Source organism: Gorilla gorilla, chromosome 3, assembly GCF_029281585.2.
Source record: "Gorilla gorilla gorilla isolate KB3781 chromosome 3, NHGRI_mGorGor1-v2.1_pri, whole genome shotgun sequence".
Classification (NCBI taxonomy): Eukaryota; Metazoa; Chordata; class Mammalia; order Primates; family Hominidae; genus Gorilla; species Gorilla gorilla.
In genome coordinates this window covers 12,711,889-12,852,766 of record NC_073227.2, presented here as the reverse complement: position 1 = coordinate 12,852,766, position 140,878 = coordinate 12,711,889, and the positions used below count along the sequence as shown (strand labels likewise).

General features: G+C 52.9%; 2 protein-coding genes and 1 long non-coding RNA gene across 6 annotated transcripts; 2 read left to right on the top strand and 1 right to left on the bottom strand.

The window, feature by feature from the left end:
- The first annotated feature begins 27,741 nt into the window (after positions 1-27,741).
- Positions 27,742-37,382, top strand: GPR78 (G protein-coupled receptor 78). The gene is made up of 3 exons (XM_004038425.3): positions 27,742-28,993; positions 29,882-29,995; positions 34,417-37,382. Exons 1-3 carry the CDS (start codon positions 28,326-28,328, stop codon positions 34,724-34,726), a joined length of 1,092 nt encoding a protein of 363 aa, XP_004038473.2. The 5' UTR covers positions 27,742-28,325; the 3' UTR covers positions 34,727-37,382.
- A 2,638-nt stretch (positions 37,383-40,020) lies between these two features.
- On the top strand, positions 40,021-66,436 carry CPZ (carboxypeptidase Z). 4 transcript variants are annotated; one of them, XM_031010497.3, is made up of 11 exons: positions 40,021-40,286; positions 46,851-46,883; positions 48,516-48,890; positions 51,387-51,599; positions 53,511-53,707; positions 54,259-54,420; positions 54,789-54,947; positions 59,496-59,631; positions 62,765-62,904; positions 65,086-65,185; positions 65,943-66,436. In XM_031010497.3, exons 1-11 carry the CDS (start codon positions 40,190-40,192, stop codon positions 66,296-66,298), a joined length of 1,968 nt encoding a protein of 655 aa, XP_030866357.2. In that variant the 5' UTR covers positions 40,021-40,189; the 3' UTR covers positions 66,299-66,436. The 4 variants fall into 4 exon arrangements, with proteins under 4 accessions (XP_030866357.2, XP_055240402.2, XP_055240403.1 ...); XM_055384427.2 differs by lacking the exon at positions 46,851-46,883 and having other exon boundaries at positions 40,094-40,286; XM_055384428.2 differs by lacking the exon at positions 40,021-40,286 and having other exon boundaries at positions 46,869-46,980.
- On the bottom strand, positions 42,092-72,285 carry LOC134758291 (uncharacterized). The gene is made up of 2 exons (XR_010133311.1): positions 71,495-72,285; positions 42,092-45,231 (listed from the first exon to the last, which is right to left on the bottom strand). It is a non-coding gene; the product is annotated as an uncharacterized lncRNA (long non-coding RNA).
- Positions 72,286-140,878: the final 68,593 nt, after the last annotated feature.

The following is a 140,878-nucleotide window of genomic DNA, read 5'->3' as shown; positions in this document are numbered from 1 at the left end:
TTCTTGGACATCAGCCTTTGCTTAGATACCTCCAGGAATGGGGAACTCACTTACTGGTAAAGTAATTCATTCCTTCATTCTAATAGCCTTAAATTTCTTCCTCTTAACCTCAGGTCTTTGCACATGCCATTCCCTCAGCTGGAGTGCTCTCCCAACTCCACCCCAGCCTCCGCTCTCCACTGCCTCTGACTCTCCACCAGGCCTCACCTCTAGGGAACCATTGCAGACCCTTCCTCAGTCTGGGGCACGTGCTCCCCCTGGGTCCTGACAGCCTCAGGCCTGTTGGCAGTAAGGTCTCTCTGGGCATGGTGCCTTTAAATGACCCAAGGAGGGGTCTTCTCACCCTCCTGCCTGGTGCCAGGTATGCAGGGACCCCAGGTGATAATTGGAATTTTGGCAGGTGCTTCTAGGCTGCTGGTTGAGGAGCTTGCCCAGCCTCCGTTGCCTCATACATGCCAGCATCGCTGCTGTGGGTAACCCGGGGCTGGGGACTGCACTGCATCTGCTTCTATGCCCCCAGGCCCAGCAGGTGCCAGCCCAGAGCTGATGCTCAGCACACGTCTGTTGAGTGAATGCAAGGATGATCCCGGTCCTTGTCCTAATAACTCACCTGTAGCCTCCATAGTTCTCTTCCAGCAGGGGCTCTGCTTCCCACATGTAAAAGGGGCATGTGCCATCTCCCAGGGTGGTTGTGAGTCCTAAATGAGAAAATAAACAGCCCGTGGGGCTTCAGTTTCCCCACCTGTAAAACGAGTGATGGCATCTGCCATCTCCAAGTGCACATGAGCTATAGCATCAAGAATTGCAGGGCTGGGCCTGGCCTAGATTCTGGAGCTGCAGGGCCAGGGGTGAGCCCCAAAGGCCAGAGCCCCAGGCTAGGCTGCCCTTGTAGCCAGAGCTGCCACCTGAGCGTTGGTGCCCAGCACAGACCAGCTGCATCAGCCGCCCCACCCGGGAGGTCTCCAGCTCTTGAGAGGTGGGAAGAGAGCTCTGGGGACCTTGCCAGGCAGCCAGCATGGTCTTGGGGCTGCAGGTGGCTAGAAGGGAGGGTGCAGGATAGCGTCTTCATCAGCGGATCCCAGGGGCCAGGTTCCCTGGAACTGCATCCCCTCTGATCCTGGCTCCTGGCCCTGGAGCTCTGGCAGGATGGCTAGGCCAACGGCATTGGCAGCAGCTTTTCCTGTTCCTGATGTGGCTGTGAAGGGGAGGGGCAGCTGGAGAGAAATACTGAGAGTTCTTTTTTTTTTTTTTTTTTTCAGTTGGAATCTCACTCTGTCACCCAGGCTGGAGTGTAGTGGTGCCATCTCAGCTCACTGTAACCTTCGCCTCTCGGGTTCAAGCGATTCCCCTGCCTTAGCCTCCTGAGTAGCCGAGATTATAGGTACCCACCACCATGCCTGGCTAATTGTTCTATTTTTAGTAGAGATGTTTGCCAGGCTGGTCTCAAACTCCTGACCTCAGGTGATCCACCTGCCTCAGCCTCCCTAAGTACTGGGATTACAGGTGTGAGCCACTGGGCCCAGCTGGCAGTTCTGACTAGTTCTGCAAATAATGACCAGAGGACTAAAAGCCTGGGCAAGTGCTCAAAGTACCATTAGGAGGGCAATGCGCAGGACGCCACCTGGCAGGGAGCGAGGGCTGCAAGAGTGAGCCATGACTGTGGCAGGAGGAATTCCGAGATGGCCCCAAGATCGCGCCCCCTAGTGTACTGCCCAGTATAATCCCCTCGAGGGATGTGGGCCTGCCGTGAATCTGCCGGGATTTGGCAGCTGTGATTAGGTTATCTCCTGGTACTGTGGACTTTAAGAACGGGGGATTATCCTGGGTGGGCCTGGCTAATCATCGGAGCCTTCAAACCAACGGGGCTCCTCCAGGAGGGAGGGATTTTACGGGAGAGACCGTTCTTGCTGCTCTGAAAATGGGGCTCCACCTGGCAGGGACCTGGGCAGGAATTCTAGCTGCCGAGAACAAGCCCTGCCAACAACCCTGGGAAACCAAATTCCACCAAACCTGAGAGCTTGGAGGAGGCCCCTACGTTTCAGATAAGATCACAACCCAGCGGACACCATCACTGCAGCCTCGTGAGATGCTGAGCAGAGGTCCTAGCTGAGCCCTGCCCGGATTTTGCCCTGCAGAAATGAATACGTGGATGTGGGGTGGGTGAAGTTGATCATTCTTACACTGCATAGGAAACTAACACCTAAGTAAAAGGGGTACCTCTGACTCCCTCCTCTGGCCTTTCATGTCCTCTGTGGCGCCCTGGTATCCGTTGCTCTCTGGTGCTATCTGCTTTTGTGCGAGGCCTTCCCCTGCTCCTTGTGCCCATCCATAAAGCCCCATGCATCCTGCGAGGCTGGGTTCGACCAGGCTTGGAGGAGCCTTCCCCGACCCCAGCGACCCCCAGGGCACTGCTGATTCCTGGGCCAGCCTCACTCCAGCACAGGCTCTGCCTCCACGGTGTGTGTTGAATGAATGGATTTTTAACTACAGTTGACCCTTGAACAACATGGGTTTGAACAGTGTGGGTCCACTTATACATGGATTTTCACCCACTTCTGCCACCCCTGAGCCGGCAAGATCAGCCCTCTTCCTCTTCCTCCTCAGCCTGCTCATGGTGACGGTAATGAGGACGAAGACCTTCATGACGGCCCGATTCCACAGTGAATACATCTCTTCTTCCTTATGATTTTCTTAATGTTTTCGCTAAAGCTAGATTGTCAGATTCTTCCTTCATTGTTAGAATACAGTATATATTTGTGTTCAGGGACTGTTGATGTTATTGGTAAGGCTTCTGGCCTGCAGTAGGCTTAGTTAAGTTTTGGGGGTGTCAGTTGGGCATGGTGGCTCACGCCTGTAATCCCAGCACTTTGGGAGGCAAAGGCAGACAGATCACCTAAGGTCAGGAGTTCAAGGCCAGCCTGACTAACATGGCAAAACCCCGTCTCTACTAAAAATACAAAAATTAGCTGGGTGTGGTGGTGCGCACCAGTGCTCCCAGCCACTTGGGAGGCTGAGGGAGGAGAATCACTTGAACCTGGGAGGCTGAGGTTGCAGTGAGCCAAGATTGGGCCACTGCGCTCCAACCTGGGCAACAGAGTAAGACTCTGTCTCAAAACAAAAACAAAAACAAACAACAACAACAACAACAAAAAACCACACACACACACAAAGTTTTGGGGGAGTGAAAAGTCATACACAGATTTTTGGTTGCCCAGGAGTTTGGTGCCCCTAACCCCACATTATTCAAGGGCCACCTGTAATTCCTAAGGATTGCTCTGGTGCTTGGAGGCCCTGGGTTCCCCCGGGGCAGGCCTGCACCCAGGAGGGAGGCTGCTGGGAGTGGCCACCTGTGACTGCCTCCCTCCTATCCAGTGTCTCTTGGCAAGGGGAGGCTGGCGGGGCCTGCCATGGGCACTCCAGCTCTGTCACCAGCCTGCAGAGGAAATCATTTCAAGCTGTTCTTCAAGACTGAAAATACCTAAGAGGGCTGATGTGTATTTTTCCACGAGTTCTCTGGGGGTAACTAAACAGAAAATTGTTTTGAAAATAGCATTTTTATTTTAAAACATGGCATAGGGATATCATTAGGAAGCAAGGCATAGGGATATCATAAAGAAGGGATATCAAAGAAGTAAAAAGAAATATACAGAAAATTAGAGGAAAAAGAGATTGATGGAGGCCCATGACCAGAGAGATGGACGCTGGTCTTTTGATGAACATGATTTCAACGTCTTCTCTGGGCACATGAAGGTTACCCCCTTCCACACACACACCCCTCCACACCCCAAGCCCTCCCGTGCACACCCAGATGTGGACACATAGTGAGATCATATGATGTGCCATGTATGATCTCCTGTGTTATTTTTTAAATCAACTCCATAAGCCTAGGCAGATTCCTGTGCCCATGAATGTGGAACTGGCTCGCGGATCTCACAGCTCCTGGTGTTTCCTTGGCAGGGAATCCACTCTCCAGGTGTGTGTTATATAAACACTGCCGTCCTCTGTGCATCCAAAGCACTGGACTCCTATGCTGGGCTCCTCGGTGTTAAATGCCCGGACGAACAGCTGTCAGACTTTACGGGCACTCAATAAATGAGTGCGGAATGGATTTAAAATTGTGCATAAGGATAAGCCTAGTTTTAGTATCAGTGCCCAGACTGCCCCTCCCTGCCGGCAGGGCAAGTGAAAAACCTGTGTCCATTTTCCCCATCACCATCGGGAGGCAATTTTACCAACCTCATGGTGAAGAGCTCTGTCTCTTCTTTCCCTATCTTTAAGGACTAGGACATCGAGACCACTTTTTTTTTTTTTTTTTTGAGACAGTTTTACTTTTGTCACCAGGCTGGAATGCAGTGGCGCAATCTCATCTCACTGCAACCTCTGCCTTCTGGGTTCAAGCTATTCTCCTGCCTCAGCCTCCCGAGGAGCTGGGATTACAGGCATGTGCCACCATGCCCCACTAATTCTGTATTTTTAGTAGAGAAGGGGTTTCACCATGGTAGTCAGGCTGGTCTCAAACTCCTGACCTCATGTGATTCACCCGCCTTGGCCTCCCAAAGTGCTGGGATTATAGACGTGAGCCACCCCGCCTGTCCAGGACCACCCTTCATACAGTTTTCCTATGGTCCATCTGTATACACTATTTACGTTTTTTTGTTTTTGGTGAATTTCCTGTTCATTTACTTTGTCAGTTTTCTGTTGGGTATTTTTTTTCCTCCTATAAAAACAAACAAACCCGGAGAGTTCTTCTTGTGTGACTGGTCCCGAGGCCTGGAGGTGGGGAGGGGCCTGAGCATTTTGTGCAGAAAGTCTGAGGGCAGTGTGACCTGAGCATCCAACTAGGGGACCCTCGTGGCTCCTCACTGTGGTGGGAGGCCCGGCCAGCGGGTCCTGTGAAGAAGCGGAAAGTGGGTTCTGGGAGGGCATTTTTAGTGAAAAGAAGAAGGTACTCAGAGTGCCAACCCTTCATGGCATGTGGAAAGAGAGGTTACTTACCGCAGAGCCAACATCATCACAAGGCAGCCAAAATGGGCGGGGGCCATTGGCAGCCTCAGTTTTCTCATCTGTGAAGTGGGTAGTGTGAGCCTCCTTCCCTGCCACATCCGGGCTCGGGCCCTTGGCGTCCTCTCCTCGGGACAAGTGGGGCAGCCCTTCCCCAGCTCTGGGACACCTGTGCCCCTCCCACACACCCTCCGCTCAGCACAGGACCCTTTAAAGCATCTGCCCCCGCTGACCCGCTGCTTTGGGAATCCAGCTCCAACAAGAGGCTTTGAGCTGCCCCCAGCCCACCACGGCAGTGTTTGGCACCCATGCCGCTCCCTCTGCCAGGGTCACTCCTCCAGCCTGCTCCCAGCTCCCACCCTGGCCCACAGCTCTCGGCACAGGCCCCACCCATTGAGAGCTCGCCCCAATGCTCAAGGTTGGGCTGGGGGCCTCCCATCTGCCCCTCCTGATCCCTCACCTCCCTGTGCCCGGGTCTGTCTGTCTGTCCACCCCAGAGGCCACCCCTCCTTGATCATTGCTGTGACCCAGCATCTGCCCGAGGACCCTGGGAGCTGGTTCAGGTGTGTTTGGGGGGCGGTGGGGGGGCACTGATTAGGCAGGGCATGTTTGGTGCCACCTACCTGTTAGCTCACCCACCCTGTCCCCAGGACTGGCTTCCTGGCTTGGCACAGAATTTGGCTGGCTTTCCCACTGAGAGGCGGCAGTGATGAAGAATGGCCCAGGGACAGTGCTGGGACTCGTGGAAGGGCAGTGAGGGTCAGCTGGGCTCTCTGCTTCCCGGCCTTCCAGGAAGTCACGGGTCACCTTCTCTACCTTAGCCTCAGTTGTGCCCCAAGGAAGGGGGTGAAGTTTCCCATTGTTCCACGTTTCCAGGGTGGGAGTTGGGATCTGGGGGCAGTGGAGAGGCGGGGCGCCATGCTGGGGAGGTGTTGTTAGAACGGCCATGGTGGCCATGGTGGCATGCTGTACAGTCTTGCCCTCCCCCAGCCCCACCCAGGCCTGCCTTGTTCCTGACTCACCCAGGCTTGTCCGGGAAGCCCGGCCAGAGCCACCATGCAGAATTCAATCATCCTGAGTGTGGAGCCAGGCCCAGCCCTCACTGGCCACAGCTCGGCCCCCATTTCCCTGGCCAGCACTGAGCCGCAGGGCGGGTGAGAATCTTTGGCATCTTGGCATACGTTTGTTGTTCCAGAGTCGGGCTGTGCCGAGGGAATGTGCTGCTTCCCCCATTTTGCAGACAGGGACACTGAGGCTCAGTGAGGGTGAGGGCTCACCCGGGTTGCAGAGCCTGCCCAAAGCTGGGTCTTCTGGCTCCAAGTTGGGAGCACGCTGCACACCTCATGCCGTGGATCAGGCCTTGAAGCTCTCCGTGAAGGTGTGCATTGCGCCCCTCATTGACCGGCAGAGAGCCAGGCCTCAGGGATGAGATCCTGGACAGGTGAGTTTGGGTGGGAAGAGAGGAAAGAGAAACTGATGTAGTTCAGGGAGATCTCTGGTGGCGTGGATGGCAGGGCCCCTGGAAATGCTGGTTCAGTCTCAGCAGGAAGGGGTGCCGACCGACCACAGGATCACCCAAATTAGAGACCCGCAATCTGTCTCTCCCAGGCTGTAGGTTCCCGCAGCAGGGCTGTGGGCGAGGCAGTCACCATCCTGCATGTTTTGGGGCAGCAAATTTCCCTTGCACCTGCTCACTTCCTGGGATCGAGGGAAGACCAAGTCACAGACCCCAGCCTCAAGGAGCGCGAGAGGAGACAGGCAGGCAAACAGGCACCCAGTGAGGGGCAGTGGTGATGCTGATGAGCTGTGCCTTCAGCTCACTCTGATGGGCATTGGGAGGGTCGGTCTTAGCTGTCAGCTTGGTCAGGCGATGAGCCCAGGTATCCAGTCGAACATGAATCCAGGTGTTGCTCCGAAGGTATTTGTGGGTGTGATTAAAGTCCATAATCAGCTGTGGGTGTGATTAAAGTCCATAATCAGCTGCCTTTAAAGGAAATTGTCCTAGATCACCGGGGTGGGCCTGATCCAGCCAGTTGAAAGGCCTAAGAGTGGAATCAATCCTGGGGGCAGCAGCTGCAGCCCATCTGAACTTCCAGCCAGCCCCGCTGATGACCTGCCCTATAGACCTCAGACTCGCCTAACTGGCTCCGTGATCCTCTAAGCCAATTCCTTGCAATAAATCCCTTGTGATAAACCTCCCACTGGCTCTGCTCCTCTGGTTGAACCCTGACTGATACCATCGTCATAATCCAGCTGTGAGAACTAGGCTTTTTCACCTATTCTTTCATTCCACAATTATTTGTTGAGCACCTACTGTGTGCAGTCTCTGGAAAGGCTCAGAGTCTAGCAGAGACCACAAAGTTCAAACCCTTATCCCTGCCTGTAAAGGGGGAGGCCCATGATTAAACAAGCCCAGAGGTCAAGAGTGGACCAGGTGCCATTGCATTGTATTTGAGGAGGTGAGGTCATCTCTAGCCTTATCTAGGGAGTCTCTCCAAGGGCACAGGTGTCAGACAGGCTGCAGTTATTCAGGCAGGCCCTCCACAAACCCTTTCACCCTTTCACTGTCTCTGAGCCTCGGCACCCCGCCCCACCATCTGAATAGATGGCACCTGAGCCGTGCTTGGTAGATGGTTAGTTTCTGTCTGTGCTAGGGGCTGAGAGGCAGCCTCCCTCCCTCGCTCCCATGGACAAGCATCCGTCCTGGCCTGGGTTTGGCTTTGTGGCATCAGATGGAGGACAATCAACGGCAAAGCCTTAACTCTGGAAACGGATCTGGTTTGGGGTCTTGTCCTTCCTACTGGCCTGCTGGCTGCAGGGCCGTGTGGGGCCTCAACACCGTCAGCAGCTTAAGGCAGGCCATTCGGACACCCCTCCTCCATGCCTCAGGGTCCCCAGACTTGGCCTTGCAGAGGCCACAGCTAGGGGGAGGGTCGGGGCCTGGACAGTGTTGTGCTGGTAGTTGTTGAACAACCAGCCCCGCAGGACACGAGCCTTGGTTGGAAATGTTTGTCGGTTCCACAGTGTGAATACTTCCACTGCAGCCCATGTCCAGTTACCAATGCGGGGTACTGCGCATGGAGCTGGAGAGAGGTAAGTACAATTGCTTCTCCACCGGGCCCGGGCTTCTCTCAGGTTTGAGGCTGGAGGTGAGTGAGCTCCCCCTGGGAAGAGGCTGGGCTGCCGGGGGAGGAGCTGTCTGGGGGCGAAGAGGGGCCCACTGAGCCCAGGACTCTGCAGCAAGCCTGGCTCACTGGCACAGCCGGGAAGGTTTCCCTAAGACTCACTCACCACTCTGTGTGGGGCTCTCAGTAAATGTTTATTGAGTGATGCATGATGGATGTTAAGACATTGAATCAAATCTTCCTCTGACCTTTGAGTCAGTCTGTTGGGTGTGAAAGAACCAGCTTTTCTGCTCTGTTTGCTGGAAGCGTCTGAACCCCTCCTGGGGCCTCCTGCTCTCACCCTCCTCCCCTTCTCTGGGACCATCCTCAGGGAAGGCCTCTGGGCTTGGCGTTTCACACAGCCTCTTTCCCACCTAACCTCAGGCGTTCTTGCAACAGCCCGTGGAGGTAAACAGCCGTGTCTCTCAGTTCCACCACTGGCCACAGGCAGGGCCTTGGGTGAGGTTTTCATCCTCCCTGGGCATTGGTTTCCTCTCTCCAAAAATAGAGGTAGTAACAATATCTACTGTATAGGCTTGGCGAGAGGACTGCATGGGGTAACACAGGAAAGTGCCTAGGCTGGGTGCAGTGGCTCACGCCTGTAATCCCAGCACTTTGGGAGGCTGAAACGGGCGGATCACGAGGTCAGGAGTTCGAGACCAGCTTGGCCAACATGACGAAACCCTGTCTCTCCTAAAAATACAAAAATTAGCCAGGCATGGGGGCAGGCGCCTGTAATTCCAGCTACTTGGGAGGCTAAGGCAGGAGAATTGCTTGAATCTGGGAGGCGTAGCTTGCAGTGAGCTGAGATTGCACGACTGCACTCCAGCCTGGGCGACAGAGTGAGACTCCGTCTCAAAGAAAAAAAAAAAAAAAAGCTCCTAGCTTGGGGCTTGGGACACGGTGAGGACAATTAAATGTGAATATCACCCTCGTTATTATTGCATATCATCACCACCACCAGCAGCACCTTCATGACCACCATCAGCACTACCAGCACCACCACCATTATCAGCACCGCCACCCTCACCGTTGTTGCTATCATCCTTGTAAACCAAGAAGTATCTGAGACAAGTCTCAATCAGTTTAGAAGTTTATTTTGCCAGGGTTAAGGACCTGCTCAGAAGAAAAGAACACAGATTCACAAAAACAGTGGGTGGTCTGTGCCATTCTCCAAAAATGATTTTGAGGGCTTCAATATTTAAAAGGGAGAAGCAGGCTGGAGGGGAAAAAGGGAGGGTGTGATTGCATTAGTGAATCCTTATGTTGCAAGAGAAAGGGAGCAGGTATGGAAATAGTCAATTAGGTATTTGTCTTGTGCTCATAGAGTTGCTATCTGTGTAAATAACTTTTTATCTGTAGCTCTCTATCTGCTTAGGAGCAAGAGGAAAGGCAGCTTCTTGCACAGTGGGGCTTTCAGACTAATGTTCTTCCAGTTGACATAGTGAATTGTGCTCAAGATTTTATTTTCCTTTCGCTTTTCTCCTCCCACCCCCATTAAAAAAAATCTTTCAAAGAAAGCATCTTAGAAGAAAACTGAGTCTCTGGTCTTGGGTTTTGTCTGATGTCTCTCGTGGCTAGGATGGTTTATTCTGAGATGGCTTAGGTCCCAGGTGGTTAGGAAAGCTGACTTGTAGTAAGTTATGTAGTCTCGAGTCTCACAGAGAAAAATAGGGGAGGAAAAGAGAAAAACAATGGGAGGAATAACAACAAAAAGGAAAACAATCCTGGAAAACTGACATAGGCCATATCCCTCTGAAGTCCATACGTCAGTCAGTATGCAGGGATGAAAGTAGCTTAGGTCTTAATATATCAATAGGTTGCTGTTATTGTCTTTCAAGGTTTGTCTAGCTTCAGCTCACAGGGCTTAAAGGCACCGCTTTAATTTTTTGTGATTCTAAATCAGGAAAAAATGGAAAGGAAAACAATGAAAAGAAAGAAAAAAATTGAAAATATTATTCTGGAGACTTGTAGCCAGAAAAAATTTTAGGATTCAGTCCAAATTGTAGAAAAATAATAAAAATTGAAAAATCCTGGACAAGGCTACAATCTAATAACAAGTCTATTATAGTTTTTCTTGAGACATAATTTTTCTCTTTCCAATTCCCCAATTTTGTTAGAGACAAAATCATAGTAGGACCAATTTATTTGTAAAATTACGTTTTAGTTTTATTATAGTTAGCTTGATTATTTGCATAAAGTGCAGCAAGAATTATCTGCCGTATAGGCTTTAAAAAATTTTTGCTTGGCTGGAAACTTTTTCTTAAGGAATCTAAGATTAGACCTTTCCAAAAGGCTTGAGCCCAGCCAAGGATTTATCTGTGCCTGCAGATACCTGTATGAATTGGGTGACTTCCTCTCTTTTCGAGGTCCCAAGAAAACGATCCTGGGCCTGTCAGAAAGTGACATTCTTACCCGCCACAGGTCAGAATCCTGTAAAGCGCAAGGTGTATGAGGCCAGTTTTTCAAGGGGCTTTTATTGGCTCTATAGGTCAGCTTCATTTTCTCAAGGCAATCTGAAGATGTCATTCTAAGCAAAGCCTTGGTAAAATACCCAGTGTCTCCAATTGTGTCCTGCTATAAGATAGAACAAATTCTGAATGAACCTATGTAAATAACTATATTGCCATAGATTAAGAATACCGACAGATAGTTTTCAAATTTCGGAGAAATTAAGTAGAGAGAAAGGAATTATGTTTTAAATTTTGCTCATAAAAATTTACCTTAGTTGTTTAAGGGTGTAAATAGCTTAAAAGAAGAAAAACAAAACAAAAATAATCAAATGTTTTAAACAAAGAGTCATAAAAGATTATTTCAGGCCAGGCACAGTGGCTCACATCTGTAATCCAAGCACTTTGAGAGGCCGAGGCAGGTGGATCGCCTGAGGTTGAAAGTTCCAGAACAGCCTGACCAACGTGGTGAAACCCCATCTCTACTAAGAATACAAAAAAAAAAAAAAAAAAAAAAAAATTAGCTGGATGTGGTGGCAGGTGCCTTTAATCCCAGCTACTTGGGAGGCTGAGGCAGAAGAATCACTTGAACCCAGGAGGTTGCAGTGAGCCACTGTGCCACTGAACTCATGCCTGTGTGACAGAGTGAGATTTAGTGTAAAAAATAAATAAATAAAGATTATTTCAGGCCAGGCATGGTGGCTCATGCCTGTAATTCCAGCACTTTGGGAGGCTGAGGCGGGCGGATCAGAAGGTCAGGAGTTCAAGACAAGCCTGGCCAACATAGTGAAACCCTGCCTCTACTAAAAATATAAAAATTAGCTGGGTGTATGGTGACACACGCCTGTAATCTCAGCTACTTGAGAGGCTGAGGCAGAAGAACTGCTTGAACCTGGGAGGCAGAGGTTGCAGTGACCCAAGACCACACCACTGCACTCCAGCCTGGGCAAAAGAGTGAGACTCCATTTCAAAAAAAAAAAAAAAAGATTATTTCAATCTACTGTTAGTTCAGTCCATGCAATTAACTCCTGTTCTGCTTGGTATTGGGTCAGGAAACCTCATGAATACATCAGCTCTTTATGAGAACCCTGGAAGTTTTTATCTCTATTCCAATGGCACAATCTTTAAAGTTATCAGAGTACTTCTCAGAATTCTCTAGCTGATTATAAACCATGCTATTGAAAGGATTAAAGTAAAACAATTGTGGATGTCAAAAGTGTTAGAACAGCCGTAGTTAAAGACATAATTGACAAGGACATTTGGTTATTTCTGTGGCATACAACAATTTAACATAATAATCATAATTGCTACTGATAACATATATTGAGATATACCAGAATCACAGGAATCTGGTACAATTTAGGAACACATACTAATAACATACACACACACACACACATATATATATATAATCCAAAGAAAGTTAAATACCATTTCATATTCAACAATACTTCCTGCATGATTTTAACATACCAAATCAGCTGAATATGTTTCTTTTGAACTTCAGGACCTAATATCAAAATAATTAATGAGGTCAAAAAGACTGAATTAATCATTTAATTCTGGAAAGCTTGTCAAACAGCAAAGGTTTAAAACTCTTGTTATCACAAAACAGGGTCACAGGTCATTGTATCATTCATTTATTTAGATATAGTGCTGATTCAAACTTTTTTTTTTTTTTAAAAAAAGGCAAAAACTTTTACTCTTTGAGAGGAGGCTTACTTTCCCAAACAATACAACCTAATGAAGACAGCATGAAGTCAATTAAATTTGTCTCTGTCTTTCTCTCCTGGTGCCCCCACGCCCCCTTCTTTTGTTTGTTTGTTTGTTTGTTTAGTTTTCTCAAAGGATAGTTACATAGAAATCTGGTTCAGAAGAGAGAAAGACAAATTTTACCTCTACATGAATATATCACTTATCCTGCCAAATTTAATCAAATAAGCAAATGTTTTATTTATTTTCACCATAAGATATAGTTTCTATAAACTTTTTTTTTTTTTTTGAGATGGAGTCTCGCTCTGTCATCCAGGCTGGAGTGCAGTGGCACGATCTCAGCTCACTGCAAGCTCCACCTCACAGGTTCACGCCATTCTGCCTCAGCCTCCCAAGTAGCTGGGACTACAGGTGCCTGCCACCATGCCCAGCTAATTTTTTGTATTTTTAGTAGAGACGGGGTTTTGCTGTGGTCTCGATCTCCTGACCTCGTGATCCGCCTGCCTCAGCCTCCCAGAGTGCTGGGATTACAGGCGTGAGCCACTGCACCTGGCCTTCTATAAACCTTTTTATAATCTTTTATAATTTTTTTACTTTTTAAATTTATTTAAAATAATCCCCAGTATTTATACAATTATAATTATTATTAAAGAGTGGGTTAATGCTCCCAGAAACCTTGTTAATCTGACACAGAGGCCCAGATACTGGTCTTATATCAGTGTGCGTTTGATGTTAATGTTTAATTTGTAGAGAAACTCTGAACTAAACTTTATCTCTCAAAATTTGTCTTTACAATCTCACGCATCCGCCTCTTCCATGATAGTCCCTTGGCCTTGAGAGGTTGAACGGTTTTAATTTCTGGCCCTGCTTCTCATAAATGCAGCTTATTTTGATTCTCATCTTCTCCTGGGTCTGAAGATGAGACTTTAACTGCTGTCAGTGTTTAAGATTTAGCAGGTCTTGGTGTCCTTTTGGACCCAGCCATCAAATCCTTGTAACTTAACAGCACGAGGACTTTAAAAGCAACACAAGGCCAGGCTTGGTGGCTCACGCCTGTAATCCCAGCATTTTGGGAGGCCGAGGTGGGTGGACCACCTGAGGTCAGGAGTTCAAGACCAGCCTGATCAGCATAGTGAAACCCCATCTCTACTAAAAATACAAAATTAGCCAGGTGTGGTGGCACGTGTCTGCAATCCCAGCTACGTGGGAAGCTGAGGCAGCAGAATTGCTTGAACCTGGGAGGTGGAAGTTGCAGTGAGCCAGGATTGGCCATTGCACTCCAGCCTGGGCAACAAGAGTGAAACTCTGTCTCAAAATAAATAAGCAATACAGAAAGTTACATGGACATAATACTTTTTTAAAAAAATCTCAGTTTTAGTAAGCAAATAAAAAACTTAATAATGATGACATAGGAATTATTTCAATAAAACGTAAAATATGGCCAGGCGCAGTAGCTCATGCCTGTAATCCCAGCGCTTTGGGAAGCCAAGGCGGGCAGATCACTTGAGCCCAGGAGTTTGAGACCAGCCTGGCCAACATGTCAAAACCCCACATCTACAAAAAATACAAAAATTAGCTGGGTGTTGTGGCATGTGCCTGTCATGCCATCTACTTGGGAGGCTGAGGTGGGAGGATCATTTGAACCTGGGAGGTGAAGGTTGCAGTGGGTCATGATTGCAGCACTGCACTCCAGCATGGGCGACAGAGAAACAAACCCCAAAACATAAAATATGTTTGTTAGGCCAGTTACCAGAAGCCAAAACAAAAACCCCACCTTCTGCAGTTTGATTTTTTTCCCTATGGGAAATCCAGTTAGATGGCCTTGCAAGTCAAAACTGAAAACGGTACTTGAATTAATTAGACACAGGAAGTGTGTGTCCTGGGTCATAATAGAAGGTGTTGGGTTTCATAGAATGATTTAGACAGGAACAGCAAAGAGTACAGAATGTTATAGTAGAAGAAAATACCCTTTAGGGCTGGGCACTGTGGCTCACACCTGTAATCCCAGCACTTTGGGAGGCTGAGGCGGACGGATTGGATCACAAGGTCAGGAGATCGAGACCATCCTGGCCAACATGGTGAAACCCGTCTCTACTAAAAATACAAAAATTAGCTGGGCATGATGGCACATGCCTGTAATCTAAGCTACTTGGGAGGCTGAGGCAGGAGAATCGCTTAAATCAGGGTATTGGAGGTTGCAGTGAGCCAAGATCGCCCCACTGCACTCCAGCCTGGCAACAGAGTGAGACTTTGTCTCAAAAAAAAAAAAAAAAAAAAAAATTCCTTTTAGACCTTTAAGATAAAACATCTTTAGCATCAGATCACAACAATAGTTAGAATCCGAGTAAAAAAGTGAGAGGAGTTGAGAAAAAAGTTGAAGGGGAGAGATTATCTCAGACCTTCTCAAATGGGAGAGAAAGCTAAAAATAGCATGTCGACGAAGAGTCAAACTCTGTAAAATATTTAAAGAGATTTATTGTGAACCAAATGTGAGGATCATGACCCCTGGCACAGCCCCAGGAGGCACCGAGAACAAGTGCCCGAAGTGGCTGGGTTACAGTCTGATTTTATGCATTTTAGGGTGTCAATCGAAGAAAATGACGAGACAAGTTTCAATCATTTTAGGAGATTTATTTGCCAACATTAAGGATCTGCCTGGGAGACAGGTCTACGCCTTTCTCTGAAGATGATTTTGAGGGCTCCAAATTTAAAGGAGAAAGGGTGGGATATTGAGAAGCACAGTTTTCACATTAAAAAAAGGGGCGAAGGAAAAATGTGGGGAACCTGCATTTCACATAAGAGAACACCGACAAAATGGGGTAGGGGAGCAATCAGACATGCATTTGGTCTGGCAGTGGGGTGGGGGGGCCAGTGTGACTACACCTGTAAAGATAAGCTATCAGTTTGCATTGCCATGATGAAGTTTTAACAGCTCACTAGGAATTTACTTGTGGGCAAAATATGGGGGAGGCTGGTAGCTTTTCATCCTGTAGCCATCTGATTCAGGAACCAAAAGATGGAGGCAGGTTTGCGTGACCCAGTTCCCAGCTTGACTCTTCCTTTTAGCTAAGTGAACTTGTGGGTCCCCAAATTTAATTTCCTTTCACAGGGGAAACTGAAGTTACAGGCAGATGTCAGTCAATACATAGAAGGTATACATTGGTTCAGTCTGGAAAGGCAGGAGCACTGGAAGTGGGGGCTTCCAGATCCTAGATGGATTCAGAGATTTTCTGATTGGCAATTGGTTTAAACAGTTAGGATTATGACTTAAAGATCTAGAATCAATAGAAAGGAGTGTCTGTGTTAAGCTAAGGGATTGTGGAGACCAAGGTATTTTTATGGTGCAGATGAAGCCTCCAGGTAGCAGGCTCCAGAGCTCTGATCAGACATGAAAAGGTGCCAGACTCTTAGTTAATTCTCTCCTGGATCAGGGAAAAGATCTGGGAAGGGAGGGGATTCTCTGCAGGATGCAGATTTTCTCCACCAGAGACAGCTTTGTAGGGCCATTTCAAAGTATGTCAAAGGAATGTACTTTGTGGTAAAATACTTCAATTTCTTCCAGGGCCTGCTATTTCTCATGTGATGCTAGGCGAGAGTCAGGTTGGAATTTGGTGTCTTATTGCTATAAAGAGTCTGTTTGTCCTCCTTAAGTCTCTGTTTTAATGTTAATGCTGGTTAGCAGTGCTCGAATTCCCAAGGGAGGAGAGTATTATGAGGCATGTCCAGCCTACTTTTCATCATGGCCTGTGCTAGTTTTTCAGGTTTCTTTGGAATGCCCTTCACTGACTAGGGGTCGGGGGTCCGTCAGCTGGGGGGCTTAGAATTTTATTTTTGGTTTATGAGCAACACGCAATAAAAGTTGAACTTTTGGGTTAAAAATTAAAATCTCTTGCAATTTTATTAAGAATAAATCAATACTTTAAGACAATTTTGTTCTAGCCATTTCTTTAGTGTATTAGTGCATTTTTTTATTTTCTGAGACAGAGTTTTGCTCTTGGCATCCGGGCTGGAGTGCAGTGGCAGGATCTCAGCTCACTGTAACCTCCATCTCCCAGGTTCAAGCAGTTCTCCTGCCTCAGTCTCCTGAGTAGCTGGGATTACAGGGGCCTGCCACCACACTCGGCTAATTTTTGTATTTTTAGTAGAGACGGGGTTTCACCACATTGGCCAGGCCGTATTAGTGCATTTTTAATATCAAGGCCTAATGTGTAGAAAGACTATTATACATAATCTCCTTTTAATTATAGACAATTTAATCACATAAAGTTTATATATATATATATATACGTACGAACACACACATATATATAAATTCTCTTTTTATAAACCTTATTAGGACTTGCACAAAACATTTATGGCATGCCTGGCCCTCCCATTTGATCCTAAACATTCTTTTTCTTAAACAGTCATTTTATTTCAGGACAAAAATTGATCATACGAAATTTTTTTCTCATATAAAATTATTTTTCTTTTAAGCTTTCTTGCCAAAAATGCCTGCATATATGTATAACTTTCTTTACATCTCTCTTTTTTACTGGTTATTTTTACTTAATTTCATAAACTTTGAATTAAACAAAAATTATTTTCCTTTTAATAACACTTTTTTTGAAAAATGTTTTACTGTAATATAATTTTTTAAAAACTTTAATGAATATTTAATATGACTTTAGATTCTTAATTATATATAAATTTATAAGTTTTTTTTTTTTTGGAGACCCAGTCTCACCCTGTTGCCCAGGCTGGAGAGCAGTGGCACATTCTTGGCTCACTGCAACCTCTTCCTCCCTGGTTCAAGCGATTCTCCTGCCTCAGTCTCCCAAGTAGCTGGATTACAGGCATGCATCACCATGCCTGACTAATTTTTTGCATTTTTAGTAGAGACGGGGTTTCACCATGTTGGTCAGGCTGGTCTTGAACTCCTGCCCTCAGGTGATCCACCCACCTCGGCCTCCCAAAGTGCTGGGATTGTAGGCATGAGCCACCGCACCCAGCTTACTTATAGGTATTTATTCTATTACATTTACCTAATTAGTTATTATTTTTATTTTTAATAGTTTACTTAGATTACTTATGAAAACTGGGATGGTCATTATTTAAAGTTATTTTCCTGTTTTAACCATTTTTATAGCCTGTGAATATCAGGTGTTTACTTAAATAAGAACCTTAAGGTTAAATAAATGGGATTTTTGCCAATACCTCAGGATTTAGCTGTTTTCATTAAATAAATAATATTAAATACTTTACTTATCAACAATTATTCAAGGGTCATTTGGCTTCAGGATGGATTTATAGTTTTATAACCTTTATGCCAAACCTTGACACCTTATAATATCTAGCAGAGACAAATATAAAACTGATCAATAAACTTAAACAAAAAGGTATGCTGATAATTATGAAGACATCTCTAATTTTATTTTACTAATAATTTTAAAGCCAGCTTATTTATAAAAGATTTACTTAAGTCGCATTAACTTGAAAAGCACTAGGGCTTATTACTTAATTTCTGAGTACTTTTATTTTTAAGCCAATTTGGTAACTTGTGGCCATAACACACATACATACAAGTAAACACATCTAAGCATACACATACATACATACAAAGATCCTGTGGCTTTTACTTCAGAACTCTAGCCATGAGATATCAATACAAACTCACCAGTATGCAAAAAAAAAAAAAAAAGATGCCAACTAGTTGTTATCTCAACACCAGTAGAAAGGTCATGGTAGATTTAAAGCAGGCAGAAAAGAAAATAGAGCAGTAGGCAGAGAACTTAGGAAACCTATAGTCGCAGGTCCAACTTTGTGCTCTGAATTTTTCTTGATGAAATTTGCCTATCAGTTTAAAATCTGCACAAGAACAGACCATCATATGTAACCAGCTGGAGTACTAGAAAACCTGGCATGCTTTTGACTTTCCCATTTTTAAAACCTTAATTATCCGCATATTTTCTTAGGATCTGAAAGAAAGCTGCAACAACATTAAAAAAAATTATCTTTTATAGAGACAGGGTTTCACCATGTTGCCCAGGCTGGTCTTGAACTCCTGACCTCAAGTGATCCAACCGCCTTGGCCTCCCAAAGTGCTGGGATAACAGGTGTGATCCACCACACCCGGCTCTACAACAACAAATTTGAGAGAACTTCTTAAATTGTTGTTTGATTCTGCAGGAGTAATGTCACTTGGGGTGCCCACATAGAAGGGACCCCCTTAACCACAGCATTTACCATGACCTGGGTAATGGGTATATTCTATGGGTGAATATCCTGGTCATCAGAAAGCCAGTCCTACATGGCTTGCATATGAAGCATATCAGTTGCTTCATCTGGGGTGCTCCACTTGGCATTTATAGGAAGAGTTGGGCAGTCCCCTTCTCAGGGTAAACAGACTCCATGGTGGCTTTCATCTAGTCAGACAGGCTGGCTGTTGCCTCAGGCCTAACCTCCTGTGCAGCTGGATCACATATACTGATCAGGGAGTGTTCAATAGTGAGCTGTGTGTCCTGCATCAACCCAAACGTGCCCTTTCATTCTGTAGCATTGAAAATTAAAGATACTGTCCATGAAGTAGTTACTCTCACAACCCATTTTAGTAAAAGTTTCACAGGAAGCTGATGATACCAATCTGTAAAATGGAACAATTCCTTGACACCACACCCTCTGGGTTTCATAGTTAGTTGGTTTTTCCCTTTCTCCACATGGACTGTCTTCTTGGTACCCACAGGTCTCAGAGGTACTTTCTGCTGCCCTGGCTTAAATTTTCCTTTTGTGGATAGCTTTGAGGCTGGTGATCTGAGCCCAGACAGACCATATCTGAGTTTGGTCCAGCCTCAAGGCTCCCCACCCCAGGCCCAACATTTCATTTGACTTTTAGTTTAGCTATTACAGATAACAGTAACCAAGGGGCTGAGTATGTTGCTTTATGCATCCAGTGAACAAACTCAACAGTGTGACCCATCTCCAAATTCCACTGGTGACTTTGACCTTCAGTGACTGAGGCAGCCCAGCTGCAGCTCCATACCATGGGACACTTAGTAAGCACCTGCTGTATGCTTAGCCTGGGCTGCTTCCAACTTGTTTTATCTCTTCCTGCCACCCCCGACAATCTAAGCAGATGGCTCCTGCTGTCTTGCAGAAGAGGAAACTGAGGTGCAGAGAGATGAAGTGACTTGTCCAAGGTCATGCAGTGACCCAGTGTCTGAGCCAGGGTCGGGACCGCTTTGCCAGATGCTGGCTACAGAAGCTGGTGCTCTGCCTCCCATAGGCACCCCTGAGTCACCAGCCACAGTGCAGAGTGTAATTAGGGCTGACTCATGCAGTCATTATACTCCAGGTTTTAATTATCCGCCTCCTCATCCTGGTGTCCTCTTTGGGCCAGTTATGGAGGCCATGGGACAGGCCTTCTGGCTGGGGTGTCTCCTTGTATCTGTCAGGCAAAGAATTGAAAAACTGGGGGGGACATGCCCAACAGTGGCTGAAACAGAAATAATGGGTGCTGTGCAGAGTGACAGGGAGAGCTTGAGTTATCTCCAGGAAACTTAGCTGCAATTCAGCAACTGGAATTCCCAGTTTGGCCACCAGCATGGAGGGTGGGCAGGGCCCGCCTAATGACTGCTTGGATTCCAGCTGGCGCCAGAGGGCAGGGTCCAGGGCTTGGAGTCCAACAGTGGGGGTGGTTCAGGCTCCTTTCAGCTCTGTGGCCCCAGGCCAGCCCCCTGGTCTCTCTGGGGGCAAGTTTCTCCAGTGGCAAATTGAGAAGAAAAAAAACCTGCCTCATTGTTTGGGTGCTTATCAGATGGGGTTAAGCAGGTGAAATGTCCAATGCACTCTAAGAGCTGTTGACAATGTTTGCCTTGTGTCTTCATCCAGTCATTGCATATAAGCCGTGGTGAGTAGATACGGCTCACAGGAACTGGGCAGGTGGAATCCACACCTCACCGGGTTGCTGGGAAGATGGAGGAGGTGAAGCATGGGAAGACCTCCCCAGTAAGTGTTGGCTGCTCCCAGTATCACGAGACTGATTCCTGGTGGAGGTCATAACTGTGTTACCATTACCTGCGATGTCTGGAAACATTTTTGCCAAAGGTGGCGCTGCCTGTGCCCAGGCTATGTGTCGTGTCCAGACCAGGTGTGTGGTGGGCTCCTTCTAGGCTCCTCAGAGGTGCATTTCACATGTTTATGTCGTGTGACAAACCCTGGTTTTATCCATCTTGTCCTCAGACCTACAACCAGCATTTCCTAAATGAACAATTGGACTGTTTATTTAAAATGTTATTCCCATGAAGACTAAACCCAGGTTGAAGCCTTCCTGGGAAGCTTCACACATCCTCTCCCCAACCTCTTTCTTCACATTTTCAACCAAGTTTCTTTTCTTTCTTTTTGAGCCACAGTCTCGCTCTGTCTCCCAGGCTGGAGTGCAGAGGTGCAATCATAGCTCACTGCAGCCTTGAACTCTTGGACTCAAGCAATCCTCCTGCCTTCCAGAGTAGCTGGGACCACAGGTGTGTGCCACCTAGGTCCACCACCCAGCTTCTTCCCTGGAACCATGACGCAGGTGGTTTCTGCTCTGACAGGGCCTGCCATGTCCTAGGTGGAGGGGCTGCACCTTGAGGGACCCACAGCCTCAGCCTCAAGCAAGCAGTGGGCCCTTGTGGCCATGGAGGCCCCCCTCTGTCTCTTGATTCCTACTTAAAGATACACCATGGTTTCCCTTACCTTCCACCTAGTGAGAATCCTAACTGTTCTCATGGTAAATATCACACTTACTGTGCCTAGGCGTCCATGAGAGACAGGAGAAGTTTCTTCCCACACTAAAGATAATAAGATGGCAGAAAGATGGTCACCTTCCCTGCCTGAGGCCACTCACGTCCAGGAGGCAGCGGGGGAGGGGAAGAGGGGAAGGATTTGAACCCAAGGGAGAGCCTGTCTCTTAGGCCGTTCTGACTGCCCAGTGAGAACTGATAGCCTCTCCTCTGTGGCCAGCTGTGCCTTACCTGCACCCCTCTCTCCAGGCCCCTGTTCCACCCTGGGTGTGGAGGCAGCCATCAACCTCCCGGTTCCTGGCTCAGCCCTGGCACATAAGAGGGGCAAGCACTTGTGGAATAAGTGGGTAAAAGGATACCCGTGGGTCTCCTTTGTCCTGGCTGCAGCCCCTCTGTGAGTGCACCGTGGGTGGCATTGTCTGAGCATCGGCGTTTCCGGGTGACCGCTGTGGGGGCGGTTGTGACACTCGTGGTGACACTTATGCCTCTTTTATTTATTAAAAAAATGTTTTTTGGGGCCAGGTGCAGTGGCTTGTGCTTGTAATCCCAGCACTTTGGGAGGCCGAGGCGGGTGGATCACCTGAGGTCAGGAGTTCGAGACTAGCCTGACCAACATGGTGAAACCTCGTCTCTACTAAAAGTACAAAAATTAGCCAGGCGTGGTGGTACACGGCTGTAATCCTAGCTACTCAGGAGGCTGAGGCAGGAGAATTGCTTGAACCCAGGAGGTAGAGGTTGCAGTGAGCCAAGATCATGCCACTACAGTCTAGCCTGGGTGAAAGAGACTCTGTCTCAAAAAAAATTTTTTTTTTGAGACAGGGTCTTGCTCAGTCTCACAGGCTGGAGTGTAGAGGTGTGATCTTGGCTCACTGCGGCCTCTACCTCCTGGGCTCAAGTGATCCTCCCACCTCATTCCCCTGAGTAGCTGGGATTACAGCTGTACACCACCATGCCTGGCTAATTTTTACATGATTTTCTGGAGATGGAGTTTCATCATGTTGCCCAGGCTGGTCTCAAATTGCTGGGCTCAAGTGATCTGCCCGCCTCAGCCTCCCAAAGTGCTGGGATTACAGGCATGAGCCACTGTGCCCAGCAACTCATGCCTCTTTTAATCCTCATACCAACCCTGTGGGTTGGTTCCCACGCTGAGTTCCCACGCTGCAGATGAGGAAACTGAGGCTCAGGGAGGATGAGGCCATACTGCTCAGAAGAGAAGGTGCAGAATCAACCCAGGCCTGAATGGCTCCTCAGCCGGAACCCTTTTCCTTCCTAGTGCCAGAGTTTTCTTCCAAGTATCAAGAGACACTCTTACCTTGGCTGTGGATTCTTTCCATCCTGATGTCCTCCATCTGGTTGAGGCTAGGGCCTCCCTCCTCAGCCTCCTATTGCAGGAGGCCTGCCAGGGTGGGCCACCCCTGGGGCCAGAGCAGCCAAGGGGCCCGGCTAGCTCCCTGCACTGGAGCTGCCTCTGGTAACAGCTTTCCAGAGTTGCAGGTGCTTCAGGAGGACAGGAGGCCAGGTGAGTGGCCCAGCATGATGCCCTGGCTGCAGGGTTGTCTCTGAGGATAAAGGGACCCCGTGCAGGTGATCAGGTAGGCAGGGCTCCGGGCAGCTTCGTGACCTTCAGCTGAGACTCTAGGACCAGCCCCCACAAACCCCTTTCTCCTCTGGAGGGTTCTTCACACAGGGTGGGGCCAGTGCAGAGCTGATCCTTCCCAGCTGAGAGCTTCTTAGCAGCAGGAGCTCAGGCTGCACTGACCAAGACCCCAAAGGCCTCCAGGGCTGCCAGACTGAAAGGTCGGGACACAGCCCCTGCCAGCAGCCTTTGCTGACATCCCACAGCCTCTGGGACAAATCCCAACTCACTTAGCCTGGCATTCCAGGTTTTTTAGGGGTTGCCCTGGCCATAGTCCACAACCTTGAAATTTGCTTCCCGCTGACCCCTTCCTCCTTCTTACCATCTGATAATCTCTTACTCATCCCTTCTTGTCAAACTCTGCTGTCCTTCAAAATTCTCTTGCTCTGGGGAGACCCAGGCTGGGTCAGGTGCCACCCAAGGGTACCCCAGAGCCTGGAGCCTCCCCCAGCCTCAGTCATACCTGGAGGAGTCATGCCCAGTTTCTGGCCTGCCCTTGGCCCCCGGCCCGTGAACTCCCAGAAGACAGGGACAGATCTGATTTGCCCTGTAGTCACAGGTCCCAGCTCCATGGCACTGAGGGACCCTTCCGTGTTTCATTGAGGAATTAGTGGGAATGTGTTGCTGCTGAGGGCATGTGTGATTTCTAAGTGTGTGGATAATATTGCCAGCTGTCATACTTTCCTACCTCTCTGCTATTCTAAGGAATTCCATGCTCGTGATCTGTCTCTCTCTCTCTCTCTCTCTCTCTCTCCCCCCTCTCTCTCCGTCTCTCCCCCTCTCTCCCTTCCTCCCTCCCTCTCTCCCTCCCTCCACTTTTCTCTCTCTCCTTTTCTCTGTCTCTCTCTTCCCCCCGCCACATTTCCTCCCTCCTCCTGGGAAGATAATTTCTCCTGGGATTTTACAAAACTAAGATGCTCCAAGGCAGTAAAACAAAATTAAATCCAGTCATGATGGTGAGGCCTCCAGATGGAGTGCTTGATCTAGGCTCTTCTTCCTGAGTGATTTTCTGATTTTCAAAGCATTTCGTGCTCTCACAGAAAATGTAAAAGTGACAGGAAAGTGTAAAGACACAGAAAAACAACCAACCACTCCTAGCTCCATCAGCCATTGGTGACCATGACTGGTGGCCTGGCATCAGGATCCGGTGCTTCCATACCTTGTTCAGAGGTCCCAGTGTTCTCAGTGGTTTCCGCTAAACAATCCACAGTGGGATTTTTTCCTCGGGACATCTGCTTTTCTTTCTCTCTCTCTCTCTCTCTCCCCCTCCCTCCCTCTCTCCCTCTCTCCTTTTTGTCTTGTCTTTTCTCTTTTCTTTTCTTTCCTAGATGGAGTCTCGCTCTGTTGCCCAGGCTGGAGTACAGTGGCACGATCTCAGCTCACTGCAACCTCCATCTCCTGGGTTCAAGTGATTCTCCTGTCTCAGCCTCCCGAGTGGCTGGGACTACAGGTGCACACCACCATGCCTGGCTAATTTTTGTATTTTATTTATTTATTTATTTTTATTTATTTTTAGTAAAGATGGCATTTCACTATATTGGTCAGGCTGGTCTCAAACTCCTGATCCACCTGCCTTGGGCTCCCAAAGTGCTGGGATTCCAGGCATGAGCCACCATGCTGAGCTGACACCTGCTTTTTAATGGCTGCACAGCACTATGCTGTAGGGGAATAGAATCACGCACTTGCCGCCTTCCCGTTTTTGGAAGTTTCATTCATTTCCCTGTCTTTCCACCTTCCTCCTTTCTCTTTTCCGCCTGTCTATGAGCAATCATTTTTGTTAACATGCCAGATTGTTCCTTCCAGATGCTTTCCTGCAGTCAGGGCTTGATAGCTGTGGGCTCCCCCAGCCTCTCCAAGGCTTCTAAGTGACCATGTGTGTGCAGCTCTGGGGAGTGGTGGAGGTGTCAGGAGGTTTCACAAGGGGACTTTGGTGTAGCCACTCACAGCGGCCCCTGTCACCTCTCAATGACTCCACGGGGAGACGATTTCACTTGCAGGGGAGCAGAGAGCATCTCTTCTGAGACATGAGCGCAGGGAAGCTTCGCCAGCCTGTATTACAGAAAGGCAGGCCATTCACTCATCTGCAAGGATGTACTGGGCACCCAGCGTGTACAAGAGAACGTGCTGGATACAGCAGACTGTGGTGATCACACAAGGCTTGATTCCTTCACTTTGTTGAGCAGAGAGAAGATGTGGACAAAGTCAGATCTGATCAACACAACCACCCTGGCCCCCTAGGAGAAACAGCAAGCTTATTTTGTGAGATAAGTGAATTGTATCAATTACATCATATTGAAGTGCTATCACTGATGACAAATTGATTTCCACAGATATACACCGACAGCTTGTTACATGCAACTGGGGAGGAAAAATGAGAAAAGCGGGAAAAGAATAATGGTTAACTGAGCTCATTTGATTTTATTTAAACTTGCTTTAGTACTAAGCTTATTTCTTTTACACCTGTTGAATGTAACCTTATTTAATTCTCACCTCACCCCTTGAAGATGGGTCTTCCTGCCCCTATTTTTCAGATTAGGAAACAATTAAGCCATTCACTTTAATTAAGCAGCAGTGGCATCTCAGCCTCTGCACTTCATCTCAGCCCAGCACTTCTGTTGGGGCTGAGATGAAAGTCTCGGAAGGTGCTCTGAGGAGGTGTGACTCTCCCTGGCTGACAGGGGAAGGCTTAGCAGAGCTTTGTCTTAGAGGAGGAGTAGATGAAAAGGAAAGTACAGAGAGGGCATTCAGGCCAAGTCAGCAACACAGACAAAGTCAGTAATGTGGGTTAAGTGCATGGGTGATGAGTAAAGGGGATGTGGCTAGATGGTGTGAGTGTGTGTGTGCTTGCATGTGTGCGTGTGTGTGCATGTGTGTGTCTGTGTGTGAGTCACAGCAACAGCAAAGGGCCCAGCATGAGTGGCTAAGACCAGATTTAGGTAGACTTGGAGGGGCTGCTAAGGAATTTCATAGGCAATGGGGAATCATGAACTATCACTAGGCAGGGGAGGAGCCTTCGGGAACTAATCCTGAACTTTATCATTGCAATGCATATCTCAGCAAGAATGGGCAGGATTGCGTAGTTAGGAGTACTGCCTTACTTTTTAAAGAAGTGGTGAAAATATTTAATATTTTCATATACTTTTTCTTTTTGGAAGATAAAAGGATTAGGTCCAGCATTTCACCCTACAGAAGATTTAAATTTTTCATCTGGAATGAGATTAGAGTGTAAGAAGATTAAACGATATTATACTGATAAGACCACAGGGTTCAAAACCACCCCCTACAACCCAGGGAAGGGGGGCAGCCAGGCTGGCAAGATCTGAGGCCAGAAGCACTGGGGCTTTTGGGGAGAGCAGCAAACAGAACAGATCTAGACCTATCAAGGTGCCCTCACCAGAGTCCAGAGATCTCACCACACACATTTTCTCATTCATGCAGTTGTCCAGTACATCCTTGCAGATGAGCGAATGGCCTGCCTTTCATAATACAGGCTGGTGGAGCTTCCCCGTGCTCATGTCTCAGAAGAGATGCTCTCTGCTCCCCTGCAAGTGGAATTGTCTCCCTTCGGAGTAGTTGAGAGGTGACAGAGTCTGCTGTGAGTGGCTAGACCAAAGTCTCCCTGTGAAGCCACGTGATGACTCCACCGCTCCCCAGAGCTGCACACGGTCGCTCAGAAGCCTTGGAGGGGTTGGGGGAGGCCCCTGCTCTCAAGCCCCCACTATCACAATCACTTTGTCCAAGCTATTCCCCTGCAACCTTGCCTGACCTGCAGAAGCTGCAGAGTGGCCCACTCTTCCTGGACATGTCAGGAAAACTTTGACGTGGCTGCTGTAGCTTCAGGCAAGGTCTAATTTGGTGAAAATTTGAAAGCAGGTTTGTGGGAGTGCCAGGGAGAAATGGGGAGAGAGAAAGCCTCTGCATTTGATGGATGGCAATGGCTTGGAGCTGGTGTGATGGCCTCTCTGGATGACAAGGACATTGGAGTTAGAGCCAGAAGGACTGAGGTATGAATCTCGGCATTCCTGGTTTGTAGTTATGGGGACTTGGCACAGACACTTGAATGAAACTTCCTTTGCCCAGCTATAAGACGGACCCCGTAATAAAGGTTGACTTTGTTCTGATCCTTCACTGCCTGCTGGGATGTCCTCAGCATTTTGTGCATATTGGCCAATTTAACCCTAACAGCAACCACCAGAGGCAGATGCTATTGCTGGCTATTAATATCCCCATGTGACAGATGAGAATGTGAGGCCCAAGGCACAGAACCGGGGGTGCCCCAGCATGCCAGTTGTGCACCTGTGGCTTTTCCCTTGGCCACTTTGCAGCACCGGCACAAGAGAGGCCCACAGGGTGAGCCTCCACACCACCAGCCACCCTTTGTCCCTCAGAAAGGGCTGGCAGAGCCTGCAGGTGAGGGTGGGTGCGGGGAGGGGTGGGCAATGGTCTGCCCTTCATTTCTGTCATGTTGTGGCTGCCACTGGGGAGAAAATGCCAAAAAGCTTCCTGGAAGAAGCAGCTTCCAGGAGGGTTCACCATATCCTTGTCCTGCCAAGTGGCCACGAATGGATTGGAAGATTCCCACTGGGTGAGAAGGCTCAGAAGCCACCACAGAGTTTGGTGGAGGTGGGAGAGGCCTCGCACCGCGGGGCTCCAGGAGCCAGGCGAAGGACAGGCATTTCTGTAGGGTACCCCGTTCTGGGTGGGTCTTCCCAAGGTGCCCCTTCTTTGTCTCTCCCTCTGTTGCTTTTCTCTCCTCTTCCCTCTTCTTCCCCCCACTTCCTCTTCACTTTTTCTTCACTTCTTCTCTTTCCTTCCCCCATGCCTTTCTCAACCTTGTTTCCACTTCTTGTCGCTCTTCTTGCTTCAACAAACGTCGATGCAGTCACAGTTCCCGGGCTGAGGCTGGGGGATGGGAGGAAGTCCTGAGGGCAGCCCCCGCCCCCTCCCCCGCCCCGTCACTCCCTCTGCCCCGCCTGCACAGCTTCTCGCCACTTCATTCCCGCCCCTACTGCCCCTATAAGCCACCAGGTCGCTCCAGTTTGGTGCCAGCGCCTGGAGGGAGAGGCGTGGCGAGGGCTGTGCCGCCTAGGATCCAATGAGTGGCTCTTGCTGGCGTCTCAGCTGCGCGCGAACCAGGGCTGGGAAGCTCGGCTGGAGGTGTGACCAGGGCAGGGACTGACCTGGCCCGGAACAGAAGCGCGCAGAGTCCCATCCTGCCACGCCACGAGGAGAGAAGAAGGAAAGATACAGTGTTAGCAAAGAGACCTCCCGCGCCCCCGCGCCCCCGCGCCTCGCTTCAGCCTCAGGACAGTCCTGCCGGGACGGTGAGCGCATTCAGCACCCTGGACAGCACCGCGGTTGCGCTGCCTCCAGGGCGGCCCCGGGCTGCTCCTGCTCCGCAGAGCGACGCCCTCCCCTCGGGTCCCCCGGACCCTGCACTTGCCGCCGCTTTCCTCGAGCTGCTCTGGACCTTGCTAGCCGGCTCTGCACCTCCCGGAAGCCGTGGGCGCGCCGCTCAGCTGCTCCATCGCCTCACTTTCCCAGGCTCGCGCCCGAAGCAGAGCCATGAGAATCCCAGGGTGCCTGGAGAGCCACTAGCGCCATGGGCCCCGGCGAGGCGCTGCTGGCGGGTCTCCTGGTGATGGTACTGGCCGTGGCGCTGCTATCCAACGCACTGGTGCTGCTTTGTTGCGCCTACAGCGCTGAGCTCCGCACTCGAGCCTCGGGCGTCCTCCTGGTGAATCTGTCGCTGGGCCACCTGCTGCTGGCGGCGCTGGACATGCCCTTCACGCTGCTTGGTGTGATGCGCGGGCGGACACCGTCGGTGCCCGGCGCATGCCAAGTCATTGGCTTCCTGGACACCTTCCTGGCGTCCAACGCGGCGCTGAGCGTGGCGGCGCTGAGCGCAGACCAGTGGCTGGCCGTGGGCTTCCCGCTGCGCTACGCCGGACGCCTGCGACCGCGCTATGCCGGCCTGCTGTTGGGCTGTGCCTGGGGACAGTCGCTGGCCTTCTCAGGCGCTGCACTTGGCTGCTCGTGGCTTGGCTACAGCAGCGCCTTCGCGTCCTGTTCGCTGCTCCTGCCGCCCGAGCCTGAGCGTGCGCGCTTCGCAGCCTTCACCGCCACGCTCCATGCCGTGGGCTTCGTGCTGCCGCTGGCGGTGCTCTGCCTCACCTCGCTCCAGGTGCACCGGGTGGCACGCAGCCACTGCCAGCGCATGGACACCGTCACCATGAAGGCGCTCGTGCTGCTCGCCGACCTGCACCCCAGGTATTGGCCCAGTGCATGCCGACCGGCCCAGGCCAGGGACTTGGGCGCTCCCTGGGCAGTTGGCTTGAGGAGCCTGTGGGCATCACCACCGTTACTCCGCCCAGAGTTCACCAGCCACAGCACTGCCCCTGCACGCTGCTCCCAGGGGTTTCCTGTTGGTTCATTGGTGCAGACACTGTGGGGGCCTCTGCCTCCTGGGATATGTGCTCACAGTGCATAGGGAGCTTTGTGCAGAGCGGTGGGGTGTGCGTCTCCGGGAGGGGTTCCGCGGGCTCTGCTGTGGGCGGCCAGACACACCCCTCCTGTGCGTGGCTGTGGGTCTGAGGCATCTGCTTGTTTCTGCCCACTGCTGACCCAGTGCCCTTGCATGGACTTGGGCTTCAAGTCTTGAGCAGGGTCCATCCCACATGCTTTCTGCTCACTACTTGGCAGGATTTGTCTCCTGAATCTCTAGCTGGTGTCGCCATTGTTCCAAATTACCTCCTGTAGGTGTTCCCCTTTCCCCCTTGGCCCCCCACAGAACACCCAAGAGGCTCTCCTGCTCCTGGGGTGGGCGGGCCAGGTGACTTCTCCCTCCTTGAGGGCCCCAGCCTTGCCCCTCCATCAGCAGCCTGCCTCAGTTGCCTCTGTGTGGAGAAGGATGAGCCAGAGGGAAAGGAGGAGGAGCTGGCCCTTCTTTCCAGACTTCCTTTATTTCACCTACAAAAAAGCAAGCCTACCCCTTTCCATTGTTTTTTCTCTCTCCCCCATCCCTCTGTCCTCCTCAGGTTCCAGGCTAAACATCCTCCTGAAACCCTCCTGTCTGCCCTCACTTCAGCCCCTGGGCTCTGGGCCTGGGTTCTGTCCCCACCCTGCCATCATCCTGACCACTGTCCTCTGTCCCCACAGTGTGCGGCAGCGCTGCCTCATCCAGCAGAAGCGGCGCCGCCACCGCGCCACCAAGAAGATTGGCATTGCTATTGCGACCTTCCTCATCTGCTTTGCCCCGTATGTCATGACCAGGTGGGTCCTGGCAGTCCAGCTCCTGTCGTGGGAACAGCTGGGTGGGCTTGGCCTCAGTTGAGTAGGCCTCTGAGGTCTCCCAGCAAGATATCTGGAGGGCGGCCACCACCAGAGGACCCTCCTCCACACCTGACAGGCTCAGCGCTGTGCTTCAGCTCCTGGGAAAGATCCTGGGAGGGAGGTGGCACTGGCTCCCATCCTGTCCTATAAATGAGGAGACTTTCCTTGTCCAGGCACAGGCAGATATGGGGTCTGTGAATCAGCACCTGGCTCTTTAAACCTAGAAAGCTTTCAAAATCAGGCAACCTGGGACTAACTCAGGCCTCAGACTCTGCATGTCCTGGGCATGGAGTCGGGAATCTGGGAGGAAGCTCCAGCTGGAGCCTCGGGGCAGTAACACTGCCAGGTGAGTGTTCTCTTTGCTCCTCTCTTTCCTGGAGACCTTGGCCTGAGTGCTTGTCAGGTCAGAATTACCTGGAGTCACAGGTAATTTGGGAAAGAGTGTGTGTAAAAGGCCTGCTGGTACCATCATCACAGTGCTGTGCTGAGGGGCAGGGGAGTCTGTAGTTTTTGCCTCCGGGGTTCCTGGGTCACCCACTCGGCCACTTGGTGACTACCTTAGCTCCACTCAAGGAAATGTGTGCACCCTGCCTTGCTGGAAGGCACCGTGGTTAGAGGGAGGCACGTTGTTTATTAGAGATGGTGACTGCTTGCTATCACGTTTTGCCTTTCTTGGAATCTCCATGGAATTTCTGGCCAGGCCCCTGAAGCGCTCAGGCTGTCTGGGAGGTCTCCACCCTATGTGTTGAGCCATAGCAGGAGGATGCCCTGAAGGAAGACGCTCCTGGGAGGGGTCCATGGCCCTCATCCTCAAGGGGCCCAGGTCCCCACCCCAGGGGAGGGAGCCAGCAGGGAGTATAGTACCAGGATCCTGGCTCTGTTTGTGTAGGGTCCTCCTGAGGTTGCTATCTGATGCCCTACAAGGTCTGCCAGCCTGTCCAGGATGACTGCTTGTCTTCCCAGGTTACCGGGTGGCTTAGATATGTTGTTGGGGGGGGGGGGGCAACAATTGTGTCCCAGGAACCCGGATGGCCCCAGAGTGCCCACGCTGAGTGGCACCAGCTCTCTCCTGCCTGCCAGGTTCCCACTGAGCTCTTCAGAATCAGCACTTGGGACACGAGCTCTTGGCGCCACTGATCCCATCTGGCTTAGGGACAGGGAGCCAGGTTTCTTGTGGATCACAGGCATCCTCCTTCCTCACATAAAACCTGGCAAAGGCCTCTGGTTCTTAGGAAACTTCATGGGCACAAGTGTGAATGGGGAAACTGTAGCATCCTTCTCCCGGGAACCAGCTATTTATCTGATTATCATGTTTGTGTGTATGTGTGCCCATGTGCCTGCGCATGCATGCATGTGTATGTTGTGAGGGTTCATGTGTATACACACATGCACATGCATGTGTGTATTCATACATGCACATGCATGTACATATGTGTAGAAGGTGAGTGCTAAAATTTCAAGAGCTCCAGCATTTAGTTTTGAAATTTTAAATGAATAATGAGTGAGACTGGCTCACTCAGCCATGATATTATGTTGATTCATGGGTGTAACTGTTATTTTCCTGCGTGTTTACAATGCCCTGAACATGTGTGTGAGCATGCATAGCTATGAGTGTGCACACGAGTGTAAGAGGAAGAATCCCAAACAAAGTCATGAAGCCTGCCTTTGCAGTGTTGTTTCCACAATGTCGTTACCAACTCTGGGATCTGGGCAGCTCAGGCTCTCTTCTCTGTGAAAAATGTGGGTACAATATAGCACTAATGAGGTTATATATTTCTTCATGCACTCACTGAGCATTTAATGAGCACCTACTCTGAGCTGGGCTTTGTGCCTGGTCATGCAGTTACAAAAGCAAATGGAACACAGGCTCCTCTCGGTTCCGATGGCGGGAGATGCAGGTCAGAAAGACCAGGCAGGTGTTTCAGTGGGGGAGGGGTCTTGAGGGCTGGAGCCTGGGAGCAGCACAGCTGGACCAGTTTGGACGGACCTGCCTGACAGGCGCCTCTCACGTCATAGGAGTGAACCGAATCAGAACCTCACTCCTGAGTGTGTGTGGATGAGGTTCTAATGCAGTTGGTGGCTTAACCCACAGGAAGTCAGAGATCCAGGAGTGTGTTGTCCCTGCTGCCCCTTAGAAGGTAGTGCACTCATTCCAATTGTCCTGTAATTGCTCAAAATATTTCAGAGGTGTTCTCCCGGGAATTGTTTTCAGAACTGGGCTGCATTGTTAGACTCTTCTGTGGACATCTAGAAGGTGAATTTAATCTGGTTAGAAATAACTCCAAGTCACCTCGAGCCAGTTCATGTGGATAAAGTAGGTAAAGGAGATGGGGGACATGGGATTTTTATTTTGTTTCTTGGTTGTCACTCTTGAGTTTTACTGACTCAATCAGTCGTGCAGATGAAGCCCGTGGGGTGTGCGGCAGTGAGACCAGGAGGGCAGGGATACAGAGCCCTCCCTTGTGGAGTCTGTGGTCTACTGGAGAGGGGGAGGGCAGATGGATACGGTCACAAGGTGTTGAGCAGCAGTGGACACGTGAGCGAGCCCTCTTCTCTGCAGGGTCATGGCTGGTAGTTGATACATGAGTTCTGGTCCCAGTGTGGCTCCAGACACAGCCTCAGCGGGGTGTTTCTGATGACTTCCACCTGCACCGTGGCTTAACTAGGGGATAGACACTCTGGCATGTGTGTGGCTTTCTTACTCACCTGCAGCCCAGTCCCCTAGTGGCTGAAAGAAATGCCAGCCTCCTCAGATCCTTCGATAGGACCCTCCTTCCCACTTGCCTGATGGTTGGCTGTGACCAGTCTCCAGTCTATGCCTGATGGTGGGCTCCCTGTATGTGGGGGTGACAGTGTACCTGATGTGCATGTGCTGGCCGGTGGCAAAGCCCTTTCCGGACTATCACTTACTGTAACTGGATCCTCACCACAGCCTGGGGTAGGTGGTTAGAGCCATGACTGCCTTGGATCTGTGTCCCTGCCCTGATTTTTGGATTCTGGATGCCTCTGCTCTGGCTGTGCCCCTCACCTTCTCTCTGTCCTCACATTCTGGCCCTGCCCCTCAGCTTGAGGTGGCTGCCTGCCTGCCTGCCTGCCTCCTCGCCTCCTCATCCCCATCCCGCCGGACTGGGTGCCCTGGAGGGAGGGAGTCAGTCTGATCCATTGCTGCACCCCAGCAGCTGCTGTGTTTGTGGGTGGTTCAAACTAATGAGTGACCCAGCCAAACTTGTAAATCACAGGGCTGCAGTCCTTCTGAGTGGGGGTGGGACATCCTGGGACAGAAATTCACTGCTTGGGAGATCATCAGGCTGTTGGGGAAAGCCCTGGCCTTTGGGGACCCTGGTTCAAAGCCAGGAACTGGGAGGTGAAACAGCTGCCACTGGTCAGCACGTGTGCTTGTGACAGCTGTCAGAAGCCTCGTCCTGACTCTGTGGCCCCCCACCTCAGGCTGTGCTGCCGCTGGTCAGAAGCCTTGTCCTGACTCCATGGCCCCTACCCTAGGCTGTGCTGAGAGCGGAGGGGTCCGTCAGAGTCCCCAGAGGCCCATCCCCCTGCTGCTTTCCCCCACACAGAGCCTAGTCCCTTCTACTCTGAGTTCTAATCTGATTTCAGAAAAGCACTGGGCTCAGACACAGAATGTGAGACTGAGCCTTTCTTATGGGAGTTGTGTGCCTGGTGGTCCTAGAGACACCCTCGATCTTCTCTGAGTGATGCTTCGGGACGGTGGGTAGGGAAGCACCCTGCGTGGTGTGTGGTGCCCGTGGGCATCCTGTGAGTGACTGCTGTTCATGTGGGTGAGGTGGCCACACTTGCTCAGGGTCTGTTCTGCAGCCCAGGTTGACACCTGTTACTCCAGCCTGGTTATGAGCATTGTTCTGATCTGTTCTCAACATTGTCCAGGTTTGGTAGATAAATGCCAGAGGAGAGTCTGCTTGGGGGCTCCCAGAGCTCACATCTGGGGTGTGTGGGTCTGCAGCCTGGTAGTGGTAATGGCTCCCTCGGTAGCTGGTTGTGTGTGAAGGTGTCCGCGGCAGGTGTACGTGCAGGTGGGTGGACTGAGCTGAGTGTGAGGATGGTGGGAGAAGGCCTTGGTGACGGTGGCAGTGCTGCCACCTACTGAGCACCTGCTGTGTGGTATGCGGGCTGATGTTGGCTTGCACCGCAGTCCCAGGACTGGGCCTTGTAATCCCATTTTAGGAAGAGGAGCCCGAGGCTCAGGGTGCTGGTGCAGAGCCCCCTGGCTAGTGAGCATCAGGGCTGCGGTACGCACTTGAGTATGGTTCTAGCACCTTCCCCCGGAGCGTGAGTGCGTGGCAGGTGCTGTCACTGTGGCTGAGTTAGCTGCTCCGCTTCCCCAACAGGCTGGCGGAGCTCGTGCCCTTCGTCACCGTGAACGCCCACTGGGGCATCCTCAGCAAGTGCCTGACCTACAGCAAGGCGGCGGCCGACCCGTTCACGTACTCTCTGCTCCGCCGGCCGTTCCGCCAAGTCCTGGCCGGCATGGTGCACCGGCTGCTGAAGAGAACCCCGCGCCCAGCATCCACCCATGACAGCTCTCTGGATGTGGCCGGCGTGGTGCACCAGCTGCTGAAGAGAACCCCGCGCCCAGCATCCACCCACAACGGCTCTGTGGACACAGAGAATGATTCCTGCCTGCAGCAGGCGCACTGAGGGCCTGGCAGGGCTCATCGCCCCCACCTTCTAAGAAGCCCTGTGGAAAGGGCACTGGTCCTGCCACAGAGATGCCACTGGGGACCCCCAGACACTGGTGGCTTGACTTTGAGCTGAGGCTGAAGTACAGGAGGAGGAGGAGGAGAGGGCCGGATGTGGGTGTGGACAGCAGGAGTGGCGGAGGAGAGCTCCAGGCTCGGCTGCCTGGCCGCTGGGTGGCCCCGGGACAGTGGCTTTTCCTCTCTGAACCTTAGCTTCCTCACCCTTGTTCTGGGGTCATGGCGATGCTTCGAGACAGTGGGTAGGGAAGTGCCCTGTGTGGCATCTGGTACTCGTGGGCGTGCTGTAAGTGACTGCTGTTCATGTGGGTGAGGTGGTCACTCTTGCTCAGGGTCTGTTCTGCAGCCCAGGTGGACACCTGTTTCTCCAACCTGGTTATTAGCATTGTTCCGATTTGTTCTCGGCATTGCCCAGGTTTGGGAGATAAATGCCAGGGCGGAGTCTGGTTGGGGGCTCCCAGAGTTCACGTCTGATAGTCTGTGGTCAGGACCCGGCAGGCACGGGCAGTCCCTGGGACATGCCCATCTCTGGAAGCCTAGAGGTCCCCAGCTCCAGGCCTGTCCGCTGTGACTCCCTGTGTGGGCACGCAGATGGAGCCTGTCTCCTGCCTTCCTTTCTGTGGTTTGCCAGGGGTTTGGCATCTTGACTGCGGAAGATGTGGAGTCTGTGTGCTCAGAGCCTTTTCTGGTGAAGATATCATCAGAGCATGTGACCTCTGTTTCCTCCCCCCGAAGGCCACCGCTGGGCCTCTGGATCTTAGACATGAGACGGTCAAGAGACTGAAGTAGTAGCCAGGGCCCAGGTGTCCAGAGAGGGTGGCCTGGGATGGGGAGGGCCCTTACTCCCCAACAGCAGTGCTGGGGGAGCCAAGAGAAGGTGGAGCATCCCTGAGTAGCGGTGTGCATCATCCCCAGTTTAGTAATCACGGGGTGCCATTCCCCGGTGGGGGCACCCACCATCAATGTCGTTGAATGTCCCCATGGGACAGTGTTGAGGACTTTTGTGACATCTGTCCTATTTCACAGCTCAGGGAAAGGGGCACAGTGCACACGGGCGCCCGGTGGAGAGGTGTGTGTGTGAATGAGTGAGCGAGTGAATGAATGGACACGATTCTCTCTTCAGCCTCTGTCATTGCTATTTTCTTCAAGGCCCAGGGCCATCCCATGCAGAGGTAGGGTGGGCTGCAAGACCTCAGGCCCCTGCCTCATGGGACTCTCTGATGGGCTTCACCCGTGGGCTCTTGCAGGCGTGGAGCCTGTATCATGACACCCTACACCCAAGGCCAGCAATGCAGGGAGAGTGTGGACATCAAATTCTTTCCTTCCAGAGGCTGAATTCTTCAAAGACACACGCGGTTGTCACTTGCTCTTGGCATTAACGGTGGAGAACCCAGCTGAGGTGGCTTCACAGATTCTTCCCCAAAAACACAGGTGTTATTATTATACTTTTAAAAAACTTTTTGAGATGGGGTCTGACTCTGTTGCCTAGGCTAGAGTGCAGTGGTGCAATCTCAGCTCACTGCAGCCTCCGCCTCCCATGCTCAAGCCATCCTCCCACCTCAGCCTCCTGAGTAGTTGAGGACACAGGCAGGGGACACCATGCCTGGCTAATTTTTGTATTTTTTTTGTAGAGATGGAGGTCTCACTTTGTTGCCCAGGCTGGTCTTGAATTCCTGAGCTTAAGTGATCCGCCCACCTCAGCTTCCCAAAGTGCTGGGATTACAGGTGTGAGCCACTGCACCCAGCCAAAACCAGGTGTTATTTGCTGACTCACCAATGCCTCCCCCAAAAGGATAAATTTAAAAGTGTGTATAACTCATGAAGTGTAATTCAAATAAAACAAATTATCGTTTGGAATAATAGCAACTATAGGTATGTGGTCAGGAAGCGGTTAAAATCATTAAAATACAGACCTGGCCAGTTCAATCCAACCCAGGGGTTCCAGGCAGGAGGTGGGGCAGATGGGCGTCATGCCCTGATTCACAGAGGGCACAGGTGGGCGTCATGCCCTGGTTCACAGAGGGCACGTGAACTCGAGACCGTGCTGCACCCCGGTGCCCCTGTGCTTACAAGGGAGGGCACTTGCACAGCAGAAGCAGGTTGTTCCCCATTTAAAGCTCTGGAGCCCAGGCTGTGAGCTCCTTGGCTGAGCCCTCTCCTGTCCCTGGGGGCTCCCCAGGTGCGAGGAGCCTGCCAGCCAGTGGGGCCTATGCTCTGTGTTATTGCATCTCCGCCAGGCTAAAATCCTTGGTCACTACTTCAGAGCCACTCAAGGAAACGCGTGCACCCTGCCCTGCTGGAAGGCATCATGGTTAGAGGGAGGCACACTGTTTCTTAGAGATGGGGACTGCTTGCTGTCATGTTTCGCCTTCCTCAGAAGCTCCATGGAATGTTCTGGAGCAGGCATCTTAGGGCATTCCCTCCGCACTTCTCTGCCAGCCCATGTGGCTCCCACACTGGGCTATCCCTTGCCTTAGGCTTGTGGCCTTTTTTTTTTTTTTTTTAATTTGAAAAATATTTTTCATGTGCACTTACACGTGTTGTGGAATCATGCTGGGTCTCAAGAATGCTGTGAATCAATAAACATTTTATTCAGAGGGTGTCTCATTTCCATGGAAAGGGGGGAATTCTGCCGTGCATTAGCCAAGTCCAATCACCAGGATAGCAGAGCTTTCTAGATGCCTGGGCTTGCAGGCAATCCCCTGCTGGGCTTCCAAGACCTCCAGGCTAGGCCCTGCGCTGTGTGCCGCAAGCGAGGGAGCCTTCTCCCGTTGTTCTGACGGTGGTGCTGCAAGCTTGGGAGGCTTTCCCATGGGTGGGCGGGAAGCAGAGAGCCATGGGGGCTGTGAGGCTGGCAGGGAGCTTGCAGGACATAACTGCTCATTTATTTTATTTGGGGGACTGGAGTTTTTTTATTGATTCCATCTGTCAGAGGGCTGCAGCATTCCATGACGGGTGAGGCAGAGGGAGGCCCTGTGGGAGCCCAGAGTGACAGTCCTCTCTCTCAGCTTGCCTTCTTGTCCTTTTGAGACCATGATCTGCTTCTCCTGAGCCTCCCTCCTGTTCACATGGGGTACAAAACTCAGCCAGAAGGGGTTCTGAGCCAGGAGCCCTCTCTCCATCCCCTCTGTGCTTGCTGACCCTCGCCCTCCTGCCTCACCTGGGCACCCATCCATAGCCAAGTCTCCAGAACCCTTCCTGGTCCCTGTCGAAGCAGTCCTTCCTCTCACCCACCCTCCACCAAGCAGAGCCAGCTCCTAGAAATGCAGCTGAGAGCAGGTTCTGTTCCTGCCAGAAGCCCTGAGAAGTCCCCAGGCTATGGTCTCTGCTCCTGAGCCTGGCATTGCTGGCCCTTTCTGTTCTCTGTCCTCACTGCTCCCCACTCCTATCCACGTGGCCTCGGGCTAAAGTTCTGGGTGCCCTAGTCTACTGGCCTCTCCCCAGGGGGCCTGGATCCTTTCTGGGCCTTCTCTTGGTACCTCCTCCTCCTCTGCTTAGCCAAGTCCTTCCACCTGACCGAGGCAGACACAACCCTCCCTCCTCAGGTGCTCACAGCCCCAGCACCCTTCTCTCAAGGGTCCAGCCATAGGGTGGGTAGGAACAGGATCAGACCCACTTTTATCCCCAGCACCCGCTCTGCAGCAAGTGCTGGGGATGCCGGCATGCACACACCATGTCCAGCTGGGGAGCAGGCTTCCAACGACTGATGGGCTCCCCCGGCTGCCATGCTGACCCTACCCCATCCTCATGAGCCCCAAGGTGGGCGGCTCTTTTGAGCAGTGAGTCCGTGCTCTTTTGATGACACAAAGTGGCTTCTCTCCTAGAAGCTTGTCCTGCAGGGCACCCCCCACGGGACCACACACCCGGCCCCGGGGGCTGTGCTCTTGTAGACTTGGCTCTGGCCACACCTGCTGTTTCACTGGCCCTACCTTGACTGCACAGGTGTGGCTGGGTCCTCTCCCTGTGGCCCATTGCCCGCTGGGCTGGCTGGACAGTGTCTGGGGATTTGGTGTGATGGGGACGACTTGGATGCCTCTTTACCCCTGGGAACGATTAACCCTGTCTTGTGATTTGCTCCTGATGAACCATTTGGTGGGTTGGGCCCTCGTGGGTGAGACGCTGTGGATTAGAGGCTGTCCCTTCCAACTTAACTGTGGAAGAGAGAAGCTGGTTCCAGGAAAGATGACCAAATTCTTCTCCCCGAGTCTTAAAAAGTGACACAAGCTAGCACTCAATTTCCTCAAATCTAAAATGCCGTTGATTTTAAACTGTCTGTTTTAGGTACCACTGGGAAGGAAAAGCCCAGAATGAGGGCTGTGCTAGGAGACACCCTCACAGGTGGGCCACTCACGGCTGAACGCTCAGCGTCCACGAGAACTAAGCCTGCCACAGCAGGGGACAACAAGGAGGCACGGTGTCCCCACCCCAGCTCTCAGGGAGGAGGAGGAAAACCCTCCCTGGGACTGTGCACTGCCAGCTGGGGCTCGGGAAAGCATGGAGCCTGAATTCGCCCTCAGACCTGGGCTGGAAAGCTCAGACAGGGAAGTCAAAGACTGTGGCCCTGGAGGCTGGCCGGGGCAGTCAGAGGTGCTTCTGGAAGGACCCAGCTGAGTCCAGGCAGAGAGAGGGCAAGGTTGAGCACCAGACGCCCCAGATCCCGGGGGGTATTGAAATGGGCATCTTTGAGCAGATGACCTGCAGGAAGCAGCACGTGCTGGGTGCCAGCAATGAGTTGGGGCCACAGTGAGTACTGTCTCCATTACCCCAGCCTCTGGGCGAAGGGGCTTGTCCTAAGTCTCAGGGCTGGCTGAGTGGCAGCTGGCTCTGGGGACTGCTACTGGTGCACTGGTATAGCTGGCAAAGGAACCCATGAGGCACATGGCTCCTAAAGGTCCAGCCACCCAGCAAAGCCCCCTCCCCGCATCCACACCGGGGACAAGGGTCAAAAGGTGGGGACATGCCTTCAGTTTCCTCACCTGACAGGCCCTGGTCTGCTGGGGTCAGCGCTGCAGCCAGAACCCCCTCCACCCGCAGACGCAGCCTGTGCAGGGGACCAGGGGTTTTAGGCAGGATCAGCAGGGAATCTGCAGACCAGCTCCACAGTGCACTCAGGTGGCAGATGGGGAAACTGAGGCCCAAGGAGGGGCGGGGAGCCCTTTGGACGGGGCGGGGCACTCCGCCCGGGGCAGGCAGGGGCCTTTATCTGCTGTCCTGCCCCTCCTCCTCCCCCAGCGGCATCCTCTCTCTAGCTTCTGGCGCTGCCCACTGTAACCCGACTCCGGCATTTGCGTTTGGGGCGCCCTCCCTGCGCCGGGGGCGGGAGCCCAGCGAGCGCAGAGCCCCGGCCCCGCGCGGCCCGAGTGCCACATCACTGCGCCGGCCGTCCAAGGTCCGCCGCCCCACCATGCCGCCCCCGCCGCCGCCGCCGCCGCTGCTGCTCCTTACAGTCCTGGTCGTCGCCGCTGCCCGGCCGGGGTGCGAGTTTGAGCGGAAACCCGCCGGTAAGGCCGTCCCCTGCCCCACCCTCCACCCTCCACCCTCCACCCTGCAACCTCTGGGGAGTGTGATCCGTCGCTTCCCAGGGGCCCGGGAGCTTTCTTCCAGTAGGTCACGCGCCTATGGCCCTGGCGAGAATGTCTCCAAAGTGGGCAGCATGTGGCCTGGGACTGGTAGGGTGACCTCTCCCCTGGACGGGGACACCAGGGAGGCTCTCTACGGCATCCAGGCCGGGACCCCAGGCAGCAGAGGGTCACCACGCCTGGGCCGGGGGGTGAGATCTTTCTCCTGTCGGACACAGCAGCAGGGGCGCCCTGCAGGTGGGTTCGAGGGAGCAGGTGCCAGGACTTTGCAGGGCGAGAGGCCATCCAAGGTCCCCGGGTCCTTCCAGGAACGGGACAGTCTCTCTGGGCTGTGGCAAACTCTTGACCCCTCCCTCCCAGCTGGGGCTGTGATGTGGACAGCAAGTCTCCGGAAGTGGCCCTAAGGGCTGGGAGGGGGCGTGGGCCCCCTGGAGGGATCTGGGGCCCGGAGAGGGAAGGGACGCAGGGACCCTCTGGGAGGTCTGCCCGCACGACCTCACCCAAGGGGTGTGCAGCGGGGGTGGGGAGCAGGAAGGTAGAGGCTGGGGGCTGGATCCTGGGCTCCCGTCTGGCCTCACGGCCTCTCCAGGTGTGGGGGTGCATCTAGCCAACCGTGCTCGGGACTCTTATCAGAAGCAGACATCTGGGCTCCTGCAGGAGTGGGGCCATGTGTGGGTTCAAGGGTGCAGGGTGTCAGGTTCGGAATCGCTTGTTCTCTGGGGTTTGTGGATACCTGAGAACTGCCCGAGCCCTGCGAGTGGATGTGCCAGGACCACGATACCCCACCCTAGTGTGCTGTGTCGACACTTTTCCTTTCCGTCCTGTTGATGCCTGGATTTTCCTCCCACCTCTGCTCCTCGCCTTACCTCTGGGCTCTTTTCTACCCGCTGCGTGTGTGCTCATGCAGGTGTGCAGGTGGGGTGCTGCTGGAGCTTGTGCCGTGTTGTGAGTGGGCCTCCCCTTGGCCCCTGAGAGCCCAGACAGTATCTAGAATCAGGCTTGTTGGAGACCACAGCCCCCTCCTCCAGGAAGCTCTCCTGACCTGCCCTTTCCCAGGAAGAAATGCAGCCGCCGCCTCTGCACGCAGGCAGCACAGACCACCCTGTCCTCAGCCAGCAGGATGCACAGACTGCCCTGTCCTCACCCAGCAGGATGCATGGGCTGGTCTCTGTCCCTGGCAGGTGCTGAGCACAGCCGTGGCATCGGCAAGTGTTTCTGGGAGAAATCACTCATCCCCCAGTCCAGTCTCCCCTCTTACGGAAGAGTGTGGAAGTCAAGGACGTTTCCAGCCCACAGGCAAAAGTGGGCAGAGCCGGTCAGCTGCAGTGCAGGTCCCACACCCCGGGCTGCCATGTCCCTGTCTCGCCATCTGGGTCTTGCTCAGAGCAAGCCTGGTGCTCTCTCCTCTCTGCCTCACCCTTCCCTGGTGGAAGATTCCCTGTCCTCACTGGAGTCTGGGGACGGAGGTAATTTTCATGTCCTAGGGTCTGGGATTCAGATTCTGACTCCTCGACTCTGCTGTGTGACCTGGGCAAATGGCCTGACCTCTCTGACCTCATTCAGGTCTCATCCCTGACCCAGGCACAGCCACTGGTCAGTTTAGGAGGGGGAGGACTGACGGGCTGTCACTCCCCTGTTGAAGAAATGCTGCCACCTCGTGGTTGAGAGGCTTAGAACTTTCAAAAGCCGCTTTCAGACCAGTGCTGTCCAACAGAAACACAAAGCCATCCACGCACAGAATTTTATATTTTCTAGTAGCCACACTAATGAGGTAACAGAAACAGGTGAAACTGATTTTAATAACAAATTCTTTTTTTTTTTTTTTTTTGAGATGGAGTCTCGCTCTGTCGCCCAGGCTGGAGTGCAGTTGCGCGATCTCAGCTCACTGCAAGCTCCACCTCCTGGGTTCATGCCATTCTCCTGGCTCAGCCTCCCGAGTAGCTGGGACTACAGGCACCTGCCACCACGCCCAACTAATTTTTTGTAGTTTTAGTAGAGACGGGGTTTCACTGTGTTGGCCAGGATGGTCTCGATCTCCTGACCTCATGATCCACCCGCCTTGGCCTCCCAAAGTGCTGGGATTACAGGTGTGAGCCACCGCGCCTGGCCTATAACAGATTCTATTTAACCCAATATGTCCAAAATATTCCAGCATTTTGACATTCATATAAAAATTATTAATGAAACACACTGCTTTTAGTACTAAGTCTGAAATTTGGTGTGCATTTCACACATCTCACACATTGGTTTGATCTTGCCACATGTGAAGGGCTCAGTGGCCACGTGTGGCTCGTGGCTGCTGTACTGGAGACCATGGCTTGAGAGCCTTCTAGGGGCATAGGCTTTCACCCCACTGTGCGTTTGCAAGTCTGCAGGGGGATCCGGGGATGTCTGTGTCCCACGGTGGTTGGGGTGGGGAAGCAATGGTGAATAGTCTAACCAGCCACAGTCGTCCTGGCTTTGCTCTGTGGCTGCCAGGGCAGGTGGGGCCTGGGAGAGGCAGAGGGTGGGCTTTGGGTCAGCAGGCCCACCCCCGTGTGGTAAGGGGCAAAACCAGAGGCCTACGGAGGCCAAGCCAGCTGGCAAAGGCCCAGCCACATCATGGGACTAGCTGTGTGGTCTTGGGGCAGTTGCAGCCCCTGAGGGCTCCTCCCAGACCATCCTGACTCTCTTGTGGCCACAGCAGCACCCACTGGGGCTTGCTGATTGTTGGGGGAAGAATTGTGTTTTCCAGAAAAGATATACTGATGATGTAATCCCTGGCACCTGTGAATGGGAGCTTACTTGGAAACAAGGCCTTTGTGGATGAAATCTGATTCAGATGAGGCCACACGGGATTAGGGCAGGCCCTAAGCCAATAACTGGTATCCCTAGAAGAAGAGGGAGATTTGGGCAGAGACAGACACAGGAACAAAGTTCACACATGACAACAGAGGCAGGGACTGGAGTGCTGTGGCCACGAGCCAAGGAGCACCTGGGACCACCAGGAGCCGGGAGGGGCGGGAGAGTTCTTCCCTTAGAGCCTTGAGAGGGAGTGCGGCCCTGCAGACCTGCAGACTTCCAGCCTCCAGGGCTCTGAACTGTTGTTGCTTTTTTTTTTTCAAGACACAGTCTCTCTCTGTCACCCAGGCTGGAGTGCAGTGGTGTGATCTTGGCTCACTGCAACCTCCACCTCCCAGGTTCAAGTGATTCTCCCACCTCAGGCTCCCGAGTAGCTGGGACTACAGGTGTGTGCCACCATGCCCGGCTAATTTTTGTATTTTTAGTAGAGACGGGGTTTCACCATGTTGGCCAGGCTGGTCTTGAACTCCTGACCTCGTGATCCACCTGCCTCGGCCTCCCAAAGTGCTGGGATTACAGGTGAGGGCCACTGTACCCGGCTGTTGTTGATTTAACCTAAGCGTGGTGGGCGCTTTGCTAGGGCAGCCCTGGCAAACAAACCCACCCCTCTCTGTGCCTTGCACATGGCGGCCAGTGGAAGTGGGGGTGACCCAGCCAGCAGACACTCTTCCTGCCCCTTGGGAAACCCCGATGGGGCTGCACGGCTTGTTGGGGGGTCACAGGGGATAGTCCTGCTCCTGCCCACCATATGCCTCAAGCCTCTGTGTATTGAGCATTCACTGGGCACCTCACCCTGCTGTTGTATTAATCTTGATGGATCCTCCAACAGCCCTATGAGGTAGACGTGATCATTATCCCAATCTACACATGAGGAAACTGAGGCACGGGCAGTGGTTCATCCTGGAGTCTTAGTGCCCTCATCTGTGAACAAGGAAGACTGGAAGCCACAGGAAGCCAGGAAGGATCGCCTGTCCAGTCCCTGTGTGATGGTCCAGTCACTCGTGTGGGCGCTTGGTGGCTTTGGAGGAGCAGGTGCAGGGATGGACACCTCACCTTGCAGCTCCCTGAGGCCAGCAGAGGCCCCAGGGTCAAGTCAAAGTTAGTTCTTCCACTCGCTCATGTCTGCTGAGTGAATAAACAAAGTTCCAGGTTCACCCAGGCTCGCCAGCTCAGGGCCAGGCCACGCTCAGTGACAGCTGGGCACCGTCAGAGCCTTGTGATGGGTACCCAGGGAGTGGAGCAGGGGTGCTGGGCTGAGATCACCTTGACCCTTGAGCTGACTGTGCTGTAGCATCTGCCTCGGTCCAAGCTCAGTGCAGGATGAGACCACGGGTCAGCTGAGTGCAAACCCTGCTGCCAGAGTGGCCCCACTGGCGGCCAGCTTTGCACACCGGTGCTCGCTCAGGGCCCTGCACAGGATGGGTGCTCACACAGGGCCCTGTGTGGATGCCAGCCTTTTATCTGCTCTTCCCAACATCACCCAGTTGTCTTTAGGCACACCGACAGGCGGGCGAGGGCACAGTATTTCAAGCAGAATCCCGGACCAGCTTTTTTATCATTCCTTTTTTCCTAAAGTTCAAGCTGTCATGCCTCCTTTATGCTGCAGATTGGTGGAGTCTGGGGATGCTCTGTCTGGACCATGAAGGCCTGGGAGTCACGTGAGGGTGCCAGGGAGGGTGTCTGGACAGTCTCACGCCCACAGGCCCATGACAGCCATCCAGGGGGACTCAAGCTCCTCTGTGCTCATCCCAGCGCACGTTGTGGGCGTCCGCGGGCATGGACGGGCAGGTGGGCACACTGCAGCACCCCTCTCGGGTTAGGGCCACCCCACTCCCAGGTGCTTTAGGAAAACAGTGCCCTTGCCTGTTGCTCTCCCACACTCAGCACAGCAGGGCTCCTGCAGCTTGTCTCCGGGTTGTTCTGAAACCATCGCAGGAATGATGCACACTGTGGCTGATGGAGCCTCTTCCCCCCGGAAGATCGTGTGCTGGGCTCGGACCATAGGTTGTCTCATCTCACAGTATTCCTACAAAATGATTATAATGAACCCATGTGAAATGGGGGAAATGGAGACACAAAAGAGCCGCTTGCCTGGGGCCCCCGGCTGTGATGTGGCGGTTGGCACCTGGGCCCGGTGGCCTGGGGCTGGGCATCTTCCCTGCCCTCCACAGCCCTTGTGGTTCATAGTCCATGTTCCCTGCCAGCTTGGACAGGGAGGGAGAGCGAGCCCAAGGGCAGCCGCGTCTTCCCCAGGGCCGCCCGCACACACCTGTTCCATGCCCGGAGAGCGCTGTGTGGACCTCTTTTGTCATCTGTGATAAGGATGGAAACGGGAGCTCTCCTAGGAGTGCCTGGTGGAGGACTAGTGCCCTAAACGTCCCCATCCCACAAGAGCTTTGTGAGCTGAATGGTGTAGGGATCCAGGACTGTGGTTGCCCAGTCCCCAGTGGGGAAACCGAGTCCCAGGAGGTTCCCGAGGGTGGGAGCTGCCTGGCCACAGAGCAGCCCAGGTCTCTCTGACCTTTGGAGAGTTGCCATGTGCTCAGCCAAGTTTTCACAGCCCCCAGATCCTAGGGTGAGCTCCGAAAAGCAGTCTGCACTCTCCTGGCCTCAAGGTTCTGTCCCAGGTTTTGGCTGGAGGTGAAGTCACAGCCAGGCAGGCAGGCCTTTTCCTCTGCTCCAGCCTGCTTGCCCCCTTCTCCCTGGCCCCCTGCACCCACTCCACACGTCCTGCCTGTGGGTCACGTCCACTTCTCCAGGTTGCTGCTGCTCCCACTGCCCAGCCTGCCCCCTCTCTGGCCAGGTGGACTCCGTCATGGGCCCGTCCCAGCACCAGCCGGGTTTTAAATCTGATGCCGGGTTCCCCGCCTTGGGTGCGTTCTCGCTGCCTGATGCACACAGAGCCTTGGGTCCCACTTCATACAGGGCCCTTAGCAGCCAGCATTGCTTAGGGTTGGCTGTGTTTGGCCTTCTCAGAGGCCTTACTGTTGGGTTCACATGTCTGGGCTTCAGAAAGGGCCCTCGAAACCCCACGATTGTGAGGATGGTTTTGTGTGTTGATCCTTTGTTCTTGGAAGAGGGCCCCTGATTCAGGAAATGGGGAGAGGCCACACCCTGGTGGTGTCCTTGGGGGCACGGAGCCTGCGTGGCTGACTCTGGGAGGGGCCCGGGTCTGGGTGCAGCAGTGCCTGCTGGTGAGGGCTCTGGGGGCTGACTATTAAAACTTTTGGAATCTTCTGAGGATTCAGCGGCTTATGGTGGGAAGCTTGAGATTGGCCACAGTAGAGGTACTTGTGCCACAGCACTCACAGATGCCACCTCAGGGCTCTTCTGTCCTGGACATCAGGCTTGTAGGCACCATGGCCCAGCCCCGGGCTTCGAGCCAGATGGATGCCACTGACACCCGCTGCTGCCTGTCTGTCCTTAGGCAGGTCGTGTGACCTCTCAGACGCAGCTTTCATGCCTGGGAAATGGGGGTGACTGTGGTGTCTGCCTCCGGGCCTGCTGTGAAGACTCTATGAGATAGAGCTGGCAGAGGGTGGCCTGGGCTGGTCCCTACCTGCACTCAGGGCCCTGGCCATGTGTTGCCCGGTGAGTGAAGGATGGCGAGGCAGGTCCCTAACAGTGCCATGTCTCTCTTTCCAGGTGAATGCCACAGGCCACCAGCTGCAGACAGCGGTACAGTACCGGGACCTCCCTGGCTTCTGTTCTGTAGGAGGGCTGCAGCCCCCACACTGTCAGAGCACTTTAGGCAGCTGAACCCGTGATTTCAGAAGTGGGTAATGGATAACACAGCCCATTAATCAAACCAGAACCCCCTCGTAAACAGCCAGAGAAAAATTAGACACAACAAAAAAAGACCAGCCAGGAAAAAGTGCACTGGCTTCCCACCGGGCTATGCCCACCCCAGCCCCTGCAGAGATGTCCTCTCCATCCCTCTCCAGTCCCCACTGCAGTCACACATCCTGCGTTTGGGCCTTGTCCACATGCATTTCATGGTCACTGGCTCTGTGCCGGGCCTTGCTGAGTCTGGGGTTTGGGTGAGTCACCTCCCCGCCGGGCCCCAATTTCCTCCTTGTGACAGGAGGATTGCTGAACGAATCTTGTGAGATGGTTTCAAAAGTGATGTGGGAGCCAACCAATGTGAAGTGCTCAGGTCAGGGCTGAGGACAGGGCTTTTTCCCTGAAAGGGGCAAACATTTCATTGTCGCCTCCTGACGGATTTGGGCATCTGGTGTATTCTAAGTGGAGGCTTTCAAAATATCAGAAAAAAAATTCTGGGTACAAAGTCAATGACATATGTAAAATGTCTATTTTATTTTATTTTTTATTTATTTATTTTTATTTTTAGAGATGGAGGGTCTTGCTGTGTTACCCAGGCTGGTCTCAAACTCCTGGCCTCAAGTGACCCTCGCATCTCAGCCTCCCAAAGTGCTGGGATTGCAGGTGTTAGCCACCTTGCCTGGCTGTGAAATGTGGTGAGCAGGGCAATGTGAGGCAGAAAGAATCCTGTCCTTTCTAGACTTTGACATGAGAAGTGGCAAAATGTCATGACTTGTCCCATGCGATGCCACATCGGGAAAGTCCAGCTGAGGAAAAGAGGAGAAGGCCATCTGGGGGTGCGAGCGTGGAGCCAGCGGCTGCGGGGACACAGTCAGCTCCCGACGGGGCTGGAGGGCCCTGCTAGGCCGATGAGGGCCTTAGAGATGGGGCATTTGGAGCTAAACAAACAGCTGTGATGAGGAAGCAGGAAGGTGCCCAGCAACAGTGAGGACCCTACCCTCTGCCTGGGCTTACGGCATCCCTGCGAGCTGCAGAGCAGAGCCAGCCGAGCTGCATCTGTCATTATCCACTTCTCATCCAAGTCCTGAGCCCCAACTGACCCATTAGGGTCCCCAAAGACACTAGACGCCCAAAGCAGGATGTGTCTTTTGGGATGTCTTTGTGCTGCGGCTGTGGTTCCCGGGTGGTCTGTGCCTGTCCCTGCCTAATGCAGCATCAGCTGGCTGCCTTCACGGGCCCTTGTGTGGCACAGCTGCTTTGCAGATGGAGACGCTGAGGCTCAGGGCAGCCTGCTGCGGCTGGCTTGCTGGTGGGTAGTTGAATCTGGTTGGTCTTAGGCTCCTCCTCTGGTCTCTCACAGGCTCTGATTCCTGCACAGTAGCTGTTGTCCTAGTCCTCCCCTGCCAGACCGTGGGTGCCCCCTCCCTGCAGGCCCTGGCCCTGCGTGGAGTCCCCTACGTAAATGTCTGACGCGTGACGGTCAGGGCCACTGCGGGAGGGACTGACCTGCCAACCCTGCCTCCCCAGCCACCTGCGTGGACCTGCAGCTCAGGACCTGCAGCGATGCCGCCTACAACCACACCACTTTCCCCAACCTGCTTCAGCACCGGTCGTGGGAGGTGGTGGAGGCCAGCTCCGAGTACATCCTGCTGAGCGTTCTACACCAGCTCCTGGAGGGCCAGTGCAACCCGGACCTGCGGCTGCTGGGCTGTGCTGTGCTGGCCCCCCGGTGTGAGGGCGGCTGGGTGCGCAGACCCTGCCGGCACATCTGTGAGGGCCTGCGGGAGGTGTGCCAGCCCGCCTTCGACGCCATTGACATGGCCTGGCCCTACTTCCTCGACTGCCACCGCTACTTCACGAGAGAGGACGAGGGCTGCTACGACCCGCTGGAGAAGCTTCGGGGTAAGGGGAAGTGGTGGGGGCCTGTGTGGTCACGGGGTCCAGGTGGTCAAGGAGGACCAAGAGCCACACTGGAAGGAACTTGAGGGCTTTTCCGTCGACGGTGACGGTGCAGGCATTGGTAGAGGGCGGGGCTGCTCCCCGAGGCAGCATGTTCCCCGCAAAAGGGTGCCAGGCAGGGTCGGGGGCTCAGTGCAGATGGAGGATCCTCTCGCTGCCCAGGGCCCCCTAGCAGAAGCCTCCAGCCCCTTAGAGGCAGGCTGGGGTGGAAGGGTGCTGAGTCCAAGTGGGGGCAGTGCCCCTGCCCAGGGTGCAGTGAGGAGGCCTCGTGTGGGGGAGCCTGGGCTCAGAGTGCAGGGCTGGCCCTGGGGGTCCAGTCCTCAGCCACAGACCCTCCGGAACCACAGTGCTTACCCCTGGTCAAGGGGGGGCGGGACATTTACATCCCCTGGGAGGTCTGGCGGGCAAAGCTTCACGATTGCTCATCGCTGGGCCTGGAAGATCACACAGAGGGTTTGGCCTGGAGTGACTCCTCCAAGCAGGGTCTGCACCGCCCTGTGGGCTCAAGGAGGGAGAGGAGCTGTGGAGAAACGCTTTGGTGTCTCTTGCAGATAAAACAGTGGAGGGGGAGTGGGCAAGCCTGGGCCACCATGGGCCACTTGTCTCTGAGGTGCGCAAAGAGGTGCCAGAGGGCCACTTGGCAGCGGGGCTGGTTGGGGGCCCTGCATGGAGCCCCGTGTCTGTTGCCTCACGAGTCAGTGTCCACCAGAGACCCTGCATGATCCGCAGCAGCCCTGGCCCGTTAGACCTTCCTGTGTAAAAGAAATGTTCTCTTCTGTGCCATCTAAGACAGTTACCACTGGCCGCATGTGGCCCCCAAGGCTTGGGATGTGGCTCTTGCCACTGAGGCCTGGATGTGGGCGTTTCATCGCATTTGAATGAGTCTGAACCTGTCTTTGAAGAGCCTAGGGCCAGTGTGTGCCACATTCAACTGTGCAGGGCAGTGTCCGCTCATGGTTGGGTTCAGAGGATCTGACTGCGGGTGCCACACATGTGCTAGCTCATGCGAGTCTCACGACAGCCTTGCTCCATGGAAGAGGAAGTGGAGCCTCGGGAAGGGTGACAGCGGTGGGGTCTTTAGCTGGAGTGGCCCAAGCCCATCGCGGATGGAGGGATGGATTTGGCTATTCGTCAAACAGCTACCGAGCACTCACTGTACATGTGGCTCTGTGCTGGGACATTGAGGAGGGCAGGAGAAGGAAAGCAGACAAACACCCGGGCCGGGCTCCAGCAAGCCCTGGGTTCTGGGCTATGTCAGGTGCTCAGGGCTGAACCTGGCACGTCTTGCAGCCTCTGGCTCCCAATCTGAGAAGGTTGGACCCTGGGCTCCCATGGGATGCAGCGGTAGGGGGGGTGCCCTTTGCCAGCAGGTGGGAGCCGTCTGTCTGCAGAGCTCAGTCCCTGTAGAGGCGGTGGAGCTGCCTGTGGGAAGCCAGGAAGGCGAGAAAGGAAGCCAAGCCCACAGCCCTGGGAAAGCCCAAGGAGTCGGTTGGAGATTATTTTGGGCATCTCTACCGCCAAATTGCCGGCTTCCTCTGCTAGTCTTTCCCCTGGAGAACCGTTTTGAGCAGAAGCAAAACCACAGGATGAGGAGAAGCTTAGAGGAGCACATTAACTCTCTGTGGACCCAGGAACAGCCTGCGGGTACCTGCGTCCTGCTCCCGTGGGCTTGGCTGCTGCAAAGCCCCTGGCGGGGTGGAGGGAGCTGAGGGTCACCGGGGCGGCCCTCAGGGAGCCTCTGTTCTAGTGGATGACAGGATGGTGGGGAAGCTGGTGCATATGTGGTGTAGACATATGTATTCTAGATCCAGAACCCCTCCCTCTTCCTCCCGCCCCCTTTTTTCTTCCTCCCGCCCCCTTTTTTCTTCCTCCCCCAAGTCCTTCCCAGAACCCCCCTTTCTGTTTCCTTCCTGGACAAGCGCTCACTGTCGTACTGATGAGGTTGTAACAGAAACACTGGGAAGCCTCACAGCAGCCAGAGGGGGCACCACAAGGAGCCTTCCTGTTTCCACCATTAGCCAAGCAAACGGAGCAGAATACTGAACTGCGTGAGCGCCACTGTCATGGAAAACACACCCAGGAAAATCCCCTCTGCACACCCAGCAGGGGTTTGCCTTGGCGGGTCCAGGACCCCATGTATCTCTTTTCCTTTCTGTTGTCCTGCGCCGTATTTTAGGAACTTCCCACAGTGGCCCAATGGTATGTTTATTCACAGTCACGTTAGGAACCATAGCGCTGTGCTGTGTACACACCTCAGGTGCCGTTTGGCTTAGATATCGTTGTAGGCACTGCAGAGGGAACTCTAATTAAAGATAGAGATGTCCAAGCATGGCTGTCATGCAGAGGGGACTAAGGGTGCTGTGTGTGGTCAGCGTTCCCAGGCAGTGGTAGGAAGCCTGGGGGCCTGACACTGACTGAGCCCCCACACTGCTCCCCCAGGAGGCCTGGAGGCTGACGAGGCACTGCCCTCAGGGCTGCCGCCCACCTTCATCCGCTTCAGCCACCACTCCTACGCCCAGATGGTACGTGTGCTGAGGCGGACGGCCTCCCGCTGCGCCCACGTGGCCAGGACCTACAGCATCGGGCGCAGCTTCGACGGCAGGGAACTGCTGGTCATCGAGTTCTCCAGCCGCCCCGGCCAGCACGAGCTGAGTGAGTGCCCTTGGGAGGGCCTGGCCTGGTCCCGTTTCGGGAAAGGGCTTGGGCCGCTCCACCTTGGGGTGCACAAGTTGGTGGGGTGTTTGGGGTCCTGGGCACAGCTGGGGGCCTCAGGGAGCTGCTTGGTGCAGGCCACGTCCCGCTGGGCATGTGCAACCACTATATGTATAAAGGAGAATTTCTCCAGATATCCATCTTACTTCAAAATTTAGGGTGGCAGACTAGGTTATTTCATAATAATGGAGACATTGATCTAGTGGCTGAAAAGACATAAAACAAACAAGAAATTTTATTATTTTTTTTTGAGACAGAGTTTTGCTCTTGTTGCCCAGGCTGGAGTGCAGTGGCACGATCTCGGCTCACTGCAACCTCTGCCTCCTGGGTTCAAGCAATTCTCCTGCCTCAGCCTCCCGAGTAGCCGGGACTCCAGGCATGGGCCACCACACCAGGCCAATTTTTGTATTTTTAGTAGAGACAGGGGTTTCACCATGTTGGCCAGGCTGGTCTCGAACTCCTGACCTCAAGTGATCCACCCAGCTTGGCCTCCCTACTCAAACAGAATCGATTATTTTAGAAGCAGCCTCCAATTGACCCTTGGTCATCACCAGTTACTGAAAAATGCACCTGCTCTTTGTTTATGGACTCAGGGCCTTTTCAGGGCTGGCAGCCTCAGCCAGTCTTCATCCTACTGGTCTGGGCAGCATGAACACCATGAGCCCAAAGGCTCTATCTCTTACCAGGGGCCAGAGGCCACCTGGCCACACCCTGGCGCCCAAGGCTCACTATGTTCCCTCTCCAACTGTAACATGCTCTGGGCAGGAGGCAGAGGCTCTCCCTACAGCACTGGAATTTGAGGGCAAGAGGTGCCCCTGTGCAGAAGGCCAAGGGAGGTAACCAGCGCAGAAAGCGCCCAGGTCATTTATACCCCGGAATGTGCCATCCGAGGAACACGGATGTTTCCTCTCATCCCTGGATGTCCCTGAGCCACACACAGCTGGGGAGGGAGACATCATTTTCCAGGGGAGCAAATGTGAGGCTTAGAGAGGAGTGACTTGCCTGCAGTCACACAGACAGTAAGGCCATGGGGCCTGGTCCACTCTTCTTCCTATAGTCCATTCATTTACCCATCCATCCGTCCATCCATCCATCCATCCATCATTTATGCATCCATCCATCCATCCATTTATTCATTCAGCCATTACACATCCATCCATCATCCACCCATTCATTCATACATCCATGCATCCATCCACTCATCATCCATCCATTTATTTACACACCCATCAATCCATCATCCATCCATCCATTCATGCATCAATTTATCCATTATTTCATCCAGCCATTATTCACTCATCCATCCATCATTGATTTATCCATCTATCCATTCATCCATCATTGATATATCTATCCATCCAGCCATCCATCCATCATCTATTCATCCATCAATCCAGCCAGCCATTATTCATCTATCCATCCATCCATCCATCATTGATATATCCATCCATCCATCCTTCCATTCATCCATCCATCACCCATCCATCCACTCACCCATCCATTCATCCACTCAAGGGCCAACCACCTTCCCAGCTAAGTACCAATGTGCACTTTGACTTATTACACAAACGTGAAGAGAGACCATCAGTTAAGTTTGCATGAATCAATGATAACATATATTATTCATATTCTTGAGTTATGCTAACTAAGAATTCTGGGTAGGCATAAAAAACGAGCTTAACAAAAGTGATGACCTTGATGAGACCTCATTATATACAGAGATTCTTGAGTCAAAACAAGTATGAATTGGTCCCAGCCCATCTGGTCATCCTTGCTGAGTTGGGGGGGCCTCATGCCTTTGGGGACCCCCGGCTTTGAGATGATGCCCCAAGTCTCTGTATTTGCCCCCAGTGGAGCCCGAGGTGAAGCTCATTGGCAACATTCACGGCAACGAGGTAGCGGGCCGGGAGATGCTCATCTACCTAGCCCAGTACCTGTGCTCTGAGTACCTGCTTGGTAACCCCCGCATCCAGCGCCTGCTCAACACCACCCGCATCCACCTGCTGCCCTCCATGAACCCTGACGGCTATGAGGTGGCAGCTGCCGAGGTGAGCGCCCAGATGCCTGGATCCTGTGGACCACCGCCAGAACCACCCCCTCATTCATCCATTTATGAGTAGTTTATCCTAGCGGTGCTTCGTTCCTGCCTCTCTAGGAGAGGAGCATTCAGCAGGTGTCGATACTGGCAAACCCCTGCTTCAGGGGCTGGGGAGAAGGAAGGCACTGAGAATTCTAGGTGTATTAAAAAGGTGATGCGTGTGATAGAGGAAAATGATGGAAAGGAAGTCGATGGTGCCCGTGTGTGTCAGCGGGGGGTCAGGGTACCTCTCGGGGAGGTGGGCAACGAGCAGAGCAGGTGACTGCCGAGGGCACCCCACTCAGGGGGAGCAGCCAGGGAAGGCCCCAAGGCTGTGGCATCAGCAAGGAGCCCCGGGGTGGAGAGGAGGCCAAGGGTCAGGCATGCCCCCGAGCTCATCACATAAAGCCGGGGGAAACCGCAGCCCCTGGCCTTGACCCTCAGCCCAGCGTGAGACCCATCTGGGAGGAGGAGGGTGGGGTGTGCTTACCCCACCCAGTCGGGGGTTGGCCATGTTTTCAGGGTGCCGGCTACAACGGGTGGACGAGCGGGAGGCAGAACGCGCAGAACCTGGACCTGAACCGAAATTTCCCGGACCTGACGTCCGAGTACTACCGGCTGGCGGAGACCCGCGGCGCACGCAGCGACCACATCCCCATCCCCCAGCACTACTGGTGGGGTAAGGTAGGAGCCGCCGCTGCCCATGCCGGTCTCCACCAAGGCATCCAGGGGTCCCTAGTTATTCCAGGCTCTCTGGAGTTGTCCTTCCCTGGGGACAGGAGAGCCTGGTGCTCCCTCCCTGCCTCAGTTACCTGTCTGTGAAATGGGAACACCTCCTTGCTGGGGCGTTGGTGAGATTCAGAGATTCACGTTGGAAATGCCTAGATCCCCGCAGGGGCCCAGTGATGGGGGCCGAGTCCAGCTGGTGCGTTGATGTAGAGACCGTTAATAGTCTGCACCATTGGAGCCCAGAGGGCTGCTGAAGCCCAGGGCATGGCTGCGGGCCAGTGGGAAAGCCCAGCCCTGAGGGCGGCCTCGTCTGTCCTGGGCAGGTGGCCCCGGAGACGAAGGCAGTCATGAAGTGGATGCAGACCATACCCTTTGTGCTCTCAGCCAGCCTTCATGGGGGCGACCTAGTGGTTTCCTACCCCTTCGACTTCTCCAAGCACCCCCAGGAGGAGAAGATGTTTTCTCCCACGCCCGATGAGAAGGTGAGAGGGCTGTCGGGTGTGTGCAGGGGAGGGAGACGGTGTGCGCGGTCCCCTTGGAGCTGGTGCCCCTCCAGTCCTGAGCTCAGTGAAGACAAAGCTCCTAGGAACCTCTACTCAGAGCGGGTCAGCACCACCTGCTCCAGGCCCAGCTCTGCAGGGAAGCCCCTTCCTCCTGGAAGTCTGTGACCTCAGGGGCCGTCGCTCCCCTGATCTTCCCGAGGCTGGCTGCACTGTCTTTCACATGTCCCCGTCTGGGAGCTCCTGGGGTGGGGACCCTGGCTCAGCGCTGCTGTTCCTTTGAGCTCCGCCCCGCACCTGGCGGGGTCCCCAATGCTTCCCACCGCAGAGGGGTGCGTTTCCGGGAGGCGCCGGCAGAGGGCAGTGCTGCAGCGCGCATGCTGCCCGCCCGTCCTGCTTCCCGGGGGTCGTGCTTGCTTCTCACGTGCTGGGCTCCTCCGGATGGGGAAGGAGTTCTGGTCCCACCGTCCACTGGGCCATTAGGTGAGGCCCTCCCTTTTCCGGGCCTCAGTTTCTCCTACTGTTCGTAGAGCAGCCGGCGATGAGACCCGTGATGATGCTGGGACCCTCCCAACCCACCCTAACCTTAGGACGACCTGCTGGGAGAGGGCATGGAGTTGGTCAGTTCCCACACTGTGGATGAGAAAGCGGAGGCTGAGGGAGGGGTTGTGATCTGAGGTGGGCCCCAGCCTCCAGCCTCCAGCTTCCAGCCCCCAGCCCCCAGCCCCATCCCCCAGCTGCGGATCCTGGAGCTTAGCTGCCTGAACCGCCCCTAGTGGTCCCCACTCCACCGGAGGCTGGGCCTGCCCTCCACCTGGCCCCTTGATGGCCCAGAGTCGCTCCCCAGGCCTCGCGTGGAGAGCCAGGCCTGCCCTCCACCTCCCTCCCTGCACTTTCACTTGGTGTTTGGGGGAAGGGGCAGGGAGAGAGGGACTGGCCCTGGGTGGGCAAGTGCCAGGTGCTGGGCCCCTCATAGCAGCAGTCACACATCGTTTGTTCTCCTTTCTGAGGCCACCCAGCCGAGTGCATAGCTGGGCCCCTGGTTGGCACTCAGGTATCAACCCTGCCTCACCTGGCCCCTCCCTGTCCTGGGGCCATCACTGGGAATGCAAACGGGACTGGTCCCTGCGCTGGGGGTCCTCAGTCTAGGGTGGGAAATGGAGCCAGAAACTGGCAAGAAGATTGCCAGGGCTGCAGGAGGGCTGTGAGTGCACGTGTGTGCGTGTGCATGCATGTGCACACGTGCATGTGTTGGGGTGGGGAACCCCCAGCCTGGTCTGGGACTTCAGGAGGGCTTCCCTGAGGTGTCAGTTTCCCAAAAGGACTCCACAGGTGAGGTAGAGATTTCCAGCTGCTGGGCAGAGAGGGGCACTGGAGGCACAGGCCACCTGGTGCAGAGACCAAGGGGAGCCCCAGGGAGCCGGGTGCAGGGGCCCATGCCGAGTGCTGTGGCCCAGCAGGAATGGGGAGAGCAAGCTGAGCACCCTGCGGACAAGGGGCAGTGACAGCAACACCTGGGCCACTGGCGCATTTGTCCTGCATTTGTTCATTCTTCCACCCATTCACTCCTTCACTCACCCATTCACTCACTCACTCACCCACTCCCTCACTCATTCACTCACCCATTCACTCACTCACTCCGTCCCTCACCCATTCACTCACGTACTCACTCCCTCACCCATTCACTCACACACTCCCTCCCTCCCTCACTCGCCCATTCACTCACTCACTCATTCACTCACTTATTCATTTACTCATCACTCATTCTCTTATTCATTCACTCATTCACACACATTTTCTCATTCATTCATTCATCCATTCACTCATGCACTCATTTACTCACTTATTCACTCACTGATTTACTCATCACTCATTTACTCACTGATCACTCACTCATTCACTCACACACTCATTCTTTCACTCATTTGTTTATTCCCGCACTCCCTCCCTCACTCATTCATTCATTGACTCTTGCAGGTAGTGCACACCAAGAGTGCAAGGGGTGAGGTGTCTGGTTCTCTGCTCAGACCTCTGCAAGTGCCCGCAGAGGTGACTGGGCGGCCTCCACTTCTGGCCTGGCCTTGCACCCCTGTGGGGGGCCATGGCTGGGCAGGGCAGGTGTCCCCCTCTGCACAGACAGGCCCAGTGTGTCTCAGCCTCAGAGCTGGCAGGGCAGGGCAGGCATCCCCTCTGCACTGGCCCAGTGTCTCTCAGCCTCAGAACCAGATGTGAGAAGATGTCCCCAGGGGGGATGTTCACCCCAGTGAGTCCCATCAGAGCCAGAGAAAATAACACTGTTCCCAAGCCATCCATCGTCGGGCAGTGATCATGCAGCCCTGTGGCCGGCAGTGATCTCTTGAAACCAGGGTCCCAGCAGAGGCCTGGGTTTGGCAGGGGAGCATGAGAGGGGCTGGCTGGGGTGTGCCAAGGTACCCTTTCACCAAACTTCCATGGTGCCCTACGGACAAAAGCCAGTGCCTGGGGGCAGTGTTCAAGGCCCTGCAGGATGGCCATGGCTGCCTTTTGCTGCTCCACACGTGCCCCTCTGCCCGAATCCTGCTCATGCTGTGTCCTGCCTGCCAAGCCCTTTCTGGCTTTGCCCACGCTTGCTGTGGGAATGAGCATAGCCAGTTTCCCAAGGGCTTCCTGGGGCAGGAGCTGGGTGGGCTGGGTTTCCCACGGTCCTCAGCCTGTGTTCCTGGGTCCCCCTTCAGTCCCAGCTTCCCTGCTCCCACCTGGTTTCATTTATCTGTCTCTTCCTTGCCCATGTGCGCCCAGCCTCTGGACCAACAGCTCCTCTGATGTCCTTGTCCTGCACCTGCCCTCCCAGGTCAGGCCTGTCTTAGCCAGACCTGGGCTCCTGCACCCCAGGGTTTTGGGGACTGGTGGTCGGCAGCCACCTTCCATGCCTTAGCCCTAGAGACTGACCAGTGATGGGAGGGAGGCCCCAGGGCAAGGGCAGGGAGGAGGGACTGTAGGGCAGGGAGGCCTTGTGGGTAGAAAGGGTGACATGGTGGGTTGGGTCAGGAGCAGACTTTGGAGAGAGTCTTGTCCCACCCTCCTACCCTGCGAGGCTACACCCTGTCAAGCTGATGGATAAAGGCAGGTCAGAGGTGGGACACAGGTAGAATGTAGCAGATGTGGCCTGGGCAGATGGACTGTTTGTTGGATGTGATTCATTCTTGATGGGAAAGTCTGCTGAGGCTTCCTGCTATGAGGCAGGGCAGGCTACTCCTGAGCTGATGCTGCCCCACCCACAGGTGCAGGGGCTGCTGGCAGGATAGTGGTCCATGGTCTGCCACCCTGGAACCACAGGGCCTGAGTGGGGTTGTGTTTGGGCCCTTGGTTTGTGTCTGTGGGACTGAGTCCAGATGGCACAGCCTCACTTCTGAGGAGCTGGACCCATTCCTCACCAACCCCAAACCTCACGTCTGGGAGTCCGAGTCTCATGACCCCCACCAGGGAGAGATCTTCACTCTGGCCTGGAGCACTCACTCATTCACTCATTTGCTCATTCACTCACTTATTCACTCACTCACTTATTCACTCACTCTCATTCACTCATTCCCTCACTCTTTCACTTACGCATTCACTCATTCACTCATTCATTCACTCACTGGGCCCTGCCTGTCCACCCTCTAGTGTCCTCCACTCCTCCTTTCTGACAGAGGGAGCCCCCTCCTCAGCACAGACCTGTCCTGCTTGGTGGGGCCCTGATGAGCTCATGCAGGGTGAGCCCTTCGCCTGCCTGACCCACCAGGAGCCTCTGCCCAAGGTCAGCCTGGGACTTACAGACAGCCCAGAACCCCCACAAAGGAGGATCTGTGGACTCTGCCTGGGGGATGGGCACAATGCGGGAAGCTCTGGGCTGGGAAGGGAAGCCTGTGGGGAGGGACCCAGGATCCCAGCCACACATCCAAACATGTCAAGGGTGGCAGATCCTGTGAGCTGTGTTCTATCCCTCTACCAACTGCAGTGGAAGCTGGACGGTGGGGTAGTCAGGGAGGGGCTTCCCGCAGGCTGAGTCCCAGCCTCTGATGGTGCTGGTCAGCCTGGAGGTGGAGTGGGGTGGGGAATGAAGCAGTGATTATTCATAGAAGTAGTCGGCTTTGGAGATGAAGTCGGGGAAAATGCAGCCCACCCTTGCCTTCACTGCTCCAACAGCCTGGGCTTTATAAACTGTCAAGCCAACCTGCACACACCCTGTGGACACCATGTCTGTGTGTAACCTCAGGAGAGAAGCCCACACTACCCGGCCAGGTGTGCAGAGGCTCGGTGATTACCCCAGTTACCCACGGGACCTGGCCCCGAACTCCAGCAGTTCCAGACTGCCTGTGACCCACCTCTGGGCCTTCACATACACTGTGTTCTCTGCAGGACACCGTTCCCCTCTCCTACCTGCAGACACCATTCCCCTCTCCTATCTGCAATGCAGGTGTTTGCACGCGTGGCTCCTCCCCTCATTGACCCCAGCTCACAGGACGTCCTGCAGGGGACCGTTTCCTTATCTGAGCCAGGTCTCTTTTCCAGATGTTCAAGCTGCTGTCCAGAGCCTACGCTGACGTCCACCCCATGATGATGGACAGGTCGGAGAATAGGTGTGGAGGCAATTTCCTGAAGAGGGGGAGCATCATCAACGGGGCGGACTGGTACAGCTTCACGGGAGGTGCGGCTTCTGCAGGGCGGGACTGGGGTGGGGGTGGGGGGTGCAGGGGCTGGGTGGGGCAGGGGCAAGGCATAACTCCACGGTCTGCTGCTGGTATCCAGCTGGAGAGACCGGAAGACAGGGCGATGCCTCACCTGGTGGAGAGGAGGCTGGCTTGAGTTTTGGTTTCTGTCTTGATGAAAAGCTGTTGTGTGACTGTTGTGGAGGACCCAGGCCCGTGGCTTCTGTAGTTTATTTCATGAACACCCAAATGTCACGGTTTTACCCATGACCAATCCCTTTGTGACATTAGGGAAGTGGAGTTGCCAGATGAAATGCTGGACTTCCAGTTAAATTGGAATTCCAGAGAGACCGTGAGGAATTGTTTTTAGGACAATGTAAGGATGTTCCAATGCGTGGGATACGCTTACGAGAACCCGCATGGGGTGGACTGGTACTACAATTGTATCTGTGGTTTCTCTGGAGCCCGACTTTAAGTGTGTACATCTTTATCTGCTAAATTTGCCCTTGGGGAGGCTGCACAGGAGCAATATAATGGGCACGTGCCACTGTGTGTCCTGAGGGGCACCTGCCAGACCGGGCACACATGCTCTGGGCCCTGCCTGCACCTCTCCATGCCGGCACATCACAGATGAGAGCGCTGGGCTCAGCTGAGAGAAGGACTTGCCGGAGGCCCAGGGCCACAGGTGGCAGAGCCAGGACCCACGTGGCATCCCCTTCTGCCCCCTCCTCCCATGCAGGCGGGCAGAGAAGGTGGCACTTCTTGCATACTCTGAAGCCATCTTCGCAGCCTGCTCTGAAAACTTTTCTCTCCTGCTCAATGGTTGGCACCTGTGGTCTTTCCCTGGTGCGGTGCAGCCTCTCTCCCTTCCAGAACCCAGGCAGAGGGCCCTCAGCCCCCATCATAGCCCTGTGACTGGGGTCTGCAACAGACACCCAGGAGCAGAGCTGGGAGAGGCCCCTCTCTGTTCCCTTTTTTTCTTGAGACAGAGTCTCGCTCTGTCACCAGGCTGGAGCACAGTGGTGCAATCTCAGCTCACTGCAATCTCTGCCTCCCGGGTTCAAGCGATTCTCCTGCCTCAGCCTCCCGAGTAGCTGGGATTACAGGCGCCCACCACCACACCCAGCTAATTTTTGTATTTTTAGTAGAGATGGGGTTTCACCATGTTGGCCAGGATGGTCTCGATCTCCTGACCTCATGATCCGCCTGCTTCGGACTCCCAGAGTGCTGGGATTATAGGGGTGAGCCACTGTGCCTGGCCTCTGTCCCTGTTGCCCCTGACACGGCCCTGGGAAAGCATGAAGCCGGGGACCAGAGCTAGCTGGACCAGAGAGACGGTGACTGGCTACACTGGGGTCTGGGCGGGGACTGTCAACAGCAGCTACAGGCTCTGCGGCTCAGGAGCCTTGAACTTCGGAAGGGCGTGGGCTCCCTGCGACCCCCGACACAGCCAGCCCTGTGGGTGCCATTGTCCTAGGCCTGCCTTGGAGATGGTCATGGCTTCTGCTGAACAAGAAGCTCCAAGAGCAGATGGCACAGAGGGCAGAAGCGGGTATGGCTGGGGTCGACCCAGCTTGCTCTGAGGCCTTCTCGGCTGGCCAGGTGGCTGGTTGTCCACCCTAGCCCGGGCCCGTGGTCTCCCTGGGAGATGGAGCTAATAGGACCACCCTCCTAGACTCTGGTCAGGACAGCGTCTGGGTAAATGGACATTGTCACCATGGGGTCTCCAGGCCAGCAGCTGGGATGCCAGGGGCCTGTGCGGCTGCCCCGTGCTGCGGGCTTCTCTGTTAGAAACCCATTCATCCCTGACCTCACCAGAGACAGCATGGGGGTGGGGAAGCCTGTGGACTTTGCCGCCAAGCGGCCTGAGCTTAAGATGCAGCTCTGCCTCTTCCCATCGCGGGACCCTTAAATGCCTCATGCCGCCATCTGCGGATCTGCAAAGTGGGGATCATATGGTCCACCTTGCAGTTGTTCAGCCCCTCAGCTGCAGGAGGCGCGTCTGTGGCGAGTACCTGCTGCACTCACCTGCCTGCTGGGCGCTTGGCTGACACCCCTGGCGTCCCAGCTGTCTCTGTGGGGCTGACACCCCGACGTCCAGGCTGTCTCTGTGCGGCTGACACCCCTGGCGTCCCGGCTGTGTCTGTGCGGCTGACACCCCTGACGTCCCGGCTGTGTCTGTGCCGCTGACACCCCTGACGTCCCGGCTGTCTCTGTGCCGCTGACACCCCTGGCGTCCCGGCTGTGTCTGTGCGGCTGACACCCCTGGCGTCCCGGCTGTGTCTGTGCCGCTGACACCCCTGGCGTCCCGGCTGTGTCTGTGCCGCTGACACCCCTGACGTCCCGGCTGTGTCTGTGCGGCTGACACCCCTGCTGTTCTGGCTGTCTCTGTGCCGCTGACACCCCCGACGTCCCGGTTGTCTCCGTGCCGCTGACACCCCCGACGTCCCGGCCGTCTCCGTGCCGCTGACACCCCCGACGTCCCGGCCGTCTCCGTGCGGCTGACACCCCCGGCGTCCCGGCCGTCTCCGTGCGGCTGACACCCCCGGCGTCCCGGCCGTCTCCGTGCGGCTGACACCCCCGGCGTCCCGGCCGTCTCCGTGCGGCTGACACCCCCGGCGTCCCGGCCGTCTCCGTGCGGCTGACACCCCCGGCGTCCCGGCCGTCTCCGTGCGGCTGACACCCCCGGCGTCCCGGCCGTCTCCGTGCGGCTGACACCCCCGGCGTCCCGGCCGTCTCCGTGGGGCTGACACCCCCGACGTCCCGGCCGTCTCCGTGCGGCTGACACCCCCGACGTACCGGCCGTCTCCGTGCGGCTGACACCCCCGACGTACCGGCCGTCTCCGTGGGGCTGACACCCCCGGCGTCCCGGCCGTCTCCGTGGGGCTGACACCCCCGGCGTCCCGGCCGTCTCCATGCGGCTGACACCCCCGGCGTCCCGGCCGTCTCCGTGCGGCTGACACCCCCGACGTACCGGCCGTCTCCGTGCGGCTGACACCCCCGACGTACCGGCCGTCTCCGTGCGGCTGACACCCCGGCGTCCCGGCCGTCTCCGTGCGGCTGACACCCTGGCGTCCCGGCCGTCTCCGTGCAGCTGACACCCCTGGCGTCCCGGCTGTCTCTGTGCCACAGGCATGTCCGACTTCAACTACCTGCACACCAACTGCTTTGAGATCACAGTAGAGCTGGGCTGTGTGAAGTTCCCCCCCGAGGAGGCCCTGTACACGCTCTGGCAGCACAACAAGGAGTCACTCCTGAATTTCATGGAGATGGTGAGTTCTGACGGTCTCAGGGCTCTGGTCCAGCTGTGGCCTGGGTGGGGTGGGTCACATTCAGGCCCCCAGGGCAGCCCCTGCAGCCTCACTGCCCCATACACATGCTCCTCTCGCCACTTGTTTTGGGGTTAACTGTCCACCATGCACAACTTGAGATACAGCAGCCGGCTCTCCTCTGCATGCCCTGTGGGTGCTGGGGCGGCAGTGCCATGTGTTGGAGTTCCTGTGAGCAAGGATGTTACGGCCTAAAGCAGCACAATTAAACAAGGGAGCACAGGCCTGGGCAGCCCGGCGAGGCGTCTGACCCAGCCTCAGAGGCTGGGGGGGCTTCCTGGAGGAGGCAGCCGCAGGGCTTCATCTTGAAGAAGGGTAGGAGAAATCAAACCCCATGACAGGGAGAGCTCCCAGCAGAGGGGAGCATGCTGGAACCCCAAGGGGACTTCAAAACCCTTGAGAGCCACTGGGGCTGGGGTGAGGACTCGAGCCGTGGGATGGGGCGGGCACTGTGCTCCAGGAGGCGCAGAAGTGAGGACTCTAGGCAGTGGGGTAGCTGTGTGGCTCAGGCAGGGTTTTGGGGCCTCAGAGTGAAGGGTATAGGCAGGAAGTGGCTGGCAGAGGCTGGGGGTGGGGCAGGGCGTCCTGACTGAGGGGTGACTAGTATCGTGAGGCTGAGGTCACCCAGAAGCAGGGAGGTGAGTGGGGATGGCTGAGAATGTGTCTAAAATGACCCCCTCGCTGCCCCAGAGAGCCAAGGTCTCCCTAGCACTCAGTGTCAGAGTGGGGACTCTGTGCCCATGTCTGCCCCCCTTCCAGCACAGCTCACACCGAGGGTGCTGGGGACCCCAAGAAGGGTCCAGGATGTCACAGGGAAGGCAGCCTGCGTTCGAAGAAGCTTCTGCTATTTTTTTCCCAAGTGTTTTCAAGAATCACATAAATTGCATATGAGCACAGATGCCCAGTGAGAAGCAGGCCTCAGAAAGAGGGTTGAGCTGCAGCAGCAAGGAGGGGTGAGGGCGCAGCACTGTACAGCTGGCGCCTACCCACACAGGGCAGCCGGTTCTGACACCAGGCCGGGTGGCAGACGGGGCCGTCCCATTTTATAGATGGAGTTGAGGTTCTGGCCTGGGGTCTCTGGCCCACACACAGGCTCGTGCTCCAGGCTCCCAATGTCTGTGAGACAGCCAGAGGAAGAGACAGAGGGTCAGAGAGTGACATGGCCTGTCTGGTGTCGCCCAGATCTGCTTCTTCCCAAGCCCTCTGTCCATGAGCTCCCTCCTTTCTAGAAAAATCAGGAACCTTCCTCCAAGTAAGAATCGAGCGAACTCCCTGGGGCAGCAGCCACCAAGATAGGAAAGAAACAAAGCCCCACACAAAGTAATAATGGAACATTCTGCCATTTGAGTCTCTTTCTGATGGCTGTGCTGCAGCCCTGCATCACCTGGGGCGAGTCCCATTCTTCTATGAGCTCTCACGCCAGGCCTGTGCACATTGCATTTTGCGGCTGTCTGATGAACATGAGGTTGAAGGAGCCTCGAATGTGGGGGGGTGGTTTGTCATCAACTGTTTTAGAAGAAATGTGGACAGGATCAGGCAGCTCTGGGAGGGCTTTCCAGGGTGAAAACATTGGAGCTGTGGGCGTGCAGGGAGCTTGTGTGTTCTGGACCAGTTTGTGCCAAGGCCAGGCGAGAGGTACCAAGGCAGGGTGTGTTATACACGTGTACGATGAAGAAACCACGCTGCTCTAGCAAGGGTCCGAGCACTCAGTCCTCGTCCTCTCCGATGCCCACGCCACCTTCAGGAGCCTCAGCTCAGAGGGACCCAGCGAGTCCCGCTGTGGCTGGGAAGGCAGGGAAGGAATGCCGAGCAGTTGCAAGAGTGGCAGGAACGGGTTCCCTGCTCAATGCCCATCGAGATGGAGTCAGCCAGGCCTCGGGTGAGATGCAGGGTCATTCAAAAGCCCAGAACGTGCTCGGGTCAATTGCTAGGGAGGAAACTGAGGCCCACAGAGGGGAGTGACTGACTCATTAAAGATGGCAGAGCGAGGGTTGGCGGAGTGGGGCTCTGTGGGGTGGTTCTCCCTAGATACCGAGCTCTGAGCATGTGGGGAACGAGCTGACGGCGTCCACGCTCATCGGGAGAGCTCGCACCATCTCCCTGGCCTCCCCTTGATCTCTTCAGGTGCACCGGGGCATCAAAGGTGTGGTGACAGATAAATTCGGCAAGCCACTCAAAAACGCCCGGATCTCAGTCAAAGGCATTCGCCACGACATCACCACAGGTGAGCACGTCCCTGGCTGTCCCCTGGGGACCACGTCTGCCAAGGGAATGCCACACCGTGGCAGCCGGCGCCCTCAGGCACTCACAGTGTGCCCAGCCCTCAGCAGGATGGCTCCATTCCTCCCCAGGCTGGCTGGGTGGGGGAGGGTGGGCAAGAACCAGGGTCTGCGTCTGCTGCAGCAGGCTGCATCTCCTTACAGCATTTGGTGAGGGAAGAGCTTGCCCGGCCGTGGCTACTGAATGATGGTGGATGTGTGCTCTGTATTCCTAGGAAAATGCCTCCTTCTCCAAGATTGCCGGGGAGAGCCATCTCCACCCATAAGCCTGTTTGTTTCTATCCCAAAGTTCATACCCCATTGATAGCTGGGGTGTCCAGCCCTGTGCGGGCTCTGGCTGTCCTTACAGGGATTTCACAGCTGATGAAAAATGACAGTATGCTGTGATATGGGTTACCTGGCAGAGATGTGGTCCAGAGAAGAGGGGGAATTTTGCTAAATGTGGGTTGGGTATGGGGGGGGGGTGGGAGTGGTCATCGAAGGTTTCAGAGAAGAGGGGGTACCTAAGCAGGGTTTTGAGGGATAAATAAGAGTTTGACAGAGAAAAGGGGTGGAAAAGACATTCCAGGCCTACGCAGAGGCAAGTGCACATTTGGCGCCTGCCTCCCATGCTAACCTCTCCCCACTCATATCCATCGCCCATCACCCCGTGGCTGGGTCTGCAGTCCTCGTGAGAATGATTTTTAATCTATTTGTCCACAGCCCCAGATGGCGACTACTGGAGACTGCTGCCCCCAGGTATCCACATTGTCATTGTCCAAGCCCCTGGTTATGCCAAGGTCATCAAGAAAGTCATCATCCCCACCCGGATGAAGAGGGCTGGCCGTGTGGACTTCATTCTGCAGCCTCTGGGGATGGGACCGAAGAACTTTCTTCACGGGCTGCAGAGAACTGGACCCCATGACCCGCTGGGAGGTGCCAGCTCTTTGGGGGAGGCCACAGAGCCCGACCCGCTCCGGGCGCGCAGGCAGCCCTCGGCCGACGGGAATAAGCCCTGGTGGTGGTCCTACTTCACATCGCTGAGCACGCACAGGCCACGCTGGCTGCTCAAGTATTAGCCCCGGCCCCAGCACCCGCCCGGATGTGGAGACCCAGGCCCATCTCAGTGTCCCGGGCTCCTGGCTCTGGATTTTGTCTGCCACAGACATCCCACAAAGCCGCTGCCGTTTTATTAAAGTGTTTTGATCCACTTTCCACTGGAATGAGAGGATCTGTGTAAGGCACTTTCCAGGGAAGGCTGGGGACCGACCCTTGTTGCCTGAGGGCAGCTGGGGCCTGGGCCCCACAGGGCAACACCCGGCAGCTATCCTGCTGCCCATAGGTCCGGATTGCAGGCCCGAGACTCCAGCCTATCTGTACTGGGCCAGGTGGACTAGCTGGCTTTTCCCAGACCACCAGGCCTTGAACTGACTTCAGATGGGAAACTGAGGTGGGCCAAGGGTGTGAGCCTCTGTAGGAGCGGAGCTCCGGATCCTGCAGCTGAAGCTCATGTGTCCTGGAGTGCAGAGGAGAAGGAGGGGCGCTGAACGGGAGGATGGGGGTGGGCAGCAGGTGACCCAAAGGTAGGGTCAAGAGCTTAAGGGCAGGAGAGCTGGCCAGAGCCTGGGGCCTCATGGCATGATCGGGGGGACCACACTCAGGCTCACAGGCTTCCAGGGGGGCCTGGCTCCATGGGCATGGATATTCCTGGGACCTCCCTCATCCTGATCGTGCTACTTGGGTCCAGGGACCCTCTCCTGTCCCCTCTCTCACCATCGAGAAAGTCTGTCAGCCCCGGGATCTTCCAGGAAGGGGTCCCATAGCCTGAGCAGAGAATGCAGCAGAGAAGGCACCTGAGCCGGCCAGGGCTGTGTCAAAAAGCAGCAGAGACCTGGCGCTTCAACAGCAGAAGTGTGTCCTCCCACAGTCCTGGGGGCTGACGTCACAGCCATGTCGGCAGGGCGGGCTCCTCCTGGCGCCACGCTCCCTGGCTCTTTGGCGGTCATCTTTCCCCCACTCTTCCCATCATCATCCCTCTACGTGTCTCTGTCCACGTTTCCTCTTCTTGTGTTGGGCTAGGGCCTAATATAAGACCCTAGCGACCCTCATTTTAATTTAGTTACCTTTACAAAGATGCTATCTCCAAATCAGATCACACTGAGGACCTGGGGCTAGGACTTCAGCAGATGAATTTTGTGGGGGGGACATGGTGCAGCCCCCAGGAGAGGGCAGCATCTTGCATGCAGTGGCTCCTCACCTGCTCCTGGCTGTGCCATCGGCCCCCCTGGTTTCCAGAGCTCCAGGCCTGGGCAGGTCCCTCCATGGAACTGGGCATCCACTCTGAGCAGTGCCTTGACCTCAACTGAATGACCGCATGGTCCCCACCAGCACCCTCAGCCTTGTTCCATTGCCTCCTGGCAGCTATGCCCTGAGGCGAAGGCCTCGGGGTTCCCAGCTGAAGCCCAGAGGAGCAGGCACACCCCCGGCGCTGGGTGGCGTGCTCTCGGGGGAAGGCATGGGGAGGGCTCAGGCAGCCTACAGCCCTCAAGTCTTACACTGGCACAGCAGCATTTGGTTTGCGGAGCAAGAATGATCTGGAGTGTTTGGGGAACATCTCACAGCCTCCTGAGCCCCTGCATCCTACATTCACCCATGCGCCTAGTGACTTGAAGGTTTACATCTATTTGGCTCCACTGCATACAGGGCACCGTGCAGGGGTCCTCTGAAACCCCGGGAAGCCCGTGGAGCAGACCTCTGCTTCCTGCTTTGCTGAAGTGGGTGTGGAAACAGCAGGCGCAAGTTGCCCAGGACTCGGGGTGTGCAGGTGGCCGCTCAGTCTCAGTCCCCCCGTGGGGCACCTGCACGAGGCCTTCCCTGCCCTTCATTCTGTCCCCATCCATTCATATTGTCTAGGGAAGAGCCAGCTGCAGTGGCTGTGTGGGGTGGAAGGACTCATTCCAGAGCCCAGTTCATGTCAGGGGCCAAGGGCCAGGCCCCCGGAGTAGAAACTGGGCCGAGGAGTGGGTCAGGGAGTCTTGGGAAAGGCTGTGCAGGGGGGCCGTGGCAAGAGTGGGGGCCGGGGAGGGGGAGATGAGGAGATAGCATTCTCTTCACACACCACCCCAGATCCAGCCAGCGGGGGGCCCTTCTGCACTTCCATGTCCTTTTTTGTTTGTTTTGAGACCGAGTCTCACTCTCTCCTCCAGGCTGGAGTGCAGTGGCGCGATCTCAGCTCACTGCAACCTCCACCTCCTGAGTTCAAGTGATTCTCCTGCCTCAGCCTCCCAAGCAGCTGGGATTACAGGTACCTGCCACCACACCCGGCTACTTTTTGTATTATTATTTTTTTTTTTTTAGTAGAGATGGAATTTCAACATGTTGGCTAGGCTGGTCTCAAACTCCTGACCTCAGGTGACGCACCCGCCTCGGCCTCCCAAAATGCTGGGATTACAGGAGTGAGCCACCACGCCCGGCCCCTTGTCATTTTGCTAGAACCTGCACAGTCCTTAGTGACATCCTTGCCTCTGGCAGGACCCCCTGGCTGGGCCCTGCTGCCCCCCTCACTTCCCGCAGTCCCTGCTTTCCAGTGTGAAAGCTGTCAGAATCAAAATGGAGACACTTGTGTTAAACAAAACCAAACCAAACCCCAACCAATAGAGCTGGGAACAGCCCTGACGGTATTCCCCACGAAACCATCACAGAAGACAGCAAACACCACAATCGTGAGCAAAGTCCATCACAACCTCACACAAAAAACACATCTGTGAGGACACCTGCCCAACCTCAGACTGTTACCACTCGTGTTCTCGATTCCTGTGGCAAGGATAAATATCCCAAAACAATTCTGTGATTCTCTTCACTTTCCCATTAAAGCCTCTGTGCTTTTACCTCCCTGAAAACGCACAGCGGACTCCAGCATACGTACTTCCACTGCAATGCCCGACTCCTGAACAAACCTCGTTTTCATTTGGAGAGCCTCTCTGGCGGTGGTTCGGGTGGACGCTAGTGCGGACACGGCATTGGGAAAACGCTGCCTGTGCACCAGGGCTGCCTGTTGCTCCAGGGGTGCTCACTGCTTCCAGGCCCGTCCGTGGACAGAGCTAGATATCCAATTGTTTTTAAAGGGAAAACACAAGGCCGGGCGTGGTGCCTCACGCCTGTAATCCCAGCACTTTGGGAGGCCGAGGCCGGTGGATCACCTGAGGTCACGAGTTCAAGACCAGCCTGGCCAATATGGTGAAACCCCGTCTCTACTAAAAATGCAAAAAAAAACAAAAACAAAAACAAAAAACAATAGCTGGGCAAGGTGGCAGGCTACTCTGGAGGCTGAGGCAGGAGAATGGCTTGAACCCGGAAGGTGGAGGTTGCAGTGAGCTGAGATCACACCATTGGACTACAGCCTGGGTGACAGAGCAAGACTCTATCTCAAAAACAAAAACAAAAATAAAAACCACAGAGGGTTCCTGTTGCTACTTCCAATTCCAAACCAGAATGACCTTCTCCTGTGCAGAGAATCCCAGATTTCAGGGCAAAGGAGGGGAAGGACAAAGTAGAAAGTCACACCACTGTGCCTGCTTTATACGAAGCACACATGACAGTCTCAGCCCAGTGCTAGTCCGCTACCCACAGTGCAGTCACTGCACACAGCTCCAGTTGTTTCCTCAAGTTCCTTTGGTTCTGGGATATAACCCACTAGGGCTATATGTAAGCTCCGAGGATTGGCTTTTAATATTCCTGGCAGCTGAGAAGAACAAGGTGCCGTGAAGAGCCACAGCCCCTCCAGAAACTGCACCTGGGCAGCGGGCCGTGTGGCCACAGCTGAGACCCCGAGGAGTGGGTCCCCAGGGAACTGGTCTCGGGGAGAGGGGCTGCCTCTTAAAACACAACAATGGACAGACAGATGGATACGTTCAACAGCAGCATGAACAATTTCTACAACTAGAAATCATTATTTGCAAAGGAAAAACCCATTTACGAGTTGAATCAGAGGAGAGGCTCGTGTCTCTGAGTTCTGAATTCATGTGGGAAGGAACAAATAGAGGAATTACCTGAAACATCAAGCAAAAATACTGCCTCGAGGAAGTTATGAGGGAAAAGAGATTTTGAGAACAGATCCAGTAGCCCCATATGCAAATAATAGGGAAATAAAATATAATAGAAAAAAGGCCGGGCGCGATGGCTCACGCCTATAATCCCTACATTTTGGGAGGCTGAGGTGGGCAGATCACTTGAGGTCAGGAGTTCGAGACCAGCCTGGCTAACATGGAGAAACCCCATCTCTACTAACAAATATAAAATACAAAAAATTAGCCGGGCGTGGTGGCAGGCACCTGTACTCCCAGCTACACTCGGGAGGCTGAGGCAGGAGAATCACTTGAACCCATGAGGCAGAGGTTGCAGTGAGCCGAGATTGTGCCACTGCACTCCAGCCTGGGCAACAGAGTGAGACCCTGTCTCCAAAATAAATAAATAAACAAACAGATAAAAGAAGACGGACTGATGTTTACAAAGCATTCAGAGGAAAGGGCTCTGCCCTGACACTCTATACCCCAGCATGGATAATAATAATAATAAATGATATAATAGCCGATGCCCATGGACAGTTTTCCCTATCCAGGCACAGCTTCAGTGTTGTCTGAGCTTGTTTAATTTGTTTCCTCTCCTTAAGGAGAAACATATTAGAATTATCTCCATCTCACAAGCACAGACACGTCAAGTGACTTATGCACCATCACACAACCAGGGTTAGAAACCAGAAAACGGGGCCAGGTGCGGTGGCTCGCGCCTGTAATCCCAGCACTTTGGGAGGCCAAGGCGGGCTGATCACGAGGTCAGGAGATCAAGACCATCCTGGCTAACACAGTGAAACCCCGTCTCTACTGAAAAAAATACAAAAAATTAGCCGGGCGTGGTGGCGGGCACCTGTAGTCCCAGCTACTTGGGAGGCTGAGGCAGGAGAACGGTGTCAACCCAGGAGGCAGAGCTTGCAGTGATCCTAGATGGCGCCACTGCACTCCAGCCTGGGCGGCAGAGCAAGACTCCGTCTCAAAAAGAAAAAAAAAAAAGGAAACCAGAAAACCTGGCTTTGGGATGGGTCTGTGTTCTCAGCCACTCTATCACTGCCTCTGCAGATAGAATTCATGGGTCACAGAGAAACAAAGACATGTCCAGATTGGCAAGGATGAAGGGAAGATGACCTCCGGACCCTCCTCTGAGCAGACGAGCATGGACTTAGCACACGGCCGGCAGGAGGAAGAGGAAGCAGGGCTACTCACCTCCGTGAGACATTCAAGGCCACGTGAGAGCCACCGGAAAGTGAGGTTTCGGTGTGGAATCAGGAGCATGCGATAGAGAGGCATCCCACGGCTGACCTCCCAGGCCTGGGGGTGTAAGTGGCCGGAAGCCCCCGGGGGCTCCGGCGCGGTGGGGAGAAGGTGCTCCCAGTCCCTGGTGGAGGGTGGTGTTCCGCTTCCTGTCCTGCAGGACTGGGAATCTGATGCTGAGGATGCAAGGGAACAGCGCCGCCTGGTGGCATCGGAGCACCGGGACCACGCGGGGACCCTGAGCAGGAGCGAGCCCTCGGTGGAAACCGGGAGAGAAGCCTGAGCCAGCTGCAAAGCCAGGCAACCCCAAAAGAGCCACAGGAGGAAGAATGGGGAGGAGCAGGAACCGGCAGAGCGGGAATCGGATGCGGGCTGCACTCCCCGTTAAAAGGCCACCCGACTGGGCTGAAAACACGTTGCACGCGATTTAAAGAAGCGTGATTATGGGCCGGTGATAAGGCTTCGAATAAAGTGATGCCGGCTGGGCTCAGTGGCTCACACCTGTAATCCCAGCGCTCTGGGAGGCCAAGGCGGGCGGATCACGAGGTCAGGAGATTGAGAGCAGCCTGGCCAACATGGTGAAACCACGTCTCTACTAAAAATACAAAAATTAGCTGGGCGTGGTGGCGGGCACCTGTAATCCCAGCTACTCGGGAGGCTGAGGCAGGAGAATCGCTTGAACCCAGGAGGCAGAGGTTGCAGCGAGCCGAGATCACGCCACTGCACTCCAGCCTGGCCGACAGAGCGAGATTCTGTCTAAAAAAAAAAAAAAAAAAAAAAAAAAAAAAGGTGGTGCCAAGCAGCCGCAGGTCGGACAGCAAGGCACGCTTTAGTACAGAGGCGGTGAGGTGAAGAGCAAAGCGTGAAGTGGGAAAGACATTGTGAACAAGTAGTAAGATAAAAAATAAATCTGTATTATACATGAATCAATTCAGCAGCTAACTCTATAAAAGCCAAGTTATTTAGAAATGTAAGAACTTAATAAAAGCAGGATCCCAGATGGTCCCATGCTGGGTACCATCTTCAGAATCAGACCTCCCTCATCCTGATCATGCTACTTGGGTCCAGGGACCCTCTCCTGTCCCCTCTCTCACCATCGAGAAAGTCTGTCAGCCCCGGGATCTTCCAGGAAGGGGTCCCATAGCCTGAGCAGAGAATGCAGCAGAGAAGGCACCTGAGCCGGCCAGGGCTGTGTCAAAAAGCAGCAGAGACCTGGCGCTTCAACAGCAGAAGTGTGTCCTCCCACAGTCCTGGGGGCTGACGTCACAGCCATGTCGGCAGGGCGGGCTCCTCCTGGCGCCACGCTCCCTGGCTCTTTGGCGGTCATCTTTCCCCCACTCTTCCCATCATCAACCCTCTACGTGTCTCTGTCCACATTTCCTCTTCTTGTGTTGGGCTAGGGCCTAATATAAGACCCTAGCGACCCTCATTTTAATTTAGTTACCTTTACAAAGATGCTATCTCCAAATCAGATCACACTGAGGACCTGGGGCTAGGACTTCAGCAGGTGAATTTTGTGGGGGGGACATGGTGCAGCCCCTAGGAGAGGGGCAGCATCTCCCATGCAGTGGCTCCTCACCTGCTCCTGGCTGTGCCATCGGCCCCCCCTGGTTTCCAGAGCTCCAGGCCTGGGCAGGTCCCTCCATGGAACTGGGCATCCACTCTGAGCAGTCCCTTGACCTCAACTGAATGACAGCATGGTCCCCGCCAGCACCCTCAGCCTCGTTCCATTGCCTCCTGGCAGCTATGCCCTGAGGCGAAGGCCTCGGGGGTTCCCAGCTGAAGCCCGGAGGAGCAGGCACACCCCCTGGCGCTGGGTGGTGTGCTCTCGGGGGAAGGCATGGGGAGGGCTCAGGCAGCCTACAGCCCTCAAGTCTTACACTGGCACAGCAGCGCTTGGTTTGCGGAGCAAGAATGATCTGGAGTGTTTGGGGAACATCTCACAGCCTCCTGAGCCCCTGCATCCTACATTCAGCCATGCACCTAGTGACGTGAAGGTTTACATCTATTTGGCTCCACTGCATACAGGGCACCGTGCAGGGGTCCTCTGAAACCCCGGGAGGCCCGTGGAGCAGACCTCTGCTTCCTGCTTTGCTGAAGTGGGTGTGGAAACAGCAGGCGCAAGTTGCCCAGGACTCGGGGTGTGCAGGTGGCCACTCAGTCTCAGTCCTCCCGTGGGGCACCTGCACGAGGCCTTCCCTGCACTTCATTCTGTCCCCACCCGTTCACGTTGTCTAGGGAAGAGCCTGCTGCAGTGGGTATGTGGGGTGGAAGGACTCATTCCACAGCCCAGTTCGTGTCAGGGGCCAAGGGCCAGGTCCCCGGCGTAGAAACTGGGCCGAGGAGTGGGTCAGGGAGCCTTGGGGAAGGCTGTGCAGGGGGGCCGTGGCAAGAGTGGGGGCCGGGGAGGGGGAGACGAGGAGATAGCATTCTCTTCACACACCACCCCAGATCCAGCCAGCGGGGGGGCCCTTCTGCACTTCCATGTCCTTTTTTGTTTGTTTGTTTTGAGACCGAGTCTCACTCTCTCGCCCAGGCTGGAGTGCAGTGGCGCGATCTCGGCTCACTGCAACCTCCACCTCCTGAGTTCAAGTGATTCTCCTGCCTCAGCCTCCCAAGTAGCTGGGATTACAGGCACCTGCCACCACACCCGGCTACTTTTTGTATTATCATTTTTTTTTTTTTTAGTAGAGATGGAATTTCAACATGTTGGCTAGGCTGGTCTCAAACTCCTGACCTCAGGTGACGCACCCGCCTCGGCCTCCCAAAATGCTGGGATTACAGGAGTGAGCCACCACGCCCGGCCCCTTGTCATTTTGCTCGAACCTGCACAGTCCTTAGTGACGTCCTTGCCTCTGGCAGGACCCCCTGGCTGGGCCCTGCTGCCTCCCTCACTTCCCACAGTCCCTGCTTTCCAGTGTGAAAGCTGTCAGAATCAAAATGGAGACACTTGTGTTAAACAAAACAAAACCAAACCCCAACCAATAGAGCTGGGAACAGCCCTGACGGTATTCCCCACGAAACCATCACAGAAGACAGCAAACACCACAATCGTGAGCAAAGTCCATCACAACCTCACACAAAAAACACTTCTGCGAGGACACCTGCCCAACCTCAGACTGTTACCACCCGTGTTCTCGATTCCTGTGGCAAGGATAAATATCCCAAAACAATTCTGTGATTCTCTTCACTTTCCCATTAAAGCCTCTGTGCTTTTACCTCCCTGAAAACGCACAGCGGACTCCAGCATACGTACTTCCACTGCAATGCCCGACTCCTGAACAAACCTCGTTTTCATTTGGAGAGCCTCTCTGGCGGTGGTTCGGGTGGACGCTAGTGCGGACACGGCATTGGGAAAACGCTGCCTGTGCATCAGGGCTGCCTGTTGCTCCAGGGGTGCTCACTGCTTCCAGGCCCGTCCGTGGACAGAGCTAGATATCCAGTTGTTTTTAAAGGGAAAACACAAGGCCGGGCGTGGTGCCTCACGCCTGTAATCCCAGCACATTGGGACGCCGAGGCCGGTGGACCACCTGAGGTCAGGAGTTCAAGACCAGCCTGGCCAATATGGTGAAACCCCGTCTCTACTAAAAATGCAAAAACAAAACAAAACAAAACAAAACAAAAAACAGTAGCTGGGCAAGGTGGCAGGCTACTCTGGAGGCTGAGGCAGGAGAATGGCTTGAACCCGGAAGGTGGATGTTGCAGTGAGCTGAGATCACACCACTAGACTACAGCCTGGGCGACAGAGCAAGACTCTATCTCAAAAACAAAAACAAAAATAAAAAACACAGAGGGTTCCTGTTGCTACTTCCAATTCCAAACCAGAATGAGCTTCTCCTGTGCAGAGAATCCCAGATTTCAGGGCAAAGGAGGGGAAGGACAAAGTAGAAAGTCACACAACTGTGCCTGCTTTATACGAAGCACACATGACAGTCTCACAGCCCAGTGCTAGTCCGCTACCCACAGTGCAGTCACTGCAAACAGCTCCAGTTGTTTCCTCAAGTTCCTTTGGTTCTGGGATATAACCCACTAGGGCTATATGTAAGCTCCGAGGATTGGCTTTTAATATTCCTGGCAGCTGAGAAGAACAAGGTGCCGTGAAGAGCCACAGCCCCTCCAGAAACTGCACCTGGGCAGCGGGCCGTGTGGCCACAGCTGAGACCCCGAGGAGTGGGTCCCCAGGGGACTGGTCTCGGGGAGAGGGGCTGCCTCTTAAAACAGGGCAATGGACGGACAGATGGATACGTTCAACAGCAGCATGAACAATTTCTACAATTAGAAATCATTATTTGCAAAGGAAAAACCCATTTACGAGTTGAATCAGAGGAGAGGCTCGTGTCTCTGAGTTCTGAATTCATGTGGGAAGGAACAAATAGAGGAATTACCTGAAACATCAAGCAAAAATACTGCCTCGAGGAAGTTATGAGGGAAAAGAGATTTTGAGAACAGATCCAGTAGCCCCATATGCAATAATAGGGAAATAAAATATAATAGAAAAAAGGCCGGGCGCGATGGCTCACGCCTGTAATCCCTACATTTTGGGAGGCTGAGGTGGGCAGATCACTTGAGGTCAGGAGTTCGAGACCAGCCTGGCTAACATGGAGAAACCCCATCTCTACTAACAAATATAAAATACAAAAAATTAGCCGGGTGTGGTGGCAGGCACCTGTAATCCCAGCTACACTCGGGAGGCTGAGGCAGGAGAATCACTTGAACCCATGAGGCAGAGGTTGCAGTGAGCCGAGATTGTGCCACTGCACTCCAGCCTGGGCAACATAGTGAGACCCTGTCTCCAAAATAAATAAATAAACAAATAGATAAAAGAAGACGGACTGATGTTTACAAAGCATTCAGAGGAAAGGGCTCTGCCCTGACACTCTATACCCCAGCATGGATAATAATAATAATAAATGATATAATAGCCGATGCCCATGGACAGTTTTCCCTATCCAGGCACAGCTTCAGTGTTGTCTGAGCTTGTTTAATTTGTTTCCTCTCCTTAAGGAGAAACATATTAGAATTATCTCCATCTCACAAGCACAGACACGTCAAGTGACTTATGCACCATCACACAACCAGGGTTAGAAACCAGAAAACGGGGCCAGGTGCGGTGGCTCGCGCCTGTAATCCCAGCACTTTGGGAGGCCAAGGCGGGCTGATCACGAGGTCAGGAGATCAAGACCATCCTGGCTAACACAGTGAAACCCCGTCTCTACTGAAAAAAATACAAAAAATTAGCCGGGCGTGGTGGCGGGCGCCTGTAGTCCCAGCTGCTTGGGAGGCTGAGGCAGGAGAACGGTGTCAACCCAGGAGGCAGAGCTTGCAGTGATCCCAGATGGCGCCACTGCACTCCAGCCTGGGCGGCAGAGCAAGACTCCGTCTCAAAAAGAAAAAAAAAAAAGGAAACCAGAAAACCTGGCTTTGGGATGGGTCTGTGTTCTCAGCCACTCTATCACTGCCTCTGCAGATAGAATTCATGGGTCACAGAGAAACAAAGACATGTCCAGATTGGCAAGGATGAAGGGAAGATGACCTCCGGACCCTCCTCTGAGCAGACGAGCATGGACTTAGCACACGGCCGGCAGGAGGAAGAGGAAGCAGGGCTACTCACCTCCGTGAGACATTCAAGGCCACGTGAGAGCCACCGGAAAGTGAGGTTTCGGTGTGGAATCAGGAGCATGCGATAGAGAGGCATCCCACGGCTGACCTCCCAGGCCTGGGGGTGTAAGTGGCCGGAAGCCCCCGGGGGCTCCGGCGCGGTGGGGAGAAGGTGCTCCCAGTCCCTGGTGGAGGGTGGTGTTCCGCTTCCTGTCCTGCAGGACTGGGAATCTGATGCTGAGGATGCAAGGGAACAGCGCCGCCTGGTGGCATCGGAGCACCGGGACCACGCGGGGACCCTGAGCAGGAGCGAGCCCTCGGTGGAAACCGGGAGAGAAGCCTGAGCCAGCTGCAAAGCCAGGCAACCCCAAAAGAGCCACAGGAGGAAGAATGGGGAGGAGCAGGAACCGGCAGAGCGGGAATCGGATGCGGGTTGCACTCCCCGTTAAATGACCACCCGACTGAGCTGAAAACACGTTGCACGCGATTTAAAGAAGCGTGATTATGGGCCGGTGATAAGGCTTCGAATAAAGTGATGCCGGCTGGGCTCAGTGGCTCACACCTGTAATCCCAGCGCTCTGGGAGGCCAAGGCGGGTGGATCACGAGGTCTGGAGATTGAGAGCAGCCTGGCCAACATGGTGAAACCACGTCTCTACTAAAAATACAAAAATTAGCTGGGCGTGGTGGCGGGCACCTGTAATCCCAGCTACTCGGGAGGCTGAGGCAGGAGAATCGCTTGAACCCGGGAGGCAGAGGTTGCAGCGAGCCGAGATCACGCCACTGCAACTCCAGCCTGGCCGACAGAGCGAGATTCTGTCTTAAAAAAAAAAAAAAAAAAAAAAATGGTGGTGCCAAGCAGCCGCAGGTCGGACAGCAAGGCACGCTTTAGTACAGAGGAGGCGAGGTGAAGAGCAAAGCATGAAGTGGGAAAGACATTGTGAACAAGTAGTAAGATAAAAAATAAATCTGTATTATACATGAATCCATTCAGCAGCTAACTCTATAAAAGCCAAGTTATTTAGAAATATAAGAACTTAATAAAAGCAGGATCCCAGATGGTCCCATGCTGGGTACCATCTTCAGAATCAGACTCATTTAGTAGATGATAAATAAATTAATTAGATTTTAGAGAATTGAGCCACGTAATCAGCAAACTCGATTTAATAGTTGTGTAAAACATCCCCTACTTCACATAGAGACAGTTTGTCAAAGTCCCATTGAGCATTTATAAACATTGATGATGTTTATAGTTGCAAAGAAAACCTTAAGAAAATTGAAAAGGTAGATTTTTTTCTAGCTGTATTCTAGAAAAATTAGAAATAATAAATTTTTGCTCCTCTACCCCCAGAAACCCTCACTACATGGAAAGTAAGCAATATACTCTTAAACAGCACTTTTTATGTTACAGAATAGGTTCAGCTGCATGGCTGAGAACAACCAGAAGAGTGGATCACCATGATGGAAATAAAAATAACTTTTTTGTTATTTCTAACACAAAAGTCTGGGCTGTGTGGTTGGCGGGGAGCTGGGTGCTCTCTGAGCACCTAGGCTTCACCATGCTGCTGGTCCACTGTCTCGGGGTGTCCTCCTCCACACAGTCCCCGCTTGCTCCCCACCACACCTGTACCCCAGCAGAAAGACACGGAGGGTGCCATCACTTCTGCTCATACCCCATTGGCCAGACATAGTCACATGGCCATGCCTGACTCAGGGGATGCTAGGAGATGCAGCTTTTATCCTGGGTGGAAGTGGACCCAGTAAACACCAAGGCTGCTGTTACTACAGGGAAAGGGGAGAGGAGATTTGGGAAGAGAATCACTCTGTATGACATTCTTGGAATTAAAAGAGAATGAAAACTGGAATTGGAAACTAATCTGACAGCCACAAAAAGGGAAGCTCCTCAGTAAGAAACAAGAAAGCCTTAAATACATTCAGTATTGAAGAAGAAAGACTACAAGAAGGGAATCGGTGTATCACTTTAAGAAAGTATTGGAGGCTGGGCGCCACCCCCAGTGGCTCACGCCTGTAATCCCAGCACTTTGGGAGGCTGAGGTGGCTGGATCACTTGAGGTCAGGAGTTTGAGACCAGCCTGGCCAACATGGTGAAACCCCATCTCTACCAAAAATACAAAAATTAGCTGGGCGTGATGGTGGGTACCTGTAATCCCAGCTACTTGGGAGGCTGAGACATGAGAATCTCTTGAACCTGGGGAGGCGGAGGTTGCGGTGAGCCAAGATCATGCCACGGCACTCCAGCCTGGGCTATAGAGTGAGACTCAATCTCAAAAAAAAGAAAGTATTAGAAAAAGAGATGAAAGTGACAGAGATAAAAGATGAAATTAAACAAATAGAAAGCAAACAAAAACAGGAGAAACTACTCAGAAGTCCCCGAGTTGGTTCTTTGAAGACACCACAAAGTAGACACATCTGTCATAAACCTGATTAAGAAATAAAGCAAGCAAAAGAGACACAATGAAAAACAAGAAAAGAGTTGGGACTAAAAAATGGGAAGAGGTTTAAAATATTTTTTTAAAAAAACTTCATAGAACTCTTTATATAACTCTTCAATAAAGTTGAACACCAAGAAAAAAAGAGATGACTTCCTAGAAAAATATGAATTAAATATATAACATATACTAAAATATAAATATAAGTGGGTAAAATTGACCTAAGGCAAAGTAGATGACGTGAGCATCTCGTTACCATAGAAGACATGAGAACGTGGTCGCCAGGGCTGGGGGGGTGTGTGACTGTGATGGGCACGGAGTTTTCTGGGGGATGATGAAAAAGCTCTGCAGTTAGAGAGTGGTGATGGTTGTACAAATGTGAAATACAAAAACCCAAAGAATAGCACTTTAAAATTGTTAAAATGGTGAATACTATGTTATGTGAATTTTATCTCAATTTATAAAAAGGAGTCAGGGAGAAGGCTCTGCGGAAGAGACCAGGAAGGAGTCTCCAGGGAGGAGGAAGTGAAACCAGGCAACAGTGTTGACAGGGGCGTCGAGGGTGAGGGGATTTGCAGAGAGCATACGTGTGGGGTCTGGTGTACACCCAGGGCTTCCCATTGTCCTGGTCACTGGGTGCTCGGCTTGGCTCACAGAGTGTTCTTGCCCTGTCTGGGGTCCCTACTGACCTGTGAGCCTGTGTGAGAGGGAGCAGTGAGCTGTGTCCGTCTGACACCCTCTGCATCCCAGGTCCGAGCAGAGAGCTGGCCACCCTGATGCTAACCGGGCAGAGAAGAGAGGATGAATGAAATGAATGAATGAATGAATGAATGAACAAGAAATAGGAGGAAAACTGGAAAACAGCCATCGATGTTGGTGGTGTGGATGTCACAGAGACTTGTCAAAGGCGTCTCTGGGGCATGGTGGAGGGTGGACTGAGCCATCTGTGAGGGGAACAGGGTACCAGGCCTCACTGGGGTGTGGAGGGAGGCCAAGGGAGGTTGCTTATCCTCTGGAAGGGGGATCAAAACGATTCTAAATCATACGTGTCTGAAGCCCCCAGTCTGAGTTGGGAAAGGGAGGTAGGGGGTGGGTAAGGGGGAGGGGAGAGGTGGGCCTCGGCCCCTGCAGGGGCTCTGGGCCTGGGGGGCTGGAGCAGCAGGAAGGAAGGTGAAATGGGTGTGGTGGCTGGAGGCTGGGAAGTGGAGACCCTGGCTGCCTCCTGGCCTCTGTTTTCTCTGAGCAGTGAGAAAATAGCTGTTCTCGGAGAGTGAGGGGCAGTGGGAGAGTGATGGTCAGGGGAGCCACCCCTGGAAATGGGCAGGAGCTGAACAAGACGTGGGGGCCTTGCAGGGCCAGAGGCTTCACTGAGCCCCGTCCTGGGCCCCTGCAGCTCACTCCCGGCATGGGCTTGGCACTCTTTAGACGCCTGGACTTTTGATTTTGAAGCCATCTTGAAGGGCACCTAGAGACACCTGCACCCAGCCCAATGTCCTCTCCAGCGTCTCGGGCGGGGGGGCCTCTCAACCACCTTTGCCAGCCACCTTTACCTAGACACACCTGCACCCAGCCGCATGCCCTCTCCGGAGTCCCTGGGGCCCCTCTCACCACCCTTCCCAGCTACCTTCACCTAGACATACCTGCACCCAGCTTGATGTCCTCTCCAGCATCTCTGGGGGCCACTCTAACCACCTTTCCTGGCTGCCTTCACCTAGACACACCTGCACCCCACCCAATGTCCTCTCACCACCCTTGCCGGCTGCCTTCTGGGATGGGGTGAAATGGGGTGATCAGCCCCTTGGGAAGCTGTTGCTCCTGGATTTTTCTCGTCGTGAAAAAGCACTTCCTTACATGGATCCCATTTCTTCTTTGAACCGTCCACCGAATGTGGCCCTCAGCAGCTGCACTGGCCATGTCCTCTCTCTTCCCTGTGACAATGTTTTGACCGCTGGGCAGATCCTGTGGCCTTGCAACTTTTCTCTCTGCTAAGTGCCCCGTTCTCTTCTCCCAGGTGCACAGGGCACAGGGAGCGGAGAGAAGCCGTGTAGGGCTGGGTCCCATGTGCCACCAAGCATGACACCATAAAACACTGGCGAACGATCAGGGCCAGGCCCCGTGTTCCACCAGGCATGACACCAAAAAGCACTCACAAGTGATTTTATGAGAGTCGTTTTTTCTCTTCCATTTTCGTATACAAATCTAATCTTTGGAGAACCCTCTCCCTTCTAACTCACATATTATGGGCTTTCATCAATAATAATATACGATCAATTACCCAAATGTAATTGATTAGCGGAGAGAACCGTATTTCCCCTCTTAGTTTGTGTCTGACTGGTTACAAAGCACAGCCATTGCTGTGGGTGGTGGCCCTGCCCTTTGGCCGTGGGCTATCTTTACCTTTTAGCTGAGATTCAATTTATATGCAATTTGCTAACGTTAGCTTAAGAAAAATCCAAAAGGGCACTTTGCAGCCCAGCCCCGCAGAGGACACCAGCCCGGCTTTGCTAAGTGGCCTGCGAGGCGGGCCTGCGGCTGAAATGGCCTTTTGCGCTGGCTCTCAGCTTTGTTCATCTTTATTTGGCCACACAGATAATTTTTTGTCATCAGAAAGTTGAGTTCCACAAATCCAATATCCCCCAATTCAATAAAGAGAATCAGAGCCTGTTTTGACCAGTCTGCATCTCTCTCGGCTGAAACAAACCCGTGGTGTTTTACCAACATGGCAGCGATGCCCAGACAGTGCCCAGCACAGCAGCACAGGGAACCGCAGGCCCCGGCCCAGGACGCCATGGCCTCCCATGTGCAGGGGAGAGCGGAGGCTCCCAGCACCCGGGCTTGTGCCTCTCTCCACCGCTGACCTGCCTGCCTGTCTCCAAGTTCCCGCCTGGTGATGTGGTTGGCTCAGGGCGGGCAGGATCCTGGGAGTGCAGGGCCTGTGCCAGAAGGCTGGAGCTCGGCCTGTGCGGTGATGCTAACTGCGCCTCTCTGGCTTCCTGGGAGAAAGGTGGGCGGCAGGCCCCAACACTGGGTGCTTAGGAGGTGTCTGCAGGTTGGCCATGTCTGCAGCCAGGTTGAGACTCCTGAAGAAACAGAGTAGAAAGAGGGGCTCCTTTGAAGCCCCATGTCCCTCAAGGCCCCATGCAGATGCTCCCCATCCATGTCAGCTTCACCATCGCCCTGGCAAGGATTAATTTCTCCTCCCCACCAGTCCCACAGAATGGAGCTGATACCTCTCTTTAAGTCCTATCAGACAGGAAGAGAAGAACACGAGGAAGAAGGGAAAACAGCGAAACCTGCACCCATCACTTCACAAAGCACATCAGGGTCATTGTCTTCAAGGACCCTGGGAGGCCAGTGGTGCCATCTCTCTGGCGTCGCCTCTCCTCTGTCCTCATCACACTCAAAGGCCGGGAAAGGATGGCTTTGGTGAGAAGATAATTCCTTGCTGATGATCCACTTTCTCACTTCCCATGTGTCCCTCTCTGGGTTTTGACCTCAGGACAAGCCAACAAGTGCCTGTTCCGGTTTCACAGCTGCTGGCAGGAGACATGAAGCTCCCGGGTCAGAGACAAAGAATGCCACCACTCCCAGCACAGCAAGCACAGGAGTGTCACTGCCCCGTCCATTTCCTGGCCTCTGAGTCCCACAAGAGTGATTCAGAGGGTGACACTACACACGCAGCGGGTTTGCTGCGGAGGAACACGGGGCTGGGGCGTCTGCTGCTTTTAGAGCAGGCCTGCCCTTTATCCAGGAGGGAGGTATCGCTGTATCCTCCAAGGTTGCTGCTACAAACCAACTCTGACAGATGGTCTGGGGACAGGGTGGTCAGGGTCTTGCCTTCCGGGCACCCCAGCATGAATGTGCAGGACCACCAGAGCCACAGGGGAGTGCCTCACCCAAGCCCTTTGGCCCCCAGGCCCTGCAATCTGGCTTCTCCGACACCCTATGGCTTCTTACCAAGTCACTCCGCTCCTGGTCCTTATACTACTGGGTCTTACGTGTTGATGCTGCTGGCCACGCCTCCCTGCTTGGACTGGGGTCCTCTGTTGGTCTTGGGTCATCATCCACCTGACCCCTGCCCAGCTCTCTCGCTGCTTTTTCTTAGTCCCCTTCATGTTCAAGTCTTATGTGCTGGGGGCACAGGGTACCCCGCAACACTGGCCTGCTATTCTCCTCTCTCCCTGGAGGGGAACATCCACTTACAGGGCTACAACCACCGTCGAGTTCTCCTGCCTGCTGGAAAGGCTTCTTCACCCTCATGCCGCTGTCAGCTGGAGCCGCAGCCTCTCAGGCCGTTGCTGTGGGTGTGCTACCTTCTCCTGGGCCACCCACGTTTGCCTTCTTGTCTGTCACCCACCCCTGCCCGCCCAGACCAGGAGCTCTCTGAAAGCCTTTCTGGAACAAAGAGAGAAATAATATACACCCATGTGTGTGCACCTGTACACACACACACACACACGCACACTCCAAGCTCCCTGAGGCAGGACCTGCTTCTTGTTGTCCCCAAGGCACCCTCAGCATTTAGTACTGGGCACTCAGTGGCCCAATCATTTCCAAATTACTGAATCAACTCTTGAGTACTTACCGCAGCCAGTTGCCGTGAGATTAGATAAGATAACCCATGTGAAGTGCTTAGCAGGAGGGCTGGCTCCGTGGAGCCCCCCACCCAGTAACCACCGTTTCTAAAAGTGTTCTCAGGAGGTGAGAAGTGCAGGTGCCCCTCCTCCATAAGCCTTCTCTCCGAGGGCTTCCTGCAAAGTCCCCTCCAAGGAGCTGGTTCCCCAGCATTCCCTGGAGACAGAATCAGAAGAACCACACCTATGTTGCAAAGCACACTTCTAAGCACTTGCCTCAAAAAAGCCCCCCTCAACCCTGTAAAGAGAAAGAGGAGGAATGGTGAGCTCCTGTTTGCAGATGCTGAGATGGTGTCACAGCTTTCACATTGCTTCAGCTAGGGGCAGAAGTGCACCCAGGGTGAGGGCCCCACTTGGGCTGCAGATGCCTCCATGGCCCTCTGCAGTCTCTGGTGTGATGAACTTAACATCTGTATCTCCCCTAAGCCCCCGTGTGATGGTGTCTGGAGACCAGGCCTCCGCAGGGTGAGCAGGTTTAGATGAGGTCGTGAGGGTGAGGTCCTCCTGACAGGATCCCTGCCTGTCTAGAAGACATAAGCGCGTGCTCTCTCTCTCTCTCTTTCTCTCTCTGTCTACCCACAGGTACCAAGAAAGGCCACCCAAGGCCTTAGGGAGAAGGCAGCTATCTGTGCTCCAGGAGGAGGCCTCACCAGGAATGGAACGTGGCCGAACCTTGAGGTTGGACTTTGTAGTTTCCAGAACTGAGAGGAATAACTGTTTGTCGCTTAACCTCCCAGTCTGTGGCATTTTGTGATGGCAGCCCTGAGCTAAGAGACCTGGATTCCTGAGGGTGACAGAGCAAGGTGACCCCCGGGGGGTGGCCTCGCACCGCTGGCTACATGGAAGGTATCTGGCACTGGAGTTCTCTGCGCTGAACCTGGCCTGTAAGGCACAGGCAGGGCAGAGGGCATCTGATGTCCCTCTGCAGGTGCCACCTGCACGGGCGGTGGTAAATCCCAGCCTGACCGAGTGCTGACCCCGGTGAATGGCAGCAGCGTCCACCCTGGCTCTGTAGGGGCGGCCTCTGTGAAGCTGAAGGCGTCCGTCCTGAGGGGACGCCTGACCCCTGGCCTCACCCCCCAACAGGGCGGCGGCCAACTTGTGAACAGGAGCGTTTCGGCCCTGGCTCCTGAAGCCTGCCGTGGAAGCCCTGCGCCATGCCCGGCCCTCGTTCCTCAGGGCCTCAGGCTGGAGTGGCGGGGAGGGTGGGCGAGGCTCCTGCCTGGCTGTGTGCTGGCACTGTCAGAATCGTGGAGTTTTCCAAGCTGGAAAACGGAGACTTAGCGACTTGCAAAGGGGCTTTCCAAGCCTCAGGCCTGCATCGGATTCCTGTGGCTGCTGTCACAAAGCCCTGCTCACCAGGGCCTAAAACAGCAGAGATGGCTCCATCCCAGGCCAGGGAGCGGCAGCGCCACATCAAGCAGGGCCAGGCTCCCTCCCATGGCTCTGGGGAGGCTCCTGGTGGCTCCCTGGCCTCCTCCTCCTGAGTCAGTCTGTGTGTCCCCATCTCCTCTTCCAGTTCCACTGGATCAGGGCCCACCTTGCTCCAGCAGGACCTGCTCTTAACTGATGACACCTGCAATGACCCTACTTCCAAAGAAGGCCACATTCCCCAGGCGCTGTGGGTTAGGACTTTAACATCTTTTGCAGGGGACGTAAGTCAAAAGCCTCCCTGGGGCAGCACCCCCAGAGGCCCCGGAACAGGCGCTGCTGGGCCTCTCCCCGTGTGCCTGCTTTTGTCCCCAGGGTTACTGGCGTTTCCTCCTAGTTCTCCCTGGGACATAGCAGAGGAAAAAGTCCCCAGCAGGGAATGGAGCAGGTGATGGCTTTCCAACCCCGACCCTGATCCGTGCTGACCCTGCACCAAGGGGTAGGCGCACCTTGTCAGCTGCCTGAACCCCAAGAAGGGGGTGGGTTTCTGAGGATCCTGGCACACTGGAGCAGGGCCTCCCAGAGAAGCAGCCGTGTGCATCATGGGCAAGGCCGCGTGCAATGCCAGCGTGGCGCCGCGGCTCACTGAGTTCTGTTCAGTGGGAGATTAGAGGACAGAAGAGGAGGAGGCTCCGGGCCTCGGGCTCCCAGGTTCCCCTCACACTCTGGGGTGTGAACCCAGCTCCACTGCTTCCTGGCTGCCAGCCCTGGGGCAGGTACTCAAATACTCTGCCTCTGTGTACTCATCCAGAACGTGGGACGATGATACGACCATCCTTCCGGGCTGCTACAGGGACTGAGAGGTAAGGCTGGTGCAGCCCCCATGTCTTCAGCCATGGCGGGGAGAATGAGGGGCAGCTCGCCTCTGCGTGTGTGGGTGTGGGGACGTGGGGACAACCGGCACCTGTGCAGCATGAATCACCATCAACAGGACACCTCTGGATATCCCGGTGCTGGAGGGAGGCAGAGGTGAGTGCCTTCACCGTCCTGGGATGGGGGCTGCCCGGGTGGAGGTGGTGGGAGGCCTTGGAGATCCCTGGTCCTTCCTGCCCCTCATGTCACAGGAGGGGAGTCTGAGGCCTGGGCTTGGAGACTCACCGCAGTAGCACAGCCTGTTGGTGACTGGTTGGGTAGTGTGCCCCAAGCACCTTCTGGGGTCAACACCAGGCTCCAGGTAGGCCCCTGAGACCGTGGCTCCCGCTGTGATGTGGCGTGTTGGGGAGGAGCATGGTGTGGCTGGCAGGGTGGTGCTGTGTGCCCGGGGCAGCTCCTGGGCCGCAGCGTCCCCCTTCCACACTGGTGACAGCCACCCTCCAGCAGGGTGCCAGCGAGAGCTGTTTGACGCAGATGTCGGAGTGGAATTTTGCAGTACGGACCCTGACTCTGCCTGGCCACGCGGTGTGGCCGGTGCTTCTGTACACTGCAGCACCTTGTCTGCAGGGAAAGACGCAAAATTGCACGTCCCCTCCTGGCGGAGACCACGTGAGGCAGGGCCGGCGCTCACTGAGCCTCAGAAAAGGCAGTCCCCGTTGTTGATGAGGATGATTGGACCCTGCTGTGGGTTGGGTTGTGGTGTCCTCAAAAATACTGAAGTCCAGCCCCAGGTACTGTGACCTTATTTGGAATGAGGGGCCACTGTAGATGTAATGAAGTTAAATGAGGTCACCTGGGATTTAGGGTGGGCCCTAACCAGTGACTGGTGTCATTATGGGAAGAGGAGAGGAGACGCACAGACGCCAGGAGAAGGTGACAGCTGAGGCCGAGGCTGGAGGGAAAGGCCACAAGCCGAGGGAGGTGAAGGCTGACCAGCGACGCTGGGATCTGTGAGATGCCGGGAAGGACCCGGAGTGTGGTCCTGCCAGCACCTTGATTTCGGACTCTGGCCTCCAGGACTGTGTGAAAATAAATGTCTGCCATTGAGGGCACCCCATTGGTGGGGCTTCCTCCAGCAGCTGTGAGAGACACACACAGACCCTACCAGGAGACGGCTGCGCCTCTGTGCGTTTTTGCCAAGGTGGCCGTCTGAGGAGAGATGAACTTGGGAGTGGTTCCTCAGGAGCCACACGGCATTCTGTTTCTCCCCCTGGGGGGTGGTCATTTTATGAGAGAATTGGAGGAAAAAAAATCCCTTCCGACGCTCTAAGCCCGGGCCAGAGTGCCTGGAGCTCAATGGGGCGGGCATAATTTGTTTGCTTTGCAATTCTCTCCCCTCAGTGGAGACAAATTGATTTCTACGTGGAAATGGGCCGTGGCTGGGAGGCGGCGGGCTTGTGAGAGGGCAAGGTTTGCCGGGTTTCAGGAAGGGCTGGTCCGGGCCGGCGGGCCACGGCCCACCCACTGCTGGTGAGAATGTGCCCAGGTGAGCCCCTCCGGGACCCAGAACCCTAAAACTGCTCAGAGAGTTTGCTGTGGAGCCGCGCTGTGCCGAGCCTCTCCCGGTGACTAGTCTGTGGGTGCAGCTGCTGGCCATGTGTTTACGGAACATCTCCCTCACACAGAGGGACCCTGGTGGCGCCAACAGAGGCGGGGAAAACATGGGAACGGCAGGCCTGCCCTGTGCTGTGGCCTCCTGAGACATCAGACGCTGAGGGAAGTGTTGAAAGGCTGTATGATGACAGCCGCCATACAGGAAGGCCAGGGCATTGTTTAGCAAATAACAATTTAAAATTTATACTATTACAATTATGATGTCACCCAGAGTGCAGTGCACTGGCACGATCTCCGCTCACTGCAACCTCCACCTCCCAGGCTCAACCAATTCTCCCACCTCAGCCTCCCGAGTAGCTGGGACCATAGGTGCACGCTGCCACACCCGACTTTTTACAATTTTTGTAGAGGTGGGGTCTCCCTAGGTTGCCCAGGCTGGTCTCGAACTTTGGGGCTCAGGTGATCCTCTCACCTTGGCTTCCCAAATTGCCATAATTATAGGTGGAGCCACTGTGCCCAGCCTAAATAATTATTTTTTTAAAAAAGCCCAACAACTTAATATTCCACAAGAGAAGACAACAATCCCAGCTGCTATACCGAAGAATGAAGCTGATGTCTGGGAAATTCTCGCCTCCGCCAGGCGGGGGGGGGTCTTCCTGGGTCTCATCTGGCCTCACCTCTGCACCATCCCCAATTGGCGAGTCCCAGTCACTCCCCGCAAGGGGGCCTCTAGGATGCCATGAGATGCAGCCGTGAGCGGGTGTGCATGGGAAGAAGATTCGTGCTGGGGAAGTGCCTTTTCATGGGATCTGTGGCAGCAAAGTGCAGTGCCAATGACTCACGGCAAACACCCGCCAGGAGAGGTGCTCAGGAGAGCCACCCTAGAGGGCTGCTGGCACGAGGCGCTCAGGAGAGCCACCCCAGAGGGCTGCTGGCACTTGTCCCTGGGCTGTCATCACATGGGCAGTGTTCATTTCGTTTCTCTAAATGTTTAGTCTTTTTCAAATTTTCTGTGGTGAGCATTGGTTATAGTTTGAATCTGGAGAAAGATGGTTGAGTGGACTCAGCATTGATTTGGAGAAAGTCATCTTATTTCTGAGTGGGGAACCTGAGCTGGGGACCCTCGGGGGGTCTTGAGGGAGCTGCCTGTCCTCAGCTGGCCCAGGTGTCCCACATGGAAAAGTCAGAACTTGGCTGGACGTCGGCAGTCTATGGTTCAGATGTGGGCAAGACCTGACTTATCCAGGGAGTTCACAACCCCACCCCTCCCCTCCTTTTTGGGCAACTCAGAGAAGGAGCTTGATTTCTCTGAACCTCATTGTCTTCATCTACGAAATCAGCATTGCATCCAGTTCATGGGGAGAATCCACACCAACGCTAGGCAGGTTCCGCCATAAGGAGAAGGCACCGTGACGCAGTGAGACGCACCGCTGAGCTGAGGAGGAGCAGCAGGTCACCCTCTAGAGGCCCTGGCTTAAATTCGTTTTTCATTTAATTCAAGTTTACAATTGAGATCTGCTTGCCCATGGAGAATTTATACATGGGCTTTTGAAAGTATCTGGTCCCTTAACACAAAAGGTCCTACACAGCTTATAGAGACACTGCAATAAGGCAGGATGTAATTAATAAGTGATGGAATTCAGGCAAAGAGAAAACATGAAGGGAAAAATAAGAGAAAGTCGGAGGTAAGAACCAGGTAGAGGCCACAGCCCTACACAGGCATGTGGGCTTCAGACCAAAGGTGGAGAAAGGATCCTTGTATGAGTCCCAGAGTCCCCCATCTGCAGCTTCAGTTATGCACAGGAAAGATGGCGTCCTCATTCTGGCTGAGTGCAACTGGTAAGACAGAGTGGGTGATGACCGACTGCATTTGGCAGATGTGGATGGGGGACCTTCCTAGGTGTCCTGTGCTGGGGATTCAGGGATGAGCAGTCTGTGGGGCCCGTGGGGGATCCATGTTCCCTGTGCAGCTCACCTGTGCACTGTCCTCAACCTGACCACAGCCCACGTGGCAGGCATCGCCAGTCTCACCTTACTGGTAAGAAATCCGATCGGATTCTCGGATCCTGCCCTGTTCAAGACTAAAATGTGAGTGGAGGAACACGTGGGTTTCAAAGCCTATGATCCACCCAGCCTCTTTGCACAGAATTTCTTACCAGCAAGCTCCTTGCGCCAGGCCCAGCCTGGAGCAGGCGGCCTTGAATACATGATGAGAACAGGCAGGAAGGTGGGAAGGATGGAGCTGCTGGTTACAGCCTCGCGTCCGGCTTAGCCCATGAGGCTGTCCCAAATGACTGACGGCAGAGAAGTTTGAACAGAAAGAGCAGTGGCCCCATCGGCCCAGAATCCGGGGTCAGGCGGTCTCCGGGCCAAGCCCATGATGCCAGAATTAATATGTAAGATAAACAGACCCCTGGAGGCGCTGATCGCATTCTCCAGGCCCAGGTCAGAGGTCTGCTCTTTAGGTGTGAGAAAAGGTTTAGGGAGTACCAGGGTCAAATATTTGCAGCCCAGACAGGCTGACAATGGGCTGGGTACTGGCCTCCCCCAGGCCAGCGGGGCTCCCTGGCTGTGCTTGGGGGAAGGGGAGCGGTCAGAGTGGACTCATTACTCCGAAAGCCCGAGAAAGTTGTCTGCAGCTGCTCTCGGCTGCCAGAGCACATCAGCATCAGCCTCTGCCCGGGGCCCCTGGGGCCCTGCTGCCCGCCTGCCCCACAGTTCCAGCCCCCCACCTGCCGCAGTTCCAGGGAGGGGAGGGCTGACCGCCGAGGGCTGGGGCCGTGGGGTGGAGGACTCAGTCCACGGCGCCTCACCCTGCACACGCGGCCCTCAGCTCCAGGACAAGGAGCTCACTGCTTCCCAGGGCACTTGGGAGAATCTGACCATTGGTGACAATGCTGAGGTTTTACCAACTTCCATCAGGCTTTCCTGAATGTGGCCAGAGTCTCAGGCCCCTGCTGTGACCGGGGAGCAGGCCCGGGTGGGGTGTCTCTCCCTGTTTTACGGTTGAGGGCCTTGGTCAAGCCCTGCGGCCTTGAGGTTCCGTTCCTCATCCAGGAAGCCCACGAGGCGCGCTGCAGGCAGGTCCACCGGCCCGCGCATCCCGGGAGGTGGCGGGAAGGGTCTGGCTTTGCTATTTGGTCAATGGCTCCAGCTGGGATTGCAAGGCCTCTTCTCTTAACCCTCGATTGGTATAAAAATCTCATCAGGCATTTCCTCTTCACGTCCTAGCCTTAGGTACAATAGCAGCTGCTGATAATATTCACTGCTGCTGCCGGGCTTGGCTCAAATCACTCTTTGTACATTTCAGAGTCTCTTTCTCAAGAGAGCGAGACAAAAGCCACCCCTCCATCTGTGTGCCCACCGTCAAGTTGGGACTGATTTAAACTAGAAATGAGCAAGATAAGGCAAGTGTTTGAAATCATACATTCATTCCGATATTTTTACAAGGAAATGTACAACCAGGTCTCATGCCAATAAAACCCATGAGCTGGGGGACATCTGAGCCACAGTCATCACTAAACACTCTCCCCACTGTGGGAATGTCCTCCTTCCCCCAGATGTCCATCTGTCCTTCCACTCCTGTGCTCATTCGTCAAACTCACCCGCTGAGCACTCAGAGTGGTCCCAGGGACCACCCTGGCAACTAAGGACACAGTGACAACTAAGCTGGGGGTCAGGGCAGTCACGGGCAGGAGAGGATGAAGAGCACCATGGTGGACGGGGTCAAATGCAGTCACTGGACAGCAGGGGAGTGAGCTCCGCTGCCTCGGGTGGAGTGCAGCATTCAAGGAGGGTTTCTGGGAAGAGGAGGCACAGAGTGGACCTTGAAGGCACATTTGGAGCTCCCCAGGGCACTAGCAGGGGAGAGCATTCATGGACAAGGTGCCTGGGGGTACCTCGTTCCGCCTTCCCTGGATCTGCTCTTTCCTCGCAGGCCAGGAGAAAAAGGCAGAGGAAGGAGAGTGTCTTGAAGATGGACCCGGCTCAACTGGCCTGAGGGGTCTGGGCTGTATCCCTTTTTAAAAATATTTATTTTTTGAAACAGCGTCTTGCTCTGTTGCCCAGGCTGGAGTACAGCGGTGATCATAGCTCACTGCAGCCTCAAATTCCTGGGCTCAACTGATCCTCCTGTCTCAGCCTCCCAAGTAGCTTGGGACCACAGGTACATGCCACCACGCCTGGCTAATTTTTTTTTTTACTTTTCTATAGAGATGGAGGGTCTCACTATGTTGCCCAGGCCAGTCTTGAACTCCTGACCTCAAGTGATCCTTCTGCCTTGGCCTTTCAAAGTTCTACAGTTACAGGTGTGAGCTGCCACACCTGGCTGGCTTTATCTCTTCACCCAGAAAGGAGTGCTATGGAGGAGCAGACCTTTGAGATGCCCCACAGAACAAAGAGGGCCCCTCGGTCAAGTAAGTTTTCCGGGATTATCTTGGGGGTTCCCATGGTGGTAAAGCCTCTGAGAAGTCCTGCAGGAAGGAAACAAGCTCACTCTAATCCAGAGCCCCTCAATTTGTTTGACCATGAACCCCTTTTTGCACCTAGGGAACCCCTGGTAGATGGACATAGTGGGGTGCACGGGCGCTGGTGACCAGCCTTGATGGTACAATCTGTGCATGGTTGTCACTCACAACAGCGCCTGTGGCCATCTGGCACCTCCAGCGCTCCTCCCCTACGAGAGGAGCCTGGGGCGGGAGCAGAGATGACGTCCACCCAGGCCTGCCCTGGTGAGGGTTTGAATGCTTCAGGGACAACTGCTTCTCTGAGCTTCCTGACCACTGGAGAGTTGGGAGAGGAAGGAGGGGACGGGAGGAGCTTGCAGGAAATGAGCTGTGTGAGCCAGCCCTCAGGCTCAGCTAGGCCCGCTCAGGCCGGGGAGAAGCCCGTGGTCTAACCCAGGGCAAGAGGCTGGTGGGGCCAGGGAGGAGAGTATTTTGTGGCCAGGACGTCCACTCTGATGCCCGCGCTGGGAATCAGGACTGCAGTTCCCTTACCCTGACGGCCGCCTTCTCGCCCAGGCAGTCCATCAGAGTCCTCTGCCTGGCTGGCCTTGAGGGCCTTGAGGGCCAAGCGTAGATTCCTCCTGGCCCCTGAGCAGAATGCCCCCTGCCCAACCCAGCTCTGGTGCAGCCAAAATAGGAAGCAGATCCTTCTGCATCCCTAGATCCAGCGATTCAAGCCCAAGTGGGCCGTCCTCCGAGAAAGAGAGGGACAGAAACCCCAGCTCCCAGGAAGATGTGGATGAGGATGCCTGATTCGCCCAGCGGGAAGGACAGCTGTTTGGGGTGGAAGCCCCAGGTCGGGGGTGGCCAGCATGGCCAGTGGCTTCCCAGGGGCTTGAGGGCTAGAACCTGGGGCACCAGCTTTGCACAGAGCCTGCGGGCCGGCAGCCAACACGGGCTGCTCCCAGCTTCTGCCAGCCTTGGTGTCCTCATCGCGAAGGTGACCGTGGGCCTGGGTCCCCAGGCAGGGTTGACTGAGCACCTCCTCAGCTGGTCCTGGGATGAGAAGGCCAAAAGAGGAAAGCACCTCTACCCCAAGCCAGACCGCCTGGCTCAGGCAGTAGAGCTGTAGAGCAGGCTGGCTAACAGTCACAGCCGCCGAGCTGGCTGTCATGAGGATGAGTTCCTCTCCTGAAGGGACTTTGCCACCCCTGCTGCCTCCACCCCTTGGCCTGGCTCCCTTCTGCTCCCTCAGACCCGGCCCAGAACAACATGTCCCCACAGCAGAGCAAGATCTCAGCAGATGCACGAAGAGCTCCCGACAAGGGGGAAGTGGAGGCTGGGCTTCCTTCATCTCAGGCTCGCTGCAGGATGCACCAAGCGGAAGTCTCAGGTTAAGCTGGAATGAGGAGTGTGACCCCAGCTGGGAAGAGCCTGATGTCTGCCTGTGTCATCAACAAGCCCACGGCAGGCTCTGGTCATGGTCGCTGCTGGCCGGCCCACCCTGGCTCTCTCCCTCCTCTGATCCTTCCCTCCCTCCCTCCTGCCCTTCTCGTCCCCTTCCCACTCTCCCTCTACCTCTCTCTCTCCTCTCTCCTTCCCTCTCTCCTTTCCTCCTATCATTCCCCTCTCTTTGCCTCTATTTTTCCCTCTCTCACCCTCTCCCTCCCTCCCTCCCTCCTTCCTACCCACTTTTCTCTATTCCTTCAACAAGTATTAACTGATCACCACCAGGTGCCATCACTGTCCAAGACATCAGCGACACAGCAGTGAACACCTGATGTGGAGACAGACCATGCTGTACCAGGTAAGGAAAGGCCAGGAGGAAGCCCACCACCGGAGTGGGGGCATCACAGAGGAGCGTCCTGTAGCCATGGGAACTCAGCACCCAGCCCCGCAGGTCGATGTTTCCATTTAAGGTTATGTGCAGGCAGCTGACCACAGGCGCTTGAGAGCAAGCCTGGTGCTTTTCTCATGCAACCAGGCAGGTGCCCAGGCTGGCGTGGGGCTCCCTCCTGCAGCAGGGGTGGAGTTTCTGCTCCCCACCACCTCAGTGCAGGATCATGTGGCCCTGTTCACGATGGTGTCTGTGCCTCCAGCCACTGGGGTCTGGGCAGGTGGCGGGGGGTGGGACAAGCGGAGAACTGTTGATTTCCTAAGAGCCATCATGACAAAGTACTCCAGCCTGGGGGGCTTAAACAGTGGAAGTGTGTCATCTCACGTTCTGGAGGCCGGAAGTCTGAAATCAGGGTGTGAGCGGGGCTGGTTCCTCCTGAGGCCCTGCGGGAGAATGGGTCCCATTCTGTCCCCACTTCCTGGTGGCCGCAGCCCTGGGCGTTCCTTGGTTCGGGGAAGCGCCGCCCTGACCTCTGCCTTCATCTTCACCAGGCACTGTGCTTGTGCGTGTCTCTGTGTCTAAATTTTCCCTTTCTGCAAGGGTACCATTCATGTTGGATTAGGGCCCAACCTGATGACCTCATTTTATTAAGTTTAATTTTAAGTTCTGGGATACATGTGCAGGACGTGCAGGTTTGTTACATAGTTAGACGTGTGCCATGGTGGTTTGGTGCCCCTATCAACCCATCACCTAGGCATTGAGCCCCGCATGCATTACCTATTTATCCTGGTGCCCTCCCTCACCACATCCCCCAACAGGCCCTGGTGTGTATTGTTCTCCTCCCTGTGTCCATGCATTCTCATTGTTCAGCTCCCACTTATAAGTGAGAACGTATGGTGTTTGGTTTTCTGTTCTTGTGTTGGTTTGCTGAAGATAATGACTTCCAGCTTCATCCATGTCCCTGCAGAGGACACAATCTTGTTCCTTTTTGTGGCTGTATAGTATTCCATGGCGTACATGTACCACATTTTCTTTATCCAGTCTATCATTGATGGGCATTTGGGTGGATTCCGTGTCTTCGCTATTGTGAATAGTGCTGCAGTGAACATATGCAAGCATGTATCTTTGTAACAGAATGATTTATAGTCCTTTGGGTAGTATATTAGTTCGTTTTCAAGCTGCTGATAAATACATGCCCAAGACTGGGAAGAAAAAGAGGTTTAATGAACTCACAGTTCCATGTGGCTGGGGAGGCCTCACAATCATGGCGGAAGGTGAAAGCACTTCTTACACGGCAAGCAGCAAGAGAGAGTGGGACAGAAGTGAAAGAGGAAACCCCTTATAAAACCATCAGATCTCGTGAGACTTATTCACTGTCACAAGAACAGTATGGGGGAAACTGCCCCCGTGACTCAATTATCTCCCGCTGGGTCCCTCCCACAACACGTGGGAATTACGGGAGAATAATTCAAGATGAGATTTGGGTGGGGACACAGCCAAACCATATCAGGTATACGCCCAGTAATGGGATTGCTGGATCAATCGGTGGTTCTAGGTCTTTGAGGAATCACCACGCTGTCTTCCACAGTGGTTGAACTAATTTACATTCCCACCAACAGTGTAAATGTTCCTATTCCCCCACAGCCTCACCAGCATCTGTTGTTTCTTGACTTTTTAATAATTGCCATTCTGACTGGCATGAGATGGCATCTCACTGTGGTTCTGATTTGCATTCCTCTAATGATCAGTGATGGTGAACTTTTTTGCATGTTTGTTGGCTACGTGAGTGTCTTCTTTTGAGGAGTGGATGACCTCATTTTAACTTCTCTGTAAAGGGGCTGCCTCCAAATAAGATCGCATTCTGGGATACTGGGGGTTAGGAATTTGGGGGGACGTAATTCCGTCCATAACAAGGAAGAAGAGAAAAAAGTCTGTCTGGATCACTAGGTCTTCCCCAAGTATCAGGAAAGCCAAGTCTCCGGGAGGCGCTGCTGTGGCCCCACTCTGCGTCCGGCGGGCAGGACCCTGCCGCGCTCCTCCCTAGCTGCAAGGGCTTGTGTGGGGGTGTGGAGTTCGTTTCCTCTCAGCTGAGCATGTTTCCACCCTGACCAGGATGGGGCTCCCATAGGGTTAAAGGAAGAGAGGATGATGGGCATGGCATGCCCGAGGTTGGAGGGTCATGGTTCTCCAAGCTGACTTCCAGGGATGTGTGGGAAAGGTAGAGGAGACACCAGGCGAGTCGTCCTGGAGAAGCGGCAGAGAGATCACCGGCCACTGCACAGGGAAGCAGGAGGAACCCTCGTCCCTGGGCCCTGCTGGTGCCGGCCCCCGTGGGCTCTCTGCCTCCATGAGCTCCCGATAACCTGGGCCAGAGGCTGGTGATACAGCAAATGCAGGGGAGATAACTTGCTCTTTTTTGTTTCAAGTGATAAATTCTTCAAGACCCTTATCCATGAGGACAGAGCGGGGTGCCTAGGCAGACTCCCTTCTTACCTGGGTCAGGGCAAGTCTGGGAAGGGACCAGGGCTGGATTTGCCCAGAATGCCCCTTCCGGGGCCCCGGGCTGGCAGAGCCCTACGGATGGGTGAACCAATTGTAATAGGGCAGTGGCCTCTGCAGAGAAGTGACCGCACCCCAGCCCCTGCCCGACTCTGATCTGTCTCCTCACTTCCCCGGGACGGGCCTGCTGCTTGTGGAGTGTTAAATGAAGCCCGACCAAGGCGATCGATGGAAGGACGCGCCCCTCCAGGTGGAGACTCCCTGAGCGAGCCTGTCTTGTAATGAGCATTTATGGAAGAGAGATTGATGGGAGCTTGGGAAAGCTTTATCAATGCACCAGCGATCAGCACAGACCGGAGTCCAACAAGAAATGGCAGCCAGCGCTGGGGCTGCCAGGAGTCCTGCAGGGGACACAGGGGTGGGAGCAGAGGACAGTGAGCTGAGAGGCAGAGCCTGCAGATCAGGGCGGTGGAGCCAGCAGGCCTGGCTGAGGGGCTCAGGTGGATGGGGCCAGGGTTCCTGGCCTTCTCGCAGAACCAGGTGTGTCTGCAGGGCCTGCCTCTCTCTCTACATGAAGAAGTTGGTTCAGAAGTTCCCGGAGGTCCCCGCGAGGCTACGATTCTAAGGTGAGGACAAGTCCCTTCCGAAAGAGGCTGAGGTGTCTGCTGTGGAGATGTGTACATGTGTGGGGTCAGGGGAGGACAGGGGCCCTGCACGCATTACCATCTATACGTTGTCTTGGCCCAGGCTTTAAATTGAAACGCTCCAGATTCAAATCCACCCCCGGCCTCAGACACCACTCCTGACACACAGGTAGAAATCACAGTGGGAATCTCGGGGCTCGAGGCTTTTCGGGGGAAGCCTGTGAGTTCCTCTTGGAGCGGGGAGTCTTCCCTGCTGGGCCCTGTTCAGGCTCCAAAGGTGGCCTGGCCAGCTGCAGGGAGCCCCAGGCAGGAGCAGGGGCTGGGTGAGCCCGAGAGGAGGAAACTGAGGCACAGAGTCACACGGTCTCCCCATGGCCCTGCCACGGTCGAGGCAGCACCCAGGTCTGTGGGATCTCAGAGTCTGTGCTGTCTGCTGCATGTGCACGTCTCCTTCATTGCCAAAAATAACCTGCATTCAGGCTTGTGTGGGCAGCTCTCACTGCGGCAGCACCCTCCTTCCCCACAGCAGCTGGGCTTCCCGAGCTTGGGCACCCTACCTCCGCTGCAGCAGAAACCAGAGACCATAATCATCTTTACGCTGTGGTTTTCTACAGAAGGAGGCCTGGCCAGAGGGTCCCAGCTGGGAGGGGGTGAGGGAAGAGGAGAAGAGAGCCTCAGGGCCCCCTCACCTTACCCCATGCTGAGGCGAGGTTTTCTGGCTAATTATTGCTCCCCGAGGCCTCCTTAGCCACGTGGTCCCTGAAGGCGTGTGTTCTGGGGGCTCTCTCTGCCTGGGAGTTCATTAGGGGGATGTTTGAAGGGGGAGGCTCATTCGACCCCAAGGCCCCCAGCCTTGCCACCCACAGTATGGACTGGAGAGAACTCAGGAGCACGGGGGAGGCCTGTGGCCCTGTCCCCAGGTTGTGTCTCGGCACTCATTCTCAAGGGCCGTTCCAAATGACCACGGCTGTTGGCATAAGCCCCCTGATCTCCGGTGTCCCCCTTGCTCCCAGCCTAAAGCCTAACCTGCTGTTCAGGCACTGCCGGGGGGCACTGGCGGCTGCTTCTCCTCCTCAGCCTGAGGCTGCTCCCTACTCACTGGCTTCAGCCGACACCACACAGCCCTCCCTGCTGGCCCTTGCTCTCCCAGGCCTCAGTCAGTGGAGACAGTGCAGGTACCGGGGCACCTCCTGCCCCCCTCCCTCCCTCCCTCCCTCCTCCAGCTCCTCGCCCCAGTGCGCCTCCTCTGAGTTGAGGCTGGAGGAGGCCAGCTTGAGGGCATAATAACCAGAACTCAGATCCCAGTTTCTCCATTTACCCACCGGCCCTGTTCATTCATTTATTCATGCATTCATGTAACAAATATTTACCCAGAGTCTGCTGCAGAACCAGACACTGCACTCTTCCTTGTGCCTGGTGAACACGCCCACCATGGACCTGGCCTCTGGAGCAGGCTGTGGTCTGTTTGCCTAATTCTGCACCAATAGGACTCATTCCCCAAAAGTGGACATACAACTCACATACCACAAAATTCACCCATTTAAAGTGTGTAATTCTGTGGCTCTTAGTATGCTCACAGAGGAATCCAACCATCACCACAATCAATTTTAGAACGTTTTAATCACCCCAACAAGAAACACCATATAGTCATTCCCTGTTATTCCTCCCTCAAGCCCCCCGGCAACCCTAATCTACCTTCTGACTCTATGAATTCACCTATCCTGGGTATTTCCTATGAGTGGAACCACATAATATGTGGTCACTTAGTACAAGGTTTTCAAGACGTATCCATCCTGTATCCTGTGTTCATGCTCCATTCCTTTTTGTGGTCAAAGAGTACTCCATTGTCTGGATAGGCCACATTCTGTGTATCTGTTCATCAGCAGATGGACATCTGGGCTGTGTCCACTCTTTGCCTATTGTAAACAGAGCTGCTTTGAAGATCTGTGTGCGCGTTTGTGTGTGGATGTGGATTTACCGTTCTCTGGGGTGGATGCCTGGGAGTGGGACTGCTGAAGCAGGGTTTGATTTGCTGGAATTTTATAAGTCGTGCTGATATCTGAAAGGACAATCCCCCACAATGTTGTTTTTCAGGAGTGTCTGGGCAATTCTTGAGTCTTTGCTTTCCCATAAATGTTTTAGCATGAGATTATTAAGTTACACACACACACACACATACATTGCTATAGTTGGAATTATATTGAGTCTATAGATTGGGTTTAGGAGTACTGACATCTTTAAATTCATGGGTCCCTGTCTTCAGGAATATGGTCTATTTCTGCGTTTATTTAGGTCTTCTAAAATTTCTGGCAGTAACGTTTAATAGCTTTCTCCACAGAGCTCTTTCTCATCCTATTTTAGATTTATTGCCAGCTGTTTTATATTTCTTGCTGCTATTATAAAAATTTGATTTTCTGTTTGTTGCTGGCTTTTAAAGTAATGCATTTAAAAAAATATTGATCTAGTATTTAGAAACCTTTCTAATCTCTTGGCCTGGCATGGTGGCTCACACCTGTAATAACAGCACTTTGGGAGGCCCAGGCAGTGGGATCACTTGAGCTCAGGAGTTCAAGACCAGCCTGAGCCACATGGCAAAACCCTTTCTCTACAAAAAATACAAAAATTAGCTGGGCATGGTGGTGTGTACAAGTGGTCCCAGCTACTTGGGAGGGTGAGGTGGGAGGATTGCTGGATCCCAGGAAGTTGAGGCTGCAGTGAGCCATGATCATGCCACTGCACTCCAGCCTGGGTGACAGAGCAAGACCCTGTCTCTAAAAGAAAAAGAAAAACCTTGCTGAACTCTTATTAATCCTAATAGTTCATAGATTATTTCAGGTTTCTATGGAGAACAATCATGTCATATGAAAATAATGACAAATTAGATTCTTCTGCCCTAATCATTCATTGTCTTTTCCCTTCCCTTCCCTTCCCTTCCCTTCCCTTCCCTTCCCTTCCCTTCCCTTCCCTTCCCTTCCCTTCTCTTCCCTTCCTTTCGCTTCCCTTCCCTTCCCTTCCCTTCCCTTCCCTTCCCTTCCCTTCCCTTCCCTTCCCTTCCCTTCCCGTCTCTTTCTGAATTTCTCTCTTGTTTGTTTTCTGAGATGGAGTCTCATTCTGTTGCCCAGTCTGGAGAGCAGTGGCATGATCTTGGCTCATTGCAGCCTCTGCCTCCCGGGTTCAAGTGATTCTCCTTCCTCAGCCTCCTGAGTAGCTGGGATTCAGGTGCCTGCCACTATACCTGGCTAATTTTCTTTTCTTTTTTTTTTTTTTTTGAGATGGAGTCTCGCTCTTTCGCCCAGGCTGGAGTGCAGTGGTGCCATCTTGGCTCACTGCAAGCTCCGCCTCCCAGGTTCACGCCATTCTCCTGCCTCAGCCTCCCGCGTAGCTGGGACTACAGGCGCCCACCACCACGCCTGGCTAATTTTTTGTATTTTTCGTAGAGACGGGGTTTCACCGTGGTCTCGATCTCCTGACCTCATGATCCGCCCGCCTCGGCCTCCCAAAGTGCTGGGATTACAGGCGTGAGCCACCGCACCCGGCCTAATTTTCATATTTTTAGTAGAGACAGGGTTTCGCCATGTTGGCCAGGCTGGTCTTGAACTCCTGGCCTCAAGTGATCCACCCATCTTGGCCTCCCAAAGTGCTGGGATTACAGGCAGGAGCCACCAAATCTGACCTGTCTCCTTCATTTTTTCTCTTGTCTTGCCGAGCTGGCTGGGACCTCCAAGTCATGTAAACTTGAGATAAATACCCTTGTCTTGTTTCTAATTTTAAAAAGAGTTTTATTTATTTATTTATTTTGAGACGGGGTTTTGCTCTGTCACCCAGGCTGGAGTGCAGTGGTGCAATCTCAGCTCACTGCAACCTCCACCTCCTGGACTTAGATGATCCTCCCACCTCAGCCTCCCAAGCAGCTGGGACTACAGGCGTGCACCAGCACGCCCGGCTAATTTTTGTATTTTTTGTAGAGATAGGGTTTCACTATGTTGCCCAGGCTGGTCTCAAACTCCTGGGCTCAAGAGACTTGCCTGCCTCGGCTTCCCAAAGTGCTGGGATTACAGGCATGAGCTGCTGCACCTGGCAAAATAATGTTTTTGAGAGCTCACCTTCAAGCACATTATTTGCATAGATTTGGTAAATATTTAAATTCTCTTCTAGCCTTATGATATGGTTTGGTTCTGTGTCCCCACCCCAATCTCATGTTGAATTGGAGGAGATTGGATCATGGGGCGGATTTCCCTCTAGGGAGTGAGTCTTCAGGAGATCTGATGCTTTAAAAGTATGTGGGACTTCCCCCTTCGCGCTCTCTCTCTTCTGCTTTGCCCTGGTAAGATGCGCCTGCTGCCCCCTCCCTTCCACCGTGATTGTAAGTTTCCTGAGGCCTCCCAGCCATGTTTCCTGTTAAGCCTGCAGAACTGTGAGTCAATTAACCTCTTTTCTTCACAAGTTACCCAGTCTCAGGTAGTTCTTCATAGCAGTGTGAAAACAGACTACTACACCTTCGTTTGCTAAGTTGTTTTTTAAATGTTGAAAGAATACTTGCAATGTTTGTGCACACTACTTTATTGTTTCACAGTAACCCATGAAATGGGTGCAATTATCCTCACTTTATAGAAGAGGCATAGAGAGGTCACACCCCAGGGGTGGCAGAGCCTGGGGTATTAACCACTGCACTGTGCTGTCTCTCTACAGAAGGAATGAAACAAACACAAAAGTAGCAGAAATGGCAACAAAATTCAAAATCTAGATCTCTGAAAATATTAATTAAAGAAAGAAGCTTTCACCAAGGCTTCTTTTGTTTTGAGATAGAGTCTCGCTCTTGTCACCCAGGCTGGAGTGCAGTGGCACGATCTCAGTTCACTGCAACCTCCGCCTCCAGGTTCAAGCGATTCTCCTGCCTCAGCCTCCTGAGTAGCTGGGATTACAGATGCCCACCACTATGCCCAGCTAATTTTTGTATTTTTAGTAGAGACGGGGTTTCACCATGTTGATCAGGCTGGTCTCGAACTCCTGACCTCAGGTGATACGCCTGCCTTGGCCTCCCAAAGTGCTGGGATTACAGGCGTGAGCCACCAAGCCCGGCCTCACCAAGGCTTGTTAAGCAAAAACCAAAGGGACACCAAGAAGTTATGCTGGAAGGGAGGAGGGCAAGACCAGAAATACAATTGAGGTTGTGGCATTGTGAGAAGCTATTATGTTCCTGCTAGTGAAAGAGAAATTTAATAAAAAAAATTAAGAAAGAGAGTATAGTAGAGGAGGAAGAAAGAAGAAATATAAAAAAGAAACTGCTATGAACAACTTCATATGACTGTACCTGGAAAATCAGAGGAAATAGATTTTTAAAGAAAAAATATGTTTTCAAAGTTTTATGTAAGGAGAAGTGGAATATCTACAACCATAAAAAAATAGCACAAGGCATTTTAAAGGTGAGTTTTAATGCATCTTTAAGTAGCAGAAAATCTCCACCTCACTTAAACTTTCAGAGGATAGAAAACAAAGCTGCTGACTCATTTGAGGAGGCCTATATACCCTGACATCAAACCTGCATTTTGTGGAAGAACAGACAAATTAGGATCAGATCCACACACACATATATCAATTCTTAAGTGAAGAATCAGCAAATTAAATCCAGCAGAATATACGAAAATACATTATGTAAAAGCAAGATTTACCCTAGGAATATAAAGTCGTTTTAGTGGCCGAGCACAGTGGCTCATGCCTGTAATCCCAGCACTTTGGGAGGCTGAGGCAGGCAGATCACGAGGTCAGGAGATCGAGACCATCCTGGCTAACACGGTGAAACCCTGTCTCTACTAAAAATACAAAAATTAGCCAGGCGTGGTGGCAAGCACCTGTAGTCCCAGTTACTGGGGAGGCTGAGGCAGGAGAATGGCGTGAACCCGGGAGGCAGAGCTTGCAGTGAGCTGAGATCGTTTCACTGCACTCCAGGCTGGGCAACAGAGTGAGACTCCGTCTCAAAAACAGGTTAATTTAGCAAAAATTACATCTACGCTGTACATGAAACTCCTAGATGGATTGAAAAAAAAATTTTAATGTGGAAAACAAAATGATTAGAAGAAAATATATGAAGCCTGGTCTGGAACCTCAGGGTAGGAAAATTCTGAGTTGGGGTACAAACAGAATAACTCATACAAGAGAGAGTGATGGATTCAATTACACCAAGCTTTAATTCGTGGAACAAAAGACACAATTGAAGATAAACATCAAGCCACAGACAGAAGAAGACATTTATAGCATATAGAACAGACAGAAGATTAATGTCCAGAACACAGCTTATAAATTACTGCTACAGCTCAATGAGGAAAAGAGGCCAATGACCCAGGAGGAAACAGACAGAGGGTCCAGAGAGAAGAGTCCGAAGAGCCAGTGGACCTATAAATGCACAGAAAGATGTTCAGGCATCTTTTACATTGGCTCAGCCGTCCTGGAGGGCAATGTGGCCATCCCCAGTGACACGGCAGGGTGCAGCGTCCCAGCTCTTCCCTCCTAGGGATCCACGCAGAGGGACCAGGGGACTTGTGCCAGCTCTGCTTATTATGGTAAAACACTGGGGCTGGGCACAGGGGCTCCGTTTGCCGTAACATAACTCCTTGGGAGGTCCAGGAGTGTGCATTGCTTGAGCTCAGGAGTTCAGACCAGCCTGGGCAACATGGTGAAACCTCATCTCTACCCAAACTACCAAAAATTAGCTGGGCGTGGTGGTGTGCACCTGTGATCCCAGCCACTTGGGAGGCTGAGGTGGGAGGATCGTTCGAGCCTGAGAGGCAGAGGTTGCAGTGAGCTGAGATTGCACCACTGCACTCCAGCCTGGGCAACAGAGTGAGATCTCATCTAAAAAAAAATTTTTTTGAAACAAAAGTATTTCTCTAAAAAAATAATAAAACCATTGGGAATAGCCCATGTGCCTATCAGATGGAATGGATAAATTAAAGGGAGTTGTCTCTACAGGAAGAAATGCTACAGTGAAGTTAAAATGTTCGTTTTACATACATTTTTAGGCCTACAATGCAATACTGTTGATTATTTACAAATGCCTACATATGTAGACTAGAAAAGCAAACTGCAATGAGAAAGAGCATTTAGAATACACAGCAGTGGCCTTGGGGGTGGACAGAGGAGAATGGGCAAACGCCATTTTAACTTTACCTGTGACTTTTATTGCCTTCATTTCAAAACGTGAAAATATGGCCAGGTGCAGTGGCTCTCTCCTGTAATCCCAGCACTTTGGGAGGATGAAGTGGGAGGATCATTTGAACTCAGCAGTTTGAAACCAGCCTGGGCAACATAGCGAGACCCCATCTCTACAAAAAATAAGGAAAAATTAGCTGGGTGTTGTGGTATGTGCCTGTAGTTCCAGCTACTCAGGAGGCTGAGGATGGAGGATCGCTTGAGGCCAGGAGGTAGAGTCTGCAGTGAGTCATGACTGTGCCACTGCACTGCAGCCTGGGTGACAGAGTGAGACCTTGTCTCGAAGAAGAAGAAAAAAACCCAAACAAACAAAAACTCATGAAAATAAAAATGACAAAATGTGAACATTTGTTGATCCTGGAAGTTGGGAACCTGGGTGGAATTTTTTCTCTGTACTCTTTTGTGTTTTTAAAATTAAAAATATATATACTGAAAGAAAAAGGGCAGCAGGGATGAGAACAGAGGTGGGGAGGAGAGGAGGGGGAGAGGGGCCGACCTTCGAGGGCACCTGGGCTTCCCGCGCCCTCCTGGAGCCGTGACTCACCAGGCCGCCCAGCCGGTGGCTCCGCGCGGTTCTCGGGTATTGATCGGAGATTTCACTCTCTGGCCACAAGCTCCCTGGTTGATATCTGCAGCAGTAGCTTGGATCATGAGAATTGCCACAGCCTAGTGTAAGCCAGGCAGGCTGTGCAGAGAGCAAAGCAGAAAAGAAGTTGGACCGGGAGCTGCGAGCCTGCTCTCGGGCCCAGCTGCACCTCAGACTTTCCCTGAGGCTTTTGTCACAGGCCCTTTGTCACCCACGTACTGGCAAGGAGGGTCTGGCTGACTCTAAGGATGATTCTGAGGCCCCTTCATCACTGCATGCATCATTAGGAAGCTGAAGAAGACCTCCTGGGAAGGGCGCATCCACTTGGGGTATTTAGGGATGCGTAGGAGTTTGCAAGACAAAGCAAAGAAGGTCACTCCAATCTGAGGGAAAAGCATAGACAAGGAACTTAAGGCAAGAAAGGCCCAGCAAGCTCAGGTGGCTGCGAACACGCCTCGTTGGCTTCCCTATCCCCGTGGATGCTCACTACCTCCCACCTGTGATGCTGGCATCTGTTACCTCTAGAGAGAACCAGCTCGGTAACTGTCAGGAAACCTCACCTGAGACACCATCTACAACCTCTATGTTTAACCATCTCCCCAGCCCCAAAGAGGTGGGGGGCATTTGGGATGGTGCAGCCCCTTCTGAATCCTGCATGGTTTTCCCTCTGGGCTCCAGTATGAGAGAATAACAAAGCTATCCACTTCCTAGAGATATACGGCTGCTGCCAATGACAGCAAAACCAATGCTGCCTCCTCCATTATCATTCTGGGCCAAATCAATATCAAAACAACCGAAGTCTAGACGCATAAATGTCAAACTATTTAACAAGAAGCAGTTAGTGCAGAAAAAACACTTAAATAGCAATTGAGGGGGTCTGATGAGCCTTAAAGTAACTTAGGAGGATTTATGGAAGATAAAAACAGTTTAACTAAGCCTGGAGCCGAGCCCCTGGTGGCCTAGTGCGGGAGGCCATGCTGTATCCTCCCTGCTAGGCTGCCGAACCGGCTGCTTGGTCAGAGAAAAGGGGCCCTTGTTCTTCCGGTCATTTCTGCCCCAGTCTGGGCTTCAGGTTGTGTTTTTATTAATGATAGTGTAACGTGATGTGTGGACCACACAGTGCCAGGCTGCAGAGAGGGAACCACAGCTCTGTGTTTCAGTTACCGAGCACTCTCCCATCCATTCTGTTTAAATATAGCAATAGCTGTGATGTATTGAGGGGCCACCAAGTTCCAGGCACACACATGACCGCATGTGATCTTCCCCGCCTGCCCGCGAGTTGGGGTTTTCATCTCTGAGTTGATGGAGAGGAAGTGGGTTCCCCGAGTTTTTGCTGAAGGTCACTGCTGGGTTCACATCCAGATCCCTCTGCCCCAGAGCCTCTGCTCTGCCTGCCTGGCTGTGCCTCTGTATCCAGACGAAGGCCGGTGCTGACCTGCTCCTTCGGCTCCGCTGATCCAGTCGGTCCCCAGGGATGGGGGGGGCTTTGACTGTCCCCAGGGAGGGAGGGAGGTGGGCTCCCATGGGGACCCATCTCAAGTGCCCTAAACTGCCCACTTGCTGTTTATGGAATCAATGGTGGCTTCTTAATTGTTGGTAATGACTTCAGGCCCATCCAATTATTACCGCACTTAACAAGAGTCTGTAAATCACCCTCAGTCTAATAAGATTGGAATTTGAAAGTGACTCAGGTTTCCATGCACTGCACGCCACCCCTCCTCCCACCTGCTCCCATGGTGAATCAATGCTATCCTTCAGAAAGACCTCCTGCAAGCAATGCCACAATCTTCAGGATGCATCGCTGACTTCCACAGTCACGACCGAAGTCCTCTCTAACGGAGCTAAGGCCAAGCGTGGCAGCTCCCCATGCAGTTCCTCCTACCGCGACCTGCTTGCTGCATCTTTTTTGGAGCGACCACAACCTCTGGTCCCTTCTGCCTGCTGCCAAAGCCACGGACTGAAATCCAGGCTGCAGCCTCCATGGCTCATGGCCACCCTGTGAGTGGGCTGTGGCTCTGCCTGCTCCCCACTGGACTGGGGAGCCCTCTTGGGGTAGGCACAACACCCCGTATACGGTAGGTGCTCAGTGAATACATTCTAATGAATAAAGGGATTTTTCTTTCTTTGAAGTTAAAGGACCTCCTTCTGGCAATGTAACAATCCAGATGTCTGGAGAAAATAGCCCATTTCAGAACAATTCAAAAAGTTGGGTGAAGTAAATTTGCATTATACACATATTTTATATGTTTCATGTAAAATTTTTAATATATGCATCTGACTAGCAGAAAAGAAAGAGAAACCCTCGGTGGTCAAATAATGATGAGAAATGTAATTCTGAGAACAGGACAAGCACAGAAGATGGGGTTCATGGGGAGCTCTCTCCCGCCTCTGGGGACCTAGAGCAGGGCTTCAAGGGGCCCATGCAATTGGGGGACAGGAAACAGACTCAGGGCCAAGCAACTCATAGGTTGGGACAGAAACCCCTACATAAGCCAAGACTTCTGAGGTGGCACGAGGAAGACATCCACCCCGCAGAGGGAGACAGTGAGCCCTGAGGAGAACAGAAAAAACCCTCCACTGGGAATTCCTCCCCACCCAGGTCCACCCCCATGAGGACCCCAAATCACACTGCTCATGTGCCCATTCCTCAGCCCCCTCCACTCCAAAAAAAAGGAAAGGTGAAAGGCTGAAAGTGGTCCTAGGATACTGGTGGCTCCAGGTGAAGTAAAAGCACATCTTTCCAGGAGACATGTATACAGAGTCTCGCTCTGTCTTCAGGCTGGAGGGCAGTGGTGCGATCTCAGCTCACTGCAGCCTCCGCCTCCCAGGTTTGAGCAATTCCCCTCCCTCAGCATCCCGAGTAGGTGGGACTACAGGCATGCACCATCATGCCTGGCTAATTTTTGTTTTTTGTTTTTTTTTTTTTTTTGAGACAGAGTCTCGCTCTGTCACCCAGGCTGGAGTGCAGTGGCACAATCTCAGCTCACTGCAATCTCTTCTTCCCAAGTTCAAGCAATTCTTCTGCCTCAGCCTCCTGAGTAGCTGGGATTACAGGTACCTGCCACCATGCCCAACTGCGTTTTGTATTTTTAATAGAGATGGGGTTTCACCATGTTGGACAGGCTGGTCTTGAACTCCTGACCTCAAGTGATCCACCAGCCTTGGTCTTCCAAAGTGCTGGGATTATAGGTTTGAGCCACCGTGCCCGGCTTAATTTTTGTATTTTTCATAGAGATGGGGTTTCACCATGTTGGCCAGGCTGGTCTCGAACTCCTGGCCTCAAGCGATCCACCCACGTTGACCTCCCAAAGTGCTGGGATTACAGGTGTGAGCTACCGCGCCTGGCTGGGAGAAACATTTAAACCCAGGCCTTAAATAATTTCTGCAGAGTAACTTACAATTAAGATAAAATTACAATTAAAAATTAACATCTGTGGAGAAGTCACAAAATTTAAAATCTGTAAAATTAGGTCCATGAAGACTGTGACAATAGAATTAGCAGATAAAGAATAAATATGTTTTATATATTTAAACAGTTAAAAGGTGATGTTGACAGTTTAGCCAAGGAGAAGAGCTATCAAAGTTGACTAATCTTACTATCATACTGGTCTTTAAGAAAAGAAGAAAAAAAAGGTTGACTACACTGATTTATTATTTTTTGGAGACACGGTTTCACTTGGTTGCCAAGGCTGGTGTGCAGTGGTGTAATCATGGCTCACTGCAACGTCAAACTCCTGAGTTCAAGCAATCCTCACACCTCAGCCTCCTGAGTAGCTAGGACTCCAGGGAACATCACTATGCCTGGCTACTTGTTTTAAGAGATGGAGTCTCACTATGTTGTCCAGGTGGGTCTCAAACTCTTGGACTCAAGCCATTCTTCTGCCTTAGCCTCCCAAAGTGCTGGGGTTACATGCGTAAACTACCATGCTCAGTTATCTAATCTGATTTGAAAGAACAAATATGAAATTCTAGCAGTAAAAAATATAAAAATTGAACTTAGACAGTTAACCAACAGAGTTGATAAGGCTAAAGAAAAAGTTAGTGAAAGGCAAAAGAGACATGTAGAAATCATCCAGGCTGTGACACAGAAGAGAGTGACATAGAAAATATGAAAGAAAAGTCAAAAGCACAGAGAAAAGTGTGAGAGGCTCTATAAACATCAGAGCTTGGAGCCTCAAAAGAAGAGAATGGAGGGAGTGGAGAAGAGAACATCATTGAAATAATCAGACAAAGGTAAAATGCCCAATTAAAAGGTAAAGATCAGATGGGATAAAAAATCTGTGTTAATGAAAGACACATTTACAACCTAAGGACAGAGAAGACTGAAAGAAACATGATGAAAAAAGTCCCTAAGGAGATATTAGTTTAAAAAAAAAAACCCTGGAATATCTATAATAATATCAACTGAATAGACTTAAAGTAGAAGCATGGCTACAGATAGAATTATTGAATTTACATAAATGTTTCAATTTGACTGTAATTCTAAACTTGTTTACACTTAATAACTTCAAAATATATAAAGCAAACTTTGTCAGGCTTCAAGAAGAACTACAAAAAAATTGAACAAATCCTGTCATAGAGGGATATTTTAAAACACGTTTTGTAGTGACTGAAGTAAGGAGACAAAAAATTATCATGATGGTGTAGAGTAGCTTTACAACACAATTAAGCTTCATATAATAAGCATGTAGTGAAAGCTGTGCCCAGCAACGGGAGAGTTCACATACTTCTCAAATACCCATGAAAACATATTAAAAAATAATACTAGGTCATAAATCAAGCAAGCAACAACAGATTTCAAAGAATGGTTATCAAAGAGACCACATTCTCTGCCCACAATGCAAGTAAATTAACATCAATAAAACATCATACATGGTGAAACTTTGAAGCACACTTATAATTACCTCATAAGCCAAAAAAGAGATTATGAAAACTGAGCATATTAGAAAAGAATGACAGCAAAAATAATAAACATCAAAATTTGTAGGGAGCATCTATAAGCAATACTTAGGAAAAAATGTATAACCTGAAGCTCTTATGTTAGGAAAAAAATGTTTAAAATTAATTATCTAAGTAAACCCAAAGAAAAGAAGTCACGAAGATAAGAATAAAAATAATGAAAGAATAGAATGAGCAAATTTATAGTCCAAAATAAGAAAATGCAGATGAGATGCCCAGATTTTTAGAAAAATATAAGTGCCAAACCTGAGTTAAGAAGAAATAGGACAATCAAATGATCTCATAAGCACTAAGGAAATTGAATCAACAATTTAAAATCTTTCCAGAAAGAAAACATAAGTCCCAGTGTTTACAGGTAAGTATAATCTAACATTCAAAGAACAAATAACCCCCATCTTTCACAAATTCTTTGAGATAATAGAAAAATAAACATATTCCAGCTCATTTTTGACCTAAAAATTAGATCCAGTAAGGCAACCTCACTCTCGAACATAGATGTAAAAATCCAACAAAAAATACAAGCAAACCAAGTTATGTAGTACATAAAAGATAAGAAGTCATGATTACTTGGTGTTTATTCCAAGAATGTAATATTCTTGATTTTTTAAAAATTTTGAGACAGAGTCTTACTCTGTCATCCAGGTTGGAGTGCAGCGGTGCAATCTTGGCCCACTGCAACCTCTGCCTCCTGGGTTCAAGTGATTCTCATGCCTCAGCCACCTGAATAGCTGGAATTACATGGCACACACCACCATGCCCAGCTAATTTTTTTTGTATGTGTTAGTAGACATGGGGTTTTGCCATATTGGCCAGGCTGATCTCAATCTTGTGGCCTCAGGTGATCCACCCACCTTGGCTTCCCAAAGTTCAGGTGTGAGCCACTGCACCCAACCAACAATATTCTTACATGAGAAATGTTGTTAACATAGTTCATTACGTAGATAAAAAGAGAAAAAGTATATGGTCATCTCAATAGATAGGGAAAAAATCCATACAAATTTATGATGAAAATCCATTAAGAAAACTTGCTATATTGGTAACTAGGGTTAGACTGAAACTTCTATAACCTGATAAAGAGTATCTACACAACAAAAACAAAGAAGTTCTACTTCAAACATTATACTTAATGATGAAATGATAAATCCCTTTAAAATCAGAATCAAAACAGATTCCCAAGTGCTATTCACCTTGTACTGCAACTATTAACCAATGCAGTAAGACAAAGAAATAAGCAGTATAACAATTTCAAGGGAAGAAGTAGAACTGTCATTATTTTCCTGATTTTTTTTTACACAGAAAAACCTAAAACAATCTAAGAGAATCTTCCAGAATTGATGACAGAATCTAGCTGTTTCTACATTTAATATCAATAAACTAAAGCCAACAGCATTTATATTTCAATAGTAGGTTAGAATATGTAATTAAGATATTATTTATAATAGCAATGAAAACAAAGTGTACAGGAATACATCTAACAAAAAATGTATGGACTCATCAGGTGCAAAATCATAGAAATAAATACTACTGGAATATAGCTATGAAGACCTAATGGAGAGCTGGATCATGTGTATGGATGAGAAGCTTCAATATCACAAAGAGGTCAATTATTACCCAATTAATCTATAGCCTAAACACAACTCCAAATTCCTGACAGATTTTTAAAAAATAAAACCTCATAAGCTCATTCTAAAATTTAAATGGAATAGCAAAAGGCCACAATTACTCAAGACACTGATATGGTTTTGCTGTGTCCCCACCCAAATCTCATCTTGAATTCCCATGTGTTGTGGGAGGGATCCAGTGGGAGGTAATTGAATCATGGAGGCAGGTCTTTCTTGTGCTGTTCTCGTGATAGTGAATAAGTCTCATAAGATCTGATGGCTTTAAAAAGGAGAGTTTTCCTTCACAAGCCCTCTTCTCTTGTCTGCCACCATGTGAGACATGCCTTTTACCTTCTGCCATGATTGTGAGGCCCCCACAGCCAGGTGGAACTGTAAATCCATTAAACCTCTTTCTTTGGTAAATTGCCTAGTCTTGAGTATGTCTTTATCAGCAGCATGAAAATGGACTAATACAGACACTTATGAAGAAGAAGGTGAGGGTGGAAGGAATTCGCCCTACTAGATATCAAGAACTATGAAAAATCTAGACTAACAATGGTGGTGTGATATTTGCGCATAGGTAGATGATAGTTAAATGCAGTGTTAAGGTACAGACCTCCCTGTGTGTGATAACAACTTATGATGCTGTACGGGTGGGATGTAAATGGATAGAACTACTTCTCAGCCTACCCCAGATCTATGGACTCAGAAATTCCAGAAGTGGAGCCCAGCAGCCTGTGGCTGCCCTTTCCAGAGCAGTCTCTGGGGCAATGGTAAAGCCAGGAGACCAGGGAGGAGGCTTTGGAATGATCTCGCTGAGCGACTGTGGTGGATCAGCTGGGGAAGAGCAGAGGAGAAGGTGGGAGGGGAAGGCTTTTGAAGGCTGAGCTCCAGGACTTATTGGCAGCTTGCATGTGGGATGGGAGGACAAGATAGACTTCGTGGTGACTCTGGGATTTATGTTCTGTACATCGGGAAGGATGGCAGAGGGCTGCAGGTTTAACAGGACTAGGGAGGCTGGGAGCTCAGTTTCGGACCCACGGGTGATAATGTTTGCTGGGCACGTGGACAGCTGCCCTGTGGATTGGGAATCTTTGGCTAAAAATCAGTGAGACCACCCAGAAATGCTGCTCCAGATAGGACCAAGGACAGAGCTCACGAGAAGAGGCAGAGCCAGCAAGGACCTGAGGCAGGAGGACTAGAGAGCTGGAACCCTGCACCAGGGCAGACGAGAGGCCACATCACATGGACACGGTGGAGGCTTGTCCAGGGCAGTTCCTGGGAGTGGCTGGAGGGAGCCCACCTGGGCAGGAGAGAAATCAGAGGCAGGGACCTCAGGTGTCACTGTAGAGAGAAGCGGAGAAATGAAGTCGGAGCTGAGGGCAGCAGGTGGGAGGAGGGGCTGCCCAGTGGGGAGAGGGGATAAAGGGAGGATGGTGCCAAGATGCTGTGCTCTTTGATGCTGGGGACCAGGCTGGGTCTCAGCATTCGCCAACAACTCCCAGCAACATTCCCAGCAGCTAGGGATGGGAGTGGGGGCAGTGGGGGAGGGTGAAAGGGGTGGGCACCACCAGGTAAGGGGATCTAGGGAGCAGCTCAGTGGGGTCTCTGAAGTTGCAGAGCCAGGATCACCCAGGCACTTGTTGAAAATGCAAATTCCCAGGTTTGGCCCCAGACCTGCTGCCTTGGAAACTCCTGAGTTGGGACCCAGCAGTTGATGCTTTATGCACCTTTGCAGTGAGGCTCCCCAGGTTTGAGAAGCTCTGCGCTGCAGGATTGATTGCCCAGGACCCCCTGTCACACCTCAGCCTCCGTCACTTCACAGGTGGGTGTCGGAGGCCAGGGAGTCTCAGGCAGCCCTGCACGCTGCTCACCTGCCAGAAGCTGCCTGCTCTGCTGGCTCCTAGCCCAGATGCGTTAGTGTCCTCGGCCGCTGTAACAGGGGACTACACTCTGGGGGCTTAAGTCCAGATAGATTCTCTCACGGTTCTAGAGGCCTGAAGTCCAAAGTCAGGCTGTCGGCAGGACCTTGCCCCCTCCAAAGGCTCTGGGGGAGGCTCCTTCCTGCCTCTTCCAGCTTCTGGTGGCCCTGGATGTTCTCTGGCCTGTGGCCACATTGCTCCAGCCTCCTCTTCTGTGCATCTTATCTTTGTGCATCTGTGTCTCTTCTCCTTCTCTTCTGAGGACACCAGTCATTAGATTTAGGGTCCACCTGCTTAGTCCAGGATGATCTCATCCCTTGACTCTGACCTTAATTATATCTGCAAAGACACTATTTGCAAATAAGGTCACATTCTGAGGCTCTGGGGGACGTGAATTTGGGGGCCACTATTCAATCCACCACCCCAGTTCTCCTCTTACCACGGTATTGATTTCATGAAAATATGTCAGAAGCATTCCCTCCCACTGTGCCGTGAGACCTTGGAGGCAGGGGTGGCCTCAGACTCCTGACTGCATCCCTGGCGCTGTGAGGGGCTTTTTCCCGCCACCCGGGGTGGGTTACCTGGCAGGCACTTGCTAAACAGGGAGCAGGAGGGCTGGGCACAGTGGCTCACACCTGTAATCCCAGCACTTTGGGAGGCTGAGGCAGGCAGATTGCCTGAGGTCAGGAGTTTGAGACTAGCCTGGCTAACACAGTGAAACCCCCTCTCCACTAAAAATACAAAAAAATTAGCCAGGCATGGTGGCATGTGCCTGTAATCCCAGCTACTTGGGAGGCTGAGGCAGGGGAATTGCTTGAACCAGGGAGGTGGAGGTTGCAGTGAGTCGAGATCGCACCACTGCACTCCAGACTGGGCAACAGAGCGTGACTCCATCTCAACAACAACAACAAAAAAAAAAAAAAAAAAAGAGGGAGCAGAAGAAGCACAGGCTTTGTAGTCAAAGGGGCCTGGGTCTCACCCCAGCTCTGCCATGTACAGCTGTGCCCCGGGGAAGCTGTGTCACCCTCTGGGCCTCCGTTGGCCCATCTCTAAACCAGCAACAGCATTTTAGGGTTTGTCTTGAATGTGAAGACAGAGCCAACCCCTCGTATCTGCAGGTTTTGCATTGCGGATTCAACCAACTGTGGATCCAAAATACCTGACAAAATAATTAAGAATTATAATACAATACAATATATAAATAAAACTCCAACAGCTGTTTACTTAACATTTATGTTATATTAGGTAGTATAAGTCATCCAGAGATGATTTCAAGGATGTGGGAAGACTTGTATGTTCCGTGCAAATACTATGCCATTTTACATCAGGGATTTGAGCATCCTTGGATTTGAGTGTCCTTGGAAGTCCTGGAGTCCACCACCAGGCATTCAATGCATACCCCATAAATGCCAACTGTCCCTCAAATCACTCATGTTTCTTGATTGATCCCAGCAGAGAAATGGGGTATCTTGGAGCTTGGGAGGCTACAGCTGGAAGGGACATCAGACACCACAGTGTCCATACCCTGATGGGTGGGTGGGCACCGAGGTCTTCCCATCAAATCCCTGTGATGAAGGGAGATGCTTCTTGCATGGAGAGGGGCAGAGGCAGGAAGCAAGCTTGTTTCAAAGCGCACTTTACCCACCCATTCCAGGAACAACCTGTCAGAGATTGATTGTGGGGATGACGCTGAGGAACCGGCTGCTCCCGGTCCTGCTCAGCTGCTACCTGGGCCACCCATCCCGCCCCTGCTCTGAGCTATTCTGGTCACCAGCATCACCTTTCTCGTCAGAAAGAAAAGATGCTTGCCTACATTTAGAAGCTTTTCTGGGAAGAGAAGGCACAGGGTGACAGTCAGGGGAGGATGACGGGAACATCCCCAGACCCACCACCTCCCCGGCCACACCGCAGACGCTCCCACAGCTCATGCTGGAGAGATGGGAGGGCGGAGGCACAGTCTCCTCTGCCAGCTTCTTCTGGGAAAGGGGCGAGAACCCGTGGGGTGGGGCCCTGTGGGGGTGAAGCAGTGAGCCCAGCCTGAAGGAGGCCAGCACAGGCCCCCAGATAAGATGAAGTGGTTGTGTTTATGCCCCTTCTGTAACTGAATATCCCCAGCTCAGAGAGGGTGGGGACGCACCTACAGTCACACAGCGGATGCGAGGAGGAACCTGGATGGCAACCGGGTCCCTGCTTAAGCCTCTGTTTCCAGCCCCTCTTCTCTCTGCAAAAGAGGGAGGTTATTTCTCCTGTTGACTGCCTCAGGGTGCACGGCCAAGGTCTCTGCTCTACAGCCAGCTTGGGGTCCTGTCTCTACCTCTGGCGGTGGATGTTCAGAGGAAGAGAGGGGAGAAACCTGCCAGGCCACAGCTGGGGAGAGCCTCAGCTTCCAGATTCACCAAAGGAGCTTCCAGATTTGCCAAGGGAGCTTAGGCTGCAACAGGCATGATGAAGCTGTATTTGGGTCAGGTCTAAAGCTGAGCCCCTGTCCCTGGCCCCGTGTTCTTCTCACAGTGCAGGAGCTCTTGCCAGGGGTTGGGTCTGGTCCTGCAGTCCCTATGCAGTTACCTTCTCAGTCAAACGACCTCAAGGTCCCTCTCTGCACTGCTGTTTTCAGATTCATCAAATGCCTCCCATTCCATTTCCCTCCTACTGAGGGGGTCAGAACTTACTGCCTGAACCCCATATCCTCTGAGAAAAGAGAATGCCACTGTCTGATGAATCCTGGGACCGCCAGAGTAGATCAGGACACAGCAAGAACCAGGAAGGATCTTCCCCTCTCTGGTGAGGGCTGTTGAGGGCACCGGGCTGGAGGGGGGCGCTGCGGGGCTGAAGTCACGGGGAGCTGTCCCCGGTGCTGACCTCAGTCTGCTTCTCAGCCAACCAGGCACCACCGGCCCAAAGGCTGACCCAGTCTGACGTAACCAGGCACCGCCCACCCCTAAGGCTGACCTAATCTCTGTCCTAACCAGACACCGCCAGCCCAAAGGCTGACCCAGTCTCCATCCTAACCAGACACTGCCCACCCCTAAGGCTGACCCAATCTCTGTCCTAACCAGGCACCGCCTGTCCCTAAGGTTGACCAAATCTCCATCCTAACCAGACACTGCCCACCCCTAAGGCTGACCTAATCTCTGTCCTAACCAGGCACCACCCGTCTCTAAGGCTGACCCAATCTCCATCTTAACCAGACACTGCCCACCCCTAAGGCTGACTCAATCTCTGTCCTAACCAGACACCGTTCCTCCCTAAGACTGACCCAGTCCTAACCAGGCACCCCTCGGCCCTAAGACAGACCCAGTCTCTGTCCTAACCAGACACCGCTCGCCCCTAAGGCTGACCCAGTCTCTGTCCTAACCAGACACCACTCACCCCTAAGGCTGACCCAGTCTCTCTCCTAACCAGACACCGCTTGCCCCTAAGGCTGAGCCAGTCTCTGTCCTAAGCAGTCTTCCGGGCTTTCCCATGTCTCTCGCCAGATCTGATTCCCATTTATAACTTTTCACTTCCCTTGTCCAACATCATTCACCAACAGGCACTGTCATCAGCCACAGCATTAGCTTGTGTAAAACACAGAGAAATTGGATTTGGCCCTGCCCTCAGAGAGCTCACAGTCAGCAGGTGAGACAGAGAGGTGGGGGAATTGCTCTCCTGGGCTGCCAAGGGTTTGGAGCTTTGAGGGAGATAGGAGGAGTAACTTACGGAGGCGCCCTGGCCGTGGCCGCTCAACAGTAGTTGCTGCGCACTTGCTGCACCAGGCTTGGTCCATCTGTGGAAGCTGCTCAGGAGCTGTAGGCTGGCTTTACTCAATGCTACTTATGAATTTTTAAAAATTTGAATTTCAGTGTTTGGTCTGAGGCCAAAGGTCTGTTTCCACCCCCAGAGGTGCAGTCGATCTTGGGCCGACTCCCCAAGCCTTGGCCTCCTTCTCTGTGGAACAACAGACCCCGCTCTGTCTACTTTGGAGTACTGTAGGAAGATCAAATATGATCATACACAAGAAGCACTTGGAAAATAGTGAAGTCCTTTGTAAGGGTTAATATTAGTTTTTAGTCAAGAAGTAAAACCTTGTGTACCAAATAATTCCAACAAAATATATTCAACATGTGTGTAGCACACCAGTTCTTCCACTCCTTCATCCAGGTTCTCGGATCTGGTCCCATCAATGACCTCTCTGCCAATCATGTCCCTCATAAGCCTTAGACTCCCATCTCCGGCCCTGGGAAAATAGCATATTCCCCGCAGAGGCGCTGGAGGGATACATGGTAGAAATCATTGTCTGTTCCTGGGAACCCCTGCCTCACTTCTTCAGTGATTCCCACAGCCTCTGAACTCATCCCCTGGCCTTTGTCCTCCCTCCCCTACAACCTATTCTGCACAGAATGGTCAAGGATGCCTCCTCCATCAGACCCTGTCCCCACCATTGAGCATCTAGCAGCTCCTGCATGACTCAGGGCAGGATTCGAAGTCCTCACTGCACCTGCCTGCCAGGCCCTTGAGCTCCGCGGTGCCTCTTTCCTGACCGCGCCGCCTCTCATTCTCCTCCCCTCTGAGGGCGCTGCACACACAGTCAAACCTGTGGGCAAGGAAGATGTCATGGGCGTGAAGGCCACATCGGAAAGACTCAGGCCCCACCCCACACCCACAAGGATGGCTGTGATAAAAAACAGTAACAACACTAAATGTTGGCAAGGATGTGGAGAAACTGGAACCCCTGTGCACTGCTGGTGGGAAGGTCAACGGTGTGGCTGCTGCAGAAGACAGACTGGCAGTTCCTCAAAAAATTAAAAATAGAATCAACATATGATCTAGCAATTCTACTTCTGTGTATACACTTAAAAGAATGGAAAGCGGGGACTCAAATAAATATACGTACATTTGTGTTCATAGCAGCATTATTCCGAGTGGCCAAAAAGTAAAAACAACCCAACATTCATTCATGAATGAATGGATAAACCAAGTGTGATCCATCTATACCTTGGAATATTATTCAGTCATAAAAAGGAAAGAAGTCCTGACCCAGGCTACAACTTGGATGAAACTTGAAGACGTCGTAGTAAATGAATAACACACAAGGGGACAAATGTAGTCAGATTCCATTTGTAGGAGGTCCCAAGAGTATTCAGATTCATAGAGACAGAAGATGGGTCTCAGGGGCTGGGGATGGGTAAATGGGGAGGGAGTGTTTAATGGGGACAGAGTCTCAGTTTGGGAAGATGAGAACATACTAGAGACAGATGATGGCTGCACAACAATGTAAATGTGCATAATGCTACTGTACTGTACACTTAAAAATGGTTGCAAGGGCCAGATGCGGTAGCTCACACCTGTAATCCCAACACTTTGGGAGGCTGAGGTGGGTGGATCACGAGGTCAGGAGATCGAGACCATCCTGGCTAACACGGTGAAACCCCGTCTCTACTAAAAAATACAAAAAATTAGCCGGGCGTGGTGGCGGGCGCCTGTAGTCCCAGCTACTCAGGAGGCTGAGGCAGGAGAATGGCGTGAACCCTTGAGGCGGAGTTTGCAGTGAGCCGAGATCATGCCACTGCACTCCAGACTGGGAGAGAGAGTGAGACTCCGTCTCAAAAAAAAAAAGAAAAAAAAATGGTTACAAAGATAAATTTCATGTCATGTGTATTTTATGACACACAAAAAAAGATATTGGAGAAAAAGAAAAAGACTCAGAAGCCAATATGATGAGGCCCCTACTGGCCAAAGGTAGAGAATTTGACTTCCCTAAGGATAACACAGGTAATGACTGCCGTCCGCTGAGATGCACTGGAGATGGTCACGTTCACGAGTCTGTAAAGATTAAAACAGAAATCTAACTGACCACATCTGAGGGACACTGCTGTGAGCATTTATGTGGACATGTAATTTCATTTCTCATATGTAGACAAACAGGAGTGGAGAGTCAGTGGCAAGGACCTGTTTAACTGTATAAGAAACTGCTGAACTGGTCTCCAGAGAGGCCAGCCTCCCTGCAAGGCCTCCAGCAGTACATAAGCATTCCTGTTGGTCCACACCTTTGACAACACTTGGTATTATCAGTCCTTTTAACTTTACCCATTCTCAAGGGAGTGCAGTGGTGTCCTACTGTGGTTTTAATTTCCACTTTCCTAAAGCCTAATGGTGTTGAGTTTATTTTCAGGCACTCAACAGCTATTAATAATCTTCTTTAGTTAAGTATCTGTTCAAATCTCCTGCCCATTTATTATTTTCTAACGTTTTTAAATTTTTAATGTATTATTATTATTATTTGAGACGGGTCTTGCTCTGTCACCCAGGCTGGAGCGTAGTGGCACAATCATAGCTCACTGCAGCTTCCATCTTTGGGCTCAAGTGATCCTCCCATCTTAGCCTCCTGAGTAGCTGGGACCACAGGTGTGCGCCACCACCACAAGCTAATTTTCGTATTTTTTGTAGAGATATGGTCTCACTGTGTTGCCCAGGCTGGTCTAAAACTCCTGGGCTCAAAGATCCTCCCACTTCAGCCTCCCAAAGTGCTGAGATTACAGGTGTGAGCCGCTCTGGCCTGCCTGCCCCCATTTTTAAATTTGGTTATCTTATTATTGACTTGTCAGAAATGTTTTAAAAAATGTATATTCTGGACAATTTTGTTTTTTTTACCAGGTACACATTTTTACAAATACTTTCTCCCAGGCTGTGGTTTGTCTTTTCATTTTCTTTAAATGCTTCTTTTGCAAAGCAAAGCTTTTCATTTTGGTAGAGTCCAAGTGATCAATTCTTTTCTCTTGCGATTTGTGCTCATGCTTTTGTGTCCTGTGGAGAATTTGCCTATCCCAAGTTTATTTCCGCTTTCTCCATTGTTCCTTCCAGAGGGTTTATGGTCTTGGCTCTGTCATTTAGCTTTATGGTCCACTATGAGTGATTGATGGGTCCCAGGCTGAGAAGGGCCTGTGTGGTTCCCATGAGCTCCTAATGGCATTTGGGGAGATTAGAAAGAGCCAGCATTCCAGGTCGGCCATGGACAATCATGAATCATGATGTCACTAATTCTCCCTTGCAGGATTTTACCATCCAGAAATCATTTTCTCATCTGACCTGCACAACATCCTGACACGGAAAGAAGATTGGACCGGACTTCTCCATTCTGTTGTGCAGGGGAAAGAGGCTAAAACACAGAGACATTCAGATACCTGCCCAAGGCCACACAGCTGAGCTAGGATTTCTGTCCTGGTCTCTGCCTTTATGCCCCAGGGCAGACCCCTCACCCCTCACTCACCACAGGTTTCTCACCTGCTTGGAGATTACTTGGTACCTGGGTCAGGCCTTCTCTCTCAGCCTGCTGGGTAACCTGGCAAAGCTTGGAAATTGCCCCACTTTTGTGTCCCTGTATTTGTTCACGTGACAAACACTGGGATCAGTGGACTGGCTGTTGGGGGATGGGTGCAGACCACCTGGCTGAGTTGGGCTCACAGCAGGTCCTCACCAAGGCCTGGTGAGCCTGCATCTGACGTGGTAATTGGTTTCCGTCAGGGTAGCAAGCTGAGCCAGGACCCTGTTGTCGGCCATGCCAGGGCTTCCTGCTTCTCCCGCTAACATGACATTATCAAGGGACTTCCGGTTGTCAAGACACCAACGGGATCAGATGGCACACTTAACACAGGGTGGCAAGAGGAGGGTCTAGTCAGGATGGTGCGGTGTAAGGGGCACAAGGAAGTGTCTAGTGCCTGGGTTTGCTGCAGCTGAGCTCTTACCACCTCTAGTCCTTATGGGACAAGGTAGGCAGGTGATTATGGCAGAGAGAGAGAGAGATACAGAGAGAGAGACAGAGGAGAGAGGGAGATGGCGAGACAGAGACAGAGAGACAAAGAGAAAGAGGAAGGAGGGAGAGAGAAGGAGGGAGGGACAGACAGAGAGACACAGTGATAGGAGAGAGAGAGAGAGAGAGAGACAGCAGAGGGAGGGACCCTCAGCTGGAGGACACTCCAGCTCCCGGCAACCTCGTGGGGAAGAGCCAGGGCACTGAGGACCCGATCTTGCTCTTCTCCTTCCTGCTGCTCTCCACTGGGTTCCCTGCTGGACAAACCTGGCTGGAAGGCACAGGTTGCAGAAGTCCAGAGATACACCCATGCAGGTCAGCACAGTGGAGCGAGGGGCAGCAGAGGGAGGACGTGGAGAAACAGAAGTGGAAGTGGAGAACTCAAGCTACCCTTGGGTTAATGTGCTATGAGTCACCCCATGATCAGTAGACCTGTAAGTAAGCATGTGGAGGAATCCCCCATTTCCTCCCCAAAAGGAGGGGAATATAAGTAAATTCCCACTTTGAGTGTGTGTGTGTTGGGAGGTAGAATAGGAGGATTTCTGCACTGCAAAGCAGCCTGTCTCCAGAGGCTTGCAGGCAGAAGCTAGAAAGAACTTTGGAGTCAGAAGAGACTGGACGCAAGGTGTGGGCCTTCCAGGGAGGCTGCATAGGATGGTGGAAGGTGCCCAGCTTTGGACCAGAGAGATCACGGTTGAAACAACAGCTCCCCAGCTGTGGGATCCAGAGGCCAAAGATGCCCCCGCATTGAGGCTTCTCCGCCACGTCTACAAAAGGGTAAAGCCGCCTGTTTTCAGGGGTAATTGGAGGGATCATGCTAAGTTGAATGAATGAAGTGCCTGAGAGTTGCTAGTCAGTGCTGTCAACCTGCAGATTCCTGAGAGGCATCGGAGAGCAGGAAGCCCCAGGAGAGGCATGTGGCCGGAGCCGCCCAGGACTGGAGAGGCGACAGAGCCCCCAGCCTTGGTGGGGAGGCATTCTTCAGCAACAGAGTTTTGGGGGCCCAGACATTTGAAAAACATTTCAAGACATCTAAAGAGCTATGAAGACACGTGGCTTTGCTTAGGCCCTGACCGGAGCCGCCTTTCTTGTGGGATTCGGCCCCATTCGCTCTCCGAGCCCAAGGAGCCAAGAGGGGAAAATGAAAAACAAAGTTTTAAGGAATTATCGCAGCTTCGTTCCTTCCTTGCTGCCTCTCCTTCCCTTTCAAGTTGACAGAAGAGAGCTTCTCCCCCTCCCAGCTTTTGTGCAAATGTGAAATGGAGCATTTTCGCCGTCTCGGGCACCACATTTGATTCCGATTTGCGCCTGGAGTGTGATGACAAGCGCCCTTGGCCGGTAATGGACGAGGCCAGGCTCCAGGCAGGGGAAGCCCCAGGCACCGGTGTTATTAGTCTTGCTGCTGTAGCTATCACCAAGCGGGCCAGTGGGTACTAGCAGAGTCCCAGCGCCATGGGGGATGGGGAAGCAGGAAGCCACATGGCCACTCCACCCTAGAGGGTCAGGGGTCACTGTGGGGGAGCAAGTGACCATGCCAGGCCAGGTATGGACAACCCTGTGCATGGACACTGTGGGCATTTAGATGGACCAACAAGGGGGAGGTAATGCAGCTGCTGGAGTGTCTCTAGCCAAGGTAGTTTGGACAGTGGTGGGGCTGGGGAGTCTGGTGATGGTTAATGCATTTGCCTCTGTCCTAGGGGACAAAGTTACCCCATTATGTGGTAGACCCTGAATCCAATGCCATTCTCCTCCCCAGGTCTTTGCCCTGCAACCTGGAGGTGTCTTTCCACTCTGGCTCGGCTCAGCCTGTGACTTTCTTTTGCCAATAGAATGAGGCAGACGTGAACGATGTCAGTTTCGAGTCCTGACCTCTGGGAGCCTTGTGTGTTCCTTTGACGTCTCCGGTTCCTCCACTCCCCGCATGAGCCTGTGCCCAAGCCAGTGGGCTGGAGGATGAGATCCCCACAGCACAGAGCCACATCCATTGTCTCAGCTAAGGCTTGCCAAATCTGCAGAGCCCCCATGGTCCCTGGTCGGTCCCCCAGCTGACCATAGACACCTGAGCCATGAATGGTCACCATCATACCCCACTGAGTGTGGGCTGGTTTTGTTAAGCAGCAAAAGCTACCCGATGCAGAGGCCTGCTGCAGGTGAGTACCCTGGCGATCACCTGCTACTCCTTTGTTACCTGTTCACCTTCTCCATCGGGCTGAGGATGCTGATTACCTCCAGGGCCCTTCTACCCCAGGGCACCCAGACTTTCCTCACCCCGACTTGAGCCCACCCCCAACCACAACAGGACAAGAAGCCACATTGAGAAGCAGCACCAGGGACCTGAAAGCATGCTGCCTTTGGAGGTCCGTGTCCCAGCTCTGCCACATGCCAGCCATGGGACTTGGGCAAGGGACTTAGGCTCCTGATGGATGACCTGTGGTGTTAACTAGCACCTGGTAGCCAAAGTTTCTGTGCAGGCTACACTTGCTACATATAAAGTGCTGGACATACACTTTATGTTGGCACTCAGCAAGGGAGGGCCCCTGGCAGCAGCCCATTCAAGAGTCAGGAACAGCAGCAGGACCTCAGGCCGGGCTCTCGTCCAGCCTCTCTGTGCAGTGTGCTACCTGGCTGGGCTGGATCTTTCTTCCCTCTGGGAGAGTGAGCAGGAGAGACGTTGCCAAGTGCAAATTTGATAACCAGACACCGCGCTGGGGCTTGCGGACAGCCCAGCCTGCCTTTGATCCCAGGCTGTCTGGGCTGGCTGCTCTCTAGCCGCCAAGGGTCTGTTTTCCATTTTGAGTTCGGCTGGGCCCGCCCGTATGGAAGATCGGTTTTCAGGCCCCAGCAGACAAAGTCATGGGCAGGAAGGAAAGGCACACCCTTTTCCCTTTCTCTGTGGTGGTTTCCTCAGCTCCCCTGGACCCCAGTAGCAAGAGGAGGGCTGCTGGAAAATTTTCCCATGGGATGGAAATTTTCCCAGATGCTGGAAAATTTGCCGTGGGTTGGAGACAAGGATGCTCCCAGATGGGAGGAGCTCCCAGAGTGGCTCTGCAGAGCCTCAGCACAGTTGAGGTCACCAGCTGCATGGTAATGTGCAGAGCCCGGGTGCCAGGTCTCCATTAGGTTTCTGAGAGGTTTGGCAAAGCAGCAAATGAGGATTCTGAGGGTGGGAATTAAGTTGGTGAAGGAATGGGAGGGTCTTGACCTTGGTGGTTGCTCAGAGCATATTTGTTGAATAAATCCATGGATGGGTGGAAAAATAGGTAGATGGGTGGATAGCTGAGTGGGTGGGTGGATGGATGGATGGGTAGGTGGATGGATTGGTTAATGGGTGGATAGATAAGTGGGTGGGTAGATAGATGAAAGAGTGGATGGGTTAAGGGATGGATGAGTGTGTGGATGGATAAGCGGATGGATGGATGGGTGAGTGGGTGGATGGGTGGATGGATGCATGAATAGGTGGATGGATGGATGGATGGATAAATGGGTGGGTGGATAGATGGATGGACGGATAGATTGATGCGTGGGTGGATAGATGAGTGGATGGATGGGTGAGCTGGTGGATGGATGCATGAATGGGTGGGTGGATGAATGGATGGATGGATAGATAAATGAATGGGTGGACAGATGGGTGGATGGATGGGTGGGTGAGTGAGTGGATGGATGCATGGTTGGGTGGATGGATATGTAGGTGGATAGTTGAATAGATAGATGCTAGATGGATGAATTTCACCCTGCTTTGGCTCTAAAGAAGAAAGGATCATGATGTTCTCATTGACAGAAGGATAGTCATAAGCCTCGGCTTGCTCTCCTCTTGGGGTAAAACAAGGTAATGGTTTGAGAGTCATGTGGGATGACAATGTGTGTCATAAGAAGAAACAGAAGCTTGGAATCAGACTTGGAATCTTGGCCAAACTACTTTCTCTCACTGTAGACTTGGGCAAGTCCCCAGATATCAGGTTGGAGAAGGAGGGGCCTTGTCTCTTTGCTTGCCTTTGTCCATGCATCACTGCCACAGACTTAATTGTGTCCTCCTCCCTCACCACCCCAATTCATATGTCAACGCTCTAACCTCCCCTGTGACTATATTTGGAGGTAGGGCTTTGGGGAGATAACTGAGTTTAGATGAGGTCCTGAGGGTGAGGTCCTTGTGGTGGGCTTAATGCCCTTATGGGAAGAAAAGAGACATCAGAGCATGCACTCTCTCTGCCATGTGCAGACACGGTGAGAAGGTGGCTGTCTACACGCCAGAAAGACTCCTCACCAGGAACTGAATTGGCACCTAGACCTCAAACTTCCAGCCTCCAGTACTGTGAGGACATACATGTCTGTTGTTTGTCTACGCTGTCCAGTCTGTGGAATTTTCTTAGGGCAGCCTGAGCTGACTCATCTGGCACACAGTAGCAATGAAACATGCATTTACTGCCCAGCACAATCACTCTGAACCTCCGTTTGTTCAAGTGAAAAATGGGGACAGTAGTAGCCACCCCTCTCCTGGAGGGTGTTGTGAAGTCAGCCACCGTGAGTGGAGCTGTAATGGCTGCACACGGTGACACTCTTTCATTTCATTTTATTTTTTCATTAAAAAAAATTTAGAGATAAGTTCTCACTATGTTGCCCATACTGGTCTCAAACTCCCGGTGTCAAGCAACCCTTCCACCTTGGCCTCCCAAAGTGCTGAGATTACAGGCATGAGCCAAAGTGCCCAGCCAAGATGACACTCTTTTAACAGGTTATCCTATCCTAATCATTAAATAAAGGACCTTAAGCGGCGTGGAATCAGTAACGACATGCCTGTCTCATAATGGGAGGTACATTTCAAGACAGGTCTTGCTTCCTTCACAGGATGACTGCAGGTTAGCCAGATGGGTGGTCTCGGGGGGGTTAGTCCACTCCATGCTGCATGGGGACCTAGTCTCTGATCCTAAGTGCAGCCACCATGTCTCTCCTCGTGGTTCCACAATGGCTACCCCTACTCCACCGATCTTGTCACACCACAGAGACCAAACAGGAAGCAAGGGGGACTGCTGCTCTGGCCAAGGGACCTCTCCCTTTCACTGATTAGGAGAGAAAACGTTCCCAGATGTCCCACATCTCATTGTCTTGACTTGAATCACAAGCCCTTCTGGAAGGGATTGAATTGCCATGACCTTACATCAAGGATCGGTGAACTATTTCTGTGAAGGGCCTGATGGTGAATAGTTTTGGCTTTGGGAGCCATATGATCTCTGACTCAACCATGAGATTGTAACACAAAAGCAGCCACATGCCGGGCACACTCGTGCCCACCTGTAGCCCCAGCTACTCTAGAGGCTGAAGTGGGAGGATTGCTTGAACCCAAGAGTTCAAGATCAGCCTGGGCAACATAGCAAGACCCTGTCTCTTAAAAAAAAATCCAGCCACAGATGATGCAAAAATAAATGGATGTGGCTGTGTTTCAATAAAACTTGATTTACAAAAATAAGCGATGAATAAGATTTGTTCCACAGGCCAAATATAGTTTGCTGACCTCTGTCTTAGACCAAATGATACTCACCCCTTGGGGCTGGCCAAATTGCAACCAGTGAATCTGCCAGAAGCATTTAAGCTGGCCCTGCATCTCCTGGGTGGGGAGGAGCAGTGGCCAGCGCTGCCTGAACTTCCAGCAGGGGACTTCCCATGCCTCCATTCTGGGAAGCAGAGAGGGACCAGCAGCTGAGTGTGGCCTGGATGGGACACAGAGGTGGGGGGGCATTGCTGAGGCCGAGCCTGTTGCACATATTGGGAACAGCAGAAGGGACAGGTAGGGCATAGCTATGGAGACCCAGGGGCACAGCGTGACTGTTAGAATCACCCCGACACTTGCCAGTGGAGGGATGTCCCTGTCCCTCCTCTTGGGGCTGATGCCTGGGCCCGCTGTGCATCTGGGATCCGCATTCTCACATGCTGCCTCAGTGGCTCTGAAAATCAAGTAAACCTGGAAACCCTGGTATGCTCTCCTTTTATTCTCCAAGGAATTCTTTGGGACATGTGACAGTCTCTCTCTTAAAGTTGGGGAAATGGAGGCACAGGGTTGTGAAGAGGCATTCAATCTGAGAATTCACCCCATGTGAGTCTGCAGATGGCAGCGTCTGCTACCAACCTGGGTGCACAGTCGGCAGCCCAGAGAGTCAACTAGAACCCTTCTAGAGCACAGTATGATGTGGTCTTGAGCACCCAGGCATGTTTCAAAGTTCTGGCCCTTAGACCTAGTAGTTCTCTTCCAAGGAGCCGTTCAGGAAACAGGGATGTAGAGCCAGAAACATCTACATGTTGTTCATGTTTTTATCAGGATGTATTTACCATGATTTTACAATCCTTTTTATTTTGAGATAATTGTTGATTCACATGCAGTGGTAACAAATGATTCAGAGAGATCTCATGTACCCTTCACCCGGCTCTCCCTATGGTAACATCTTGCATAGCTAGGAGGAGGCCAACCAGGAAATCAACATGCTAGGAGACAGTCCATCACCCTATTCCAATTCTCGGTTTTGCATGGCAGTGTGTGTGCGTGTGTGTGTGGTGTGTGTGTGGGGAGGGTATGTGTGTGTGTGGTGTGTGTAGTGTGTGGTGTGTGTGTGGTGTGTGTGCGTGTGTGTGTGGTGTGTGTGTGGTGTGTGTGTGGTGTGTGTGGTGTGTGTGGTGTGTGTAGTGTGTGTGGTGTGTGTGGTATGTGTAGTGTGTGTGTGGTATGTGTGTGTGGTGTGTGTGTGTAGTGTGTGTGGTGTGTGTGTGGTGTGTGTGGTGTGTGGTGTGTGTGGGGTGTGTGTGTGGTGTGTGTAGTGTGTGTGGGGTATGTGTGTGGTGTGTGTAGTGTGTGTGTGGTGTGTGTGTGGTGTATGGTGTGTGTAGTGTGTGTGGTATGTGTGTGGTGTGTGTAGTGTGTGTGTGGTGTGTGTGTGGTGTGTGTGTGTGGTGTGTGTAGTGTATGGTGTGTGTGTGGTATGTGTAGTGTGTGTGTGGTATGTGTGTGGTGTCTGTGTGTAGTGTGTGGCGTGTATGTGGTGTGTGTGGGTGTGTGGGTAGTGTGTGCATGTGTGTGGTGTGTGCGTGTGTGGTATGTGTGTGTGTGGTGTGTGTAGTGTGTGGTGTGTGTGGTGTGTGTAGTGTGTGTGTGGTATGTGTGTGGTGTGTGTAGTGTGTGTGTGGTGTGTGTGTGGTGTGTGTGTGTGGTGTGTGTAGTGTGTGGTGTGTGTGTGGTATGTGTAGTGTGTGTGTGGTATGTGTGTGGTGTCTGTGTGTAGTGTGTGGTGTGTATGTGGTGTGTGTGGGTGTGTGGGTAGTGTGTGCGTGTGTGTGGTGTGTGTGTGGTGTGTGTAGTGTGTGTGTGGTATGTGTGTGGTGTGTGTAGTGTGTGTGTGGTGTGTGTGGTGTGTGTGTGGTGTATGGTGTGTGTAGTGTGTGTGGGGTATGTGTGTGGTGTGTGTAGTGTGTGTGTGGTGTGTGTGTGGTGTATGGTGTGTGTAGTGTGTGTGGTATGTGTGTGGTGTGTGTAGTGTGTGTGTGGTGTGTGTGTGGTGTGTGTGTGTGGTGTGTGTAGTGTATGGTGTGTGTGTGGTATGTGTAGTGTGTGTGTGGTATGTGTGTGGTGTCTGTGTGTAGTGTGTGGCGTGTATGTGGTGTGTGTGGGTGTGTGGGTAGTGTGTGCGTGTGTGTGGTGTGTGCGTGTGTGGTATGTGTGTGTGTGGTGTGTGTAGTGTGTGGTGTGTGTGTGGTGTGTGTAGTGTGTGTGGTGTGTGTGGTGTGTGTAGTGTGTGTGTGGTGTGTGTGTGGTGTGTGTGTGTGGTGTGTGTAGTGTGTGGTGTGTGTGTGGTATGTGTAGTGTGTGTGTGGTATGTGTGTGGTGTCTGTGTGTAGTGTGTGGTGTGTATGTGGTGTGTGTGGGTGTGTGGGTAGTGTGTGCGTGTGTGTGGTGTGTGTGTGGTGTGTGTAGTGTGTGTGTGGTATGTGTGTGGTGTGTGTAGTGTGTGTGTGGTGTGTGTGGTGTGTGTGTGGTGTATGGTGTGTGTAGTGTGTGTGGGGTATGTGTGTGGTGTGTGTAGTGTGTGTGTGGTGTGTGTGTGGTGTGTGTGTGGTGTGTGTAGTGTGTGGTGTGTGTGTGGTATGTGTAGTGTGTGTGTGGTATGTGTGTGGTGTCTGTGTGTAGTGTGTGGTGTGTATGTGGTGTGTGTGGGTGTGTGGGTAGTGTGTGCGTGTGTGTGGTGTGTGCGTGTGTGGTATGTGTGTGTGTGGTGTGTGTAGTGTGTGGTGTGTGTGTGGTGTGTGTAGTGTGTGTGTGGTATGTGTGTGGTGTGTGTAGTGTGTGTGTGGTGTGTGTGGTGTGTGTGTGGTGTGTGTGTGGTGTGTGTGTGGTGTGTGTGTGGTGTGTGGTGTGTGTGGTGTGTGTAGTGTGTGTGTGGTGTGTGGTGTGTGTGTGTGGTGTGTGTGGTGTGTGTAGTGTGTGTGTGGTGTGTGTGGTGTGTGTGGTGTGTGGTGTGTGTGTGTGGTATGTGTGTGGCGTGTGTAGTGTGTGTGGGGTGTGTGTGGGGTGTGTGTGTGGTGTGTGTGTGTAGTGTGTGTGGTGTGTATGTGGTGTGTGTGGGTGTGTGGGTAGTGTGTGTGTGGTGCGTGTGTGGTGTGTGTGTGGTGTGTGTGTGTAGTGTGTGTGGTGTGTGTGGTTTGGTGTGTGTGGTGTGTCTGCTTAATCTTGTGCAATTTTTTTCACATGTGTAGCTTCAAATGGCCACTGCCACAGTCAAGATACAGGGCACTGATTTTGAAAACAACCTTTTGCAATAATTTGAGTATTTGTCACAAGGGAAATTGATATAAAAGATTCTGGTGCTTGCTGGGCGCTGTGGCTCACACCTGTAATCTCAGCATTTTGAGAAGCTGAGGCGGGTGGATCACCTGAGGTCACGAGCTCGAGACCAGCCTGACCAATATGGTGAAATCCCATCTCTACTAAAAATACAAAAATTAGCCAGGCGTGGTGGATGGCACCTGTAGTTCCAGCTACTCGGGAGGCTGAGACAGGAGAACTGCTTGAACCCAGGAGGCGGAGGTTGCAGTGAGCCAAGATCGTGCCACTGCACTCCAGCCTGGACGACAGAGCGAGACTCTGTCTCAAAAAACAAAAGATTCTGGTGCAGTAATTCAATTATGCCCACGTCCCGCTTCTTCTGTGGCTCCTGACATAGCAGAGATTCTTGCACCGATTTTACTGAGGAAACAGGATCAGAGAGGTGATGCTGGGGGCCCAGGGCCACATCCGCTTTTGACTGGGGTGGGGGAAACGACACAGTCCACCTCCTCCCACTGTGCTGTCTTTCCTGGGATGTGTGGGGCAGGGAGGATGGCCCGCCAGCAGTGTGGGGAGACACAGGCCATCTCCAGCCGTCCCGCCCACCAGTGCGCTGTGTCTCTCCCGCCTCTGGACTGTAGAGTGTCTCTCTGCACAACACACTCACACGGAGGCACAGGGAAGGGCAGCAGCGAGAAAGAATTGCAGAGGAAGAGGCAGGGGTTTCTGCGGGAGCTGTTCTGGGCGTCGCTCCTGTATCGCCCAGGTCCTCCCGGACACTGCTGTCAATGGGTATTTGGTTCTTTCCCGTCCCTTCCCCGGAGGCCCGGCCTGCAGCTCCCCGCAAGGCCACTGCGTGGCGCCCTGTCCCCCAGGCGGGACGGCCGGCGCCGAGCCCGGGATTCGTCCACGCCTCGCGCAGTGGAGCTTACGGGAGATGCGCGACCGTCATCCTTCCCTTCTGGTGACATCTTCCCAGGCCCTACTTTCAACACATTCTATAATTTCTCTAATTAAAAAAAGATTAACAATGGAAAATACCCTTAGGAAGAGATTATTAATGAAGAAATTGTGTTCACTTTCCCATTCCAACAATTGCATGAATGTTTGCGTGCTGTGTGGCCTCACGGGGAGGGTGCTGTTTATCTTGGAGGCACTGGGCCGGGGGCGGAACCCAGGGTCCATTCCTGCTCCCTTTACCACCAGCTGGGTGGCGCCGGGCAAGTCCCTCTCCCAGCTGTGCCCCTGGAGTGCACAGGCCCGTGCTCTGGTTCTCTGTGGAGACTCCCGGAAGGCAGTCTGAGACTAGATGGAGGGTGCAGGCACCCGGCTCATCCCCAGAACAATGGCAAGACCAAACCCAACAAGTGACATTGGTAAGGAGAGAGCTCCTGTTGCTTTCTTCCAAGGAAGAGCTTGCAATCAAAGGCGGGGCTTGCTGCGCACGTGTGTGCGGAGAATGGAGGAGGCGGCAGAGGGCTGGATTCATTGAGCTCACGAGTCGTTGAAAGAAATTTAATTTTAAAAGACTAGTTCATTCCAAAACATTCGCTGAGGACCCGCTATGTGCTGGGCCAGGGGCCGGCGCTGGAGGCAGGATGACGAGACAGGCTCCTGCTCCCAAGGAGGTGTTTGTCACCTGTAGGGGACAGACAGAGGAATCTGGGGTGGCGCCCCTGCTGGCAACCCCGAGGTGGAGGAAAGCACGGAGGGGCATGAGAGGCCCCGACCCATCCTCAGCAGGCCAGGGAGGCATCCTGGAGAGATCCAAATCTTAAAGGATGGCTGAGGGTAGAGAACCAAGTAGACGGGGAAGGAAGAAAGAGCATCGGCGAAGGCCGGACAAAGGCTTGCCGGGTGCAGGGAGCAAGTGCGCGCATTTGGGGTGGAGGGAGGGCCTGGCTGGAGAGATAGGGGCTGACCGTGGGATGTCCTGTGCACCCTCAGCTCACGGGCTCTGGATCCATCTTGAACAGCTGTGCAACCGCAGATTTAATCCTTAAACACTTTGAGCCTCAGTTTCCTTATCTGTAAAATGGAGACGATAATCTCTCCCTATAGGGCTGGCATCTGGAGGGAATGTAAACTATGGAGTGCTGGACATGGGGTCCAAGGAGGCACCAGCAGGGATGAGCCGCCTCCTGCTCTCTCCCTGCCCCAAATAATTGTCTGATCTCACCTGAATGGGGAGCAAGATGGTACTCTTCCTCTCACAGGCATGGCCCAGCCCACTTTCTCTCTGCCTGGCAGCTGTAGCTTGCTTTATGAATCAGACCTTCCATAGGGGTCATTCTCCTGACCCCTATCCTGCCCACCTGTGATCTTCCTGAGTCACCAGCAAAGGCCTCATAGCCACACAGGACCCTGGGGCCCACAGTCTCTGTCCCCGTTTGGAACACTGGAGCACGCGTGCCTGACCCGTCCCTTTGCACTGAGGGTACCAGTGCTCTCCTGCCCTGGGCCTGCTGGCTGCACAGGTGGAGTCTGGGGGTACAATGGGTCACAGAACCAGAAGGCAGGACACCTGGGGACACCAGGCAAACAGGTTCCCTTCTTGAATTGGGCCGGGGTGCCCACATCTGCAAAATTAAGTGGTTGGAAGAGGCCAAGTCTGCAACTCCGTGTTCTAGGTGTCAGTGTTTGTGTTCAGGGTCAGGTGACACAGACAGACAGACAGACATTGAGAGAGAGAGGGAGAATGAGCCTAGATGTCAATGTTCTCAGGCCTGATTGAAAAAAAGAGTAGGAAGCTGGAAGACTTTGGGGTCAATACCCACTGTGAGGGGAGGGGCTGCTGGCCCCCGTGTCTGGAGCTCGACAGCTCCCAGTGCTCTTTCTGGTCTCGCCTTCCACGCATTCAGTAAGCGCTGTTGCACCCCTGCTGGGCGCTGAGCATGTGCCGGGCACAAGGACGCTCTCGAGAACACAGCAGTAGGTTCTGCCTGCGTGGAGCTTGCCTCCTATCACAGGACAAGGGATTGATGAAAACTGCAGCCGCTGTAGATATGACAGGAAGGGAGGGGATGATGGCAGGAGCCCAGCAGAGGAGTTGGGAGCTTGTGGGCCGGGCTGCAGGGCTGAAGCAGCAGGCAGGGTGCAAGCTGAGGAAGGACTTCTGGTCGCCCAGGGAGCCACCTGGGACCACGTGTTGCGGGCAGAAGCAGCAAAGGCCCTGGGGTAGGTGGTGCTGCATGTTCTGGGACTTGCCACTGCCGTGTGGCTGCGGATGCTCTTGGGGGGTTGAAGTTGGGTCGCAGGAAACTGGGGTTGGATCATGCAGGGCTTTGGGCCAACGTGTGACTTTTGGGTCTTTCTCCAAACTCAGGCATGGCAGGACCTTGAAGAGCAGGGATGTACTCACCTGGCATTTAGTGACCATGTGACTGTATTGACACGGGAGGCTTCCGATGCCCTGCTGCAGGGCCTGGAGCTCACAGCTCTGCCACAGCATCTGGCCCAGGCAGGGAGGATGGCCCTGGAACTCAGGGCTGTCAGCAGAAAAGGACCAGGTGGGGGTCCGTTTTGGAACAAGCCCTGCCTTGGCGTAGAGGACAGATTGGAAGCTTTAGGAAAGCTCCATGTGCCCCTGAGGAACACAAGGTCTGCGATGGGTGCAGCTCTGCGCCCGCATCAGTAGGGTCGGGTTTATGAAGCAGCTGCTCAGCCCCTTCCTGTCCTGGTGACGTGTCCTCTGCTCATTGCATCGGATTTTGACAGAGCTGTCCCCAGACACCCCCTACGGTTGAGGCTGGGCTGTGGCTCCTCTCGGTTCTGTGAATTCTTGCTCTTTATGTTTTGAAGCCGCGCTGTGAGGCGCACAAATGGCCCTGTATCCCGGGTGGAGCGGCCTGGCAATCGCTGTGCACTGAGCTATGGTACCAAATCTTAAAGCCCCAAAGGTTTCTGTCTGATACTAGTATAACCGTGCCAGCTTTGGGGGCTAGTGTTTGTGTGATATATCTTTTTCTATACTCTAACGTTTTCTGGATCCTTATATTTAAAGTGAGGCTGGAGAATAGGGAATTGGGGTAGCCAAGGGCTGGGGCATAAGCAAAGGAATAGCAGGTGCAGCTGGTTCACGTAAGCCAGAGAATTGCAGGGGCACCCGGTTCTAGACAGGACTAGGCGGCACCCAGACCACATCCTCACTCCTGCAATAACAAGACAGAAGTTGCCAGCAGCCTCTGATGGACCACAGGCCAAGTCTCCACTTCAGCCTCTGATTGGTCATAAGCCAGTCCTTCATAGGGTATAACAAGTTGGAGGCCTCTAAGGGGTACCTAGGGGTGTTGCCAAATTCTTTTGGCTTTATAAAAACCCTGGGGAGCATCGCAATAGAAGAGGCCCTTGAGCCGCTTGCTCGAGCCCATTTCCACTCTGTGAATTGTACTTCCACTTCTTCAATAAATCTGCGCTTTGATTACTCTTTCTTTTGTTGCTTTGTTCTCTTGTTGCTTTATTTGTGCGTTTTATTCAATTCTTTGTTCAACACACCGAGAACCTGGACAACTCACAGTCCAGAACTTCCATCTGGTAACAAAAGCGTGTCTTTTTTTTTTTTTTTTTTTTGAGACAGAGTCTCGCTCTATTACCCAGGCTGGAGTGCAATGGCGTGATCTCAGCTCATTGCAATCTTCGCCTCCTGGGTTCAAGCAATTCTCCTGCCTCAGCCCCCTAAGTAGCTGGGATTACAGGCATGCCACCACGCCCGGCTAATTTTTGTGTTTTTAGTAGAGACGAGGTTTCACCATGTTGGCCAGGCTGGTCTTGAACTCCTGACCTCAGGTGATCCGCCTGCCTTGGCCTCCCAAAGTGCTGGGATTACAGGTGTGATCCACCACACCCAGCCCAAAAGTGTGTCTCTTCAGGCGGTGTCTGGGTTTGAATATGGTCTGCTGATCCGTGTCTTTTGAGTATTAATCAATTCACATTTAATGTAATTATTGAGCTACTTATGTCTACCACCTTCACATTTGTTTTCTAACTGTCCAACCTGTTTTGTTCCTTTCCCCCCACTTGTTTATTGCCTTCTTCTAGAGTCATTACTTTAGTTCAATTTCCCTGCCTCCCACGTATTAGTTATTTAACTCACTGGTTATCTTATGATTGGTATCATTCTTGGTTTATCAAAGTCAAATACAAACAAGTGCTTTCACCCATTCCCAGTATGCTAGGATTTCAGAATGTGCCAACTCCATTTAACCTTTTCCAGCCTTTTGTGTTATTGTTATTCATCTGAATTTGGCATGTATTTTAAAAGTAACCACTGTTGGTGCAATTCATGTTGACTTAGATCCACCTGCACATTTGCCCTCTCTGTTGCTTTCATTCAATGCTTTTTTTTCTTTGTTTCTATCTGACGTTATCTCCCTTCTGTCTGAAGCCTCTCTTTATTGTTTTTTGTTTGTTTGTTTGTTTTTTCTTTTTTGTTTTTTCTGCAGGTCAACTCACAGCTGAGTCTCTCCAACCTGGTTTACTAGGAAATGTCTTTATGTTGCTTCATTTGTGAAGATCTTTGGCTGGGTATAGAATTCTGAGCTTGCAGGGGGCTTTTTCTTCATCCCTTTAAAGCAGACCTTGTTTTTGTTGAAGTCAACTGCCGTCTTTTGGTTGCCCCTTTTGTTGCCCGTGTGATATGCCTTCTGTTTGTTTGTTTGTTTGTTTGTTTGAGACGAGTCTCGCTCTGTCGCCCAGGCTGGAGTACAATGGCATGATCTTGGCTCATGGCAACTTGCACCTCCTGGGTTCAAGCAATTCTCCTGCCTTAGCCTCCCAAGTAGCTGGGATTATAGGCACATGCCACCACGCCTGGCTAAACTTTGTATTTTTAGTAGAGACTGGGTTTTACCATGTTGGCCAGGTTGGTCTTGAACTCCTGACCTCATGATCCGCCCGCCTTGGCCTCCCAAAGTGCTAGGACTATAGGCGTGACATCACGACCGGCTGATATGCCTTCCTTCTGGAATGGAATGTGTCTGCATTTAACATTTTCTCTGTCTTTTGTTATCAGCAGCTCCACTGCTAATGTGCGGCTTTCTTCTTGTCCTTCTTAAGGTTTTTTATGGTTCTTGAATTGGTAGCTTGATATGTTTTCTTCCATTTTGGGAAATTCCCCACCATGATTTCTTCAAATCCTATTTCTGTCCCCTCTTCTCTTCTGAGACCACAGTCCGTGTATGTTTCGCCCTCACATCCTGCCCCGTGCTTTTATTCTTTCTTTCTCTGGTCTGTATTTTCCATTCTTTTTGCTCTCCTCATTTTAGCGTCACTATTTTCCTTTATTCTTAGTCCATTTATGTTGTTATTGCCTCAATATTTTCTACCCCCAGCGCCCACTCCATTGTCATTTCCTGCTCTGCCCCACTGTGAGAACTGGTGAGTCCATTGATCGAGTCCTTCATTTCTGTTTTCAGACTTTTCAGTTCTGCCAATGCTGTTGACTGGTCTTTCTAGATTCTTCTTATCCCCCATCTTGTAGTGGGGACAGGAGCTACTGAAGGAGAAGTAGGACCCGGGGCCCAGATGGGAGTGTCAGGTGCCCTCGGGGGATGTGGAAGGGGACAGGCGGGGCTGGTGACATCATGCAGGAAGTTTGGAGTGCCGGCAAAGGGGTGAGGAAGCCTGTCTCAGCCTCGATGAATTTGAGGGGCCAGTGGGACACCCGGGTGGAAGAGCCCTGGAGGCAGCTGGAGCTAGCAGAATTCAGGAGGGAGGTGAAGTCTGGAGAGAAGGTGAGTTGGCCCCAGGTGAGCAGGAAGAGTGGGAGGAGCAGGGAGAGCAGGTGGAGGAAGGGAGAGTGAGGAGGAGCAGCGGGGGAGCGGGGACCAGGACAAGGTGGTGCTTTGGGAAAGGGAGGGAGGAGAGCATTTCCCAGCAGAGGTAGGAACTGACAGCGTGAACTGCCACAGAGGGCTCTCCTGAGATGAGGGCTCCCCTCCCGAGGACACGGAACAGGCTGGGCCAGGCCAGGAGCCAGCTTTGAAGTTGGCAGTGTTGTCACATGAAAAGGGAGTGGCCAGGGGATGGGGGTGCCCCATAAACAAGAGAGCAGACCTGGGCTGCCCGTGGGGGCCCTGAGCCAAGGCTACCCGGACAAGGACCCGAGCATAGCCGGCAACATCACAGAGCACTTGCCAACAGCTCCTATGGATGCCGGTCCTCCAGGGCCCCTCCTGGCCCGGGAATCTGCCCTCTGAGCTGCAGGAGCAGCCCCAGGACCCTGGAAGGGAGAGGGCAGTGGAGGAGGGTCACACCTGGTCAGGTTTCAAGAGCCAACTGCAAAAGGGCCCTGAGACTGGGTGGAGGAGCCACAGCCCAGGAAGGCTGCAGGCAGGAAAGGGGTGAGAAGCCCCTTCCTGAGAGTGGCATTGGCCTCTGGTTGTGAAGTGGTCCAGGGCCAACGGAAGGTTTTCCCTGGGTGGGAGGCAGCACAGGCATCTGTGGTCCCATGGCTCCCCCCGGCCTTTCACCTTCCTCCGTGGGACACCGGGAAGGTGATTTGCTCCTGCCTGGCTGTGGTTTCTCTTCTCCAAAAATTGGTGAAGGCAAATAACATCCACTTAGTCTGCCTCGTGAGATGCCAAATGCAGGAGTCTCCACCTCTGCTAAGGGCTGTGCTCACGTGTGAAGAGTTGCTGCCACCTGTGTGCAAAGAGTACAGGAGTTACGGAGACATCAAGGACGGCCACTCCCAGAGGAAGGAGGGTGCATGTGTTCAGCTTTCTTCCCCTCCACACACCACACACCTCGTGTACATGCATGTGTGTATGCACAAAGCACAGACCGTGCACACATTCACTTATACACTCATACGCACAGGTACACACATACATTTGCACACAGACCTGTACCTGTGCACATGCACACACTGACACATACATACACTTGCACCTGCACACTCAGGAAAGTCTCCTTTCTTTGCAGACACCCTGACCCTGTCGCTGGTCCCTGGCAGCCCGGGCCTCTTACCCAGTTCTCCTCTCCACTCTTAATGCAAACACTTTCAAAATGAAGGAAAGGAGACATTTTTTTCTAAACACTTAAAATCCAATTTTAAAAAATCAATGGTCCACTTAATCAGCTGCAGCCCTGGGGTGGGCAGGGCAGGCGGGGGAGCACTTGTGTTTCATCCTGTGTATCTCAGGCTCTGTGGCTTCCTCCTAAGGCAGAACCACAAGCTTGGGTTCCTCCTGACACTGCCCTCCAATGGAGGTAGCAGGGGTTAACTGGCCTCCCTGAAGTCACAGGCCTTCTCCCTGTTCCCTCTTATCAGGTGGATGACTCCAACATCCCCAGATCTGCTTCCCCAGGGAGCCCAGGTCAAGTACCTCCTCCACCAGGAAGCCCTCTTGGACTGTTCCAGGCAAGTCCCCTCCCTTGCACTCCTGGCCAAGTGCTCCTTCCTGTCCCAGGATGACCACACATCCCCTTGCTTTCAGGGCAGGACTGGTGGCCTGCAGCTGCCCCAGCCTACGTGTTAACACCATCCCCATTAGGATGACAGATCCAATGGACACTCTGCTTCCCCACACTGCCACTTCCTCCTTCACTCTCCCAGGATGTGGTCACCATCGGTGCTGGGCCAGGCTCTGTGCTGGTCTCTGGGCCATGGGGAGGAACAAGACAGTCGTAGGAGACACTCAGGTCTGTGGACGATGGCTCTCACTGGCTGGAGCATCTGCAGCAGCCGCAGGTCCTGGGCCTGGAGTGGGAGGCTTTGCAGGAGGCCACCAGGAGGGACCCCGGTCTGCCCTTCCATGAGGCCTGCCCACCCCTCAGCCCATGCACCTCCCTGGCCCAGAAGCTCGCTCCCCAACCAGCCCCATGTCCTCGGCATTGAGCAGTAGTTCGGCTCCGCCCCATCCCAGCTGTGGGGCTTTCAGCAAGTCACTGTCACCTGTCTGGGCCTTAGCTTCTCCAGCTGGAAAGTGGAATGGATAGCAGTGTCCTCTTTGAAGTACACAAGTCAATGGCTTTAGTATACAGCAGTCCCCCTTACCCACAGTTTTGCTTTCTGAGGTTTCACTTACCTGTGGTCAACCTTAGTCCTAAAATATTAAATGGAAAATTCCCAAAATAAACAATTCACGTGTCTCAAGTTGCATGCCATTCCGTGCCACGTGATGAAACCGCATTCTGTTCTGCCCAGGACATCCTCCCTTTGTCCAGCATCTCCATGCTGTACATGCTACTTTGCCCAGCCATCATCTAGTAGCCGCCTCAGTTACCAGATTGAAATCACAGTGTACGTAGGCTTCAGTGCCATTCAAAGCTTCCACTGGGGGTCTCGGAATGCATCCCCCATGAATAAGGATAACACCGCTATATTCACAAATACCCTCCACCATCACTGCAGTCCATTTTAGAACATTTTCATCACCTCTAAAGGAACCCCCCACCCCTGAGCTGTCACCTCCCCACCCTCCCCTGCCCCAGCCTGAAGCAACCACTCATCTACTTTCTGTCCTGCAGACCCCCTGTTCTGTTCCTATCATATACATGGACCCATACAGCATGTGGTCTTTTGTGACGGCCCCTTTCCCTTTCCATGATGTCGTGAGCTGCACCCGTGCTGGAGCAGGCGTCAGTGCTGCCCTCCTCTTGGGGTCAAATAGTCTTCCTGTCTGCACAGACAACAATTTATGTATCCATTCATTGGATGATGGACATTTGGGCCATTTCACTTCTTGGCTATTATGGATGTTGTTATGAACACTCAAGTACAAGTTTTGGTATGGAAGTTGTTTTAACTTTGCTTGGGTGCATGCTCAGAGTGGAATTGCTGGGTCATAGGGCAACTTTATGCTTTCCTAAGTGCCAGCACCTGTTCTCTTGTATAAAAACAAAAGTTTTGCAAGTAAGAAAGCAGTGCTCATAGGAGAATCGCTTGAACCTAGGAGACAGAGGATGCAGTGAGCTGAGATCACACGCCGTGGCACTCTAGCCTGGGCAACAAGAACAAAACTCCGTCTCAAAAAAGAAAAAAGAAAGAGAAAAGGAAAAGAAAGCAGTGCTCGAGGACCTTGGCCTTGCACACAACAGGTAGGACAGGTTGGCAATTTGTTCCAGTCCTTCCTGCTTCTCCTGCTCCTGGGTCCCCACCACTGCCCTGGCCTCTGTGAGGCACTTGCCATGGAACAGGACCACCTGTTCCCCACCCCACCTCTCCACTCTCAGGCCCGACTGCCTTCAAGGTACCTCCATCCCATGGCTGGAAGGGCCTTAGAGATGCGTTGGACACTGCTCTGGGGACCCAGGGAGGTGAAGTGGCTTGTCCAGGGCCACGCAGCAAGTTAGTGACAGGCCCGGGACATGGAGCCACATCCCTGGCTGTGTCTGGATCCTTCCCGGGTCCATCTGTCCACACTGACCTCTCTGCACCCCACAGACCGGCTCCTCCTCAGACAGCCTCTGCTCCAGAGGGTGGAGATGGAGTTTCCTGCTCCTGTCTCCCCTTTGGGGCCAGTTTGGAGTCAGGCCCCTGGATGTTCCATACTTGCTGGTCTTCTGGAAG

Excerpts from the sequence above, each read along its gene's own strand:
- GPR78 (XM_004038425.3), top strand. The coding sequence starts at position 28,326 with ATGGGCCCCGGCGAGGCGCTGCTGGCGGGTCTCCTGGTGATGGTACTG. Across the intron at positions 28,994-29,881 it reads CTCGCCGACCTGCACCCCAG|TGTGCGGCAGCGCTGCCTCA; the intron begins GTATTGGCCCAG and ends CTGTCCCCACAG. Across the intron at positions 29,996-34,416 it reads GCCCCGTATGTCATGACCAG|GCTGGCGGAGCTCGTGCCCT; the intron begins GTGGGTCCTGGC and ends CTTCCCCAACAG.
- CPZ (XM_031010497.3), top strand. The coding sequence starts at position 40,190 with ATGCCGCCCCCGCCGCCGCCGCCGCCGCTGCTGCTCCTTACAGTCCTG. Across the intron at positions 51,600-53,510 it reads CCCCGGCCAGCACGAGCTGA|TGGAGCCCGAGGTGAAGCTC; the intron begins GTGAGTGCCCTT and ends ATTTGCCCCCAG. Across the intron at positions 62,905-65,085 it reads TCCTGAATTTCATGGAGATG|GTGCACCGGGGCATCAAAGG; the intron begins GTGAGTTCTGAC and ends TGATCTCTTCAG.